Source organism: Haliotis rufescens, unplaced genomic scaffold (assembly GCF_023055435.1).
Source record: "Haliotis rufescens isolate VD_foot unplaced genomic scaffold, xgHalRufe1.0.p SCAF_31, whole genome shotgun sequence".
NCBI classification, from domain to species: Eukaryota; Metazoa; Mollusca; class Gastropoda; order Lepetellida; family Haliotidae; genus Haliotis; species Haliotis rufescens.
The window spans coordinates 3157890-3298991 of NW_025964013.1; the positions used below are offsets into that span (position 1 = coordinate 3157890).

At 42.0% G+C, this 141102-nt stretch overlaps 7 protein-coding genes and 1 long non-coding RNA gene across 15 annotated transcripts; 2 read left to right on the forward strand and 6 right to left on the reverse strand.

Moving 5' to 3' along the window:
- Positions 1 to 2377: 2377 nt before the first annotated feature.
- Positions 2378 to 12727, reverse strand: LOC124136837. Its single transcript, XM_046502881.2, has 5 exons — positions 12605 to 12727; positions 6485 to 6573; positions 5727 to 5845; positions 4434 to 4518; positions 2378 to 4227 (listed from the first exon to the last, which is right to left on the reverse strand). The coding sequence occupies exons 3-5, from the start codon at positions 5767 to 5769 to the stop codon at positions 3138 to 3140; spliced, it is 1218 nt and encodes a 405-aa protein (XP_046358837.2). The 5' UTR covers positions 5770 to 5845; positions 6485 to 6573; positions 12605 to 12727; the 3' UTR covers positions 2378 to 3137.
- Positions 12728 to 17336: 4609 nt separating this feature from the next.
- Positions 17337 to 20860, reverse strand: LOC124136836. The gene is made up of 4 exons (XR_006861425.2): positions 20799 to 20860; positions 20266 to 20471; positions 18859 to 19025; positions 17337 to 17984 (listed from the first exon to the last, which is right to left on the reverse strand). It is a non-coding gene; the product is annotated as an uncharacterized LOC124136836 (long non-coding RNA).
- Positions 20861 to 25494: 4634 nt separating this feature from the next.
- On the reverse strand, positions 25495 to 38805 carry LOC124136755 (uncharacterized protein in proB 3'region-like). The gene is made up of 11 exons (XM_046502773.2): positions 38731 to 38805; positions 37755 to 37886; positions 30146 to 30271; positions 29611 to 29648; positions 29178 to 29317; positions 28675 to 28748; positions 28211 to 28307; positions 27913 to 28033; positions 27537 to 27604; positions 27016 to 27160; positions 25495 to 25898 (listed from the first exon to the last, which is right to left on the reverse strand). The coding sequence occupies exons 2-11, from the start codon at positions 37861 to 37863 to the stop codon at positions 25812 to 25814; spliced, it is 1005 nt and encodes a 334-aa protein (XP_046358729.2). The 5' UTR covers positions 37864 to 37886; positions 38731 to 38805; the 3' UTR covers positions 25495 to 25811.
- Positions 38806 to 44562: 5757 nt separating this feature from the next.
- Positions 44563 to 56383, reverse strand: LOC124136753 (uncharacterized protein in proB 3'region-like). Of its 5 annotated transcripts, none has more exons than XM_046502769.2 (11): positions 56248 to 56383; positions 53280 to 53393; positions 52295 to 52420; positions 51494 to 51531; positions 50074 to 50213; positions 49519 to 49592; positions 49333 to 49429; positions 49030 to 49150; positions 48668 to 48735; positions 47604 to 47748; positions 44563 to 45028 (listed from the first exon to the last, which is right to left on the reverse strand). In XM_046502769.2, exons 2-11 carry the CDS (start codon positions 53374 to 53376, stop codon positions 44942 to 44944), a joined length of 993 nt encoding a protein of 330 aa, XP_046358725.2. In that variant the 5' UTR covers positions 53377 to 53393; positions 56248 to 56383; the 3' UTR covers positions 44563 to 44941. The 5 variants fall into 5 exon arrangements, with proteins under 5 accessions (XP_046358725.2, XP_046358728.2, XP_046358726.2 ...); XM_046502772.2 differs by lacking the exon at positions 56248 to 56383 and adding an exon at positions 56018 to 56202 and having other exon boundaries at positions 53280 to 53387; XM_046502770.2 differs by lacking the exon at positions 56248 to 56383 and adding an exon at positions 56018 to 56202.
- A 1553-nt stretch (positions 56384 to 57936) lies between these two features.
- LOC124136835 lies at positions 57937 to 60174 on the forward strand. Its single transcript, XM_046502880.2, has 2 exons — positions 57937 to 58017; positions 58467 to 60174. The coding sequence occupies exon 2, from the start codon at positions 58480 to 58482 to the stop codon at positions 59191 to 59193; it is 714 nt and encodes a 237-aa protein (XP_046358836.2). The 5' UTR covers positions 57937 to 58017; positions 58467 to 58479; the 3' UTR covers positions 59194 to 60174.
- Positions 60175 to 61831: 1657 nt separating this feature from the next.
- On the reverse strand, positions 61832 to 71795 carry LOC125371793 (glyoxylate/hydroxypyruvate reductase A-like). Of its 3 annotated transcripts, none has more exons than XM_048380588.1 (11): positions 71697 to 71795; positions 69845 to 69963; positions 68700 to 68825; positions 67762 to 67799; positions 66928 to 67067; positions 66204 to 66277; positions 65989 to 66085; positions 65485 to 65602; positions 64933 to 65000; positions 63066 to 63210; positions 61832 to 62546 (listed from the first exon to the last, which is right to left on the reverse strand). In XM_048380588.1, the coding sequence occupies exons 2-11, from the start codon at positions 69951 to 69953 to the stop codon at positions 62460 to 62462; spliced, it is 1002 nt and encodes a 333-aa protein (XP_048236545.1). In that variant the 5' UTR covers positions 69954 to 69963; positions 71697 to 71795; the 3' UTR covers positions 61832 to 62459. The 3 variants fall into 3 exon arrangements, with proteins under 3 accessions (XP_048236545.1, XP_048236546.1, XP_048236547.1); XM_048380589.1 differs by lacking the exon at positions 71697 to 71795 and adding an exon at positions 71341 to 71646; XM_048380590.1 differs by lacking the exon at positions 68700 to 68825.
- A 5992-nt stretch (positions 71796 to 77787) lies between these two features.
- LOC124136834 (glyoxylate/hydroxypyruvate reductase A-like) lies at positions 77788 to 86686 on the reverse strand. Of its 2 annotated transcripts, XM_046502879.2 has the most exons (10): positions 86572 to 86686; positions 84749 to 84874; positions 83790 to 83827; positions 82921 to 83060; positions 82199 to 82272; positions 81984 to 82080; positions 81480 to 81597; positions 80910 to 80977; positions 79022 to 79166; positions 77788 to 78502 (listed from the first exon to the last, which is right to left on the reverse strand). In XM_046502879.2, the coding sequence occupies exons 1-10, from the start codon at positions 86678 to 86680 to the stop codon at positions 78416 to 78418; spliced, it is 1002 nt and encodes a 333-aa protein (XP_046358835.2). In that variant the 5' UTR covers positions 86681 to 86686; the 3' UTR covers positions 77788 to 78415. The 2 variants fall into 2 exon arrangements, with proteins under 2 accessions (XP_046358835.2, XP_048236550.1); XM_048380593.1 differs by lacking the exon at positions 84749 to 84874 and having other exon boundaries at positions 86572 to 86670.
- A 22894-nt stretch (positions 86687 to 109580) lies between these two features.
- LOC124136752 lies at positions 109581 to 129360 on the forward strand. Its single transcript, XM_046502766.2, has 15 exons — positions 109581 to 111270; positions 114397 to 114608; positions 115073 to 115163; positions 116284 to 116374; positions 118014 to 118291; positions 118799 to 118966; positions 119179 to 119275; positions 119369 to 119467; positions 120451 to 120619; positions 121995 to 122077; positions 122575 to 122673; positions 123734 to 123857; positions 124218 to 124410; positions 124879 to 125021; positions 126766 to 129360. The coding sequence occupies exons 1-15, from the start codon at positions 109698 to 109700 to the stop codon at positions 126889 to 126891; spliced, it is 3546 nt and encodes a 1181-aa protein (XP_046358722.2). The 5' UTR covers positions 109581 to 109697; the 3' UTR covers positions 126892 to 129360.
- Positions 129361 to 141102: the final 11742 nt, after the last annotated feature.

Here is a 141102-nt window from a genome sequence, read left to right on the forward strand (position 1 = left end):
TGTAAACGTCAAATTTGAAAAAAATATATACAGGGAGTGGCATAGTCGAGATCTTGTGAATGAATTAGATTTAGGGTAGCCTTGTGGTTAAAGTGTCCGTTTGTCAAGCCGAAAACCCGTGTTCGATTTCCCACAGCTAAGATTTCAACAGGTGTACCTGTGTCATTTGACATACATACATACATACATACATACATACATACATACATACATATATATATATATATATATATATATATATATATATATATATATATGTATGTATGTAAAGAGGATATATTAAAGAGGATGTGTATATTCTATGTCTATAGTTGAAACCAATTCATTGATATATGTATATAGTTGCTTCCGAACACAGTCGCATTCTACCATGACGACAAAACGGCTTCAAAACGGAAGTCTCATGGAACGCATAATTACACGTGGGTACATAGGTCAGCGATCTTAGAACGTTCCGAACAGGGGTCATAGGTAGTGATAAATGTTACAAATATTGCTCAAGTTCAAGGTTATTTACTTTTATTCTTTATTCAATAATGGTAACAATAAACATATTTATTCAAAACGAATTGATGCAATAACCCTCCATAGAAATACATAAATTATAATAATTAATTTCTCGGCAACTTATTGGACTCAACCAAGTCATTTCCTGGAATAGATTTGTTTGTTATTATCCATAGAAATACGTTGTTGCTTGTATGTAGTTAAGATTATATGTAAACTATATTCTGTAACCTTATTGTTTGTGTACTCCAAAAAGAAATGAAATAATAATAATAAAAAAACAAAGAGATTCTTGGAACTCAACATGATATCTCCCATTGTATGGGCGACAGGTTGTAGAAATAGGGAAACAAATGCTGAATGAATATTTTTCTCAAACAAATTTTATTAAATAACAAGAATTTTGTGTTTTGATGTTGTTCATATGTAGCAGTTGGTCTTGGGCGTTTCAAAAATCTTGTCAGTGTAACGCCAGATTAGAGATTCTTAGCATATGTACAATTTTACTGGACGCTGAGTTCTCGTCGACATTAAACAAGCTGTAGAATTAATAAAGGCAGGTTTGACTTATGAATGTCATCGCCTTAATGCACATATGCTGGGGCCTTTATCAAGTTAGTGGTAACATATTAAGCAAAGCACTGCCCTTCCTTTCTAGTGATTTACCCCGCACTGAATACTTATTGTAGTGCGGCCAGTTTCAACGGGCATACTGGCACCTGGACGACATATTCCATCTAGGTCATGGCACCTGGACGACATATTCCATCTAGGTCATGGCACCTGGACGACATATCCCATCTAGGTCATGGCACCTGTCGGAAACAGCATCACATTCCATTATGTGATATTACTATAAGTAAAATCAACAACAATATTTAGGTTTTGATTTGATATAAGTAGCACAGCAAACAGCTTTGATTTGTCGAACCAAGTATGCTCACAATACATGACCAGGCTGAATACCATCAGTCTAAACTGTCAGCTGATCACGAGCTGATTGTTCAGTCACCTGCGTACGCGCTGATTGCTTCGTCAGTTGTATATGAGACCTGTGAAGATCCGGGCTAGAATAGGTCTTCAAAACCGATTCTTGCCGTAAGTGGCGACTAACGGGATCGGGTGTTTTGACTTTGAGCTGACTGTTTACTCAGCAATATTCCAGCTATATGACGACGGTCTGTAAAGAATCGAGTGTCGACCAGACAATCTAATGATTGATGTCATGAGCATCGATCCACGCAATTGGGATACGATGAAATGCATCAACCAAATCAGCGAGCCTGACAACCCGATCCCGTTAGTCGCCTCTTACGACAAGCAGTCGCCTTTATGGCAAGCATGGGTTGCTGAAGACCTATGCTACCCCGGATCTTCACGGGTACGTTGTTAGCTGACTGAATGAGGTTATCAATGAGCTGTTTATTTATATTTTGACAAAACCAGCTGGACATTTTGGTGTCATGATCATGTAAGTGAGTGAGTATGTTTTACGCCGCTTTTAGCAATATTCCAGCGATATCACGCGGGGGACACCAGAAATGGGCTTCACACATTGTACCCATGTCGGGAATCGAACCCGGGTCTTCGGCGTGATGAGCGAACGCTTTAACCACTAGGCTACCCGACTGCCCCCATGATCATGTAAAAAGAGTAGACAGGCAGTACACGGACGTTACGCACACCGTTCCCACACCGATATCTATGTGTTCCACTTAAGGTGTGTGCATTGTTGATGGACTTGTTTGGACATGTCATAAGGTGCCCAATCGAAACATCGAATTAATCGTGTACTGTGCTTGTGGCACGTCAACGTGAACTGTGACACAAACTCATTTCGATACACATCGTAAGTTATTACGATAGACGTTAAGAACATTACAACTTACAACACTTTTATTCATGATGTACATACATAGTCAAGTCTCGTTAATCCGGCACTCGTTAATCCGACAATCGGCTTTATCCAATACTGATGATGAGAACCGATTAAATCAGTGCTATTTAGACCCGTTAATCCGACAGTCTCGCGCTCCGACACACCTAATTTGGAAGGAATTACCGAAATCACTCATTAATCAGTCTCGTTAATCAGTCATCTGTCCGCGAGTACATATTCCGTGTTTTGATGCGAGACGGGTCGGCTGGTAGCCGCATATTACAACCGTTGCAGAGATAACCTTGCTAACAATCAACAATTAATGCTTTAAATAAACAAAACATGATTAATCACATGTTTCGATTACCACATGCTCATTAAAATCAGATACAAGTTCTCGCTACCGCTGAAGACATCCAATGACAGGTCACGTCAGAACGACCTTTTGTTAACTATAACAGTATACGAGTGGGTGAATATTCCCCCCCTCAAACAATCCCCTGGCGGGTGACACTAGAAATAGGATTCACACAATGAACCCGGATACACGGAATCGAACCCCGGACGTTCTGGGTGAAGAGCGGACACGTTAACCACTGGATACGCTTGCACTCCACAAAGATATCACATTGTGCGCTTGTATCACGTTTGTCAAGAAACTGGAGACGGTTTGGCAGCTGGTCCGATATAATCCCAGTTACCTCACAGTGAAACAATTGCAGTGGAATAAACTGGCTGTCAGTTTCATGCCTCACTCGCTTCCATATGTGGCTCGACATGAGCTCCGTGGTTTGCTTCTGCGCGGAGTGTCGTAGTGGTCAGCTTCGGATGAATAACTCGCCAATGAAGAATTATTCACAGGATCTATTTGGCTAGGCGTGTCGTAGTGGTCAGCCTCGGTCGAATAGCTTGTCAATGAAGACATGGTCACAGGATCCATGTAACCAGGCGTGTTGAAGTGGTCAATCTCGAATGAAAATCTTATCCCTGAGGACGGGTATGGAATAGCGTACTCACCACTGGGAAACAGAGGTCTTGTATGACGTTCCGAAGAACGGCGCATGTTGAATATGCGCGTGTACTGGCCTGATGTTCTACCGGTGTTACCTCCCAGATCGCTGATAATATCATATATGACACCTTCGGACTGAACTGAAGATCGTGCTGTCAATGGACAATACAATGTCTCTAAGTAAGTGTAGTGGTCTGGTTCAGACGCAGCTGCATCAAACGCCCGCCCAGGAACGTTGGGGATGTCATAGATGACACTTTCTCTCTGAACTATAGACAGTGCTTCCGAGACACGATACAATGCATGTAAGTAGGTGTAGTGATCTGACTGAGTGAGGCTTGCTCGGAGAACCAGGCCATCGTAAGGTGAGTACATATCTGGCGCTATACCACCATCCAGCATCTGAGCGTATAAACCCGATTGACGCAATACATGATCTGACTGACGCCCTCCTCTACCATCCCAACAAGAAGCGATGCAGATAGCGGAGTTGAATGAAAAATACGGGTCATCCGCCATCGAGGAAACCACATTGCATGATTCTCTAAATATGTAGCGGTCAGCTGGGTGTATAATTGGCACGTGCATCCTTGCAGTGTTAGGGAGGCTTGAAGTGGCGCCAGATGACGAATGTGACTGTACAAAATCCGAGTCCAAACCCTCCATCTTTGTGTTGTTGTCGGCGTGTGTGAGTTCAGCTGATGCGGTATGCACATCCTGTGGTATGGGTGGCCCGATATATAACGGTATTTCAGGTTGCAGATCAGATTCGGTATGTGACGCAGAAGACGCTCCGGTTTCACGTGCATGGGTAGATGTACTTCTGCGTCTGAAAAATATAGATCGATGAAAGATAATAAAGTTGAATGTGTATTGGTGCAGTATTCTTTCTGATAATTGGATTAAATGAAAGGTAATGAATGCGACTCATTTGGTAACAGAAATAGTACTGCATACACAAAGCTTTGTTACGAAGTACAAGGCATCAGGATGTTTACAGCTGGAGAAAATGTATGACATAACAACCCTCCTCACCGCTTAATGATGACAGCACAAATGACAGCGCTGGCAGTAACAGCAGCTACAGCGATAAACACTATGCCAACGACCGGGATACCACCTGAAATTCAGTAAATGCGATTGCAGTGGGGATACATAGAAAAATCTCATCCTCGTGTCTTTTCATATAAATTATATCAACCCGAGTTTATAACAGTTAAGCACTCCGAGGCATGCGGACGCGATTCTATTTATCACCGAGAAACCTTTTTATGTTTGTAAACAGTAAAAATGACCAATCTCTTGCGTTTCCAAAATGTTCAGCCAACCAGCTTCAGTGACAGAGGCATTAGGGTGATGATTTGATTGTGATGTCATGGTAACCGATGACATCACAGCGGTCACAAAGCATACTCATGCATGTTCAGGCCATTGCAATGTTCAAATGAATTGACTTTCACTTTGTTAGTTCATTGGTGTACAGACCTGTGAAGATCACAAGGGCCAGACAATAAACGAAGCATATGACACTGCACTAGCAGCTGTGGAGAACATTTTGGACTGACTAGAGGACTTCTACCAAACTTGAGTAAAACCACTCCAACATCGTTGGTCAAGGTGTAGCAATGAGGATGGAGATTATGCTGAAGACTAAATCTTTGTAATGTATCGAGGTCATGCTCAACCAACCCTCGTATATAAATAACAGTGGTAGGAAAGAACCCCATCCCACAAAGAAAACTGATTCTGGGAGTGAGTGAACAAGTAGCTATGATGTTACTCCTCACTGAGCACTATTCGGACACTGTCACAGCGGTGGACAGCAACTGAAATTGTCCACGAAGCTACCCACCGCCTCTGTGGATCTAAGGTGAGGTGGGGTGAAATGGGGTTTAACGTTGCGCCCAAGATAATTGCACTTATATTGCGACGTGCATGCTACGTGTGTGGCTGCTTGTACTAGTCCAGACTGATGCCGATTTATAGTGCTAGCCCACTGAGATACCATGCCGCAGTTTAACACGAATACCCATCTCAGATACAGTATACTGACTCCGAGTTGACCAGTCTGTGTTTTCGCGCCAGGCAGGGTAACAACAAGTACCATCGTCTTTTGGTATGACGCGGCCGGGGATCGAACCCCGGACCTTCCGCTCACCGGGCGGACGCTCTGCCACTAGACCACGGAGGCGGTCATTGGGAATCCAAGAGGCAGCATGGTACGTGACTGGTTGCGTCTGTTTGGGGCATTGTAACTTGTAAAAGCACCACTGCAATATTTGTGCAAGTATGGTTCAAACTATTGCAGTGGTATAGTGATGTGAGTACCTTCGTCTGAGTTTTCTGAAGCCGTCCCTGTAATATTTGACATGATGACAAAGCCCAAAGCGCCGGTCTGGTCCTCGGCTCAGAAGAAGTTGCTTGCGAATGTACGTCTGAATTCTTATCTGATATAGAATAACAAATATAAATGTTTTGAATAAATACTCGCTTGTTTGTTGAAAGAAGGTGTATTTTCAATTAAGATGAATAGAAACTTCATCAGCATTTTACTTTCATTTCATAACGTCCGTTCTATTCTGTCGATAGTGGTGAGGTGAGGTGAAATGGGGTTTAACGTCGCGTCCAAGATTATTGCACTTATATAGCGACGTGCATGTACGTGTGTGTGTTTGTGTGGCTGCTTGTACTAGTCCGGACTGATGCCGATTTATAGTGCTAGCTTACTGAGATATCATGCCGAAGTTTAACATGAATATCCCACTCAGACACAGTATACTTACTCCGAGCCGACCAGTCCTTGTTTTAGCCCTTTAATGCCGAGCGCCAGACAGGGTAACAACAAGTACCATCTTTTAACGTCTTTTGGTATGACGCGACCGGGGATCAAACCCCGAACCTTCCGCTCTCCGGGCGGAAGCTCTACCACTAGACCACGGAGGCGGTCCTGTCGATAGTGAACGTAGTAGGCATCGATATGATGTTTCCTTTGACATTACAGCTAGTCACCCATGTGGTGAGGCCCATGTATCGTTGCGCCCTTAATGACAGCATAATTATATGAAGTAAACGACATCGTTACATACCATTACCCAGCGTTGTTCTTGTTGGCTGTAATGTGTAAAATCTTGTTTCTGCGTTCCTTAAGGGTCATTCATGTATGTTAGTCGTGAACCTAGGCAAAGAGATAATTGTGCTTGTGATAATCAGAACATAGCAATATAAGTCCACTTCTTCATGTGACACAGCAAGGAAGACTGATGTGACTAATGCATGCGCATGTGTAATAAATGTTCCGCGTTGTTTGGGTTTGTTTTGTTTGTTTATTGTTTAACGCCGCACTCAGCAATATTCCAGTTATAAGACGGCGGTCTATAAAGAATCGAGTCTGGGCCAGGCAATCCAGTGACTGACATCATGAGTATCGATCTATGCAAGTGGGATACGATGACATACATCAACAAAGTCAGCGAGACTCATCACCCGATCCCGTTAGTCGCCTCTAACGGCAAGCATAGTCGCTCTTTACGGCAAGAAGCGGTTGCTGAAGACTTATACTATCCCGGATCTTCACGGGTACCGCGTTAGTCATTAGTCTTTTCTCTTGCCAATAAACAGAATAACTTCCTTACATCCATACATGAATATCACCCCGTGATCATTGCTGTTAAACCTCCGAATGTGGTCAAGGAAAACGAAACAGTACATTGAATACACGTAACGCTATGATATGCCCTTATTATCCCACAACATGTTCCTTGTACCTATTTATAGCTCTGACGTCGGCTTTGAGGCGGAAATAACCCATAAGTCACGATGCGCAGCCTGTGAAAATCCGCGCAAAACAACCGGAAGGACATCCCATGGAATACCACATAGGGCATCCTATGTAATACTATGTGTGACACCCTGCGTCGTGCCTTGTATAACACCCAGTAGGAACTCGTGTAGGACACGCTGTAGGACACCGTGTACGACACCCTGTGAGACACCGTGTACGACAACCTGTGTGACATCGTACAGGACATCTTATGACATACCTTGTATAATACCCTGCATGACACCGTGGAGCACCTTGTAAAACACCCTATATGACACCGTGCAGGACATCCTATGTAATACCATGTAGGACATCCTGTAGTACAGTGTGGGACAAGTTTTATAACACCCTGTGTGACACCGTCTAGGACACCCTGTATGACACGGTGTACACCATCCTATGTCATACCTTGTATAACACTCCGTAGGACATCGTAGAACACCTTGTGTAACACCCCGAATGGCACCGTGTAGGACACCCTATGTAAAACCATGTAGGACATCCTGTGTGACGGCGTTTAGGACACCCTGTGACATACCTTGTATAACACCCTGTAGGACACAGTAGAACACCTTGTATAACACCCTGAAGGACACAGTAGAACACCTTGTATAACACCCTGAATGGCACCGTGTAGGACACCCTATGCAATACCTTGTATGACACCCTGTGTGACACCGTGTAGGACACCCTATGTAATACCATGAATGACATTCCAAGTAATACTATGTAGGACGCCACGTGTGACACCGTGTAGGACACTCAATGTTATACCATGTAGGACACCCTGTGTGTCATCATGAATGACATCCTAAATAGTACCATGAATGTCATTCCATGTAATACTATGTAAGACATCCTGTGTGACACCGTGTAGGATACCCTGTGTGTCACCGTGTAGGGCATCCTAAATAATACCATGAATGACATCCTATATAATACTATGTAGGACGCCACGTGTGACACCGTGTAGGACACTCAGTGTTATACCATGTAGGACACCCTGTGTGTCATCATGAATGACATCCTAAATAGTACCATGAATGACATCCTATGTAATATTATGTAGGACGCCCCGTGTGACACCGTGTAGGACACCCTGTGTGTCACCGTGTACGACACCCTATGTAACACCATGAATGACATCCTATGTTATACTATGTAGGACGTCCTATGTGACACCTTGTAGGACATACTGTGTGACACTGTGTAGGACACGCTGTTTGACACCGTGTACGACACCCTGTGAGACACCGTTTACGACAACCTGTGTGACGTCGTATAGGACATCCTATTACATACCTTGTATAATACCCTGCAGGACACCGTGGAACACCTTGTATAACACCCTATATGATAACGTGCAGGACACCCTAAGTAATACCATGTAGGACACCCTGTGTGTCACCGTGTACGACATCCTATGTAACACCATGAATGATATCCTATGTAATACTATGTAGGACGTCCTATGTGACACCGTGTAGGACATACTGTGTGACACCGTGTAGGACATACTGTGTGACACTGTGTAGGACACGCTGAAGGACACCGTGTACGACACCCTGTGAGACACCGTTTACGACAACCTGTGTGACGTCGTATAGGACATCCTATGTAATACCATGTAGGACATCCTGTAGGACAGCGTGGGACACCTTTTATAACACCCTGTGTGACACCGTGTAGGACACCCTGTGTGACACGGTGTACAGCATCCTATGTCATACCTTGTATAACACCCTGTAGGACACAGTAGAACACCTTGTATAACACCCTGAATGGCACCGTGTACGACACCCTATGTAAAATCATGTAGGACATCCTATGTAATACTATGTGGGACGCCCTGTGTGACACCGTGTAGGACGCCCTGTGTGACACCATGTAGGACATCCTAAATAATACCTTAAATGGCATCCTATATAATACTATGTAGGACGCCCTTTGTGACACCGAGTAGACACCCTGTGTTACACCGTGTAGGACACCCTGTGTGACACCATGAATGACATCCTATGTAATACTATGTAGGACGCCCTGTTTGACACCGAGTAGGACACCCTGTGTGACACCATGTAGGACACCTTATGTGACACCATGAATGACATCCTATGTAATACTATGTAGGACGCCCTGTTTGACACCGAGTAGGACACCCTGTGTGTCACCGTGCACGACACCCTATGTAACACAATGAATGACATCCTATGTAATACTATGTGGGACACCCTGTGTGACACCGTGTAGGACGCCCTGTGTGACACCATGTAGGACATACTGTGTGACACCGTGTAGGACAACTTGTGTAATACCATGTAGGATACCCTACGTAATACCATGAATGACATCCTATGTAATACTATGTAGGACGCCCTGTGTGACACCGTGTAGAACACCCTATGTGACACCATGAATGGCATCCTATGTGATACCATGAAGGACACCCTATGTTATACCATGAATGACATCCTATGTAAAACTATGTAGGACGCCCTGTGTGACACCGTGTAGGACAACTTGTGTAATACCATGAAGAACACCCTATGTAACACCACGTATAACACCCTATGTAGTAGCATGAAGGACACCCTGTGTGACGCTGTGTAGACCACCATATGTAATACCATGAAGGAAACCCTGTGTGACACTATGTAGACCACCCTATGTAATACCATAAAGGTCACCCTGTGTGACACTATATAGAACACCCTATGTAATACCATGAAGGAAACCCTGTGTGACACTATGTAGAACACCCTATACGATACCATAAAGGGCACCATGTGTGACACTATGTAGAACACCCTTTGTAGTACCATGAAGACACCCTGTGTGACACTATATAGAACACCCTATGTAATACCATGAAGGAAACCCTGTGTGACACTATGTAGACCACCCTATGTAATACCATAAAGGCCACCCTGTGTGACGCTATGTAGAACACCCTTTGTGATACTATGAAGAACACCCTATGTGACACTTTGTAGAACACCCTATGTAGTACCATGAAGGACAGCCTGTGTGACACTATGTAGAACACCCTATGTGATACTATGAAGAACACCCTATGTGACACTTTGTAGAACACCCTATGTAGTACCATGAAGGACAGCCTGTGTGACACTATGTAGAACACCCTATGTAGTACAATGAAGGACACCCTGTGGGACGCAATGTAGAACACCCTATACGATACCACGAAGGACACCCTGTGTGACAATATGTAGAACACCCTATGTAGTACCATGAAGGATATACTGTGTGACGATATGTAGAACACCCTATGTAGTACCATGAAGGACACCCTGTGTGACACTTTGTAGAACACCCTATGTAATACAATGAAGGACACCCTGTGTCACACTATGTAGAACACCCTATGTAGTACAATGAAGGACACCCTGTGTGACACCATGTAGAACACCACATGTGATACAATGAAGGGTACCCTGTGTGACGATATGTAGAACACCCTATGTAATACCATGAAGGACACCCTGTGTGACGATATGTAGAACACCCTATTTAATACCACGAAGGACATCCTGTGTGACACTATGCAGAACACCCTATGTTATACCATGAAGGACACCCTGTGTGACACTATGTAGAACACCCTATCTAATACAATGAAGGACACCCTGTGTGACACTATGTAGAACACCCTATGTAATACCATGAAGGACACCCTGTGTGACGCTATGTAGATCACCCTATGTAATACCATGAAGGACACCCTGTGTGACGCTATGTAGAACACCCTATTTAATACCACGAAGGACACCCTGTGTGACACTATGTAGAACACCCTAAGAAATACAATGAAGGCCACCCTGTGTGACACAATGTAGAACACCCTATGTAATACCATGTAGGACACCCTGTGTGACGATATGTAGAACACCCTATGTGATACCATGAAGGACACCCTTTGTGACGCTATGTAGATCACCCTATGTTATACCATGAAGGACACCCTGTGTGACGCTATGTAGAACACCCTTTGTAATATCATGAAAACACCCTGTGTGATACTATGTAGAACAACCTTTGTAGTACCATGAAGGACACCCTGTGTGACACCATGTACGACACCCTGTGTGACACCATGAAGAACAACCTGTTTGACACTATGTAGACAACCCTATGTTATACCATGAAGGACACCCTGTGTGACACTATGCAGAACACCCTATGTAATACCATGAAGGACACCCCGTGTGACACTATATAGAACACCCTATGTAGTACCACGAAGAACACCCTGTGTGACACTATGTAGAACACCCTATGTAATACCATGAAGACACCCTGTGTTACACCGTGTAGGACATCCTATGTGGCACCACGTAGAACACCCTTAGTAATACCATGAAGGACACCCTGTGTGACACCATGAATGACACCCTGTGTGACACCACGTAGAACACCCTATGTAGTACCATGAAAGACATCCGCTGTAATACTATGTAGGACACCCTGTGTGACACCATGTGTAACACCTTGTATAACATCCTGTAGGACATCGAGGAACACCTTGTATAACACCCTGTAGGACACTAGGTGATTGTGTGTGGCACCGTTGGGATCGTTTAGGGTCTGTACTTATTTGAAAGCAAATATATTTGAGCGGCTATCATAATTCTTTGTATTCCTCCTCTGTGTGTCATAAATATCGGTTTTAGAAAAGAACGTCGCGGTGCCAATACACAGCTCATGTGGCAGCCTGGTGAAGTTATTACAGAAACAGCAAGCCCTCAACCAACACTAAGGACAAGGCGTCAGTTTCACTTTCTGAATGAGTGCGTTCTGCCCGCCGCCTTCATTAGTATTTCAAATGTATAACGACGTGGCAGCTGAATAATCAGAAAACCAAATGGTAGTAGGCCATATAACTTTAGCGCGCAAAACCCACGATAAACAATAATAGGAATCGCTAAATGGGCGAAATGGAGGATCCGTGTACGCCAAAGGGACGCAACTGTGCACAGTTTCTGAGCCTTGGATGGACTCGTGGATGTGTCATTGAGCCGAATGTGTATCAGCAACACTCCCAAGATGGGACGTTTTCTGTTGTTACGTTGTTACATCGTAACCCTACCAATTTAAATCACAATGTCAAGCAAATTACCCGCTTGACCCACCCTACCACCCCTCATTCCCACTCCACCACCACCCACCCTTCATCCCCAACCCACCCCAACCCCAACCCAACCCACCCCAATACCTTCACGAAACCTAGACGCTTATTTATACATTTAAATTTTCACGTTTTGTAAAGTTGATTTCTTGAGTGGTTTATTTTGTTAAGTGTGTAAGGAAGATATTATGAAAATAAAAAAATAAAACAAGTGTATTCTATATGACCACTAAGACTTACCGCCAGTTTAGTTTCTACCATTGTCGAGTAAGCAGTACTCTATTTCTCAATCAATATCGAAGCACACTGATTTGTATCCATGGTAAATGCACAGCGTATTTCTATGTACGTGTTGACAGCGACAGTTGTTGTAAGATAGCAATTATTAAGTTTCCGGATCGAGTCGGTAATCAGTGTGGTATTTGAAACTGGCACACAGATATAAGGACGCTGTTTGTAAGTCAATCAGGAATGTAGCTGATGTGCCGTGTGTCTACTTTCCGTACGTGTAACTGCCTAAACCCGCATTTCATTTTATTGAATGATAACACACGAGTGCTGGAGGTATTCTGAAACATTAAAGTGTGCTCCACAGCGAGCCTACAAGTCGACTGAATAGGTACCACTCGACACGGCTAGCCTATACCTCGACCTAATGGGTACCACTCGACACAGTGGGCCAGCAACTCGAACTAATGGGTACCACTCGACACAGTGAGCCAGCAAGTCGACCTAATGGGTACCACTCGACACAGTGAGCCAGCAACTCGAACTAATGGGTTCCACACGACACTGTTGGCCAGCAACTCGAATTAATGGGTACCACTCGACACAGTGAGCAGGCAACTCGAACTAATGGGTACCACACGACACAATGAGCCACCAACTCGAACTAATGGGTACCACTCGACACGGTGAGCCAGCAACTCGAACTAATGGGTACCACTAGACACGTTGCGTCAGCAACTCGAACTAATGGGTACCACTCGACACGATGAGCCAGCAACTCGAACAAATGGGTACCACTCGACACTGTGGGCCAGCAACTCGAACTAATGGGTACAACTCGACACGGTGAGCCAGCAACTCGAACTAATGGGTACCACTCGACACGTTGGCCAGCAACTCGAACTAATGGGTACTACTCGACACGGTGAGCCAGCAACTTGAATTAATGGGTACCACTTGACACAATGAGCCACCAACTCGAACTAATGGGTACCACTCGAAACAATGAGCCAGCAACTCGAACTAATGGGTACCACTCGACACAGTGAGCCACCAACTCGAACTAATTGGTACCACTCGACACTGTTGGCCAGCAACTCGAACTAATGGGTACAACTCGACACAGTGAGTCAGCAACTCGAACTAATGGGTACCACTCGAGACAGTGAGTCAGCAACTCGAACTAATGGGTACCACTCGACACATTGAGTCAGCAACTCGAACTAACGGGTACCTCTCGACACGTAGAGTCAGCAACTCGAACTAATGGGTACCTCTCGACACGTTGAGCCAGCAACTCGAACTAATGAGTACAACTCGACACGTTGAGCCAGCAACTCGAACTAATGGGTACCACTCGACACGGTGAGCCAGCAACTTGAATTAATGGGTACCACTCGACACAATGAGCCACCAACTCGAACTAATGGGTACCACTCGACACAATGAGCCAGCAACTCGAACTAATGGGTACCACTCGACACGGTGAGCCAGCAACTCGAACTAATGGGTACAACTCGACACGGTGAGCCAGCAACTTGAATTAATGGGTACCACTCGACACAATGAGCCACCAACTCGAACTAATGGGTACCACTCGACACAATGAGCCACCAACTCGAACTAATGGGTACCACTCGACACGGTGAGCCAGCAACTTGAATTAATGGGTACTACTAGACACAATGAGCCAGCAACTCGAACTAATGGGTACCACTCGACACAGTGAGCCACCAACTCGAACTAATAGGTACCACTCGACACGTTGAGCCAGCAACTCGAACTAATGAGTACCACTCGACACGTTGAGCCAGCAACTCGAACTAATGGGTACCACTCGACACGGTGAGCCAGCAACTTGAATTAATGGGTACCACTCGACACAATGAGCCACCAACTCGAACTAATGGGTACCACTCGACACAATGAGCCAGCAACTCGAACTAATGAGTACCACTCGACACGTTGAGCCAGCAACTCGAACTAATGAGTACCACTCGACACGTTGAGCCAGCAACTCGAACTAATGGGTACCACTCGACACAGTGAGCCACCAACTCGAACTAATAGGTACCACTCGACACGTTGAGCCAGCAACTCGAACTAATGGGTACCACTCGACACGGTGAGCCAGCAACTCGAACTAATGAGTACCACTCGACACGTTGAGCCAGCAACTCAAACTAATGGGTACCACTCGACACGGTGAGCCACCAACTCGAACTAATAGGTACCACTCGACATGTTGAGCCAGCAACTCGAACTAATGGGTACCACTCGACACGGTGAGCCAGCAACTCGAACTAATGAGTACCACTCGACACGTTGAGCCAGCAAGTCAAACTAATGGGTACCACTCGACACGGTGAGCCAGCAACTCGAACTAATGGGTACCACTCGACACGGTGAGCCAGCAACTCGAACTAATGGGTACTACTCGACACGATGAGCCAGCAACTCGAACTAATGGGTACTACTCGACACGGTGAGCCAGCAACTCGAACTAATGGGTACTACTCGACACAATGAGCCAGCAACTCGAACTAATGGGTACCACTCGACACGATGAGCCACCAACTCGAACTAATGGGTACTACTCGACACAATGAGCCAGCAACTCGAACTAATGGGTACCACTCGACACGGTGAGCCAGCAACTCGAACTAACGGGTACCTCTCGACACGGTGAGCCAGCAACTCGAACTAATGGGTACCACTCGACACGGTGAGCCAGCAACTCGAACTAATGGGTACCACTCGACACAGTGAGCCAGCAACTCGACCTAATGGGTACCACTCGACACGGTGAGTCAGCAACTCGAACTAATGGGTAACACTCGACACGGTGAGCCAGCAACTCGAACTAATGGGTACCACTCGACACGGTGAGTCAGCAACTCGAACTAATGGGTAACACTCGACACGGTGAGCCAGCAACTCGAACTAATGGGTACCACTCGACACGGTGAGTCAGCAGCTCGACCTAATGGGTACTACTCGACACAGTGAGTCAGCAACTCGAACTAATGGGTACCACTCGACACGGTGAGCCAGCAAGTCAAACTAATGGGTACCACTCGACACAGTGAGCCACCAACTCGAACTAATGGGTACCATTCTATTCAGCGGGCTGACACCAGCACCTCATGAGTACCACTCCAACCAACAACTCGACCTTACGAACACCACTCGACACAGCTGTGTCTCCATAATTCTGTAAACTATTTAAAAGAAAACCTAGCTGAGAGCATCGCCCTGAATAAATATATAAGATACAAATGAGATCCTAGATGTAGATACCACAACTAAGGAAGCTCCAATCTGCCATGGCCAAATATATATTTAAAGCGTTCCATCGCTATCCTGTCGCGTTCCCTCGTAAGATTATTTTCGTTCCCTCGCAGTTGCACTGTGACCCCAATACCTTTTGGCGTTCACTGCGAGGGAGTACGATAGATAGCGAGGGAACGCTATAATCATATATTTTATCATGGCAGATACGAGTTTCCGGAAACAACAAGCGCAAAGCGAGAGCATGTTCATATCATGTAATGCAGTCAACAATTCGAAACCGAAACTTTTCTTTATGAATTTAACATATCTCATGTAATAGTTCGTGTATATTATCATATTTGTAAATAATATGAAACAGGTCAAACCAGAGATCGAATACAACATGACACGGTGAGTGTTAGCGTGCACTCTGGTAGATGCAGGTCATGCAGCCGTTGGGTTGAGCCGCCATCAGTTATTGATAATGCAAAATATTTACAAATGTAGGGTTAAATTTCAAGAAACATTTCCGGTATATGATCATGGGAAGAAAATATGTGTTTCGGTCGTCAAGGCAGAAATTAACACAGTGTCAGTAAACCCCATTGCCACCAGATAATATTGTAGGGGTTCATTTGCCACAAAGCAGACACTCTTCTAGTTTATTTTCATACATCCTGTTTGCATTATCAGTATGCGCTTCCCCATTAGAGTGAATGAGTTTACATTTAAATTCACATCTGCAGAATATCAGCCATATCGTCACTAGAAACAGTTGTGCGTTACAAATGGTGTATTAAAATGTGTACAAACAACTTGCAATATATCAAAAGTTTATTTTAAAACTAGTTTGAGACATTGAAAAGTAGAAGTTCTTGTCGCTTTGTTGCCCTTTTGTTAAAGTCAAAAATATTATCGAAAGCGCGACAATCCGACATGGCGCATTGTTGCATTTTTGTGGTTGATTTTGACTCGTTTTGCTTGTTTTTGAAAGGGCGAAAACGCGACAATGTCCCTTAGATTCACAAATTACAGTGTCATATATAACTATCAGTGAGTCTGTATTACGCCGCTCTAAGCAATGATGTAGCGATATGACGGCGTGGGGACACCACACCACACAATTTGCACATGTTGTGAATCAAAGCCGATCCTTGAAAGTTGCAGGGCCCCATAAGTAGCTTCATTCTAGAATAGATAATCAGTGTCCTTGTTCACAGCTTTTAAACCGCCTCCGTGGTCTTGTGGTAGAGCGTCCGCCCGGAGAGCGGAAGGTCCAGGGTTCGATCCCGGGCCGCGTCATACAAAAAGACGTTAAAAGATTGTACTTGTTGTTACCCTGTCTGGCGCTCGGCATTAAGGGGCTAAAACAAGGACTGGTCGGCTCGGAGTCAGTATACTGTGTCTGAGTGGGGTATTCATGTTAAACTGCGGCATGGTATCTCAGTGAGCTAGCACTATAAATCGGTATCAGTCCGGACTAGTACAAGCAGCCACACACACACACACACGTGCATGCACGTCGCTATATAAGTGCAATAATCTTGGACGCGACGTTAAACCCAATTTAACCTCACCTCACCTCACCACAGCTTTTAAGTCACAAAGGTGGCTCCTGTTGAGGCCAGTGAGTCACAGATCACTGTCTTAAGTCAGGCAGAAAGGAATACATTTCACCTATCCCAACGGAAATGTTACCAACCACGGGATAGCAGGCAAGTAGTTCCTCCTGACACTTCTCAACAACTATTCCCCTGACATATGCACCCTTTCGTATAAGGCACTGATCGTTCTCCTGTCACAAGTAGACAATACAGCCCTATCGTAATTGTTTTCGTCAGACCAAACACATGCATTGTCACGCCGGATCATGTGACTGTAAACACTTGTCGTGTCCGTCCTGTTGTCAAACTGTAATCTGTTTCTGTTAACACTCCACAACGTGTCATAGTCCTCACCACATTCTCGAGTGTCTTGATAAGGTTTCCCTTCCGGCCTATTGTCAACGATAACGACTTTCACTTCTTCATTCTGTTCTGAAGTGTCGTCACGATCTGACCAGTGTGGTTGATGACTGGCATACTCCACAATAGCTGCACATGTTGCTGGCTTCCTGTTCCTGAAGAAAAGAAACATAGATGACGATGGGTATAATGAAGTCAGATATAGCAATTGGCGGCTACATGAATGGAATCTATCTATCCATAAACATATAACAATGCTGTTTCCATACGTATAGCCTTGCGGTCATCTACTCAACACAGTGCCTCTTTGTCAGGAGACGGTAAAGTTCGTACAAGATTCATGCACGGAGTTGGGCTCAATTGAATCCGTGAGTTAGGTACGGTATTATGAATGTGAAGACCCGTGAAGATCCGGGTAGAATAGGTCTTCAGCAACGCATGCGTGTCGTAAAAGGCGACTATGCTTGTCGCAAGAGGCGACTAACGGGGTCGGTTGGTCAGGCTCGCTGACTTGGTTGATGCATGTCATCGTATCCCAATTGCGTGGATCGATGCTCATGATGTCAATCACTGCATTGTCTGGTCCAGACTTGATTATTTACAGACCGCCGTCACATAGCTGGATTATTACTGAGTGCGGCGTTAAAGAACAAACAAACAAAGCATTGCCTGACTAAATCAAACACACGTCACTAGTGATTCCAATATGGGCTCTATGTATTCACGAGTGAAGGAGGAGCTTAGCGTAGCTGTGCTTCCTGTACAGTAGTGTAAATGTTATGTTATTGAAAATAACAGCCTAATATTTGGTTTTGACTTTTGTTTTGCATCAGTCAAAAACATAAACGGAGACGGCATACGACTACTGATGTCATCAAGCAAATTCGCGTCATACAGCACACGGATTATAACATGAATATCGGGATTGCCAAGCTTTATTTTTATACCTGCTATATGAGGCCAGACACATCTACAATTCTCCATATTGCAGGAAACAAGCTTACGTCATCACAATAATCCATGTCTTACCGGTTGATGATGTAGTACCCAAGGAGGATGACGTCAACAACGAATGCAACGACAACGCACACCACAAGCACGATTTCACTGGAATCTAGAGACATACACATGATGGGTCGCTTTCTTGGAGTTTTGGATCCGTCGCAAACACATGCAAAGGCAAGTCACTTGTTCACCTGAAAAACATTCATGTGACATCCATTTACACGCGAGTAAGCATACGTTTCCAGAATCCAATTGTTTCGGGAGTCGACTACATGAGACCTGGCCGGTCACGTTGTGTGACCTTGGCGACAGCTTGACATCGTGACAGCGTGACATCGCCCCTGCTCGTCCCCCATGGTTGTACTGGCAGGTTTAGGCCCGAGTTGGTGATGTACATGCCGCGGTGATATAGCTCGGATAGCTACGGCGACAAACAACATTAACTTACTTCATCTACTGTGATATCTAATGCATAGTCTACCATGATATTTTAGGAATCCATAAAATAAATATATTATGAAGATTCAAGGCGATGTCCACTGATCCCTGAATTCGCACTTTCAACCATCTGAAAATGTTAGGCTCACCCGATGTCCCACCACTAATCATTTCCACTATAAACAAAGAGTTCGCGTTTGTTTTGTCATCGTTTCATGGTACAATGAAAATAAACCAAGTGTGTTTTCATGATAGACGTTTCAATCTTTGACTCCATACCTGTACCTTTTTTCAAATTCGAACCCCATCACGTTCGGTTTCAAATGAAATTTAAAGGTATCAAATCTTCGTTCGGAATTCTACACTGTAAACACAGTTGGTCATCTCTTAACTAGTCAAGGTATTCAGGCACGAGGTAAATCTAGTGAGTGAGTGCATGAGTTTGGTTTAACGCCGCTTTTAACAGTATTCCAGTCATATCACGGCGTGTCAGCTTAATTTGGGAGGAAAGCCCGAAGTAATGCAGGTCTCCGACGTTTACCACTTCGGTGAAAACCACGAACACGGGTATGGTGGTGACAAACCTAGAAACATAATCGGGGCGAACCGGGATTCGAACCCACAATCATTGGTTTCTGGCGTGCCCAAGGGACGCAGCTCTGCACGTCGCCTTAGACGTCTGGGCCACCCGTGCCCCCAAATCTAGAATTAAAAAGCAGTGAACAATGTAAAGTGATTTACGCATGCTATACGCCTTATTCAGAATGTCAGTATAAGTAATACTGTGATTAGTGAGTAACGTTCTTCGTCCGTTTCATCAACCACGCAAATAAAGGGACAAAGCCCTTTCCATAGCCACAAGTTGCACGGCAGGAGGAACCGAGGGCGGACATCACGTATGTGGGTAAACAAACCCGGGTAATTGGTATGCAGAGCTTACGCTTTATATTTCACAACATGCACGACCCTTTCTGTCGGTGCCATTGTACTTACTCATTGCATGTCCACTGTATCAGCTCTCTGCAACGGCTACTGGATATAGGCAACAGCAGTGATGGACAGTCAACGACGGAAGGTCAGTGGCAGAAGGATACACTGAGATGTAACAATGAAATATCCGAAACGAATGACTATTCCGAGATGTCTTTCGTGCATAAACTAGTAGGCACTGAGCGCCTTTCCCACGTAATATTTCCGCCCTGTAGAGGATCAGAATAAATTAGTTTCATGTCATTAAAGAGGCCGTATTGTCAACCCGAAATACTAAACAAACGTAATGACAAGAAAGCGTTTCCGCAAACTCCTGCAAAACCATTGTTAAAATTTAAAAGCGTAATTAGGACTGCGATGGTCTCGGCTGTTTCATTGGCATTATCAGTTTAATGTTATGTCGCACAAGGGTTAGGACTTTTTGGAGAATCGTTTAGTTTTATCAAATTTCTGTCAGCTCATATCCCAAATATAATCATAGACATAATAATTTAAACGAATTAATCACACAAGACTAGTGCAGTTTGTTGACTTACCGATATGTGACTGCTACAAGTCGTATCGTGTTCCGTGACTAAGTTTACTACATGGACATGTGGCCATATTTGGACAAATCTTCCGTCTTCCGTATCCGGTTGTTTGTGTCTCAGCCGTCCACTGCAATATCCCAACTATGCTCTTAAAAAGGAGGGGATGCTAGGATATAACTTAAAATTTCCAATATTAAAAAGTAATAGTTGTCTCCACCATGGAATGCTATATTGTAGAGGCAATCAATTTAACCTAATTGATGGAGTACGCTTACTAAACTATTCAATAATGTTATACGCCGATTGTTTCTTGCTGTTTGTTCAACTGTTATGACACGTCAATTGGAATTGATCTACACTGATTACTTTAGTGTTACCGGTGAACAAAGTATCTCAAGGGGTGTGTGTGTGTGTATGAGGGCGTGGTGTGTGTGTGGGGGTGTGTGGGGTTGGGGGGGGGGGGGGTATGGGGGCGCGGGAGAGGCAACTCTATATTATCGTGGTATCGCAATGGTGTGGTATGATACCTGCTGAAGGATAATAATGAACGAATTGGGTACACATTACAACCAGTAGTGGAGTATGACAGTTGATGTCGTGACCGTCAACAATTTTGAAGGAGGATGGGCGTAAAGTGACGTTTTGGGAACAGTAGTGCGTACAGTACCGTATTATGAAAGCAAAACTGGTAATTTGTTTTCACACAATAACTCCCTGAAACATACAAGGAGTATTATGTTGACACAATCATAGTGGTATACATGATACTTTTGACATTGCTATATCTACGGTGGTAAAGTTATTAATACATTTTCATAAATAATCTTTTCAAAGTAATAGCTACGTTGTTGTCATATTATTTCATCATAAAGTAGATGATTGGAGAAATGTAGATGTTGTTCAAACTGAAACCCACAACGTTGTGAGTGCGGGTTTATAAACCATGAACCATACTTCAGATCTCCATGACCGTTACCACCCTAACTTTTATGAATACTCCTGTAGCCTGACGCGTCAATTATTCACACTGTCCAACAGGGATATAATTACATTGCTACACGGACACTGGCCTGTCCCCGTCCCTCTCGACAGACAGACCCGCTACACGGAAATGGTCAACAGCGAAATGCTGTATGGGGACATAGGTCTGTCGGATAGAGCTGCTCTGGTATATTGCCCTTCGCCTCCTAGCGGCTGCAGGGGAGGAGTGCAAGCTCTTTTGGACACAGCGTGTCTCCCTCTTATGTTTGTGCCGAGTAACACAAACATATTTAACCTAATAATTTACAGTTTGGAATGTTATAAAAATATTTTAATAAATATTCATGTATTTCGTATGTACGCATATCATTATACATGTGAGACAAAGTTCTTTAAAAGGTTTGTACATATCTTTTAAACTATTTCTTATCCCGGTGTAACCTTCTGAAACCAAAAACAAATAAAGCAGTCAATAAGATTGACAGAAATAATGGTCCACAGAGATTAATCGACCTTCCTTGAAAGTGCCGAAATCAGGAATGACACGCTACGCACGCGTGTGGCGCTACTCCGTACAAAACGTGCAAACTGTAGGATGTGTTTTGGTGTTTAGTTGTACAGTTTGAACGTTCTTGCACAGGATGTTTGTCGTCAACATTTGGTATTAACATTTGTATTCCATGATCCCCCTACATTTTGCGAAGAGTATAACGATGGTAACCGATATGAAATGTCGTATCTGTGATTTAACCTCATGGTTTACTCTCCCTGCAGTGTTTTATTCTACGATAAACAACTCCCACTCGTCGTTTGTTTCTTATATGAGATATCAACATTGTATACAACCTCTTTAAGGATGTTGATAAAATTCACAACCTTTAAAACTATTTACCAAAATTTTAAAAATACTGACTCCCTCAATAGAATCCGACCTTGGCAATGTCGGACAAGTCCATTTTACGAACAGATGGGTAAGTTTGGCATTTCCCGCATATTCTCACAATCCTCATGTCTACTATCTGTACCTTTTCTCCTAACTTTGATTGTCACATTTTTTCCAAATTTGGATGCGATCCTTTGACCAATGCGTTTATCTGCGTCGCCCAGCTTCATCTATAGGGAACAAGTTACAAGACACTTCCCTCTAAAAAATAACGTCGTCCAATATATGACGTCATCAAGTTGCGATCGCATATTCGAGTCTCCAGAAATAACGTCACGATAGAACAATGCTTTGTCGTGAAATAAACCACGGTTCGTTATTCATTGTTCTTTGCGATTCAACGCGTAGCTATATCTTATATTGAATACGAAATACTATGAAATGATTCACCATATCTCCATAACAAATATTTCATTGAATAGAGATGGAGTACACTGGAGTTGGCAAGAGTATCTTTTCAACAGTTAAACACCATACTACCCGCCCCGAGAGCGCAAAACTCGGTGGTTCGATCCCCTGGCTGCGTCATATCAAAATACGTTAATAGATGGTACTTGTTGTTACCCTGCCTGACGCTCGGCATTACGGGGATATAAAAGGACTCATCTGGTATCTCAGTGAGCTAGGGCTACACTACGGGGTAGTACAGCGATACACGTAGATGTACATCGCTATATAAGTGCAATAATGTTGAATCGACGTTAAACCACATTTCACCTCCTCGACCCGAGTGCGGCACAGCCCAGGAACTAATGTTCATAACACGGGATTTCATCGGTTGATAAAAAGGACGACATTTTAACGACAGGTCCCATTTGCCAAAAAATAAAGTTCAAGGTCGTTAGTAGACGCGGCGAAGAACGTCGTGATGATGCTTCGACATAATGTTTTGTTGTTTAGTGATGCTCTGAACCGTTTTTTTGCATTAATACAATACAAACGTTAGAGCTTGTTTACTTACTTGAGTCCTAGTCCTGCGATAAATAAAAGGCTTTGGAAAAAGATCACCGAGCTGACAGACAGATCTGTGACAGGCATTAGAATACTGAATAAGACTGACTACAGTCGTGCCTCGTTTATACGGACACTTGCGTCATTTCACAATTCGTCCGTATGAACGAATTTCCGTATAACTGAAACCAGCTTCTTACTGGAAGAGTTACTTCCCTTCAATTATGCATCTCATGACAGATAACAGAGCAAACAGATACATCCACTCAATCTTTATTCAAGACATACACGTTTCAAAAAATCTGTCATGGAAGTTTGAACTTTACCCCATTTTGAGGTTTGAATTGTAAACAATAATTCAGTGCCATAATACCTACGGATGGTTTCCAAACTTGCTGACGGGTGTTTTTCCTTAAACAGACAAATTTCCCTTTTTTCGCGTGCTGTAACTGCGTGTCGCTTACGTTTCGCTGGTTGACAGGCCATACTCACAGTTTGAAGTCACAACTTTGACCTCTGACCCCCACAGACGCCATATTTATCGAAGGGGATTACATGTACAATAAACAAGCTCGTCTCAAACGTAACTCAGTGTTACTTGGTTAATTGACTTCTGAAGAATCAAAGGATTATCACCAGCGGAAGTGTATTGTCCGGGTAAGTGAATATGTTTTCATACTTTTCTATATTGCTGCCACATTGCAGCCGATTCAGCTGATTCAAGCTACAATTATGTCAATAATCAATTACGTCAGTTTCGTTACAATAACACAGTCACCGTTTCCTCAGTTCACAAAGATACGTTTAAGAATGAGTGGTGCCATTACAGAAGCATAGAAAGGCTCACTGATAACTGGTGTGTTCTGAATGAAGAAAGAAGGCAGCTGGGACAAAGTGGCGACGTGTGTTCACTTCTCTATGTTTTTAAAAAATAATTAGTACCCAGAAACGAAATTGGTTTCACTTAGAGGATATAGTTGAGCTGCTAGTGTCAACCGGACATGGTGCTTGCATAGTTCTGAGCCGGACCAGGCATACTTTCCCTGCTTACAGGCTTCGCTTTCCCCAAATATACAACAAGGCAGCATATTCCTGCTGGCATCGGAGTGACTAGGTATTCACTGGTGATGAAAATGAACACCATTGGCTACAGCAATGTCATCAAGCATCTTCCAAATGAAAGGGCTGACTCCTGTAGTGATGCGGACGTGGTGTCAACTTTAGGAGATGGTGCTCTTTCCGCAACTACTACGGAGTACAAGAGGAGCCTGAACAAGTCTAGTGTCGCCATGACTGCGGCTTTGAATTTATTGGATATTTTTCATCTTTACCAGATTTGGTACCGTTAGATTTCCACCTCTTCACAAAGCTGAAGGAAGACCTTTCTGTGAAACATTATGCAAATGGTGATGACGTCATTTCTTCTGAGTAGGACGTTCTACAATACCAGAAGCTTTACGACATTAGTGGGATACAGGCACTCCAGGATTGTTGGCGGGGTTTGTGTACCTCGGAGGGGATCATGTTGCACAATAAACAGCAATAAACAGCAACCAACTCCATGAATGTATTTCACCATAGTTAGGCTCAGGACCTTTCAGACCCCCCCCCCCCCCCCCCCCCTAAGTACTGTAGTGAGTGAGTGAGTTGGGTTTAACGCCTCAGCAATATGCCAGCTATATGACGGCGGTGTGTTAATAATCGAGTCTGAATTCGACAATCCAGTGATTGACATCATGAACATCGATCAACGCAATTGGTATACGATGACATGCATGAACCAAGTCAGCGAGCTAGACCATCCGACCCTTTTAGTCGCCTCTTACAACAGGCATAGTCGCCTTTTACGGCAAGGTTGCTGAAGACCTATTCTACCCCGGATCTTCCCGGGTCTAACATAATCTAAATTGCCAATTGTTAATTTTGGTGAATCAAAATCTGAGGTGGTGTGTTCACTCTCTGGCAGCTGGAGGTCAAGACGCGACACAAAGAACACCTGCAGGCATGTGCATTATTCTGACGAGTTGAGATGTAAGGGGAATGTAATTTTGTAAAATCAGAAGTTCAACTGAAACAACTGAAAATGCATTTGGTTTCTCCTGGACCGTTGTGCGAAGTGGATGTGAACGTAGAATGCGACGCCATCAGTAACCTTTATCCACATCAACTACGTACTCCAAGGGTTCGTTGTTAACATAGCGGCGATACTGTTTCACGAATAACTCGGCCCTCTGCAACAGAATAACACCTCAGCAGCCATGGGTAATAATCATTGAGTATGTGTGAAGAGATGTCATTTCAAAATTCTAAATGAGCGAATGACTGAGCTATTGTGAGCTGTACCTTATATCACCTCGTGTCAACTTAGTGAGAGTGGCGTATGTTGTAGACGCCTATGGTATTGGTCAAATCCAATTTCTTTCGCAGACAGTTCATAAGCTTACCCCTTCCCCCTTCAACCAGCACATTCTCTGGATGCAGTATTGTAAGCAATTGTAATGGTTATATCTGATTTGGGTTCATGTTTGGGATCATTCTGGTCTGAAGCAGGGATGATATTACCAAGTATTACTCAGATCCTGCATAAATACGCCCAGACATAACACTTTGTGGCGCCTAAGAACACCAACCAAGGGCTGACACCAAAAGTCAAGGGCTGACGCCAATAGCCAAGGACTGACGCCAATATGCAAGGGCTGACACCAATAGCCAAGGACTGACACCAATAGCCAAGGACTGACGCCAATAGCCAAGGACTGACGCCAATAGCCAAGGACTGACACCAATAGCCAAGGACTGACGCCAATATCCAAGGGCTGACGCCAATAGCCAAGGGCTGACACCAATAGCCAAGGACTGACACCAATAGCCAAGGACTGACGCCAATAGCCAGCGTCTGACGCCAATAGCCAAGGACTGACACCAATATCCAAGGACTGACGCCAATAGCCAAGGGATGACACAAATAGCCAAGGACTGACACCAAAAGTCAAGGACTGACGCCAATAGCCAAGGACTGACGCCAATAGCCAAGGACTGACACCAATAGCCAAGGACTGACGCCACTAGCCAAGGGATGACACAAATAGCCAAGGATTGACATCAATAGCCAAGGGCTGACGCCAATAGCCAAGGGCTGACACCAATATCCAAGGACTGCTATCCCAAACTATCCACAACATCACATTAACATTTCTCTGAATGTAGCGACATGTTATTTAGGTAATATTCGTTATAGATCATCGAGTAAGTGGTGCGCAGAACAGATGTCATCTTACGTCTTGCTGACCCGAGAAGATCCGGTCTTCAGTAATGCATGCTTGCAGACAAACAAACAAACAAACTTACGTCTCGCTGGTACCCAGGATACAGTATCAGGCCACCAGCGATGTGGGGCGTTATGATGACCCCTGGCTCGCTCCACAGGGGGCTACTTTCAGGCAGCGGCTCGGGGTTGTGGACGTCCAGTGCAGCATACTGTAACCACTTGTTCCTACGAATGAACACATGATCCAGTTGATTTATCTGTATAATGCCTATTTTTGTGTTGTGTCTTGCGATGAGCGGGTTCATTCAGCAATATACATACATTCAAGATTCATGATTGGTTTGGTATACCCTTAAATGTATCCATCAGTTACAAACCTAAGTATCCCGTAGTGAGTCCTGGTAAGAATATAGTTCCCTAGCAACCTATGTGTGTCGTATGAGGTATGTAAGAGGACCAGGTGGTCAAACTCTGTAATTTAGTTGGTTTTAAGTCATCCTATCCGAATTCGTGTGTCAGTGCACACGATGCCAATCACGGGGCTGTCCTGACTTATTAACATACCGCGTATGTGCAGTGCAGCGTTAAACAACAAACAAACCTAAGAGCTTTAAGAATGGTTTCTTCATCCGTCACATCTGCCCGTCCCACGTTGATGAATGTAGTCTTCTGTAAAGGGAAGTTGCGTTGTAAACATCAGTTTCTCTGGAAGCACCATACATATAGATCGCAAGTCAAATGTACAGCTTCTGTCAACAGAATGACACGAACGAACTACTGTTCATGCTGAAAAACCAATGCAGAAAAGAAATTAGCACCAAGTTAACTTTATCAGCTTTAAGCTAAGTCACGCCCCCGTAACAGCAGAAATCCTCACATTGTTCCATCTGTCTACAAACAGCATACACTCTCATCTGCATACCATATGTCCACACTATCACAACCATATCCACGTGGAGACAAAACAGAATGTGTACCTTATTTTTGCAGTGTGAGAACACATCTCCTCCCAACAAGCCCCGTGTCTGTTCAGTTGACGGTAGTATGTTGACGATATAGTCACATTCAGATAGGATTTCATGCAAATGACTCATTGTTCTGTGGATGGATATACATCTCTATGAAGTTAATATATGCCAGCAAAATGTGGATCAAGTCTGAATAATATTTTGTTTTATATTGCCTGTATTTTGCGAAAGATAAAAACAACTAACGACACAAGATATCACAGTGACAATTAGATCGTCTTACACATGGCACATGTTGGTAACATACCTGTATTCGTCAACATACGGGGACTTCTTATCTTCTGGGACTTCAGTTCGTGTCATGCCCCACACCTTCATCCCAAAGAACTTGCACGTTCTGGCAGCTGACACAAAACAGTCGGAATGGAACAATGTTTCACATTGTTTTTTTTGTTTTTTTTTGTTAGTTGTTTAACGCCGCACTCAGCAATATCCCAGCTATATGACGGCGGTCTGTAAATAATCGAGTCTGGACCATACAATCCAGTGATTGACATGATGACCATCGATCCACGCAATTGGCATCGATGACATGCATGAACCAAGTCAGCGAGCCTGACCAGCCGATCCCGTTAGTCGCCTCTTGTGACAAGCCGCCTTTTACGGCACGCGTGGGTTGCTGAAGACCTATTCTACCCCGTATCTTCACGGGTCTTCACATTGGTAATAAAGTTGATGAAGAATATGTGTATATAGATATAGTATACTTACTTTCACGTCCAATGCAGCCCAGGCCTAATATACCAACTGTTGACAGTGACAGGGGTTTGGAATGAAGTCTGCCTCTGAAGTGAAATCATGCCACTGTCAATGTCGGTTCAGATTCACATACTGAAATCTGTCCTCTTTTCTTTTATGTGTTTACAAAGAGAATAGAAATGTGGAAGTACATCTTATCATATAACATGTTTTATAACTTATCCGTGACTAATAGTGATTTGAGAGTCATTCCTTGTGCTTCTTTACGCAGTGATCCGTTACTTACACACCCTAAACTCGCACCAAGCTAGCATCCAATAGCATTGTGTGTCTATTCTCATGATTACAGTGGCGCATGAAACCATTACACGAAAGTGGGTTGTTCAATAATTACCAAAACGTTCTCATTGATTTTGATACTTTTTTCACCGAGGTAAGAAGAAACAAAATAGCGTCTCTTGCATATTTAGCTGCACCGAGTCCCTCTGAAAACAGTCTGAGGGCTTTGGACATACCTCTCGTACGCCGCTGTCCTCTGCTGGTCATACCACTTGTAGTGACCTTTGTTTGTGGTCAGTATTTGGCACATTATGTGCTCGGACACTGGCTTGGCGAAGGACTCTCCGTTGCGGGTGACAATGATTTTTTGGTTCACCTACATGACAGACAGACAGTTTCATCTAATTATTACTGAATATTATTACTGAAATTTCATTTATATCATCTCGCGTACAGTGAAGTCTCGTATAATAGGCTGTGAGTTATGTCCCTTTAACTGTATATTTGGTTGTTCTGTTCATAACGACCATAATCCATCAGAGTAGGGAGCGTCCGGACGAACTGTCACGAGGTTTTATTGTAAATTTGGATGTTCAAGTCGCTGTGTGTCAATGCTTGGGTGAAATGTATGATTTAGTCTCGACTTGATCATTCTTCACAAAGCGTTACCTTATTGTCTTTTACAAGCTTCAGTATTTCATCCACACCTGCAACAGAAGGAACACTGACGTCATTGAAATTCCATGCAACGTCCGTATGCAGATTATGCCCTACGATTCCATGGGTTCGACAACTGATACGCGCAGCCAGTTTCACAGACAGATACTCAGTCACATCACAAATCCGTATCATTATGAATATACTGATAGAAATAAATAAGGGAACAGTTTTAGTTTTATTGTCTGTCAAATACGCTTTGGAAACAATGCACACAAACGGATCTCAACATTGGATTCTGACATGTGTTGAATGTATATGCCGCGATTTCAATTTACTGACAGTAAAGCTGATGTCCCTATATATCTCATTGTTCCCTTATTCGTGTCTGTCAGTATAAATTATTTTATCACGTAAAAATTTATTACTATATGACGTATATATATATATATTATGTTGATGATAGTTTTCGGCCACATAGTAAATTACCACGGGTATCATAAACTCTTATGGGATTTTAGCAAATTAAGACCTACACTTGTCATACCTGCTTGCGGCAGCTGGATCCACCTGAGGCTGGTGCATTGTGGGATGAAATCAACCATCATCCGAGGCGATCCAAACAGGATCTCCACCTGAGACAGAAACGCCACTTCCTCGTCTGTGGGAGGATCTATATAATAATATATATAGTCGACGGTTAAATATACAAGCGGAAAAAATGCTCTGTGCATCGCTGACTATAATAGAATGTGATAAATAAACGCGAACAAAGAACGATTTTACAACAGAACAATATGTTCCAGACAAGGCGGTGTCTTCAGAGCTACGATTGGCGTAAAGGTGTCATATTGATATGTTGCGAAACACAGTTCCAAGCTAGCGACAAAAAAAGACAGGGTCAGACCCTTACGGAGCTTACGACGGCCAAAAGGCGGCGTGTTGAAGAAAACGATTCGAAAGTATGGCAGTGTATGAAATAGTTTCCAAATACTGCTGGTCAGTCGGGCTACCTAGGCTATAAAGTTACTTGCCAGTCTCAAAGTTCACAAGCCATGGGCTATTTTTTAAGAAATTTACTTTCCCGACATACTCTCGTATTCGCTCCTGTTTCCCTTCATATTTCGCAGAAAATATGGCTCAAAATATGGACCCGTCCCTGAGTAGGAATGCAAGTTGCGCTGTTATGGACACGGACTCACGACCAGAGAAAAATTGTCAAATTAGACGCGAAAACATTCCTTGTTCCCACAATATTTGACTTCAAAGTCAAAGTTCGTTAAAAACTTTTTTTGTTACAATAAACTCATTTATATCGTCCAGATCAACCACCAAAGAAGCGAAAGTTCTGGCGATATTCGGTAATTGTAAGATTCCATAATATTCAATTACCTATTTCTGTTTTATTGTCATTGTTTAAATAATCGAATAATGATAACATGAGAAAACACAGTGAAGAACCTCCGTTTTCGAAGCGTTATATGAATAACACGTTCGATGTGTTATAACATTCGTTCGATGTTTGGCATCGTTGGAAAGCGCAGAACATCAATAATAGTACAGTTACCTAGGCAGAAGGGTTCTAATCCTTGTAATGTGCGATGTTATTAGATAGAAACTGGTTTCTCGTGACGCTTTGTTGTCGTAATCTAGTATAAGGACCGTCATCATTATTAGTCAAATCCAAATGGGATTTTTAAGCAGATAATTGCGACCCATGTTCATTGTTCTTCGTGAACATATCGTGCTAGGTTACGACCTGTGAAAAATATATTTGGGGCATAAAACATCGTGTCCGAGCCGAGACGACAAAATTAATGTCGAGATGTCATTTGACTTACTCTACATCACGACAAGATGGAGATACATGACTGATGAGTCCCTAGCAATTATTAGTGTGATTTCTTGTTTTGGACGGGAATTACTTTCCGCTATTGTATTCGTGAACGCTACAGAAATATTTTCATATGAACATGAATAAGGTGTTTGCTGGTATTGATTGTTGATAAGTAAGATTGGCTATATTTTTGTAAAATGGGTTTCACCGTATGTGTAGAAAGATAACTGATGTTTGGCATTGAACCATCAGTAAGCATGAGTCGCTGGTGGCTAAACGTAATCTGCACTAGTGCCAGCACGCCTGAATAGACATGAGTTATTCTTTATGTTAGAAGGTCGTAATGAATTCTTGTCATTGATTACACGATGATCTTTACGATTCAAATGTTCAAACTTCTTCCAAAAACTGAATTTCGGTATACCTATCACAAGACCAAATAGCGTCCATTCCAATTTGGAATGAACGATGGAATGCTTTGGAAAGATCGCTCATTCCAAACTTTCCAAAGCTTGGAAAGATCGATCTTTCCAGAAAATCAAAAATTGGAATGGCAACATTTCCAAACATATTTCCAACACTGGAAATGTTTGGAATGACTTGGAATGGTTTGGAATGGTTTGGAATTGTTTGGAAATATGGTTAGAAGGAACAAGTTAAAATATGTTTTATCAGTAATTTGAACAATAAAAAGACTATGAATTAGGGGCTTTAGGGGTTGCTTATATAGTAATTTTGAAATATTGAGATTTGGAAAGAATGCCAAGAGTGGGTGGGGGACGAACTAAGGGACCTGTGTGTGTTGGGTGGTTGTTAGATAAGGTAGTTTTGGTTTTCTTATTTTATTTGGGGCTTAAATGCGACTAATTAGTCCTGTTTTAATTAGGTATAAACCTAAGGCTTTGAATTTTTCTAATTTATTTTGTGGATTTAGGATTGATTCTAGTGTAAGTCCGGTTTTAAGATTTAGGGTGGTCTGTAGTGTTGTTCGGTGTGTTTGGTAGTGTGTGCAGTGAATGAGTACGTGTTCTGGTGTTTCTTGTTGTTTGCAATGTGGGCAGTTTCCTGTTGTGTGTAGATTAGCTATTTTACGGTGATTATTTAGTTTGGTGTGGCCTGTTTGTAGTTTAGTAATTATTCTGTCGATTTTTTTGGATGGGTGTAGTATTTTTGGTTTATTTAGGTTTTTTTTTAGTACTTTCCTGATTTGGCTATTTAAGTTTTGGTATATATTTTGCCATTTTTTGTTGATTTTTTGTTTAGTGAGACTTTTGATTTCTGATTTTGAGCTGGGTAAGTTTAAGCTTATTTCTGGGAGTTAAAGGGATAATTTTGCTGCTTTATCTGCCTTTTCATTTCCAAATATTCCTACGTGGGCGAGGGTCCAAATGAACTCTATTTGTTTACCTGCCCTAGTTACGTTGTTTGAGCTATTGAGTATTTGATTTATTAGTTTGGGATGGTTTTTAGTGTTTTTATTTTTGAGGGCTTGTAGTCCACCGAGGGAGTCGGTTAGGATGAGGATTTTTTGTTGTTTTTTTAGATTGCTGATTGTGTAGTGCTGAGACAACTACTGACTGATATAGAAGATTTAACGTGCGCTTTCCGACTGCAGCGTATTTCGCACACGGGCCTGGCCGGACCATTTAGTGTATTCCGAAAAGGGTGAAAGTGGTGTGTGCAACCCAAGAGGGGGCTTTTAAGGGTTGCTTATATTGTATTTTTGAGATTTTTAAATTTGGAATAAATGCCGAGGTGGGTGGAGGAGGGAACTAAGGGAGCCGGGTGAGGTGGGTGTTTGTATGTTTATTGGATTTTGGATGGGTAGATTAATTAGTTTTTAGATGCGCTTAATTAGGTCTGTTTTGATTAGGAATACGCCTAGGGCCTTGAAGTTTTCTAGTTTATTTTGAGGGTTTAGTATTTCATCTAGTGTAGGAACTCTTTTGATTGAGGGTGGTTTGTAGTGTGGTTCTGTGTGTTTGGTAGTGGGTGCAATGGATGAGTACGTGTTCTGTGGTTTCGGGTTGTTTGCAGTGGGGGCAGTTGCCTGTGGTGTGTCCTTTAAGTTTTTTTAGGTGGTTATTTAGGTTCGTGTGTCCTGTTTGGAGTTTTGTAATTAATCCGTCAATATTTTTAGAGGGGTGTAGGATTTTAGGTTTGGCTAGTGGTTTTCTGAGCACTTTTTTGATTTGGCTATTTGAGTTTTGATATTGATTATGCCATTTTTTTGTTATTTTTTGTTTGTTTACACTTTTAATTTCTGATTTTGAGATGGTAAGGTTTAAGCTTATTTCTGGTATTTTAAGAGATAATTTAGCTGCTTTATCGGCGCTTTCGTTGCCTTAAATTCCTACGCGGGCGGGGATCCACAAGAAGGTTATTTGTTTGCCTGCTTTTGTTATGTCGTTGGAGCTTTTAAGTATTTGGTTTATTAATTTAGGTCGTTTTGGGGTATTTTTGTTTTGGAGGGCTTGTAGTCCACTAAGGGAGTCGGTGAGAATTAGGATTTGATTGTTGTTTTTAGATTGTTGGTTATGCAGGGCTGAGGCCATGCCCATGAGTTCGGCCGTGAATATAGATTGGTTGTTAGGGAGTCGGTAAGATTGTGTGGAAATAACTGGTTGTGTGGTATGGACTCCGAAGCCTGTGTGGTTGGAGATCGGGTCTGAAGATCCGTCAGTGTATATGTGACACCCATTTGGCCAATTTTCGTGTATGTATGCAAGTGTGGTTGTTTTAGCTATGTTTGGGTCGGTTTGTTTATTTATTTGGTTAGCTAGCGTTGTGTCTATTTTGAGTATTTTGAGTTTAGGGGTGAAGATATTTGATTTTTTGCAGTTTTGTTTAAGATTTAGAGTTTGGTGTTCATTGAGGTAGTTAGTTATTCTTTGGGATATTGGGGTGAGTAAGGGGTGTTTGCGAGCTAGAGTTTGGTTTCTTGGGCTAATATTTTGATTAATTATGAGACAACTAATAGGTCTCAAGATTAAGTATTCGTTTGGATGGCAGCTGCCATTTAATTACAAAACAGACAGTCGTCTAGACGGCTCACATGTAAGTGCGCCGACATGTGCCTAAGATCATAAAATGGACAATCTTTGGTAACATCTAATTTATTGTTGTCACACGCCAGAGCTGTGAATAATTCTGTTCATTGAACAATTGGAATTCAGGAAGTTATCAATAATTGTTTTACTTAACATAAGATAAGATAAGTTGTTTACAACATAATATTATGATGTCAGGACGTACTACAGTCAAAACCATATATTTTAAAATCAATTTAATGACAGACTATGATTTCCAAGTCCCGATTAGCAAATCAAATGAGGTATCAGTTTCACCACATGTGCACAGACCGCCTATACTTATATATATATTTGTCATAACTATTCTCCAGTTAAAGTCTTATCCTCTTATCAAAAAATCTGTGAGAGTGATCATCATAAACGAAACTCATTCTCGTCAAAGAATACAGAACAAATGAAGAATCAGATGCATATATTTATTGCCATGCTTCATTCATCACGAAGTAGATTTACATACATTTGTGAATAGCACTTAAACTGTGATAATGGATTTTACCATTGTCCATATTATTTTATAAATATTAACCATAATATGGATTTCCGAATATATAAACGACTTGAAACGTTGATATTTCAGACAAAAACAAAGTCAGCTGTCTTTTAACGTTCAGGGGAAAAGGGTTTGCTTTCACAATTGAACATTTGTTTTCACCAAAGGACAATCAAATCAAGCCAAAAACAGTAAATATACACATATATGGTTAGCGACCGTCATTATACAGCGAGGGGGAAAATTCGTCTGCTCTAACTGCCTTCACAAAAACATTCCAGCCCTTAATTACCGAGGCAGCTGTGACGTAGTAGCATTAGATTCGTTGCGTTTGCAGCATATAAGATGTGTAATCTGTGGAGTGACTAAAGTAATATTACGGCTGAAATCTTACTTGCATGGTTGTTTTAATAGAAAACTTACGGTTTAAAAACACAATTGTTCTTATATAATGTTTTAAGGTTTGGTTTATAAATACAAGAGAAGATTTTTTATACATATAAAACTGGTCGAAAATACAGCTGATCAATAGAAAAATAAAAATAGGAGTTGTGAATAGTGACAAATTAATTACATCACCGTGTCAATAATTATTGATTGATTCCGTCAAACAACTGTCAAACCATTTATTGCCATGTACGTACATGTACACAGGAAGTCGGCGCTGTCGGGGGCTCCAGGTAAATAAACATCGTGGTTTTATGACGGGAGATCTGACGAACCGTGAACCAGGGGCATGCGACGTTCTAAAGGTGGTAGAACCAGGGTATTGTCTCTTGGACTGGCTAATTGACCGTACGTATAATTGGTAAATATATTCGTTTTGACACCCGTGTTTCATGCGCATAAGCAGAATACAGACAAATGACGCCCCGTGATCAGCGGAGCGTGAACAACATGGATGCCGCCTTTCGGCCGTACCGAACAGTCAAGCTGCGATCTCGGAACTGAATCCAATTGCAAGCGGAGACAAGATTACTTCCCTTATCCAAACATGATCGTTGCTCAGAAATGTTCAAATCTATCTTCATTAAATCATGAAATTAATGCGAGCATGACATTTATGCGGAAAATGCGATCGTCAGTCCCTCTGATTATTTTAATTTGTTTCATTTCATCATGATAAAAAAGTTAGTCACTTATAAGGTTACCACGTTGAAAATGGAAACGATCGTTAACAAAAACAACAAAATGTATTCTCTCATCACTCAGCCTAACAGTGATATAACTGCAAATTAAAGAATCAAGTACGCTAAAGTATTACACATGGTGGGTCGAGGACCAGGGGCACTTTGAGTTTGACAGGTGTCATCAACTGGTCAAGTAACATCACGGTTTGTATATTCACGTTGATTGGACAGTCTAGACTGGCGCCAACTAATCATGACGGCGTCTTCAGAACAGAACTTTATTTCTCCCAGGTTTAGGCTTACGTGGATAACGGAAAATTTTGTTTAAGTGATAGCACATTTGTAATTCAATCTAATATACTTTCCTTGATTGATTATATGGCTGCGGTCGTAGATCCGGATGTATCTAAATATGCTCAGTATATACACAGGGTTTATTGTTATACTATTAGGATTAATAGATACAATTGAGTATTTATACCCTTGATCATAAAGTTAGTCACTACTTTCACACTTTGATTTGTATGATTTGGGTTATGATTAAATTGACAAAATAAGAAATCATTCCGTGTATATGTTTATTATATATTGTACCCCAATACGTAATTAAATTGTGTATGAATAAGGACACTAGGTTAATTACTGTAATTGATTATTTGATAAACATATTCACATTTAGTTGTGTGATATGTCACAGAGGTAAAGCTAACTCATAACAACTAATTGTCCCATTTATTTGGTTTCTATCTTTTATATGAAACAAATGCTATAACGTGGGGTGATAAACTTCATTGGCAATAGACGTAGCATATAATTGTCCACATGAACAGTCTACTCTGTTCCAGATATATTTATTCATTTTGTATGCATTTAAATCGTTGCATTCCTGGCTCAATGATTCATTTCACGAAATCTTGTTCCCTGTTTTGAATTACCGTCAGATAGTTCCAGAACAATTATAATATTTTCAGGCCTATGTGTTGCGCATAATTCCGAGATAATTCGAAGTTCATATTCTTGTACGAACACTTATCAAAATTCATTTATACCTAGTACTATTATGTACATATATTCCTCTATATTCTCGAAACGGTCTTTGTTCTACGACAACCGTATGTCGGTATGGGAAAACGAAATATTTGTTTAATTGTTCAAAGTTCAAAGTCAGTGTCATATGATTATAGACAAGAAAGATAAGAAATCAAATATAAAGAGTAGCCACTTTAAATGACAGAATTTCTTTTTAGTTAAATTTGCTCATCATTTGGTCTTTTCGTGATACATAGTGCCAAAATACTCTTAATTATTTACTTTCATGTCATTACTAATCTCAAATAAGGTCAAAAGTTGTACAACTTTTAACAGATATGATTATGACATGTTGTATCCAAACATTTCCAAACATTTTCAAACAAATCCAAACAAATCCAAGCTTTGAAATATGACCTTTCCAAATATTGGAATGGTCATATTTCCAATTGGAATGGTGGTATTTCCAAGTTTTGGATTTTTTGGAATGGATGATATTTTGTCCAGTGTATGTAGAATCAACGTGAAGGAAATATATTTTGATGCCATGGGATTATCGTATGCAGCTTGAGTCGTACCTGACAACGGCTTTGTGAACAGCTGGATGTCCACATCAGACAGGTCCTTCCTAATCACATCCAGCAAGTCGGTGGTGGGGTAGCAGATGGCGACTTTTGGGGATGACATCGTTTCAGGTAATGTTGAAATATCTGCAACATTCCATGCAACAACACAATTCGCTAGCACACGTAACTGGTGATTAATTGTTAAACTTTGTATTACGTGATTGTAATATTATATGGGACTTATTTTACATTCCAGCTGACAATTTTACAATCGCTATGTCCATGCATTGTCACTGTTGCATTACAAGCATATGTGTTCCTTCAAGGCAGTATGTGTCCGGCAGTACAACGGTTAGGGGACAGAGTATCATTCAGACTCCATTATACTGCGCTAGACTCAATTCACAAAGTGCATGTTCAGATGGCTAACATTATAACCCCGGCCAATAGATCAGTGTGCACACAATTTTCATGATAAGCTTCCTGGGAAGTACAAGGTCTCGTTCCCAAGGAGACACCACACAAGTACATGCGATTCAATGTGGGGAAGGAACGAGGCCGAAATACACCGAGGAGTCAAGCTGACAGTCACCTATTCAACTGCTCCCCGCGACCGACGTTACGAGACTACTCAGATTGAGGTCATCACATTAGCATTCTATCACAACGCGGCTACCTGCAAAATGACATCGGGACTCGATCATGTGATAGGAGGGCCATTATTAGTTAATACACGCTCACGGAGGGAACCATGTAATCCCCGTTGTAGCTGACACATAGTCTGAGCATGAGGGACTGGAAATGACGGACTTCCGAGGTCGCTTAGCCAAATGAATCAATACGTTTGAGTCATCGTGACACAAACTACCTGCCTACGCCTGTAATATACGAGCTTTTACCTTCATCGACTTCTCATGATCGTAAAATATAAACTGCTAGCTTCACATGACATGTACGTGGATATCAGTAAAAATACGTGATCACCGACCTTTGACTGGTGTTCCCTCGGCGTTGACATACTCCCTGCAGAAAGGGCCGCGTCCTTCATACTGCACACATCGTGTGTTAGTTCTGCATGTATAAAGAGCGAACTAGATAGTGTTTGTTGTACTTTGTTGTTTGTTTTATATTTGTTGTATATTGTATAATTACTATTTACATAGAAGTAACCTTGTCACATACACGAGGGATATGTCGGATGGTGAGGATCTCGCTGGTGCAGACACTAGGGAAATTCCCATAGGTGAATTTCACCCAAAATTTAGTTTAGAGTTTTTGTGTTATCAGATCACGTGTGAGTGAATGAGTAAGTGAGTGTGTTGGGTTTAATACTCCGCTTTGAACAGTTTTCCTTTTATATCACGGGATGTTAGCTTGATGTGGGAGGAAAGCCTGAAGTGATGCAGGTCTCAGGCGTTTAGCACTTTGGTATGTACGCATATACGCATTCACCTGGAAGGCTGGAGGTTTGAAGGCTGTTAAATTTCTGATTGATGTACATGTATAAAATATTTTGATTTGGCCTAGGTTCTTGTAAGTTACAAATGTAAAATGTAAATAAAGGCAGCAAAACCCTTTCCATATTCATAAGACATCTCTGCCAAAGTCAGAGTCGGTTGTACGATTCCTACTATATCATGAGCATATGTTTATGAATCACTATCACATAGTCATGATACCAGGTGCTCGCGAAAATGTGAGCATATCCTGCACCACCGGTGACACCCGTCACAAACGCATGCAAGTGAATTGTTCACCTGAACAAAACTCGGGAACGTATGGTACAAGTCAAAATAAAGAAATGCATCGGACTCAATTTTGTCACTGATGATGAAATCTACAAAGGTCCTCCGTATGTCCTTCACAAAACTTTCTAAAACTTTACTGAGACATTAAATGTAAAACAATCGGAATTACAGAGATGGTTTATGATTATTAGTTTTTTTTTCCCTTTTATTTAAATAACAGGGCTACAGTCAACAATGCCATGATTCTTGTATTATTACAATACAAAAGTCCTTCTTGTTCTGGAGTCAACTGAAGTGAGGGTAGGTGAAATGTGGTTTAACGTCGCGTCCAAGATTATTGCACATATATTGCGAGTGTGTGTATGTGTGTAGCTGCTTGTACTAGTCCGGAATGATGCCGATTTATAGTGCTAACCCACTGAGATACCATGCCGCAGTTTAACATGAAAACCCCACCCAGACACAGTATACTGACTCCGCGCCGTCCAGTCCTTTTTCAGCCCCTTAATGTCGAGAGCCAGGCATGGTACCGAACAAACACCATCGTTTAACGTCTTTTGGTATTACGAGGCATAGTAGGACGGAGGCGGTCGAGTCTACTGCAACAATTCACGAACTTGACAAAGTGTGTTTCGTGAAGGGTCTTTTGGGAGTAGATTATCACTGTGTGCAGTGGCACAGTGCCCCCATTCAAATATTGTCCTGTCCGTACGTGATGGTCTAAACAATGTGTACTTCATCTGCATGTGTATCAAACAGTGCTATCCTCAATGGAGGAGTAACAATTGTAGATTGTCTTGGCATGCACGATAACACAGTGATACCGTTCTGTCCCTTCATGGAATTGATGGACCCTGAACAGCAAAACCTGCTTGTTGTAACTAATATATTAAAATAAAAAATAAAATGGTGGAGCAACTATATGTGTATGATTGTTATTTAGAAATGAAATGCCACTTGTATTTCTGTTTATATAGAAACACGGTGTTATGTGTAATCATAGTTGATAATACATCTCCGAGCGTGTACTGTATGAAGTATGGTTGCTGTCACATTCCTCCACAATATGTCAAATACGATACCAATGGGCAATACCTATTTCACATTTATATATTGCGGAGACACATTTAAATTATAGTGAAAGTTCATCTGCCGTCGTGCGTACTAGTTATAATTATATGTGGAGGTACACTACAGATATATGTATTTACATAAACAGTTTGATTATTGTGAAAGTACCTACTGGTTGGGTGTGGTTTGGAGGCACACTACAGATATATGTATTTACATAAACAGTTAGATTATCGTGAAAGTGCCTACTGGTTGGGTGTGGTTTGGAGGTATACTACAGATATATGTTTTAACATAAATAGTTTGATTATTGTGAAAGTACCTACTGGTTGGGTGTGGTTTGGAGGCACACAACAGGTATATGTATTTACATAAACAGTTAGATTATCGTGAAAGTGCCTACTGGTTGGGTGTCGTTTGGAGGTACACTACAGACACTACACAACAGATAAATATATGTAGGTTATATTGAAAGTCCATCTGCCGTGGTGCGTACTGTATTGTTACAAATAGATGTGGTGTGGATGTACACAACAAACATATACATTCAGGGGAGCGATATTTAACGAACGAAAAGCATCGTGTATGTTTTCAAGTTGTATGTATGTATTTCACAACATGTACAGCAAAGTTCATATATCGTATGATCTGTTAGTTTGTACAATGGACACGTTGACATGATGTTTCCTTGTGCCCTGCAAGTGACATTGGAAGATACAGTATTATATATTATATATATAGTGAGCTATAATCCTGTGTGTAGTCAGTGAGTTATAATCTAATTAAATAATATATATTATATATATATATTATTATATTATTATATATTATTTTATATATTATTAAGTCACTGACTACACACAGGATTATAGCTCACTGACCACATGCAGGGTTATAACTCACTGACAACATACAGGATTATAACTCGCTGACTAGATACAGGATTATTATAACTCACTGACTACATACAGGATAATAACTCACTGACTACATACATGATTATAACTCACTGACTACATACATAATAATAACTCACTGACTACATACAGGGTTCTAACTCACTGACTACATACAGGATTATAACTCACTGACTACATACAGGGTTCTAACTCACTGACTACATACAGGATTATAACTCACTGACTAGATACAGGATTATAACGCAGACGTAGAACATTCATTATTCACAAGCCTTTTTTCCTGTGCACGTGCTGTGAGCGTCGCCTGTTTCTTTCATCAACCAAGTCTCCATGCGTAAAATATAAGCAACAAAACCTTTTCAAACCTAGAAAAAATCCACAATCACAAGGAATCTTTGCTGAACCACGTTCAGCTGTGTCAAATCATTTGATGTGTCGTAATTTCACCCATTTCACTGTAGCATGACAATAAGCATAATTCAAAATTTGCAGTGAATACGTGGCGGAGAGTACACATTGTTATCATAGATTATACGTTTCAGGGGGATGTGTGTGAGAGCATGACAAGCCCCCACATGTTGAAGGCGACACATGGTGGTGGGGTACCTCCAGTCGTTGCCATAGAATAGAGAAACGAACACAAACTGACTTACCCTTATTTGCTTTTTAATAGTCATTTTGATCCGAACTGTCAAGTTGCTGAAATATTTCCTTAGGATCATGATCTGACATTTACTGGTGAGATGTATGCTCCCCATGCCGATCTTTTCATGTTACTGTTGTTCTATCACTATTTCATCCCACTGTTGTTCTATCACTATTTCATCCCACTGTTGTTCTATCACTATTTCATCCCACTGTTGTTCTATCACTATTTCATCCCACTGTTGTTCTATCACTATTTCATCCCACTGTTGTTCTATCACTATTTCATCCCACTGTTGTTATATCACTATTTCATCCCACTGTTGTTCTATCACTATTTCATCCCACTGTTGTTCTATCACTATTTCATCCCACTGTTGTTCTATCACTATTTCATCCCACTGTTGTTCTATCACTATTTCATCCCACTGTTGTTATATCACTATTTCATCCCACTGTTGTTATATCACTATTTCATCCCACTGTTGTTATATCACTATTTCATCCCACTGTTGTTCTATCACTATTTCATCCCACTGTTGTTATATCACTATTTCATCCCACTGTTGTTACATCACTATTTCATCCCACTGTTGTTATATCACTATTTCATCCCACTGTTGTTATATCACTATTTCATCCCACTGTGGTTACATCACTATTTCATCCCACTGTTGTTATATCACTATTTCATCCCACTGTTGTTCTATCACTATTTCATCCCACTGTTGTTCTATCACTATTTCATCCCACTGTTGTTCTATCACTATTTCATCCCACTGTTGTTATATCACTTTTTCATCCCACTGTGAGCGACACTGCAAACGCCGAGGGTATATATAACTGAACCGGACGAAATCCCAGCATGTTAATTAAATAGAAGGTACACGCTCCAGAAAGCGTTCGTAGCGCGACGACGATCTAAATAATACAACCGACAAACCCATTTCCAAATTCAACGGGAATTAACGCTCATATTTACAAAGACTTACGACTATCCACGTGGTCGAAGAGGGCGCTACTCTCAGAGTTCAAGACGAAGTTCAACGTCCTAATCAGATGTCGTCAGTGAATGTTGTGACGATGCATTATAATGTTTTGTATATTTGTGAATCAGATGCCCTATCATGCCACGACGCTCGCTTTACTACAATACACACGTGATCATGACTGTACTTAAGTCCACCTGGCAACATTCGAAGATGTGAACAGCACAGTACTTCCACCGCCCCCATTCCAGTGACAACCAGATGATCACATATAGTCCCGTCATCACCTGATCTTACCCAATGTAAACTTCACCTGTGTGTTTATTAAGCCGTTGCACCTTCAACGCATGAATATTAAACTTACATATAAGTGACATGCACAATAGCACAGTGATGTCAGTGTATACCTTCAAAAGGACTGACAGGTCTTCAACAGCAAGGCCCGGGTGGTTCAGTGATACGAAACAGGTACAGGGCCGCGTCATACAAAAAGACGTTAAAAGATTGTACTTGTTGTTACCTTGTCTGACGCTCGGCATTAAGCGGCTAAAATAAGGACTGGTCGGCTCGGAGTCAGTATACTGTGTCTGAGTGGGGTATTCATGTTAAACTGCGGCATGGTATCTCAGTGAGCTAGCACTATAAATCGGCATCAGTCCGGACTAGTACAAGCAGCCACACACACATACACGTGCATGCACGTCGTTATATTCACCTCACCTCACCTTTATATTCAAATGAAAATATAACAGTGAAGCAATTATAAGTTTCATTTGAAAGAAGAATATCAGTAATACTTTTTTTTATTTATATAGATAAACAGCGTTATAGTGTAATCAGTGTTGATTTACATTTCTGAGTGTGTATGTAATCCACAAGTATAACAACGTGTCTGCCTTTACAGTATTAAAGAAGTTGTTATCCATAAATTGTGTCTAATTTGTCATCCGTCAACTTCCAAGCAATGCCTATCAAACGATATTTATCATCCAAAACTGGCTTCCACAGGAGATATCGCTTGGATTAGATCAAGCGATATCTACACTGTAGATATCGCTGCAGTGAAATTACATCACAATGCTTTGCAGACCATTATGACGTCACCGGTTACCATGACGTCACAATCAAATGACATAACTAATGGCTCTGCTCCTGAAGCTGTTAGCAGTACGTTTTACACTGAAAACACTGCTAATTACTGTCTACAAATTGAAAAAGTTGGAAGAATGATGTTGGATGATAAATAAAATCTCACCCTCGTGTCTCTTGATATCAAATATATCAACACTCGTTGATAAAAGTGGCAAATATCCTCAGCAAGCCTCGGAATTTTTCCACTTTTATCAACTCGTGTTGATATATTTGATATCAAAAGACACGCGGGTGAGATTCTCTATATCAAGTATAGTTGTCACATTCCATCACTAAATGAAACTGAATACAATACTGATGACCAATACTTATTTCTTACACGATTACATTGATATTAATGTTACGGTGGGTACTGGCTATGCGTTTAGAGTTACAATACAGGCAATCACAGTTAGATTCTTGTGAAAGTCGATCTGCCATGGTGGGTACTGAATAGGCGTGGTTTGGAGGTATTCATTAGACGTGTGGCAGTCCAGGACACCTTTCATGTGTATGTCTTCAAGTACTCCGTATTTCACAACAAACAAAGCACAGTTGATGTATCGTATGATCTTCTATATTGTATGTGGACGCATGCTGCAGGTGTCCCGTGTTCTCGTGTAGTTAGTGTACATGACGTCACTGGACGATGACGTGTGTCCTCTGTTTCTTGTGCCATCTAAGCGTCTGCCATGTCAATAACCTCTTTCAAAATCAACTACGTATTCCAAGGGTTCGTTGTTAATATAACGGCGATATTGTTTCACAAACATCTCGGCTCTCTGCAAGACACATAAAACAAAAACAATGAAGAATAAATATATCTCAGAGAACACAGACTGAAGTCATTTCAATACTTTCCTACATATTCTAGATCATGTCCATACAATATGAATACTCTTAATACTGAGTGAGTTTAGTTAAACATCGCTTTGAATAGCATTCAGCTGTATCTCGGGTGGTCAGTTCAATGTGGGAGATAAGCCCGACAAGATACAGCTGTTACACTTTCTCACCTTTGGCGGTCGGTCGGGTAGCCTAGTGGTTAAAGCGTTCGCTCGTCACGCCGAAGACCCGGGTTCGAATCCCGACATGGGTACAATGTGTGAAGCCCATTTCTGGTGTCCCCCGCCGTGATATTGCTGGAATATTGCTAAAAGCGGCGTAAAAGCAAACTCACTCACTCACTCTCACCTTTGGCAGAACCAACGGGCATTGACAAACCGTGAAGCATATTATTAATATAACTATATGTGTACCTATACACCACATGGGAAGCGGTGGTTACATCTATGGGATTTCGAGGTTAATTTATTCTCGTAACCATCATGGGCGACTTATATTTTGACGAACAGCAAAAGCGACTGCAAACGACTCTCCGATAGTTGGGATCGTACTTGTATTGATTTGTTCGTATCGCCTCCGTTTATCTCCGGGGGCGCGGGTAGCCCTAGTCCTTCATCTTGACCGTGGAATATATTTATTTTATGAAAAGAAAATAATCTAGAAATGCATACAAAAGCAAGTCTAGCCAGCTCAAGCAAGCTCTGTTCCACAAATCAGCATAGGGAGTCAAGAAGGATATTGTGAAATATAAGATTTCAGAGACTAAATGTTAGTCTAGGGAGGCCCAGGCGTCTAAGGCGCCGCAATTCGCTGTGCAGAGTTGCTTTACAGGGGCAAGCAAGATACCTATGATTGTGGGTTTGAATCCCGGTTCGCCCCGATTATGTTTGTCGGTTTGTGCGCACCATTCCCGTGCTCCTGGGTTTCACCGAAGTGGTAAATGTAAATGTAAAAAGCATCACTTTTGGCTTTCGTCCAACATAAGGCTGATACGCCGTAATATAGTTGGAAAACTGTTGAAAGCGGCTTTAAATCCAACTCACTGACTCAATTTAATTCCGAGATGCTATTGCCCCAAGCTATTACTCAATAGAAGAGTACTGTTTTTTTGTTTAATGACGTTTTTTCTTTGACATCCCGGTAGAGCCTGTGTAATGCTGATACTAAATGTACATAGTGTATGTCCAATATTGAACCTCGCACATTACATATGTCACCTAAAATTGTACATTTGCTTAAATTTCAGTCCTATGATGTCCGCGTGCAACGGGTGGATGCATGACTATCTCGTGCATATTGTTCCGACGAAAACATTAGCATATGCCTAAAAATATCCATGAGTAAGGTGTGTAAGAAGGGAGATTCCATGCGGGTACCGGTGCCACTCCATCTCCGGGAAGAGGATATTTCATTTCAGAATCTTGCAAGGTTGTTTTCATTTTAACAAATCGTTATCGCGGAATGTCATTTTTTCATTATTTATTTCATGCTCTGAATATAATTATATCAACGCAGATTCAGCTCGACAGGGTGTCACAGGTGCTATCGTTAAGAGGGCTTTTACCGGCCTGGGCCATGCATGCTTTCGTTAAGACGAACATCCGTATCAGGCTAGTTCGTAACAGCTGCCGTGTGTCTCGCGCTGTGATTATTATCCAATATGCAATACAAGTGAAGGTGAATGAAGGCTTACATTGATCTTTAGATTCATCGGCCGGTCCGATACGAGGAAACTAGATCCGATAAATTCATATTTCCTTGTATTGAACCTCATGGACTCCCATTTGCATTCGCAAATGAAATGTGTATTTTTAGGATGTTAAGTGTCCTTTACACAAAACAACAGTTAAAATACCATACATATCATATATACCTAAATACCATATTTTTCAGGGGATTATCATTTGCAGAATCCCTCCTTCGTCGGACAGTTAATGAAAGACCTCAGACTTCTGCAAATGATAATGCCCTGAAAAATAGCGTTATCCTTATATTATAGCTAAAGTGGATAGAATTATCATTAAACCGCCCGCGTGTTATCAGAAATGAACGGGCCACTGTAACTTGATAATGCCCTCATATTACTTGACCGTCATAACGCCCATTGTTACATGACGTCATAAGACGTTCAATAGTGACATCATTTGTTCTATGACGTCCATATTTTTAAAAGTGTGTCAGTGACATTTGTTGTGTGTTGATTGTAGTAAATGTTTCAAAACCTATATTCTTTATTTTTATTTGATAACAAATTCTATCCATTGTAGCTATAATAACGGTAACGCTGTTTTTCAGAGTATTATCATTTGCAGAAATGGAAGACTTCGTGCTTCTGCAAATGATAATGCCCTGAAAAATAGCGTTACCCTTATAATTTTCATGTAAACATTATTACTTTTAACATTTCAGGACCCATGTCTAGTTATTAGCACATGCATTTAAATCACAGACGTCTACTGCGTCAAGCGTGTTTAAATACACTGATACATTGTAATACAGATGTCATCTTACGTCACGAAGGTATCCCGGATACAGTATAAGACCCCCGGAGATATGGGGCGTTATGATGACCCCCGGCTCGTTCCACAGGGGGCTACTTTCAGGCAGCGGCTCGGGGTTGTGGACGTCCAGTGCAGCATACTGTAACCACTTGTTCCTACAAATTGGTACAGATACAAATATCGAATGAAAACTCTTGAAATATAGACAAATGGAAGGCCATTGGCTGACCCTTATATATCATATCTGACTCTATATGACTCTCTACCCGCTCTTAATACTGCTTACTTGTAATATGGGTCAATCATTGCGTCGAACTAAAGTGTACTTGCTGTTTGTCTGAATTCCATGTTTCTAGTTGCTGGATGGAGTAAATATTCGATGTTCCTGTTCTCGCAACATATGGAATTCAATCTGCCTATATATAGAGAGTTCGAGGTCAAATATAATTAGGTTAATGTGTCAAGGTTTCATTTTTGTGGTGAGACCTCTTGGACTGAATCAAACATAATGGGGCGTCTTCACGAGGCAAGAACATTAACTGACTATGAAAGTCGAGTGTCCATCTTTGCCGCACTAGGCTGGAATTTCGTCCCTCGATCGTACCGCCACCAGTGGCTATTACGATTTATATCCCTTCTATGTCTCTCCGAGTGACCAATAAGTTTTCACCTTTCATATTACTTGCTTTCAACTGCTTCCAAAATCAAATGAAGACGATCTGATCGATAATCAAGATCATTTTTGTAATAAAATGTGTCTTACCTCGCGAATCACATATTGATAAAAAAAACCATGAAAAGATTTGCAAAATAACTGTCGACGCCCAGCTGTGCCGGTACACATGCTTTGCAAATCCTGCAGTCGACTGAAATCTGCACGTTGAAATCCATGTTGTTTCCGAACCGGATGTGTAGTTTTTTTTATTTTGATTGGATTATGCATATTCTCGTCCAGCCAAAACTCCGGGACTCCAGACTAGTTCGGCAAGGGTGGAAACCGGACTTTTATAGTCAGTTAACTCCCTTGCCTCGGGAAGATGGAGCTATAGGCATACCTATGAGCAGGCTTCTCACCTGAGAGCTGTCAGAATGCTTCCTTCATCTGTCACATCTCCTCGTCCAACATTGATGAAGGTAGTCTTCTGCAAGGGTAAAGTCTCTAGCAACAGTCTGTCATAGTACCATTGGTACATGATCCCACCTACTGGCAGCACAAGGAGTACTGTCCATTACATATACTTCCTACCTGTGACTGCCATCATTAGTGACACGTGTCACATGGGATTAGTTACATGTTATATTTGTAACTTACAAAAACTTACGTCAAAGAATTCACTACATGACAACCATCCTAATTGTACAGCCCCAAACAAACTCCAGTTGAAATGTATACGTGCAACAACTGTTTTAGGATGCTATACATTTTGTACGTGTACCTTATCTTTGCAGTAAGAGAATGTATCTCCCGACAGCAAGCCACGAGTCTGTTCAGTTGACGGTAGTATGTTGACGACATAGTCACATTCAGATAGGATTTCATGCAAAGAATTCAGTGTCCTGTGGAATGATATATAGTCCTATGAAATATATATATATGTGGCAGCAGTATGTGGATAATATCGACATATTTGATTTTTTTACAGCGCATGTGGTATGCGGAACATAAAAACAATAAACGACAGAAAATAACAACAGTGACACCTAGATTGTCTTACACATGGCGCATGTTGGTAACATACCTGTATTCGTCAACATACGGGGACTTCTTATCTTCTGGGACTTCAGTTCGTGTCATACCCCACACCTTCATCCCAAAGAACTTGCACGTTCTGGCAGCTGAAAATAGTTAATTGAGATCCGTATGTCCTCCCGAATGGGTCATTGTGTAAAATAGTCTAGGAACAATATCAATAAGAAATACTAACTTTCACGTCCAATGCAGCCCAGGCCTAATATCCCAACTGATGACAGTGATAGGGGTTTGGAGTTAAGACTGCCTCTGAAATGGACAAGTGAAACTGCCATAAGTTGTATGTATTGTTGGCATATGTATTTCGGCATTTGATGCATACGACTTTGATAACTGTCCTCCGTATATAATATGTCAAAGTCGCCTCTATTATCTGCCAAAACAGATTCCATTAGGGGCAAAAGACGAAATAGTGATTAGACACATGGTAAAAATATCTCAATTTGAATTTTCCTTTCCGTTACATAGAGGATTATAACTCACTGGCTCTCTGATTGCATTGATGATTATCACTCGTTGACCACGTATATGATCCAGTTTATTATAAGAGCAAGATAAAAAACAACGGAATAAATGCTTCATTGCCATACATTTGCGTTTTTAATCTAGATTATATTGAATTAAAAAAATATTTCCCTTACTTATAAAACAAGATAATATTCTGGATAGCAAGAGAAAGATGTGATTGTGCCATGATTCTGATGTCGTTTGATGTTATCTATGGACATACCTCTCGTACACCGCCGCCTTCTGTTGGTCATACCACTTGTAGTGACCTTTGTTTGTGGTCAGTATTTGGCTCATGATGTGCTCGGACAGTGGCTTGGCGAAGGTCTCTCCGTTGCGTGTGACAATGATGTTTTTGTTGGCCTATATATAAGAGGCAGAGAGAGAGAGAATCAGATAAAATTGTTTAAGACATTATCATGAATATCGTCTAGGTACCTTCGAAACTATGTACAACTCTTTTATTTTACCCATTGGATTATTGTTGTCATATTTGGGATAACGGTACAACTGAACAAGCTACTGCATTAGAGAAAGTAAATTTAGATGCTCTGAGAACCGTGCGGATGTTTATGTGGCTGCTTGTACGATGCCTATGTATAGTGTTAGCTCAATCAGATACCATGCCGCAGTTTAACAGGACTACCCCACTCAGACACAGTATACCGACTCCGAGCCTTTCATCCCCTTAATGCCGAACGCCAGACAGGGTAACAACAAGTACCATCTTTAACGTCTATTGGTATGACGAGGCCGGGGATCGAACCCCGGACCTTCCGCTCCCCGAGTGGACGCTATACCACAAGACCACGGAGGCGGTCTCGATTCATCATAAAAAATACAATGAAACTAATTGGAAGTCATTATAAGACAGGAGACATATTTCAAAATAAGTAACGTTTTACAAAATAAATAATCATCTGGCACGCGAATTTATTTGTGGGCTTATACTTAACACACATTTTAAAAAAAGGACAGATTAAAGCATACGGGATAAAGCCTATCTTCAAACAGTAAAGTGTGAAACAAAAGCATGTGCAGAATAAACATCATCTATACGAGATACAACACAACTTTGGCACAGGGTACCAGTAAACCTGACGGGAACAGAGGCAGTTACAGCATTTAAGAACTTGCTACAGGGTGCGGAGATGAAGGACACACTGGGATTTTAATCATGGAAACTTCGAGGATCAAAATGAAATGTTTACGTACCAACATGGTTACTCTTTACAAAATGTGCTATATTAATTCATATTTGAGTAAGGGAAACCAAGCAAAATAGCATATTCTATTCAAAACGTTTTATAAAAATCTGGCCGATCTCTAATTAAGTAAATGAATTGATTAATATAAACTGCGAACATAATAATATTTTATGCACACATCTAGCTGGGCAATGGGATTCATTTTTTGCATTCGACCTTCACTGATGTATATTGTATCAAGCATTATGTGTCATGGAGCGATATTAAAATAGCAATTCGTTTGTTTGCAATGCATTTTCATACTGTTTGTGAAAATATATATGTCAAAGTTAAATCAAGTGTCAAGATGTCATAATGAAATGGTTGAATGAACTTAACATATGGGAGGAAGTAGGCCAGGTCTATCTGGGACGAACATGAGCATTAAGCGTTTACCTTATCGTCTGTTACACTCTTCATTATTTTGTCCACACCTGTGAAAGGAACACCTCGCATATCAGATTCTTACCACAGAGCCTGTAGTTACTGCATAGTCCACAACCATCGACTTATAATTACTAGATTACAAGCGCATGATTATACTCAGATAATCAGAGAGAGAGAGAGAGAGAGAGAGAGAGAGAGAGAGAGAGAGTCAGAGACAGAAGGAGAGAGACAGGGACAGAGGGTGAGAAACAGAGAGACTCATAGAGTCACACAGAGAGACAGAGACAAATTGAGAGAGAGAGAGTGAGCGTGACACAGACAGTCATAGAGAGAAAGTGAGAGAGAGTGACACTGAGAGACACACAGAGAGACTGAGAGATACAGCGAGAGAGTGTGACAAAGAGAGAGTGAGAGAGAGACCCAGAGAGAAATTGAGAGAGACACAGAGAAACAGACAGAGATACAGAGATACACGGAGAGAGAGAGTGTGACAGAGAAAGAGAGAGAGTGAGAGTGTGAGCGAGTGAGAGAGAGAGAGTGCAAGGAGGGGGGGGGGGGGGGATGCGGTTAAAGATCATTGTTGCAGCAATATCATTAAGAATGGGCATCATATATGTTGGCGATGCAGCGAGGTGAACAGAACACCATTGTGCATATGTCGTTGTAGCAACTTCAACGACTTAGCGACACGGTAGCTTTTATATGTAGGATAATGTACGACCTTGTCTGGAGATCTGTTGGATGTATTGCAGATATTGTCCTAACGGCGCTGTCGTGTTGCTGTTATGTACGTGGCATGATAACGAATACCTGCTGCTCCAGACTGGATCCACTTGAGGTTGGTGCATCTTGGAATGACTTCCGGCAGGTTTCGAGGGGACCCAAAAATGATCTGGACCTGAGACAAAGACTCCACCTGTTCTTCTGTTGGAGGATCTACAACCACAACAAACCATCCATGTTACATTATTGCAGAGACACAGCATTATCATCGTTCATATAACGAAATTAAACGGGTGTCATTTAAAATATTCTATTTCCCAGCGGGTTTTAACATGCATAGTGCAAATTGTATTGAGAATATTACGATAATAATATACTTTTAAAAAAGATAATATTAAAGCTGCTTCTTGGACACAATTGTCAATGTATCCCGCTTGGGAGGGAAATATATTTCTTAAATAAATCCTTTAAACTCCGTTACAAAGCTGAAAGTCGTACGTTGTTTTCTTTACGAGTGAATGAAATTGACAAAGTACAAGTGAACATCAGCTCATTAAACAGCTGTTTTCTTCCAATCTTTAATTTGTTATACTTCTTTTACAATGACAGACAGAAACATGTCGGCAAGATACATTCGTTACATCAGTTTAATGATGGGTAAATGTGGTTTTATGCGCCCCGCGTTAGGTTTAATATCAAGAGCCGGAGGTTACTACAAGTTGGGACAGTATCACGACCGCCTCGATGTATAAAGCCAAACGCGGGACGCATAAAACCAAATATATCTCTCGTGATGCTGCTGCAACTTATAGTATTTCAATAGTTATGCGAGGGCCATATAGTCGTTAGCCTGAATATCATATTCGTTCTGATTATATTCCTGGGTGAAACATACCTACGAAACATACTAAACGGAGATACACTTGGCATATACACTCGTATCACATGGCTCCTCCCCAAATTAGCTCATTTTGACAGTATGAGTGAATTAGTCCAAATAAGATTAAATATTGAGGCTTTTAAATAGAAGACTTCTCTTAAAACTTTTAAAAGAGCATTGAATATTTCTTACTTGCGAAAATCTGAATATCAGCATCAGGCAGTTGTTGTTTAATGACGTCTACTATTTCTGCGTTGTTATAGAAGATGGCTACCTTTGGTGAGGACATCTCGTCTGGACCTACAACTAAAGCAGGTCATGGTGCCAATGCATGGTCGGTTCATCACGCATCATTGCATATTTGCATAATTCGCTTAGTCTGCTCAAGCAGGAAATCGACAATGTGTCACAGTTGTGTAACAAATACAATCACCCATTATTCCATATATACTAACGGGAAAAAAACTGTGCCTCATATAAAGTTGCGTAAATGTTGTGTTATTAAAAATAACAACAGACTATTTAGTCATTTGCCTGATCAGTGATGCATTACAACACATACTGGAGACAGAGCGACAACAATGACCACCATTTGCGTTGAAAGAGGCGGGGTAGCGGTGGCGTTGTGAAGACATCTGCTCATTGAAGACAGCCTGGGGGATGTTGTTCCAAATGTCAAGAATGGTTGATTCTGGTCCTGTCGTATGCATCCTTCTATCTGATCCCAGACATGTTCTGTGGAGGAGAGGTCTGGAGAACCTGCCGGCCATGGCAGTACAGCATTATTATGCTGTCGCAAAACGTCGGTTACACCACGTGCAACGTGTGGGTGGGATTATCCTGCTGCAACGTGACATTCATTCCTACAGAGAGGTAGAACATGATCTAGAACGATGTCGTCCCGTTACCGTACGCCATTCAAACTGTCACTAACAATGAGGTGTGTTTCCTCCATGTGTTGTGATGCCACCCAATACCATTACACTTCCATCCCTACACAGACGTTAAGTCACGCAAGCGTCGCTAAAACATTCTTATGGACGCAAGTAGACACTTGTTAAATCATCAGATCTGTCAAGATGAAACCTGGACTCATCTGGTAACAGCATAATGTCCCAGTCTTGTCTTCTGAACCGTAGATGCTGTCTACACCAAGCTAGGCGTACCTGATGGTGACGTGGAAGCAGCATTGGTGTACCGCAGGACTTTTGGGCCGTATTCCGTGCTCCCACGACCACTTGCCTACGGTTGTGCCATTACTTGGTTTCAACCAAGGAAGTGTCCAAGCTGTTGATGTGACAGTTTGGCAAGTCTATATGGTTGTCGTGCTGACTGACTTGACGTCACACGTGGACGACCGGCCTGTGGCTAGTCACGAGTGTTGCACTGCTGTAGATCTAGATAACGTCTCCAAAGAGATGAAAGTGTGTTTCGATGAACATTCCAATGTCTGGCAATATTGTGTTGCACCATTCCTGTTTGTAGCACACCAACGGCGCGTAAGTGTGATTTTCAGCAACCCGTGGTATTGCGTAAGCGTCAATTAAGATTAAAGAAAAGTCTTTTTATGAGCACCTAGCTTAACATTCTCTGTGTACATCCAAATCCAAATTGTGCGCCATGCATAACATAAACGTGCAAATTGTGAATAACCATCTCAAAATCGAGGACAAGCCTTTATGAATATGCATTGTTAGTTGCATTATTTAATTCCAAAATAACTGCATGCGAACCACATTTTTTTTCCCCGTTAGTAGACAAATACATGTCATTAACATCATGAGATGATGTGTCTTAACTTCAACAAAACCAGCTTGCTATCTATTCTTCGTACTGGCTATGATAGTGTATTGTGACGGCATAGTTTCCAGAAGGGAGGTAACTCTAATTAATGAGCTAAGATAACAATCATGACACGACGTCAAGTGCTCGATAATTTACGAGCGATTCAGTATACTGCCACACAACAGTAAAACACTGATTCATGACCTGTTGTGCTGTCATAAAAATAGTAAGGTTCAATTATATATAAATCAACCAATTCGTTCCTTTGTTATCAAATTAATTTGTGACACAGTCGATCTTTAACTGTATATATTATCGGATACTGAGTCCCAATAGAGATATCGCTTGTTGAGATCAAACGATACACAATAGTATTTATCATCTTGCACACGAGAAAGGCATGCGTATTGCATTTGTGAAAACAGGTAATACGAAGATACTTAGTTTTTAAATATATCGCACCCTTTCTTCACATGTTAAGGCTGCAAAAATCTGTGTTGCTTTTTTGATAATTTCGTGAGAGATATTGCGTATTAGTCATATATATATATATAAAATGGTGGGGAAGAGAATATATGGATGTCAACTTCTTTATGATGAGGAACACAACGTTTCGGAGTATATGCTTACTCCTTCATCAGGTGATGAAGGAGTAAGCATATACTCCGAAACGTTGTATTCCTCATAATACAGAACTTGACATCCATATAATCTCTTCCTTACGTGTAACACTGCTAAATGCCTCTCAAATACCTATATAATGGTGGTCTCAACATATTTTAACGTGATCGTCAATAAATTGTTTGAGTGTATTAGATGATGATAAAATTCTCACCGTCGTGTCTTTTAATCTGAAATATATCAACTAATGCCAACCCTCGGTTCGTGCTGATATGTTTGACATCACAGACAGGAGGGTAAGATTGTCCGTGTCAACATTTACATGACGGCTACTGACAACAACATGAACGGATCTAAAGTTAGCATAGCGCCAGTCATCTGCATGATGTCCCCGAACAAAGCGTGCACGTACCTATATTGACCACACAATTCTCGAATGACGGATCGAACAACTCCTTTGTAAATGACATGCAAACACCATGTGAAGAGCTACACGAGTGTATGAATGACATACATTAGCCAACCTTTGACTTGCGACTCAACCCATGTGTTGACCTACTGCTGTTCACGGGGGCGTCACGTCCTTGGGAGAGATTGTATAATCTCTCTCAGCAGCGTGACTATACAATGTGCGGCGGAGATTGTATGATCGGGGCTTGCATTAACTCACAGTTTGTTAAAAGACGTGTATCCGTCATCTGGGCGGCCAGATGTTAACATGGCGAATGTATTAAAGTTGATTTATAATACTGACCTTCTTAAGCCTTGTCAAACACAGTGTGCTATAAACATAGCATGTCTGTTTGGTGTTGTCCTCTCAATTGATATACGTCACCGTGCATTGTTATCGAGAAGGGGGCACGGGTGGTTGCTGCAATTGCAATTCGCAGTGCAGAGTTGCGTCCCTTGTGCTCGACAGAAATTATGATTGTGGGTTCGAGTCGCTGTTCGCCCCATTATGTTTCCAGGTTTCTCAGCACAATACCCATGCTCGTTGGTTTCACCAAGTGGTAAACATCCGAGACCTGCATCACTTCGGCCTTTTCTCCAACATTAAGCTGACACGCCGTGATATAACTGGAATACTGTGAAAAGCGGCGATAAATCCAACTCACTCTCTCACTCATCTTATTGAGAAAAATAGAATATAATAACGTCATCAAATTGTCGAAGACGTCCCTAATTTATTACATAATGTAATTTGAACCGTTTGCTGCCTTCAGTTATAATTCTCTGTTTTTTCTTTCTTTAGTCGTTAGCCAAATAGTTACATAGATGGTAACCTACTCGAAAGTTAGAATTACGGGTTATCTGTCCCTCGTATTGTTTCCGGAAGTTCTTGAAACAATAATTATCCTTAATTCATATTGTCGGAATAAATAGAAACTCACTCCCTAGAAAAAACTTACATTGCCAAAAATATTTTGACTCAAAGTCTGAATAAAAAAATACCTGAATTTGCAGCTGTTTTTAAAAAAACCTTCGTGCCTAATTCAACAAAACATGGACTTTATCAGCGGTATCAATATAGTACGGCACACATGTTAGTGAAAAGGATATGAAGTCACTGTCAACTGGTAGTGAGCATGATGCGTGATGACTCACACGTCCAGGAAGTATGTCTCGGAATTGAAATTTGAAGATTGCATGGTACTTCTGTTGTCGTCGATTTCTTCATGAATTCAGCTTCTCACTGAATGGAATGAGTTCACAGGTGCGTCGTATTTTCTACATCACACCAGCATTGATGTGTAGCCTCTCGATACACAAAGTGCACGAGACGTGTGTGAATAACTTCCTCAGTAGGTATAATGGCCAAACGTATGGACGTCAGTTTCAGCTAATAATAGTATCATGGCACAAAAAAACAGTATGATACATGGTCTTATGAGTCCATGCATACTTCCAGGAACATTAATGTCCAATCGGTTGAGCAAGATGGTGTTGACAATTATATGAATTGATGACTGAAAATCAGTGAGTGAACTGTGAGGGGGTGCCCCCGTGGTCAAGTGGATATAGTGTATCGGTATTGGGATGTCTCGGATGAAACAAGGACTGGTATCTCAGTGAGCTAGCGCTATACAAGCGGCATTGGTGCTAGCAGAACAAAACAAGTAGAACAGGCAGGCAACACACACACGTGCATGCACGTCGCTATATGGGTGCAGTGGTGTTGAACACGACGTGTAACCCCACTCCAATGTGTGAAGCCAATTATTGTTGCTCGGTGTTTTATAATGCTCGGAACCGTCAATCATAACTCATACAAAGTCACAGTCAATGTTGTAAAATGAGAAATGAAATACATATTATGCATGTATTCAATGACACGAGTGATAGTAAGAACATTGCTGGCGTGTAATAAGACACTAATAGGATCAAATAAGGTAAGATGAACCCTAGCCAAACTTATTTGGATGACGTTTCCATGCTCTGTGTGTATCAATTCAACACACCCACTTCGCGGATGAATAGCGCTGAACGTTATTAGGGTTGTTCAAGTTCATACCAGCAATAACAGGTACGGTTTTATTCAAATGGCAATAATCCTTATGTTAACAAAAAACCTACTGATACATATGAGCATAACTTTGTAGCCACAAAAAGCCGTATTATGTATAAGAGTGTGTGAAGTTTCGTTCATGAAATATTGAAACAGAAACATGACGATATGCAGTCATTCATTTCACCCTCGCCTGTACTGAGATTATATGTTTAACATCATATCATTATAATATCTGTCGTGAATATATCTACTCTGATATGTTCTTTAATGAAATCATGAACATGTTATGTAAATAATGTATTTATTAAAATTTTGAATCTGTTCAACTGATGTGCTTCAGAGGTAGTGACTTGATTCGTGTTGGATACGAACGATGTAATTCAATGTTATATTGGCTCGAGGTGACAAAACAATGACAAATTGTATCATGTTTTATTTACCTTTCATTATAATATTCTATTCAGCTTCATCAGCATTATGAGTGACCTTGGCATGCGAGGTTTCAGAGACAAGCAGCGCACCGGCAATGTGGAGTATGTGCACAGACTCCGGTCCATCGCCAGAGAGTTGGATAAAAAACAGCGGTGTCTGGATTTGGTGAAAGTGGGTTGTCTCATAGTGGGAGTTATCGGCTCTGGCCTTATATTTGCCGGGTTCGTGTGGACCTTTGTCAGCTACACCCAGTCACTTAACATAACTCTGTCTGGCTCGGTCATCGCTCTGGCTGGTAGCGCTGTCAGTTACGCCGTCAACGTTGGACGTAACCGTCACAACAACAACGCCGTTAAAGTGGCATTGGGTGAAATAACGTCCTTTGAAATGAGCCAGAATCACTTTAAGGAAATACTGGAATTGTTTTGTGAAATGTCGACTGGACCAAAGAAAAAGTATCCATTTCAGTATACCCTGTTGACTTTGTTGCCTGTCATATCGCTTCTGAACAGCATCCACGATTTAAAGTACACGGCGTCCAAATGTACTGGTGTTGCGGACAACTTGGAATATAAAGACAAATTTGACGGCTTGTCTGCGTTTGGGAAAGGTATGGAGATTGTAGACGTTGCTGTAGCTGTAATAGGACTGTGTGCGAACACAGGCGGTCTCATCTACTACTGCTACAAGACGTATAGATACAGAGAGGCTCGGGTGCCCGGTATTATCAGGGATGTAGCCACGTCATTCTACTACTGAACTTCAGAGAGGCGACCCACACCAGGGAAACAGGGACATCATGTGTTTGATCTTTACAACATCGGTTTGGAGGATGACATTGTGTCATGTTTATCATCAAAACTGGCTTCGTAAAAACATGTTTTAAATTCGAGGGTAGGTTCCAAATGATGTTTTATCTTTGCATCCACACTACTGACATTGCATATCTGATCATGCAGTATTCACGAAGCTTGCATTTGAACTGAAATGGTAGTATAGTAACGGGCAATGAGGGCGAGTGGCGGGTGTGTTGCAGATCTTTGGCGTTCACGGTATGTCATGTATTGCATTGAACAAAGCTACGTGTCCGTTTGGACGACAGAGATGTGGATCATCACTACTTTCTCATCTAGCCGCCACCAAACACGTTTGCCCGTATGTGCAATGCCATAAACGTCTCATAACGACCTCCATAAATTCTGACTTACGCACGCAATAAGCTTACATGCTGTGATATAACTGTAATGTTCAAAATTGAGTTAAATCCAAGTTGCTTACTGTCTCTCATTCACAATTAACCCCGTTCGCTCTTCAAAAATTCTCCAAGATATATATCCCTCAACTTCTGGATGCCGTTGTTCATAAAATAACCTCAGCGCTACAATAATCGTAAGCCTATGTTAACGTATGGAAGTTTCGATCACCTCAGCGCTGAGAACTCTTTGTGCAACCGCACCCCGTTGTGCCGACACGCGCGCAGTTAGGAGCCAATGCTCCCCATGTCTGTGTTGTGTGACGTTACTGCGCAATACTTCAATGCGTTGACGTTTTACATTTACATGACACATTGTTACTATTCTCCCAATCAACACTTGAATACGAATAAGTAGTATAGTAACGTTAATTATCAGTTGTGTGTTTAAAGCAGTAATATATGTCAACTGTGAATACCATTACATTTCTAACATGATTAAATCTGACATTGCTTGTAACTATGCATAAAGATTGCATTGAAAATATATATACGTGGTGAAATGTGCATCATTGTCTATTCTGTATCGTCTTACACGCGTCCCTGTTGATCCTGCGTATTGCATTACGCCAGTCAATTGTCGGGTACATTCCATCACTGGCGGATAAACACGGGACTTTCGTATTGACCTGAAAATGTCTACACAATATGCAGTGGAACCCTGTTAAACTGGAAACCTCGCTTTCCGGACATGTAATTGTTAAGGACGTTTACATGGGTATTTAAAGATGTGTGCGAACGTCGAACCGTTTAAACCGACTATGTTAGGATAGCTTTATTGTATTATATTCCGTGAAGACAAAGCCCATCACTGAACACTTTCAACACAGAACAGTTGATGGTTTCTGAGATGCATGTCCACTGTAAGGGCGCTTGTTTCTCGAGACTGAAATTTGTCCGAAGTTTGAAGGTTTTAAATGCCTTTGGATGTGCAACGATTGTTTATCTCAATACACAATGCACGTGTTTTCCATGAAGCTTTGAAACCACTGCACATATATATGTGTATCAAAGGTTCACGCATTGGAATCACTAACTGTTTTGTAACCATGCCATGAAGAAGACGATTACGTCAGTTAGATGTATTGCGTTGGAGTGACTGCAGGATGGAATTGCCATTATAGAAGTTGAAAGACGCCCCAAAGTCCCAGTCTGTAATTTCGCCGTTCTGGGTGAGGTTTCCAGCCACGGGTAGAGTTCAAGGTCGACCACGTTCAAGTGGACCAAGAGTAGCAGCCAGAGGTGATGACCGATTCATCATCCTGACATCTCTGCATGAAAGACGTACCACGGCATGTGCACTGAGACAAACACCACTTACAGGTAGATACGCACGTGAATGTCAGTGCACAGACCATAAGGAACCGTGTCGGTGCCGCCAGAATCAATTCAAGACGTCCAGCTGTAAGACCACATCTTCTATATCATCATCCAGCTGCTCGCCTTGTTTGGTACAGGCTTCATGGCCACTGGAAAAGGCAGCAGTGGTCGCCGGCGTTGGTTTAAGTCTCGCTTCAGCCTCCAGTTCAACCATTGTAAGACGTCTCTAGATGTCGAGATGAACGCTTCAGTGATATACACGAAGGTGACTGATTTGATGGTGGGTCAGTTGTGGTACGTGTGGTTTCAAGCTTCATCACCGAGCCCCTTTGTATCATGTCAATGGAAATCTAACAAGATTGTACATCAGAAATGAGACTCGGCTCTTGTCACTCCTGCTTTCAATGTTTTGGATCTGATGACACACTCCAAGATGACAATGCCAGACCCCACCGAGTTCGTTTTGTTACACACTTCATTAACCAAAATGGGATTGTAAGGATGCACTGGACAGCACCCTTCCGGGATCTGGCACCGATGGAGCATCTTTGGGACGTCCTTGGTCGGGGTGTCGTGCCTGATCACCCACCTTCTGTGAATCATCAACAGCTCATTCAGTTTCTCCAAGCACCAGCCGTCCCTCAGGCAACTGTTAGGGGACCTGTCAGGTCCCCGAGGCGACGCTGTACAGAATGCATCCAACACAGAGGAGGCCATACACATATTATTGACTTTCATTTCACTTTGTGAATGGACCCTTGTCATCTCATAGCCAATATTCAGGTGCTGTTGCTGTCGGTAATAAACAATATCATATCAAAACGGTTTAATAAAGGAATAACTTTTTAATGTGAAGTTTACAAGACATGCGGATTTTCCTTTGGACGATAGTTTTGTCACATGACCACGAAACTGACGTTAAAGGGTATATGAACGACGCATTTTGACGTTAATGCTTTTTTCACGCGACTGTATTCTTGAAATAACGTTAACACTGACGGACTACTTTCACATTCCTGGAAATATCCTAGCACGAATACATACCGAATCGTTGTTTCTGTTCATTTAGACCCTTTAATCTCGAACTTTGCGCTTTAGCATACATTTAGTCAGTGAGTTTGACCGTTGGGTCCCTCGTGTCTAGGCTCGACGACAGAGCCGACTGAAGTGATGATAATAACGTCACAATGCCTGATATGGAGCGTTGTACATGCTGGCCATGGGTACCACTGGTTTACCTGACTGCGACACAACAGTCCGCCATGGTGTACCTTGAGTAATGCTGGCCGCGGCGTGAAGAAACATTCACCCATCACCTTTTCCACCATAAAAGAAATATATGCATACTTGATATCTACGTCTCGTTAGGAATATGTTTCCATCTATTTAACCTCCTTTAAAGTCATATATGTTTACTGGGCTTCTCTTCGGTTAAACGCTACTTGGGCCGTCATCAGTAGCCTCTGTCCTCATCAACTACGTATTCCAAAGGTTGGTTGTTAACGTAGCGGCGATATTGTTTCACAAACATATCGGCTCTCTGCAACATTATAACGTAACAATTATCATTTCTAAAGACACACAAGACCATCCATTCAAAGGTGAGGTGAAATGGGGTTTATCGTCGCGTCCAAGATTATTGCACTTATATAGCGACGTGTGTGTGTGTGTGTCTGCTTGTACTAGTCCGGTGTAAAATGCTGAGTCCGAGCCCACTGAGATACCATGCCGCAGTCTAACATGAATGCCCCACTCAGACACAGTTTACTCACTCGGAGCCAACCAGTCCATTTCAGCCCCTTAATGCCGAGCGCCAGACAGGGTAACAACAAGTACCATCTTTAATGTCTTTTGGTATGACGCGCCCTGCGATTGAACACCGGACCCTCCACTCTCCGGTCGGACGCTCTACCACTAGAACAAGGAGGCGGTCACGTCCATTTTCTACTTTGAACACACGTGACAATGACGTCTAACATACCACATATTGTTTCTATGTACGTGTGTGCATTTCAACTAATACACGGAGATACTGCGCACACATGCATGACTAACTTACGTCTTGTACGAAACCTTGATTCGATATGTGCCCGCCAGACATGTGGGGCGTTATGATGACCCCCGGCTCGCTCCACAGGGGGCTACTTTCTGGCAGCGGCTCGGGGTTGTGGACGTCCAGTGCAGCATACTGTAACCACTTGTTCCTGCAGGAAGATTAGCATCACAGAGTCGACATCAGCACAACCTAAATATCGACATGAACATTCGATCGGGTGGTATGACAAGGGAGATAACTCTTGATGCTCTAAATGCGTTCGTTGTCACCATAATTCGTTGTCAATTTATAAAGTAGTTAATACTTATGATGTATTTATACCTACTTCACACTCAGCTGATGATTAGTTTACGGTGAAGGTTTGGAGAGTTCTTGTAGAGAGGGGATCACAATCCTGCCGTCTGGTAATGGTATGACGAGATAATGTCAAGTCATATTTACATACAATCTAACAACAATAGTACATTCTTGATACTGAATTGGTATATTGAAGGTTTTAACATAACCACAATCCAGCCTTTGCTATTTTTAAATTGCTTCGCTTCGCCTTTTTGTGTTCTGCTTGTGACACAATGATGCAAGTAACAAATAGCATGTAAGTTAACGAGGATGAATATCACTGTCTACTTGTATGTCCTTGCTACTCCACATTAAGGAGAAAATAAGTGTCGATTTTCACAAACCACGCATTGTACAGGAATAAATGTCTACACAATGGTTTAGATGTGTTATATGTGCTGAAGGTGTGGGCCTTTCAGTACTTCAGTAAACATTGATTGATTGTGAAACACTTGTAAAGTTAGTTACATGCACAAAAGCTATACAAAAAAGAGACTCGACAAGATCATGTCACGCTTTGTTTGCTCGTTTGTTGTTTTAACGCCGCAGCGCACTCAAGAACATACCAGCAATATGACGGCGTTTGTAAATAATCGTGTCTGGACTAGACAATCCTGTGATTAACATCATGAGCATCAATCTACGCATACGTATCAATTGATTGCATCAAGCAAGTCAGAGAGCCCCTTGCGACAAGCATGGGTTGCTGAAGATGGGAATTTCCCGGTAAGAGGACGTCGAGCTGCCTCCATATAGTATGTACAACCATACTATGGCACCAAGATAAGACTAAGTTGGGTTTAACGCCGCTTCTAACAATATTCCAGTCACATCACGGCGTGCCAGCCTAATGTTGGAGGAAAGCCCGAAGTGATGCAGGTCTCAGACGTTTACCACTTCGGTGAAACCCACGAGCACGGGTATGGTGCTGACAAACCTAGAAACATAATCGGGGCGAACCGGGATTCGAACCCACAATCATAGGTTTCTGTCGAGCCAAAGGGACGCAACTCTGCACAGCGAATCGCGGCGCCTAAGACGAGTGGGCCACCCGTGCCCCCGCACCATTATAAGACTCATGAGGAGAAGGCAATACAAGTTCAACACCTTGTAGCCTTTAAAAACTAACCCCACGCCATCTACTGTCAACTGTATCAGCGCCGTAATTCAAAATTAACATAGTATTACCGTTTTCATTAGTTTCAACAAAATGAGTAACGCTTCTCTCGTGTCACTGGATTTTATGGTTCATCGATCACTTGATTGTCTGGTTTGTGTACACGCTGACATCGCACAGCAGGAGTACTGTTGTGCTGCGTCAGGTGTTAAATACCTACTCTTTTATGTAAATTGTATGAATGACGGGTACTTCCGGTAGGGCAGGATATGCTTACCCTTTTCGCAAACACCTGGTGTCACGACTGATTTTCTACAGCTTTTGCCCTTTACGTCAAGTCAAATCTGTTTCGGCGGAAAATTTTTTTCTCTTGCATTGACAATTTTTGATGCATCAAAAGTCACGTTAACCTACCTGAGAGCCTTAAGGACACTCTCTTCATCCGTTATATCACCTCGTCCAACATTGATAAAAGTGGCACCCTGGATAACATTCAACGTGAAACATAACACTCAAGACAATACATTAAACATATAATAGTTAATGTACAGTTATGTTCTTATAAGTACCACGCAAATACACAAACATAAGTACCATAGAAAACATATTTTTATCTTTTGTAATCTGCCATCTCTGAAAAAGCCACACCCTTTCTATTTAAACGTCCGAATAATGTAATGAAGCATATGTACATATCCCTGTGGCCGCAATTTTAACGTTTTCAAAACAGAATGTATAACTAAAAGCGCTAGAACCCTTAAAGGCCTCTATAGTCATAAGACATCTCTACAAAAAGCATCTTTGTACAATTCCGACTATAGCTTTAGCATGTGTTTATGAACCACTATCAACTTGTTATGCAAGGTGTTTGCGAAAGGTAATCGCATCCTTAAATAATAATTATTTGATTATTATGTCAGTGCTTACAGCATCACCTATGTATGGTACATATACACATGTACGTACCCGCTTGCAGTGAGAAAACACATCTCCCGCCAGCAGCCCACGAGTCACTGCAGTCGACGGTAGTATGTTCACGATGTAGTCACATTCAGATAACATCTCATGTAAGTCGCTCATCGTCCTGTGGAAACGATTTAAACATTTTCCTGAAAATCGTTCATGACGTGCGTTTATCTGCGTTGTGAGTGAGTGAGTGAGGTTTGATGCCGCATTCAGTTAGATTCCAGCAATATTGCGCCGACAAGACTACGAATGGGCCTGACAAGATTATATTCTTGTTGGGTCGCAACCCTGGGTCCATACACAACAGCACGATGTGAATGTAAAAGCTTAAAGAGTATTTTGACGTATTCAGTGGGATCATGCACAAAAGAACATGCGGACCACGGATGTACTACTTTCACATTTCGTGCGTTCCAGTCAAGTGTCTTGTGTGTCAAGCGCTTTCGTGCATATCAACATTTCCTGCATCACATCATATTATGTATAATTGTGTATGTTACATACCTGTATTCGTCAACATACGGGGACTTCTTATCTTCTGCCACTGCACCTCGTGTCATGCCCCACACCTTCAGTTCAAAGACCTTGCATCTTCTGGCAGCTGATAGTGAAAGGAGAGAACCAACACAATATCAGTGTCTCTTGACACCGCACCCAAGAACAACACTCATATGAATTAAGTGAAACAACACCAACATAATAAAACAAGACTTGCTTACTTTCTCTACCAATGCAGCCAAGGCCTAAAATCCCAACTGACGATAAGGAAAGGGGTTTTGCAAGAAGGTTATGTCTGAAATGAAAACACGAGATGACATTTGTTAGTTATTGCTTCACTTTGGCAAGTGATCACACATATGTCTGCTGCAGTTACATTGGTGAGAAGAGATTGTGTTAATTATGACTCATGAGTTCTTTAGTCAGGACTTATACATCCTTTTTCACCCACTTGGAAGACGTGATTGTGTAACGTATCTGGCACTACTAGTGTCATAGTTAACTTAGTCACACGAAACAAAATAATATTTTCTCGCTTTTTGTTTTCCATTTCATGTTTTTTTCTATAAACTGGACGTGTCTCTTTGCTGTCTTCATTAGTGCAGTTGTAACAGACTGTGATAGTTGGCCTTATCTGCAGAAATAAGTATTATTTGATATATATCATGTATGTGGCATATGAAGGTGAAGGTCAAATGAGGTTTAACGTCGCGTCCAAGTGTATCGTTTTCAGTCCCCTAATGCCGAGCGCCAGACAGGATGACAACAAGTACCATCTTTTAACGTCTTTTGGTATGACGCGGCCGGAGATCGAAGCTCTCCTGGCGGACCCTCTACCGCTAAACTACGAATACGTTCCATATATTTATGGTGAAATAACGGCATTTTGAATATATGAAGTTGTGAGGCACGTTTATTTGACACAAAATGAAACCATGACAATACCGCTTATACACCGCCTGCCTCTGCTGGTCGTTACACTTGTAGAGGCCTCTGTTCGAAGCCAGTATCAGTGACAGAATGTGCTCGGACATTGACTTGGCAAAAGTTTCTCCGTTGCGGGTGACTATGATGTCCGTGTTGACCTATTGAAAAATAGAACAGTATCGGCACGATTATAGGTGAAATTGATTTCTAAACTTCATTATCATCATATGTTTTTCATGTTTGTTAGGAAGTTCGTTCCAACAGTTCAATCAATGTCATTGTTAGGAGGTTCATAGCAACGTAATGTCATATTTACATCTACAATTCTTCATGTCAAGTGTCAACAACATACTAACTAAATTGTGTTCTCCACGTCAGGATATGCACATTATTCAGAAGGAAATGGCTATAAAACAATCTCCCCGCAATTTGGAATTACTATTGTAGACTAATGTTCAAAGTTCCTCGCCACGTAATTCCGCGTAACTTGTACGCTTCTTTAAATATTATTCAATTTCAGTTAATCATCGATACACATGAAAGACTCCAATGTGCAGCCATGGCAAATCCTGCATACCCAAATAAGTGAGTGAGTGCGTGAATGAGTTAGTTTAACCCCTGTTTTATTAAATATTCCAGCAATAACACAGCGAGGGAAACCATTGTACCCATGTGGTGAATTGAACCATGGTCTTCGGCATGACGGGCGAACGCTTCAAGCACTAGGGTACCCACAAGCGAACGCTTCAACCACAAGAGAACCCACAAGCCGACGCTTCAACCACTAGGGTACCACACCGCCCCTACATATCCAAATGTTCATCTTATGGTATGAAAAGCTTGTTGTATTACCTCACTGTCTGTTACTGCTTTCATGATCGTCTCCACACCTAGAGCATATACATATTTCAGATCAATAAGCAATTGTACACGTATTGACTTGACTGCAGTAGATGTGTACTTGAAATAGTTAAATGCGTGGTAACGGAAACGGTAAGTTTTCAATTAATAAAAAATTATTCTGAAATTAAATAATGTATAATACGTACATACTCCTGAAGGAAGATATCTAGACTTTAAAGTCGTGATTCACAATTTGCACGTGCATGTCAATGCACGGTGCGCAATTTGGATGTCTGCGTGTTTGTTGGGAGTATGATAATTACACTCGTAGTTGTTGAATATGAACAACACACGATTGGTTAGCCATCAGGTGCTTTGACAGTAAATAACGCTCACGCAATGTCATTACGTGCTAAAAAAACAGCGCAATGGCGCAAAAAAGAAGTTGCCAGACATATTAATGTTCTTCGAAAGACGATATCATCTCTTTGGAGGCGTTATCTACAGAAGGGCAACACTCATGACTTGCCACAGGCCGGTCGTCTACATGTTACGTCACGTCAACAAGACAACCAGATTCGGTTGGTGCAACTACGGAATCGATACCAAACTGCCACATTGAAAGCTCGGACAATTCCTCAGTTGAGACCAATTAGTGGCACAAACGTAGGTTGACGGAGCACAACATCCAGCTTCGACGTCACGCGATACGCCCAATTTTGCTTCCACGTCACCATCAGGCGCGCTCAGCTTGGGGTAGACATAATTTGACACAACACTGATCAGACGGATGACCAAATGTTCTGTTGTTATTTCCAATAACATAACATTTATACAACTTTATATGAAGCACATTTACCTTTTTCCGTTTACATATGCTTTAATCGTATCATGAGAGTTGTTTTAATCATCATAAATGCCCCTTCATAGAGAGAATATTAATTTACCCGCTGTTGCCGACTGGATCCACTTGAGGTTGGTGCATCGTGGGATGATATTCGTCATCAACGGCGGTGACCCGAACATGACCTCTGCCTGAGAGAGGACAGCCGCCTTCTCAGCTAAGGCAGAATCTAGAAGGTGACGTACAGTCACGTTATTTTGTGGAAAATGCATCTGCCTATTTATACTTGTGTCCTGTATGTTATACGAGTTTGTTGTGAATTTACATCCCGTCCACAATGTACCAATGAGGGCAGTCAGGCGTGTATTTGATTGTATTAATCGAAACATCCCGGTTCGTTCGACCTGACTATGTTTCTGGGTGTGTAGTCACCATAACTGTGCTCGTCGGTAACCTTCACCTCCATCACTTCTGGCTTTCCCCTTCGCTGACAAGCCGTGATGTCACAGAAATACTGTTTAAAGTGGTGTTAACCAAACTTACTTGCTCACTCATTCCCAAGGTCTATATCACATATCATTCATTATATGAGACCAACCATGAGTTGAGGACCTTATGGGTGAAAATTCACAATTTGACTTTTCATTATACTTTAAAACTACAGCATCTTCGAAACAAGAAAATACAATTCACAAACTCATATTTATTTCAGAGATACATGACATCACACATGGCTATCTCCACTGAAGTAAGTTTACGTCAAACGTCGTCATGACGTCATAGCATAATTTTAGCCTAACACCCATAAGGTCTCTGTGCTCCTGGTGGGTCAAAGAAAAACTTGTGAGTGAGTGGGTGAGTTACAATTGTACATCAAAAATAATGTCATTAAAATCAAACACTTGCTGTACACATGTATACGGTTTCATTCACATTCACTTAATATGCATGTTTAACCTCAGTTGCCAAAAGTTTATATTTAATTATTAGGAATTCAATTAACACGGATACATTGTTATCCTAGCAAATCGGGCGCTTATGAATGAATTGGATTACACCTGATAGTGATTTATAAGTATAATTATGCTTATGATGTAATCGTGCAGTGGACTCAACAGGTATTTCTTGTGATTATGGAAACAATTTTTTGCTTTGTGAATGGACCAAAAACTGAGGAAAAGCGTAATTAATGAAACATTTGAAAGAAGGGGAAATAGCACACAGGCTGTGTTGCCACGAGCGTCTTACCTGATAAAGGCTTTGTGAACAGCTCGACGTCAGCACCCGGCAGTTCTCCCTGAATTATAGCTGACATCTCTTTCTTACAATAGCAGATGATTACTTTGGGCGAAGACATCTTCGTGGTACTGTCGAACACATCACACTCGTGTTTATAGCACAATAACAGCTAAAACATAATTGTTCCTACTCGACATTGTATCATTTGTGGGGAGTAGTTGTACACATTGAAAAAAAAAGTTTTTCCTCTAAGCAACTGCTCAGTGGACAGAGGTTCATGAGCCTGTACAAGTATAAGTTCACGGATCATCTTACGTTGAAGTCAAGCACTTTCACCTCTGAAGCTGCTGGAAGGAAGCAGGTGAACTCAGCAGGCAACAAAGGATCACACAGATAGATCAAAACAGTTAATAATTTTATACAGTTGTTTTACACATTGTGTATTACCAAAACGTGTCCTTATGTACTCTCGGAACACGTTTCACGAACAAAGATTGACAGTCGTTAGTCTAAGTTAAAGTACATGTATGTTAGTTTCGATAACCTCAGCGATAACCTATGGTAATTTTGTGGAACGGGCGCCTGAATTCAATCATGACACGACGTCAAATGCTCGATAATTTACGAGCGATTCAATATACTGCCACACTACAGTAAAACACTGATTCATGACCTGTTATGCTGTCATAAAAATAGTAAGGTTCGATTACATATAAATCAACCTATTCGTTCCTTTGTTATCAAATTAATTTGTGACTCATTCGATCTTTAACTGTATATATCATCGGATACTGGGTCCCAGTGGAGATATCGCTTGTTGAGATCAAACGATACACAATAGTATTTATCATCTTGCACACGAGAAAGGCATGTGTGTTGCATTTGTGAAAACAGGTAATACGAAGATAGTTAGTTTTTAAATACATCGCACCCTTTCTTCACATGTTAAAGCTACAAATATCTGTGTTGCTTTTTGATAATTTCGTGAGAGATATTGCTTATATATATATTTATATAATGGTGGGGAATAATGGTGGGGAAGAGAATATATGGATGTCAACTCATTTATTATGAGGAACACAACGTTTGGGAGTATATTCTTACTCCTTCATCAGGTTATGAAGGAGTAAGCATATACTCCGAAACGTTGTGTTCCTCATAATAAAGAAGTTGACATCCATATATTCTCTTCCTTACGTGTAACACTGCTAAATGCCTTTCAAATACCTATATAATGGTGGTCTCAAAATAGTTTAACGTGATCCTCAATAAATTGTTTGAGTGTATTAGATGATGATAAAATTCTCACCGTCGTGTCTTTTAATCTGAAATATATCAACTCATGCCAACCCTCGGTTCGTGCTGATATATTTGACATCACAGACAGGAGGGTAAGATTGTCCATGTCAACATTTACATGACGGCTACTGAACAACATGAGCGGAACTAAAGTAAGCATAGCGCCAGTCATCTGCATGATGTCCCTGTACAAAACGTGCACATACCTTTATTGACCACACAATTCACGAATGACGGATCGAACAACTCCTTTGTAAATGACCTGCACCCACACACCATGTGAAGAGCTACACGTGTATATCAACGACATACATTAACCAATTGCAACCTTTGACTTGCGACTCAACCCATGTGTTGACCTACTCCTGTGTTCACGGAGGCGTCACGTCCTGCGGAGATATATTGTATAATCTATGTCAGCAGCGTGCCTATACAATGTGCGGCGGAGATTGTATGATCGGGACTTGCGTTAACTCACAGTTTGTAAAAAGACGTGTATCCGTCATCTGAGCGGCCAGATGTTAACATGACGAATGTATTAAAGTTGATTTATAATACTGACCTTCTTAAGCCTTGTCAAACACAGTGTGCTATAAACATAGCATGGTTGTTAGGTGTTGTCCTCTCAATTGATATACGTCACCGTGCATTGTTATCGAGAAGGGGGCACGGGTGGTTGCTCCAATTGCAATTCGCAGTGCAGAGTTGCGTCCCTTGGGCTCGACAGAAATTATGATTGTGGGCTCGAATCGCTGTTCGCCCCATTGAGTTTCCAGGTTTCTCAGCACAATAACCACTGGTTTCACCAAGTGGTAAACATCCGAGACCTACATCACTTCGGACTTTTCTCCAACATTAAGCTGACACGCCGTGATATAACTGAAATACTGTTAAAAGCGGCGTTAAATCCAACTCACTCACTCACGCATTTATTTAGAGAAAAATAGAATATAATAACGTCATCAAATTGTCGAAGACGTCCCGAATTTATTCCATTATGTAATTTGAACCGTGTGTTGCCTTCAGTAATAATTCTCTGTTGGGTTGATTTCTCTTTAGTCTTTAGCCAAATAGTAACATAGAGAGAAACCTACGGGTTATCTGTCCCTCGTATTGTTTCCGATAGTTCTTGAAACAATAATTATCCTTAATTCATATTGTCGGAATAAAAAGAAACTGACTCCCTAGACAAATTTACATTACCAAAAATATTTTGACTCAAAGTCTGAATGAAGAAAATACCTGGATATGCAGCTGTTGCTGAAACAACTCTGGTGCCTAATTCAACAAAACATAGACTTCACCAGCGGTATCAATATAGTATGGCACACATGTTAGTAAAAAGGATATGAAGTCACTGTCAACTGGTAGTAAGCATGATGCGTGATGACTCACACGTCCAGGAAGTATGTCTCGGAATTGAAATTTGAAGATGGCATGGTACTTCTGTTGTCGTTGATTTCTTCATGAATTCAGCTTCTCACTGAATGGAATGAGTTCACAGGTGCGTCGTATTTTCTACATCACACCAGCATTCATGTGTAGCCTCTCGATACACAAAGTGTACGAGACGTGTGTGAATAACTTCCTCAGTTGGTATAATGGCCAAACGTATGGACGTCAGTTTCAGCTAATAATGGTATCATGGCACAAAAAAAACAGTATGATACATGGTCTTATGAGTCCATGCTTACTTCCAGGAACATTTATGTCCAATCGGTTGAGCAAGATGGTGTTGGCAATTATATGAATTGATGTCTGAAAATCAGTGAGTGAACTGTGAGGGGGTGCCCCCGTGGTCAAGTGGATATAGTGTATCGGTATAAGGATGTCTCGGATGAAACAAGGACTGGTATCTCAATAAGCTAGCGCTTTACAACCGGCATTAGTGCTAGCAGAACAAAACAAGTAGAACAGGCAGGCAACACACACACGTTCATGCACGTCGCTATATGGGTGCAATGGTGTTGAACGCAACGTGTAACCCCACTTCACCTCACTCGAATGTGTGAAGCCAATTATTGTTGCTCGGTGTTTTATAACGCTTGGAACCGTCAATCATAACTCATACAAAGTCACAGTCAATGTTGTAAAATGAGAAATGAAATACATATTATGCATGTATTCAATGACACGAGTGATAGTAAGGACATTGCTGGCGTGTAATAAGACACTAATAGGATCAAATTAGGTAAGATGAACCCTAGCCAAACCTATTTGGATGATGTTCTCATGCTCTGTGTGTTACAATACAACACACCTACTTCGCTGATATATAGCGCTGAACGTTATTAGGGTTGTTCAAGTTCATACCAGCAATAACAGGTACGATTTTATTCAAATGGCAATAATCCTTATCTTAACAAAAAACCTACTGATACATATGAGCATAACTTTGTAGCCACAAAAAGCCGTATTATGTATAAGAGTGTGTGCAGTTCCGTTCATGAAATACTGAAACAGAAACATGACGATATGGAGGCATTCATTTCACGCTCGCCTGTACTGAGATTATATGTTTAACATCATATCATTATAATATCTGTCGGGAATATATCTACTCTGATATGTTCTTTAATAAAATCATGAACATGTTATATAAATAATGTATTTATTAAAATTTTGAATCTGTTCAACTGGTGTGCTTCAGAGGTAGTGACTTGATTTGTGTTGGATACGAACGATGTAATTCAAGGTTATATTGGCTCGAGGTGACAAAACAATGACAAATTGGATCATGTTTTATGTACCTTTCATTATAATATTCTATTCAGCTTCATCAGCATTATGAGTGACCTTGGCATGCGAGGTTTCGGAGACAAGCAGCGCACCGGCAATGTGGAGTATCCATCGCCAGAGAGTTGGATAAAAAACAGCGGTGTCTAGATTTGGTGAAAGTGGGTTGTCTCATAGTGGGAGTTATCGGCTCTGGCCTTATATTTGCCGGGTTCGTGTGGACCTTTGTGAACTACACCCAGTCACTTAACATAACTCTGTCTGGCTCGGTCATCGCTCTGGCTGGTAGCGCTGTCAGTTACGCCGTCAACGTTGGACGTAACCGTCACAACAACAACGCCGTTAAAGAGGCATTGGGTGAAATAACGTCCTTTGAAATGAGCCAGAATCACTTTAAGGAAATACTGGAATTGTTTTGTGAAATGTCGACTGGACCAAAGAAAAAGTATCCATTTCAGTATACCCTGTTGACTTTGTTGCCTGTCATATCGCTTCTGAACAGCATCCACGATTTAAAGTACACGGCGTCCAAATGTACTGGTGTTGCGGACAACTTGGAATATAAAGACAAATTTGACGGCTTGTCTGTGTTTGGGAAAGGTATGGAGATTGTAGACGTTGCTGTAGCTGTAATAGGACTGTGTGCGAACACAGGCGGTCTCATCTACTACTGCTACAAGACGTATAGATACAGAGAGGCTCGGGTGCCCGGCATTATCAGGGATGTAGCCACGTCATTCTACTACTGAACTTCAGAGAGGCGACCCACACCAGGGAAACAGAGGGACATTATGTTTTTTATCTTTACAACATCGGTTTGGAGGATGTCATTATATCATTATGTTTATCATCAAAACTGGCTTCGTAAAAACATGTTTTAAATTCGAGGGTATGTTCCAACTGATGTTTTATCTTCACATCCACACTACTGACATTTGATTTCTGATCATGCAGTATTCACGAAGCTTGCATTTGAACTGAAATGGTAGTATAGTAGTGAGCAATGGGGGCGAGTGGCGGGTGTGTTTGGAATCTTTGGCGTCCCCGGTATGTCATGTATTGCATTGAACAAAGCTACGTGTCAGTTTGGACGACAGGGAGGTCGATCATCACTACTTTCTCATCTGGCCGCCACCAAACACGTTTGCCCGTACGTGCAATGCCATACACGTCTATCAACGACCTGCATCAATTCTGGCTCACGCACGCAATAAGCTGTATTGCTGTGATATAACTGTAATGTTCAAAATTGAGTTCAGTCCAAGTTGCTCACTGTCTCTCATTCACAATTAACCCCGTTCCCTCTTCAAAAATTCTCCAAGAGGGACACAAGAAAGTTCTAATCGTAGCGTTGCAAACGAATTCACAGACTATTAAACTTTGTAAATTGTGAAAACGTGAGACAAAGTTCTTGCACATTTTACAACACTTTACGTCTAGAAGAAATATATATAAACCCTCGACTTCTGGGTGCCGTTGAATATAACCTCAGCGCTACGATAATCGTAAGTCTATGTTAAAGTATGGAAGTATGGATCACCTCAGCGCTGAGAACTCTTTGTACAACCGCATCCCGTTGTGCCGACACACGCGCACTAAGGAGCCAATGCTCCCCATGTCTGTGTTGTGTGACGTTATTGCGCAATACTTCAATGCGTTGACGTTTTACATTAACATGTCACATTGGTACTATTCTCCCAATCAACACTTGAATACGAATAAGTAGTATAGTAACGTTAATTATCAGTTGTGTGTTTAAAGCAGTAATATATGTCAACTGTGAATACCATTACATTTCTAACATGATTAAATCTGACATTGCTTGTAACTATGCATAAAGATTGCATTGAAAATATATATACGTGGTGAAATATGCATCATTGTCTATTCTGTATCGTCTTACACGCGTCCCTGTTAATCTTGCGTATTGCATTACGCCAGTCAATTGTCGGGTACATTCCATCACTGGCGGATAAACACGGGACTTTCGTGTTGACCTGAAAATGTCTACACAATATGTAGTGGAACCCTGTTAAACTGGAAACCTCTCTTTCCGGACATGTTATTGTTAAGGACGTTTACATGGGTATTTAAAGATGTGTGCGAACGTCGAACCGTTTAAACCGACTATGTTAGGATAGCTTTATTGTATTATATTCCGTGAAGACGAAGCCCATCACTGAACACTTTCAACACAGAACAGTTGATGGTTTCTGAGATGCATGTCCACTGTTAGGGCGCTTGTTTCTCGAGACTGAAATTTGTCCGAAGTTTGAAGGTTTTAAATGCCTTTGGAAGTGCAACGATTGTTTATCTCAATACACAATGCACGTGCTTTCCATGAAGCTTTGAAACCACTGCACATATATATGTGTATCAAAGGTTCACGCATTGGAATCACTAACTGTTTTGTAACCATGCCATGAAGAAGACGATTACGTCAGTTAGAGGTATTGCGTTGGAGTGACTGCAGGATGGAATTGCCATTATAGAAGTTGAAAGACCCCCCAAAGTCCCAGTCTGTAATTTCGCCGTTCTGGGTGAGGTTTCCAGCCACTTCACACTCAGCTGATGATTAGTTTACGGTGAAGGTTTGGAGAGTTCTTGTAGAGAGGGGATCACAATCCTGCCGTCTGGTAAGGGCGCTTGTTTCTCGAGACTGAAATTTGTCCGAAGTTTGAAGGTTTTAAATGCCTTTGGAAGTGCAACGATTGTTTATCTCAATACACAATGCACGTGCTTTCCATGAAGCTTTGAAACCACTGCACATATATATGTGTATCAAAGGTTCACGCATTGGAATCACTAACTGTTTTGTAACCATGCCATGAAGAAGACGATTACGTCAGTTAGAGGTATTGCGTTGGAGTGACTGCAGGATGGAATTGCCATTATAGAAGTTGAAAGACCCCCCAAAGTCCCAGTCTGTAATTTCGCCGTTCTGGGTGAGGTTTCCAGCCACGGGTAGAGTTCAAGGTCGACCACGTTCAAGCGGACCAAGAGTAGCAGCCAGAGGTGATGACGGATTCATCATCCTGACATCTCTGCATGAAAGACGTACCACGGCATGTAACTGAGACAGACACCACTTACAGGTAGATACGCACGTGAACGTCAGTGCACAGACCATAAGGAACCGTGTCGGTGCCGCCAGAATCAATTCAAGACGTCCAGCTGTAAGACCACATCTTCTGTATCATCATCCAGCTGCTCGCCTTGTTTGGTACAGGCTTCATGGCCACTGGAAAAGGCAGCAGTAGTCGCCGGCGTTGGTTTAAGTCTCGCTTCAGCCTCCAGTTCAACCATTGTAAGACGTCTCTAGATGTCGAGATGAACGCTTCAGTGATATACACGAAGGTGACTGATTTGATGGTGGGTCAGTTGTGGTACGTGTGGTTTCAAGCTTCATCACCGAGCCCCTTTGTATCATGTCAATGGAAATCTAACAAGATTGTACATCAGAAATGAGACTCGGCTCTTGTCACTCCTGCTTTCAATGTTTTGGATCTGATGACACACTCCAAGATGACAATGCCAGACCCCACCGAGTTCGTTTTGTTACACACTCCATTAACCAAAATGGGATTGTAAGGATGCACTGGACAGCACCCTTCCAGGATCTGGCACCGATGGAGCATCTTTGCGACGTCCTTGGTCGGGGTGTCGTGCCTGATCACCCACCTTCTGTGAATCATCAACAGCTCATTCAGTTTCTCCAATCACCAGCCGTCCCTCAGGCAACTGTTAGGGGACCTGTCAGGTCTCCGAGGCGACGCTGTACAGAATGCATCCAACACAGAGGAGGCCATACACACATTATTGACTTTCATTTCACTTTGTGAATGGACCCTTGTCATCTCATAGCCAATATTCAGGTGCTGTTGCTGTCGGTAATAAACAATATCATATCAAAACGGTTTAATAAAGGAATAACTTTTTAATGTAAAGTTTACAAGACATGCGGATTTTCCTTTGGACGATAGTTTTGTCACATGACCACGAAACTGACGTTAAAGAGTATATGAACGACGCATTTTGACGTTAATGCTTTTTTCACTCGACTGTATTCTTGAAATAACGTAAACACTGACGGACTACTTTCACATTCCTGGGAATATCCTAGCACGAATACATACCGAATCGTTGTTTCTGATCATTTAGACCCTTTAATCTCGAACTTTGCGCTTTAGCATACATTTAGTCAGTGAGTTTGACCGTTGGATCCCTCGTGTCTAGGCTCGACGACAGAGCCGACTGAAGTGATGATAAAAACGTCACAATGCCTGATATGGAGCGTTGTACATGCTGGCCATGGGTACCATTGCTTTACCTGACTGCGACACAACAGTCCGCCATGGTGTACCTTGAGTAATGCTGGCCGCGGCGTGAAGAAACATTCACCCATCACCTTTTCCACCATAAAAGAAATATATGCATACTTGATATCTACGTCTCGTTAGGAATATGTTTCCATCTATTTAACCTCCTTTAAAGTCATATATGTTTACTGGGCTTCTCTTCGGTTAAACGCTACTTGGGCCGTCATCAGTAGCCTCTGTCCTCATCAACTACGTATTCCAAAGGTTGGTTGTTAACGTAGCGGCGATATTGTTTCACAAACATATCGGCTCTCTGCAACATTATAACGTAACAATTATCATTTCTAAAGACACACAAGACCATCCATTCAAAGGTGAGGTGAAATGGGGTTTATCGTCGCGTCCAAGATTATTGCACTTATATAGCGACGTGTGTGTGTGTGTGTCTGCTTGTACTAGTCCGGTGTAAAATGCTGAGTCCGAGCCCACTGAGATACCATGCCGCAGTCTAACATGAATGCCCCACTCAGACACAGTTTACTGACTCGGAGCCAACCAGTCCATTTCAGCCCCTTAATGCCGAGCGCCAGACAGGGTAACAACAAGTACCATCTTTAATGTCTTTTGGTGTGACGCGCCCGGGGATTGAACACCGGACCCTCCACTCTCCGGGCGGACGCTCTACCACTAGAACAAGGAGGCGGTCACGTCCATTCTCTACTTTGAACACACGTTACAATGACGTCTAACATACCACATATTGTTTCTATGTACGTGTGTGCATTTCAGCTAATACACGGAGATACAACGCACACATGCATGACTAACTTACGTCTTGTACGAAACCTTGACTCGATATGTGCCCGCCAGACATGTGGGGCGTTATGATGACCCCCGGCTCGCTCCACAGGGGGCTACTTTCTGGCAGCGGCTCGGGGTTGTGGACGTCCAGTGCAGCATACTGTAACCACTTGTTCCTGCAGGAAGATTAAACATCACAGAGTCGACATCAGCGCAACCTAAACATCGACATGAACATTCGATCGGGTGGTATGACAAGGGACATAACTCTTGATGCGCTAAATGCGTTCGTTGTCACCATAATTCGTTGTCAATTTATAAAGTAGTTAATACTTATGATGTATTTATACCTACTTCACACTCAGCTGATGATTAGTTTACGGTGAAGGTGTTGAACGTTCGTGTAGAGAGGGGATCACAATCCTGCCGTCTGGTAATAGTATGACTAGATAATGTCAGGTCATATTTACATACAATCTAACAATAGTACACTCTTGATACTGAATTGGTATATTGAAGGTTTTAACATAACCACAATCCAGCCTTTGCTATTTTTAAATTGCATCGCTTCGCCTTTTTGTGTTGTGCTTGTGACACAATGATGCAAGTAACAAATAGCATGTAAGTTAACGAGGATGAATATCACTGTCTACTTGTATGTCCTTTCTACTCCACATTAAGGAGAAAATAAGTGTCGATTTTCACAAACCACGCATTGTACAGGAATAAATGTGTACACAATGGTTTAGATGTGTTATATGTGCTGAAGGTGCTGAAGGTGTGGGCCTTTCAGTACTTCAGTAAACATTGATTGATTGTGAAACACTTGTAAAGTTAGTTACATGCACAAAAGCTATACAAAAAAGAGACTCGACAAGATCATGTCACGCTAAGTTTATTTGTTTGCTCGTTTGTTGTTTTAACGCCGCAGCGCACTCAAGAACATACCAGCAATATGACGGCGTTTGTAAATAATCGTGTCTGGACCAGACAATCCTGTGATTAACATCATGAGCATCAATCTACGCATACGTATCAATTGATTGCATCAAGCAAGTCAGAGAGCCCCTTGCGACAAGCATGGGTTGCTGAAGATGGGAATTTCCCGGTAAGAGGACGTCGAGCTGCCTCCATAAAGTATGTACAACCATACTATGGCACCAAGATAAGACTAAGTTGGGTTTAACGCCGCTTCTAACAATATTCCAGTCATATCACGGCGTGCCAGCTTAATGTTGGAGGAAAGCCCGAAGTGATGCAGGTCTCAGACGTTTACCACTTCGGTGAAACCCACGAGCACGGGTATGGTGCTGACAAACCTAGAAACATAATCGGGGCGAACCGGGATTCGAACCCACAATCATAGGTTTCTGTCGAGCCAAAGGGACGCAACTCTGCACAGCGAATCGCGGCGCCTAAGACGAGTGGGCCACCCGTGCCCCCGCACCATTATAAGACTCACGAGGAGAAGGCAATACAAGTTCAACACCTTGTAGCCTCTAGAAACTAACCCCACGCCATCTACTGTCACTTGTATCAGCGCCGTAATTCAAAATTAGCATTGTATGACCGTTTTCATAAGTTTCAACAAAATGAGTAACGGTACTCTCGTGTCACTGGATTTTATGGTTCATCGATCACTTGATTGTCTGGTTTGTGTACACGCTGACATCGCACAGCAGGAGTACTGTTGTGCTGCGTCAGGTGTTAAATACCTACTCTTTTATGTAAATTGCATGAAACGGGTACTTCCGGTACGGCAGGATATGCTTACCCTTTTCGCAAACACCAGGTGTCACGACTGATTTTCTACAGCTTTTGTCCTTTACGTCAAGTCGAATCTGTTTCGGCGGAAAGTCTAGGCTGTTTTTTCTCTTGCATTGACAATTTATGATGCATCAACAGTCAGGTAAACCTACCTGAGAGCCTTAAGGACACTCTCTTCATCCGTTATATCACCTCGTCCAACATTGATAAAAGTGGCACCCTGGATAACATTCAGCGTGAAACATAACACTCAAGACAATACATTAAACATATAATAGTTAATGTACAGTTATGTTCTTATAAGTACCACGCAAATACACAAACATAAGTACCATAGAAAACATATTTTTATCTTTTGTAATCTGACATCTCTGAAAAAGCCACACCCTTTCTATTTAAACGTCCGAATAATGTAATGAATGTATTAAAAGGATTAAGTATATGTACATATCTTTGTGGCCGCAATTGTAACGTTTTCAAAACAGAATGTATAACTAAAAGCGCTAGAACCCTTAAAGGCCTCTATAAATCATAAGACATCTCTACAAAAAGCATCTTTGTACAATTCCGACTATAGCTTTAGCATGTGTTTATGAACAACTATCAACTTGTTATGCAAGGTGTTTGCGAAAGGTAATCGCATCCTTAAACAATAATTATTTGATTATTATGTCAGTGCTTACATCATCACCTATGTATGATACATATACACATGTACGTACCCGCTTGCAGTGAGAAAACACATCTCCCGCCAGTAGCCCTCGAGTCTCTGCAGTCGACGGTAGTATGTTCACGATGTAGTCACATTCAGATAACATCTCATGTAAGTCGCTCATCGTCCTGTGGAAACGATTTAAACATTTCCTTGAAAATCGTTCATGACATGTGTTTATCTGCGTTGTGAGTGAGTGAGTGAGGTTTGATGCCGCATTCAGTTAGATTCCAGCAATATTGCGCCGACAAGACTAAGAATGGGCCTGACAGTTTGTATTCTTGTTGGGTCGCAACCCTGGGTCCATACACAACACCACGATGTGAAATGTAAAAGCTTAAAGAGTCTTTTGACGTATTCAGTGGGATCATGCACAAAAGAACATGCGGACCTCGGATGTACTATTTTCACATTTCGTGCGTTCCAGTCAAGTGTCTTGTGTGTCAAGCGCTTTCGTGCATATCAACATTTCCTGCATCACATCATATTATGTATAATTGTGTATGTTACATACCTGTATTCGTCAACATACGGGGACTTCTTATCTTCTGCCACTGCACCTCGTGTCATGCCCCACACCTTCAGTTCAAAGACCTTGCATCTTCTGGCAGCTGATAGTGAAAGGAGAGAACCAACACAATATCAGTGTCTCTTGACACCGCACCCAAGAACAACACTCATATGAATTAAGTGAAACAACACCAACATAATAAAACAAGACTTGCTTACTTTCTCTACCAATGCAGCCAAGGCCTAAAATCCCAACTGACGATAAGGAAAGGGGTTTTGCAAGAAGGTTATGTCTGAAATGAAAACACGAGATGACATTTGTTAGTTATTGCTTCACTTTGGCAAGTGATCACACATATGTCTGCTGCAGTTACATTGGTGAGAAGAGATTGTGTTAATTATGACTCATGAGTTCTTTAGTCAGGACTTATACATCCTTTTTCATCCACTTGGAAGACGTGATTGTGTAACGTATCTGGCACTACTAGTGTCATAGTTAACTTAGTCACACGAAACAAAATAATATTTTCTCGCTTTTTGTTTTCCATTTCATGGTTTTTTCTATCAACTGGACGTGTCTCTTTGCTATCTTCATTAGTGCAGTTGTAACAGACTGTGATAGTTGGCCTTATCTGCAGAAATAAGTATTATTTGATATATATCATGTATGTGGCATATGAAGGTGAAGGTCAAATGAGGTTTAACGTCGCGTCCAAGTGTAGTTTTTAGTCCCCTAATGCCGAGCGCCAGACAGGGTGACAACAAGTACCATCTTTTAACGTCTTTTGGTATGACGCGGCCGGAGATCGACGCTCTCCTGGCGGACCCTCTACCGCTAAACTACGAATACGTTCCATATATTTATGGTGAAATAACGGCATTTTGAATATATGAAGTTGTGAGGCATGTTTATTTGACACAAAATGAAACCATGACAATACCGCTTATACACCGCCTGCCTCTGCTGGTCGTTACACTTGTAGAGGCCTCTGTTCGAAGCCAGTATCAGTGACAGAATGTGCTCGGACATTGACTTGGCAAAAGTTTCTCCGTTGCGGGTGACTATGATGTCCGTGTTGACCTATTGAAAAATAGAACAGTATCGGCACGTTTTAGGTGAAATTGATTTCTAAATTTCATTATCATCATATGTTTTTCATGTTTGTTAGGAAGTTCGTTCCAACAGTTCAATCAATGTCATTGTTAGGAGGTTCATAGCAACGTACTGTCATATTTACATCTACAATTCTTCATGTCAAGTGTCAACAACATACTAACTAAATTGTGTTCTCCACGTCAGGATATGCACATTATTCAGAAGGAAATGGGTATAAAACAATCTCCCCGCAATTTGGAATTACTATTGTAGACTAATGTTCAAAGTTCCTCGCCACGCAATTCCGCGTAACTTGTACGCTTCTTTAAATATTATTCAATTTCAGTTAATCATCGATACACATGAAAGACTCCAATGTGCAGCCATGGCAAATCCTGCATACCCAAATAAGTGAGTAAGTGCGTGCGTGAGTGCGTGAGTGCGTGAGTGCGTGAGTGCGTGAATGAGTTAGTTTAACGCCTCTTTTATTAAATATTCCAGCAATAACACAGCGAGGGAAACCATGGTACCCATGTGGTGAATTGAACCCTCGTCTTCGGCGTGACGGGCGAACGCTTCAAGCACTAGGGTACCCACAAGCGAACGCTTCAACCACAAGAGAACCCACAAGCCGACGCTTCAACCACTAGTGTACCACGCCGCCCCTACATATCCAAATGTTCATCTAATGGTATGAAAAGCTTGTTGTATTACCTCACTGTCTGTTACTGCTTTCATGATCGTCTCCACACCTAGAGCATATACATATTTTAGATCAATAAGCAATTGTACACGTGTTGACTTGACTGCAGAAGATGTGTACTTGAAATAGTTACTAGATGGGTCGGCAGTGTATAAATGCATGGTATTGGAAATGGTAACTGTTCAATTAATAAAACTTTATTCTGAAATTAAATAATGTATAATACGTACATACTCCTGAAGGAAGATATCTAGACTTTAAAGTCGTGATTCACAATTTGCACGTGCATGTCAATGCACGGTGCGCAATTTGGATGTCTGCGTGTTTGTTGGGAGTATGATAATTACACTCGTAGTTGTTGAATGTGAACAACACACGATTGGTTAACCATCAGGTGCTTTGACAGTAAATAACGCTCACGCAATGTCATTACGTGCTAAAAAACAGCGCAATGGCGCAAAAAAGAAGTTGCCAGACATTTTAATGTTCTTCGAAAGACGATATCATCTCTTTGGAGGCGTTATCTACAGAAGGGCAACACTCATGACTTGCCACAGGCCGGTCGTCTACATGTTACGTCACGTCAACAAGACAACCAGATTCGGTTGGTGCAACTACGGAATCGATACCAAACTGCCACATTGAAAGCTCGGACAATTCCTAAGTTGAGACCTATTAGTGGCACAAACGTAGCTTGACGGAGCACAACATCCAGCCTCGACGTCACGCGATACGCCCAATTTTGCTTCCACGTCACCATCAGGCGCGCTAAGCTTGGGGTAGACATAATTTGACACAACACTGATCAGACGGAAGACCAAATGTTCTGTTGTTATTTCCAATAACATAACATTTATACAACTTTATATGAAGCACATTTACCTTTTTCCGTTTACATATGCTTTAATCTTATCATGAGAGTTGTTTTAATCATCATAAATGCCGCTTTATAGAGAGAATATTAATTTACCTGCTGTTGCCGACTGGATCCACTTGAGGCTGGTGCATCGTGGGATGATATTCGTCATCAACTGCGGTGACCCGAACATGACCTCTGCCTGAGAGAGGACAGCCGCCTTCTCAGCTAAGGCAGAATCTAGAAGGTGACGTACAGTCACGTTATTTGGTGGAAAATGCATCTGCCTATTTATACTTGTGTGCTGTATGTTATACGAGTTTGTTGTGAATTTACATCCCGTCCACAATGTACCAATCAGGTCAGTCAGGCGTGTATGTGATTGTATTAATCGAAACATCCCGGTTCGTTCCACCTGACTATGTTTCTGGGTGTGTAGTCACCATAACTGTGCTCGTCGGTAACCTTCACCTGCATCACTTCCGGCTTTCCCCTTCGCTGACAAGCCGTGATGTCACAGAAATACTGTTTAAAGTGGTGTTAACCAAACTTACTTGCTCACTCATACCCAAGGTCTATATCACATATCATTCATTATATGAGACCAACCATGAGTTGAGGACCTTATGGGTGAATATTCACAATTTGACTTTTCATTATACTTTAAAACTACAGCATCTTCGAAACGCGAAAATACAATTCACAAACTCATATTTATTTCAGAGATACATGACATCACACATCTTCACTGAAAGTAAGTTTACGTCAAACGTCGTCATGACGACATAGCATAATTTTATTCTAGCATCCATGAGGTCTCTGTGCTCCTGGTGGGTCAAAGAAAAACTTGTGAGTGAGTGGGTGAATTAAAACTGTACATCGCATGGGCAATATTGCAGCCATGAAACGACGATGCAATTCCAATCAATACATTTAGAAATAAGAAACCTGTCGACTAAGGGCAGCACACAACGACATGATCACAGTGATATATTTAAAACTAGAAGGAAACCTTAAAAAGAGATCTTTATACATATCAGTACATTATAAAAATGCACTAGAGGTCATAAGCAACCAAAGTTAGGCAATCTTACATGGAATCATATATACATTGTATATTAGTTGACCTTCTTCCCTATGGCATACCTGATGCATATAGTACTATAGTACGGTCAAAACATATACTGATTTTCTGTTTAGATTGGATTCAATATATCAGGTCCTTGTGCTGTGCACATTTAAGTCAAACATATCTTTTTACTAATTCAAAAAGAAATACTTTCATATTATGAAATTACAAAATGTATTGCATATTCAAATTGTAATTATGCAAGTTTCCATGCCCTCACGTCCCTCCATGTATTATTTAGAAACTCTGTATAACTATGATAGATGACCTATCCATGCTACAAACATGCCAATGATGTCACAATAAATCCATGCACACTCTATGTATGATATTGAAATGTAAAATATGATGGAAAATGGAATAACAAACTGAAACAAAAATAAAAAAGATATCAGTACCTTACATGATATATATGACTAAAATAATGTCATTAAAATCAAACACTTTGCTCTACACATGTATACGATTTCATTTACATTCACTTAATATGCATGTTTAACCTCAGTTGCCTAATTATTCCAAAAGTTTATATTTAGTTATTAGGAATTCACTTAACACGGATACATTGTTATCCTAGCAAATCGGGTGCTTATGAATGAATAGGATTACACCTGATAGTGATTTATAAGTATAATTATGCTTATGATGTAATCTTGCAGTGGACTCTACATTTAACAGATATTTCTTGTGATTATGGAAACAATTTTTTGCTTTGTGAATGGACCAAAAACTGAGGAAAAGCGTAATTAATGAAACATTTGAAAGAAGGGGAAATAGCACACAGGCCGTGTTGCCACGAGCGTCTTACCTGATAAAGGCTTTGTGAACTGCTCGACGGCAGCACCCGGCAGTTCTCCCTGAATTATAGCTGACATCTCTTTCTTACAATAGCAGATGATTACTTTGGGCGAAGACATCTTCGTGGTACTGTCGAACACATCACACTCGTGTTTATAGCACAATAACAGCTAAAACATAATTGTTCCTACTCGACATTGTATCATTCGTGGGGAGTAGTTGTACACATTGAAAAAAAAAGTTTTTCCTCTAAGCAACTGCTCAGTGGACAGAGGTTCATGAACTTGTACAAGTACAAGTTCACGGATCATCTTACGTTGAAGTCAAGCACTTTCACCTCTGAAGCTGCTGGAAGGAAGCAGGTGAACTCAGCAGGCAACAAAGGATCACACAGATAGATCAAAACAGTTAACAATTTTATACAGTTGTTTTACACATTGTGTAATACCAAAACGTGTCCTTATGTACTCTCGGAACACGTTTCACGAACAAAGATTGACAGTCGTTAGTCTAAGTTAAAGTACATGTATGTTAGTTTCGATAACCTCAGCGATAACCTATGGTAATTTTGTGGAACGGGCGCCTGAATTCTAAAGGTGGACCGTTGTATGGTATTTAATTCATACTTTTCAACTTAAGACGTGTTTGAAGCATTATTCTGTTGAACTCAATTGGATAATTCCGTGGATCGCGTAAATGTCAGCCTATTCACACTCAACAGTATAATTCTAAAAACGTTATAAATGACAAGCAATATATATAATACTAAACTCGCTCCCGTGTAAAACCAATTTTATGAAACGCGTCAGATACCAGAACTATTCACTCGTTTCATAACATTGGTATAACACCGAAGCTCGTTTAGTATTGTATATGTATGTTTCATCTAAGAGCTTTGACTGATAGAACGTGGCACTAAGGACTCGCATTCGGCAGATGATGTATTTTGCACATCTGTATCATACATTTATCATCCAAAACTGGCTCCCACGGGAGATATCACTTGGGTGAGATTAAGCGAGATCTACATTGTAGATATCTCTGCAATGAAATTGCATCACAATACTTTGGAGACCATTGTGGCGTCATTGGTTACCATGACGTTGTGGTATTAGATAAATCCTAAATGGGCCCCATCCTTAAACGGGCCTCAGCCAAAGGCAGGAGGGGAGATATCCCTCACGAGTATGCTGCTGGCTGCAAGCACATGGCTCCAGCCACACAGTGATTAAACACAGATAACGAACAAAGACATCTTTGTCATATCGCCACATGGTGTCAAAAGAAGGATTTTGTTATGGCAAGCTTTCTAATAACTCCTCCTGAGCAATTTGATTTATCTAACCCAGAGGGATGGACAAGATGGATCCGACGATTTGAGGGGTATCCCATCACCACCAAGCTTGCTACAAAACACCAAGAAACCCAAGTAAATTAGCTCATATACCTGATAGGCGCAGAATCTGATGACATTTTGCCGACTTTAACTCTCTCTGAAGAGGAACAGAAGAGCTATACTATTGTCAAAGCTAAGATTGATCAGTACTTTTCCATTCGTCGAGTTTTTAACCAGCGTGTACAGGGAGACGGTGAACCAGTTGATAGCTTCACCACGGGTCTTTATTCTCTTGCAGAAACTATAATTATGGTGCACTTCATGATGAGATGATTCGAGACAGAATTGTCGTTGGAATCCGTGACCTCAAATTATCAGATAAACTCCAGCATGACTCTGAATTAACATTACAGAAAGCTGTCACAAGTGCCAGACAATGCGAAATTTTCCACAAGCAGCAACCTGTGATTCGAGGCAATGTGTCTTCGAGTACAGCAAGTGGAAATTGAAGAACTTGTCACTCAAGGTAAAGGCAAGAAACCTCGTGGCGAAACAAAGCCCAAGACTTCACCTCATCCATGTTTTAACAATGCAAAGCCTGAACCCACATGTTCATACTTTGGTAGAGATTCACACCCAAGAGCAGATTGTCATGCAACCAGATCAACCTGACGGAAATATCGTAAAGTTGGACACTGGGATGTAGTATGCAGGAGTTAAACTCAACGGGGGTGACCTCGAACGAGGGTCTAACAGTGAGTGTACCAACGAGGAGGAATATGCGTTCCTTGGATCCATTTGTGCTGATAGTGCATGCCCTGATCCATCACAACCTCGGCTTGTAAATCTTGAGGTTAACTCACGACTAGTTCGTGTCTTTAAGATTGACACGGGTGCTGACGTCACAGTCATTCCCTATGACCTTTAGGTGTCTGAGCCGTTTCCAAAACTTCAGCAAAGTGGCAAGAGACTGTATGGTCCATCTAACTCAAGTTTGTATGTTGTTGGAAAATTCAGAGCAAAACTCAAAACTGTGTAGGGTGATGTTGTGGCTGAGCAGAACATATAAACTGACGGTCAAAGGAAACGTTACCAACGATATTTCTAGGATAAACTATGACCAACACAATTTGAAGCAGCAATAACAATTGTATTGTAGAAATTCATCATTCAGAACAGTAAAATGCGAATTTACTAATTCAACAACAAAGTCCTTGACCTCCAACAGGGACATTTCTTGACAAGTGGTCATTCGTCCAGTATTCGATCAACAACATTGGTTACAACTTTAAGGTGACGACGGCCAAGACCGTTCAATACGGGATATGACCTCCATGAGCGGCAATGCATCTTCGAACGCGGCGTCGAACTGAGTAGACAAGCATCCTCACATCGACTGCAGGTATCCGATACCATTCCTCACGGAGGGCAACGATCAACGCTTGTCTCGTGAAGAGAGAATGTCACCCTCTATCTGCTGTGGATCACACACTAAGTCAGTTGAGTGGAGCTAAAGTGTTCACAAAACTAGACGCAAACTCTGTATTCCACCAGATTCCATTATCCACAGATTCTTCACTACTTACCTGTATTTTTTTAACCGCCTACCTTTTGGCATCTCGTCAGCATCAGAACATTTTCGGAAAAGATTGAATTGTGTGCCAGATGGACGATATCCTGATTCATGGTCATGATGAAAGCGAACACGATCAGCATGTAGCAGCAGCCTTGTGCAGATTGCGTGATGCAGGCATAACACTTAATCTGGAGAAGTGGCAGTTTTCAGAGAATACAGTGAAATTCCTTGGACACATAATTGACAGCACGGGCATTTATGCAGACCCAGACAAAATTTATGCTATTACCAGGATGAGCGAGCCACAGAAAGTCTCTGATATCAGGACATTTCTCGGTATGGTTAATCAGCTCGCAAAGTTTGTACCCAATCTTGCGTCTAAAACACAACCTCTTTGCGAATTCCTTGTCAATGACAGCTTGGGGCTGGGAAGAACCACAGCGTTCTGCGTTTCAGTCTATCAACAGACATCTCCTCCAGTACTCGGACATTATGATCCAAATGCAGAGACTTGTGTTTCAGCCGATGCTTCCTCATTTGGATTGGGGGCAGTGATCTGTCAGAAAGACTGCAATGGAGTATATAAAGCATATGCTGTATATGCTGCAGGGTGCAAGCACATGGCACCAGCCACACTCTTGTACACAGCTACACTTACAGTGATTAAACACAGTTAACGATCGAAGACATCTTTGTCATATCGCCACAGACGTCACTATCAAAGGACGTCATTAATGGCTCTGCTAGTGAAGCTGTTAGCAGTACTTTTTACACTTAAGACACTGCTTATTCCTGTCTACAAACTGAAAAAGTGATGTCAGATGATAAATAAGATCTCACCCGAGTGTCTTTTGATATCAAATATATCAACACTCGTTGAAATATTTGATAACAAAAGACACTCGGGTGAGATTCTCTTTATATCTATTCACGGGCAAGTAATACATATAGAATACTAAACGAGTTCCCCTGTAATACCAATTTTATGAAACAAGTGAATAGTTCTGGTATCTGCCTAGCGTTTTTAGAATTATTCTGTTGAGTGTGAATAGGCTGACACCTACACGATCCACGACATAATCCATCAAACACGTCAAATGTTGAAAAGTATGAATTTAATACGATACAACGGTCCACCTTTAGAATTCAGGCGCCCGTTCCACAAAACTATCATAGCGTTAAGGTTTTTGCAACTCATACTTTAACTTAGACGAACGACTCTCGTTGCGCTAAAATACGATCGCCTTGTGGAACGGGGCCTTGCACCTCAAAGTTTACAATTACGTCACAATAATACCCGATGACGTAATTTGTGGAATTGTGCTGCAAAATCCATCAGCGAAACAATGCCACGTGACGTCAGCTTAGCAACAAGGTTGCTGGTGTCATCGAGTGTGCATAAGCTCCTCTCAGTGATCTATCATCTCCACACGTAATGTCGTTGAATAAGCCACGGGATGTTGAGAGCTTTCAATCCTTGTTCGTAAAACGTGTTCCGAGAGTACACAACCACGCGTTTTGGTATTACACAATGTGTAATACAACTGTATGTTTATTAAACGGGTGATTTCTTCACGGGCAAGTAATACATTCAAGTTCCACACGCATATCTTATGATATTGATAATGCAAGGAAATAACTAGTCCTGATTATCCGCCGAAAAAGATTCCATTTTCAAAACAGCTGTGAAAACTATATGAATGGACCGATGAAAATCAGTGACGACACCAGGCCCCGGGATCATGAAACTAACTTATGACCATATTTTATCTTAACTCTTAAGATTTAGACTTAAGACCAAATTTTGTCTTAAATCGAGGATCACGAAGCTCAATCTATGAGAATATCGTAAGTCTAAGACAAAGTTTGAGACTGCTCCTGAGTAGACTTAAGACAAAATTTGTCGCAAGAAAGATGGCGGAGGTTGTTCGCCTCATGCGTCGCCTGGGGGCTAAAAAGGAAGAAAATAGCAATTCAGCGGACATTTCGAGACCGATTCAACCCTTTAGATATGTACAACGACGAAGTGCTCTTTGAAAGATGTAGTTTTCGTCGTTCTACCATTTTTTTCATCGTTTGTTTAATCGGTGATGAACTGGCACATCGCACCCACAGTCTCCCACCTATTATTCGAGTTTTGATATTCCTTCAGTTTGTTGCCACTGGGGCTTTTCACCTATTAGTTGCTCAGTCGTTCTGCATCCCAAAGCAACAGCCGGCAGGTGTGTCCGACGAGTGGTAGAGCTACTCTGTAGGCTGTCGTCTGCTTCGTCGCTTTCCCGACAGGCCAAAGATCACTTGACGTGAAACGTGCCTTCCATGCTATTGCCGGTAAGTATAAGACACCCAAAACTGACATTTGAGCATTAATATAACAGTCTGAATAAACACGATTTCCCCGAGTCTCGGGAGGCAGCAATTTGATCTAAAAGTAGAACACGACACCGGTGCCACCTATAAATATTACTTTACCGTATTTGTGCTAAAAGTGATGAAACTACATTGCTCTGCTTCAGTTCCACAAGTTCCTCAGATTACCGCTAATATTTAGGAATATATAGGAATTACTTTATATGGGATTTCCATATGTGCTTGGCTGTGTTGGCGGCACAGAGGTTAAAATCAAAACGCCAAAGGTCAACGAGGCTGATATGTCAACAAAAAGGGATTTCATTCTCTCAATGTTCAGGTAAATGAAATAACAAATGATGTTTGTTTTCAAAAATGATTTTTCGTAAATTGAACAATTTCCATAAACACTGATTTCTTACAGTGGTAAATATATGTATGAATGATACTACAGTACAAGTCAGATTATGGCGTTTATGTTTAACTGAATAGAAAGGCAAGGTGCATGTTCATAATGAAGAAAATAATTTATTAATACACAAATAAATACAAGGCTTTCAAATATATGTGCATGTAATTTGTAGCATCAGCAATATTGATTTGCTGTCCCTGAACTTGCTTATGCATCAGACTGTTGTACAATATGTTGCAGGGGTATTACCATAAATCCATCTGTGAATCTGGAAGCTTCCGACTCCTGTGACGGAACAGACGACGTAGCTTTGCATGATAGGTGCCCGCAAATAGCGCTCTATCTTTACAAGGGAAGGGTGTGGATACAAATTTTGCACGCACAGATAACTCAAACTTTCGATCTGTATACTTGCAGTAACTCAGTGTTTTACTCACGAGTTTTGGATGCTGGAAATCTCTTCCCACGTCTTGATCTTCCGCTGTCCGGTCCGCTGACGTCCGTCCAGCTTTCCAAAAAGAATACCCTCCCGTTTTGACACCTCCTCCACCAAAAGCACCTCTTCTTCCTTCCTCTTGTTTACCTTTTGTTTTTTGTCATCCATGTGCTACAGCTACTGCAGACGAACTGCCACACGCGACACGTGACACAGATCATTTATGTACATATTGAATAATAGCGGTGATAGCAAACAGCCTTGTTTTTGACCACATCGGACATCAAACCATGGTGTATGGAGTCCGTTGCTTCGCACACAGCATTGAACGTTTTTGTATATGGAGACAAGAGCCACAGCAGGTTTCTGTCAAGGCTATCATAAGCTTTACGGAAGTCAAGGAAGGCAGTGTACGTTGATTTTCGATTTACGGGTTTCTATTATGGATGTAAGACTAGATACGTGTTCTACGGTTGACCGGCCTTTTCTAACTCAATTTTGTGAATCATGTAGTAGATCATTGTCTTCCACATGTTTTGTCAATCTTCGATTGAGAATACCACAGTAGAGTTTATACACACAACTAGTGAGAGTGATGCCTCGATAGGCCAGGGGGTCCCTCGGATCACCCCCTGATTCGGGAACAGGGGAGATAATTCCTCTACTCCAGCTAGATGGTAGGATTCCATTTTTCAAACACCTAAAACAGTTTATGGAGAAAAAGTACACAATTATTTCTTCTGAACACTTCAGTTGGGATCTCATCTTGACCAGCATTTTTCGATTTGCTGATGGTTAATTTTACTTCATCCCAGGAGATAGGCGCATTTAGCTCTTCGTGTTCGTTGTCGTTAATATTAGAAACAGGACACTTGGTTTTCAGTCGAGTGATTATTGAGAAGTTCACAGTACGATCGTCTCCATTCTTCAAGCACTCTGTTCGTATCATTACTCACAGTCCCATCCTGTAGTAACACCTCTATTTGGATTTTCTGTTTTCTCTCCTGTCCAACTCCTATCCGGCCGATTTTCTTCCAGAATCCCCGGAGTGCGTATCACACAGATTTTCTAGCTCCTGAAGAACAGCATTAGTATGTTGGCGTTTTGACGGTGCATGAAAGGGTAAGTAGTCTTGCCATGCGACGGCAAACTGTAAACATGCCAGACAATCAACTGATTCATGAAGTAGAAATTCCAGTGACACGATAGAGCATTTACTGATTTTGTTGGAACTGATACAAAAATATATGTTCATTTTGAATTACGTGTACTGTGGACAAGGCTAGAGACTTTGCTGATTGTAAGTATAGAAAAACGTTTAAGAAATACATTCGGTTTGCAAGTTTTGGTCAGATGTCTCACATTGCATGGAGATACAACTTATAGAAAGGTACAAGATACAAGATACAACTTATACACAGAAAGTACTTGTTGCCTCTTAATCACATGCGTTATAAACATGGTTTGATAACGTATTTAACAGACCCTAGATACTTTACCAAGGACAGATTATCAACCAACTTGAAGAAGTCTTAGGTACACTTAAGCCTTATGCATACAGATACAACACATGGTGTCACGTATCTCTTGCACTGGTAGCCACTATGAGTGTACTTTATCAGATTGATTAAGTAAGAGCAATCCCCGACGTTGTCTCCCACTTTGTCTGTCGTCTAGCGTCGTTGACATGTCGTTTACGCACTTGCAAGATGGTATCAGACCTGGGCCAGGGACAACAGAAGGAGAAAGGGCTCATCTCGATCCACAAAACATCGTGCAGAATATGCAAACCCATCTTCCCGAGGCAAGAGAGTTAACTGACTATAAAAGGTCCAGTTTCCACCCTTGCCGAACTAGGCTGGTATTATGGAATTACATTTTGGCTCGACTAACGAGTCTTTGCATAGTCCAATCATAGATCTTGATTTTCGATCAGATCGTCCTGACTCGGCGCCACCATATTGTGTGAAACAAACGCAAGTGATACGAGAGGTGGAATCTGATTGGTCCATAGGAGAGGCTTAGAAGGGGCATAACTGGTAATAGCCAGTGGTGGCGCTACGATCGAGCCCAGAAATTCCAGCCTAGTTCGGCAAGGGTGGAAACTCGACTTTAACAGTCAGTTAACTCCCTTGCTTCGGGAAGATGATGCAAACCCTGGTGACAGCGAGTTGAAATTACTCATCTGTAATATGTTTGTATGTTTCTTAACAAACATGATGTATTTGGAAAGTGTTCTGTCTTGAGAACAGAGAAAGGCTGCGTGAAGGCAAGGTACTTGATGCACCTGGCATGTGTTTGTGACGGCGGTCACCGGTGGGGCAGGCTACGCTCAACTTTTCGCGAAAACCTGATATAATCCCCATGTGATAGTGATTCATAAACTCATAATTATGACATACTTGGAATTGTCCAATTGACCCCGCTTTCAGCAGATATTTCCTATTAGTACGGACAAAGGTTTTTGTCATCTTTTATAAGAGAGAGATGGAGAAAATATATGAATGTCAACTTTTTCATTTGGTCTTAATAAAGTAGTTGACAGCCATGTTTTCTCCATCACTCTTATAAAAGTTCTACATTATCAATAGGATATAAAAATCTGTCAACGATGGACAGAAAAACAACCAGCAATACATCCCATGTATATGTTTTACACTCGTTCAAGAACATTAAAAAGAGGAAAATATCCCAAAACAACACAATATAAAAACGGGCTATAGATCGCCATCATCTACAGATTAATCTAGACTGGCCATTCGAAAACATTAATCAGACATAAATCTGCAAGCTACCCATAATGGTTTAAATCATTGAGATTTTATTGCGGGGATTGGATAACTTAATAAATTCGAAGATTGCCGTTGTATTGTCCTTAGAAAGGTCTCCGGCAAGTTGACACAAGGTTAGCATCTTTGAACGAATTGCAAAACATGTTACAAACGATTTTGGCAGATTTTGAGGAAGATGACATTTAATACGTAACTGTCTATGGGATAATGTCAGACTACAATCTCATTAAAATCAGATCTTAGTTCTCGCTACCGCTAAACAAAGATCTGAGGACATCCCATTTCGGATCACTCACGTCAGAACGACCTTTCATCCGACCAATCAAAGCGTCGCTTACCAGATCATGAAAGTGACTGTCGGAATGTTCTTTTCTAATCATGCAACCTCAAACACGTAAACACGGGGTACTCCGAACGACCGTTGCGGCCTGTACGACTGATTCCGTCAAAATCATTGTCCTATCTCTCGCTTCCGTGGGATAAGCATTTGAACGGATGAGACGTTGCACAGTACGTGGGAAGCACAGCCATACAATCTCAACCATATGTTAGACATTCCGGAATGTTTGTTTGTTCAGTTTTCAAAATTTTAATCGAGAACTGTGTCAACCTATTTTTCAAGCGTAGTCTGAAATGGAAGTCGCCAGGTTGAAACGAGTGTCGTAAAGCTCGAGAAACCTGCTTTCTTATTGACTGATATCGACTTCTTTATATTCGTTTCAGTGGTCGGTCAAAGTTCGCGAAAGGTCGTTCTGACGTGACCCGTAAGGGGATGTCCTCAGATCGTTGTTTAGCGGCAGCGACAACTCAGATCTGATTTTAATGAGATTGGTCAGGCTAAAAAATATGAATTTAGATAAAGGGGTTCAGTGCCACGGCAGCAAGACAAGCAAAATTATCAGCAATTGTGTGCAGTAATCAGTCAGGTATTGATTATTGGCAAATAAGAAAAGCGGATGTTTAACAACCATCACAACTTTGCCATGTCACTGTGGGTGACGTCAGATATTATTTTCTGAATGGTTTCTTCCTCTCGTCAAGACACTATTAAATCAGAAACGAAGAAAATGTGCTTATCACAGACAACTGCCCGGCTCACCCACGTGTTAATGGCCTTGCACATCTCAGACATCATCGAAGACCCATCCCATGGACCCAGCTAGGGTGCTATCTTGAACTTCATTGGGAGGTACTCGATTATCGCATACAATGGTTTGACAAACGTAATGAGTCATTGTCATATACTGAAGTAACCACAAACACAAATAAGTTTTTAAAGATGTATTCCCTCCTTAAAGTTACTTGGAAACCCCAGTAACAATAATTAAATGCAAACTAATTCCAGTTTAAACTAACACGAGTAACTAAACTAGCTTAACTAATCCAAGCCTCCTTCTACTATTATGAATGTCCTACAACCAACAATACTAATACCTACTACCAACAATACTTCTGTCACGACACTGCTGTACTAATGGTCTTCTTCTAACAATACTAACACAATTCTAACACAATACTTACACAAATGATCTACCTCTAATAATACTAGAACAATACTAATACTAATATTCTAATAATAACAAAACTAATACACACAATGAATTTATAATATTGCGGATGTACATATGTACAAAACCAACAACAACGCCATTTCACTGTATCTCTATACATAAACCTGTACAGTTTCTGATGTCACTGTACCATAACAGTCCACAAGAGGACACGAGCGGAAGCCTTACCATATCCTTAATATATACAATCCTACATGAAACATGCAAAAACTTACGCCAACCAGAGTGTAAAAACTTCCCCAATCAGTCCATGCTTTGTCTGAACAATATACTAATTCTGGCTGACTGTGAAAACTTTACCCTGCCCTGCTATTTACAGTGACCATCATAACCCAAGCTACCACTGGCCATCCTCTGTTACACCAGTTAATTCCCCAGGTATCCCTGAACCTAACCTGTTCCCATAGTATTACCTGGCAGTATCTAAAAACAACCCCCAAGCTTTATATACGAATTTAACCATACCATAATACTTGTATCTAAAGTACTAACATTTAATATATATTCTCAACAACAAATGTTCCTGTGACCCCAATATTTTAGTGTATTTTTCAAACATGTAAAGTTTGGTTTTCAATATTGTAGTACAAGTATGGAATCAAGTCACAAAAACGCATCTGCTACAGAAAAGCATGCGTTCCCTGCAAAAGTTGACTTTTATGCAAGCCCCATGCATTTCACTACCCATGGCCAAGAATGGGTATAAAAACACGTGCGTTAACGTGATTACAAATGCATTGTTTAGTATCGTGCTGACAACAACCACTCAGAAAAAACAACAAAATTACGCAATTATTCAACATTACGAAATGCCACGCCTATCCGAAAATGAGCGTCGGCGAGCCATTGGTATGCTAGAAGCAGGATGTTGCAAGACAATTTAACGTCAACAGAAACACCATTTGGTGTCTATGGCAACGTTGGCAACAGACAAATGCAGTCAGAGACCATCCTCGGAGTGGCAGGGCACGCGTTACCAATAATCGACAAGACAACTGGATTCGAAGAACATACCTACGAAATCGATTCCAGCCAGCAACAGTGACTGCAAGAAGCATCCCTGGCCTTCGACGAATATCTTCACAAACCGTACGTCGTCGCCTCAGATGTGCAGGGATTGTCGCCAGAAGACTCACCAGACGTCCCATTTTGACAGGAAACCACCGCCAAGCACGTCTACAGTGGTGCAGACAGCGTCTACGCTGGACGGCAATGCAGTGGGGACAAGTTCTATTCACTGACGAGTGTCGTTTTCACCTCAGCCACAGCGATGGACGGATTCGAGTGTACCGACGTCGAGGTGAACGTTACGTCGACCATTGTGTCATGGAAGAGAATCGGTTCGGGGGCGACAGCGTTATGGTATGGGGTGGAATTACAGCAAGACAGAGGACCAGTTTGATAGTGGTAGAGGGAAATCTCAATGGGCAGCGCTACCACGACGAGATCATCGGCCCTGTTGTTCTACCGTTCTCGCTCCCCTGATCTCTCACCAATCGAGCACATGTGGGATGAGATGGACGGCGCCTTCGAAGTCAACCACGTGTTCCACAGACACTCCAGGAACTTCGAAACATGCTCCAGCAGATATGGACAGATATCCCACACGACTTTGTGCGACGCCTGGTGCATTCCATGAGACGAAGATGTGTTGCTTGCATCGCAACCAGAGGTGGAGACACACGCTATTCATTTGTAAATTGACATTTTGGCATGTTTATGTTTTTTTTTTATGAAATCACGCATTTTCTGAAACCAGTATAGCAAACACTTACAGGAGTCTTTTATCTGTTGCAAACCGAAATTGTTTCAGATTTGGTAAAAAACATAACTTTGCTTTAAATCTTATTCAATGTCACAGGAACTTTTGTTGTTCAGTATATATATATACGTTTATCGGTGATCTTGACAGTCATCACAGTCCTTGATGTCCAGGGGCATTTGAGAGGATCATTGGATGTGAATCGACACCTCAGTTTATTGCCAATGGTTTCCCTCGTCTCGTTCAGACAACACCGATGATGAGGTTGACATCCCATTAGCCATTCTTTGTCAAGAAGCCGATGGTAATCTGATGGTAATCTTCAATAGATGCCGATGTTGTGACCCTTTTCACACTACTGACGACGACATCGTTAAATCCGTCCTTGGATTGAGTGAGTGAGTGAGTTGGGTTTTTAGCACCGCTTATAACAGTATTCCAGTTTTATCGCTGCGTGTCAGCTTAATGTGAGAGGAAAGCCCGAAGTGATGCAGGTCTCAGACGTTTACCACTTCAGTGAAACCCACGAGTACGGGTATGGTGCTGACAAACCTAGAAACATAATCGGAGCGACCGGGATTCGAACCCATAATCATAGGTTTCTGGCGTGCCCAAGGGACTCTGCACAGCGAATCGCGGCGCCGTAGACGACAGGGCCACCCGTGCCCCCCTTAGTTTCATCCACAGAAGTCAGGTGCCTGTGTGTATCTGTTCGTTTTAATTATCCACCTCATTTCATTGAAATAGATATGAATAGGTAATTGGTCACAATTGTCACAATTGTCATTGACTGAGAGGGACATTTTTATTTGTCATGGCATACCCGTGTTCTGTTTGCAATCATATTGCTATGGATCTATAATAGAGTGCCTTAATGTGTCTATCTGTCCATGTCACGGTATTTCGAATGTCCGGATATCTCGAAGATACAACACTCTAGGTTTGAGATAATGGGGTCTGATTGTTTATGCATAAATCCTTATAGTGGCGTGTACTTCCGAATTAACCCAATGTCGTTGATCCCCGGGTCAGACTACTGATGGAAATATCACTTTCGCCATTACTAAACTGTCCATGTTCTCACTTTGTCGCGGTATAATTGCTTTGTTTGGTTGGTTTGTTGTTTAACGCCACACTCAGCAAAATTCCAGCTGTATGATAGCGGTCTGAAAATAATCGAGTCTGTACCAGACAATCCAGTGATTGATATCATATTAAGCATCGATCGACGCAATTGCGATACGATGACATGCATCAACCAAGTCAGCGAGCCTGACCACCAGATCCTCTTCGTCGCCTGTTACGACAAGCAGAGTCGCCTGTTACGGCAAGCATGGGTTGCTGAAGACTTATTCTGACCAATATCTTCACGGCCACTGTACCCCTGCGATAAACCTACCGTTCTTCAGTTTAGAGGTTTTTGTTTCAAAATATGACCCTCAAGTTCACGGGTTCGTTTCCGAATGTAACCTACGTTCGAAAGATCAAAATTATACACAGTAGGTTTATCGACCAGTTGGAATGGACAATGCTTTGGAAACATAATTCTCATTACGACACAAAAATGTTTCCTGACTTGAGAATTATAGTGTCATTACAAAGGAAGCAGGTTCTTGCCACTTAGGTTCAAATCATGTTGTATAGTATCATTGATGCGCCTGTATAAGCATGTGTTATATGTACATGTGTCGCACGTTTGTTATCTGCGGCTGACGTGATGATAACACAATTGACGTCACTCTGTTGATAGTATAGTATTGACCTTATCTTGACATGTGACGCACAATGCCGATATTTGTTTGCGTTAAGTACAGATCTTCAGACCGGGCATACTAGGGCCACATCAAGTTGCATATTGTGAGAGAACTGCGATTTACGGCTTTGATCAACGTAAAACACAACTCACTCGCTATACGCAACTTGATGTGAGGTAATTGTGATTTACGCCACATTGAACAGTTATTTAGTAAACACACGGGCGTGATAACCTCTTTATCATACAATGTCATTCTTAAATTCTGGCGTCATAAACACTCTTATCTCTTACTAACGGTATTTAAACGTTTTCCTAGAATATGCACATTAATATACTGAACCGCAAAAGAAACCCCAGGTAACATTACATTAAACGTTGTCATTTGAATATCTGGGTAATTTTTGTCAAAGTTTATAAAATTTAACATTACCTTGTCCAGAAAAATGAAATTTGATGCTAAAAAACAAAACAGATGCCAATAAAACCGATCGCCAAAACGCATCACGGCGACGACCATGGTAACAGGATGCACGTGAGTTCCGTGCAAGTTGAAATGCACATGCGTTCCCCAATTTCTTGCCCTATAAAAATCTACCCAGATCGGATAACATTCATTCGTTACTGAATTGCTACAATATGCAAAGATTGACAAGAAATCAGCGACACCAAACCCTTGGACGATTGCAAGTTGGACAAACCGCCCGGCAATGCATTTCAAGTCCATGTAAGGACCATATACAGACTCCAGCAACGGTACCAGACCACTAACACTACAGATGGCCGACCACGTAGTGGTAGACCAAGAGTCGCCACCCGACGTCAGGATCGTCAGATTGTGCGACAACATCTTCAAGATCGCTTTGTTATATTACTGCTGCAGAAACTGCTCGACAGACCATGAGGACACACCAGCGACACATTAATGCGGACACCGTGCCCGCCGAAGATCCATTCTGACACCACGTCATCGCCGGGACCGTCTTCAGCGGGCAACACAGCACCAGCATTGGCGCCTCCAGCAGTGAAGAAGAGTCCTCTTATCAGACGAGAGCCGTTACTGTATCTCAACACCAGATGGCAGAGAGAGTGTCTGGCGACGCTATGGGGAATGTTATTCGGATTCTTGTTTAGGGAGAGACTCGTCGGGTTATCCGAGCGTCATGGTGTGGGGTGGAATTGGTCTTGAACATCGATCGACGGAGAGGCAATGGTGTCACAGCAGTTCGGTACATTGATCAAGTCTTGAGACCGCATGTACACGCCGTACCTCATTTGTCACGTGGTCGCAACCACGAGTTTCAGCATGATAACGCACGTGCCCTCACTGCGAGAGCAACAAGAGACTTCCTCCAGCAGAATGGCATCAGAAACATGCAGTGGCCAGCCCTAAGTCCCGATTTAAATCCCACTGAGCACCTGTGGGACGAGATTCAAAGACGGCTGAATGACGTCCGACCAAGGCCGACAACTGCAGCTGAACTGCATCAGGCGTTCCTCAGAGTGTGGGCTGAAGTGCCTTTGGCCTTCATCAACCGCCTCATCCATTCCATGTATCGACGTTGCACGACAGTCATCAATGCACATGGTGAGCACACGAGATACTGACTTGTGGTGCCAATTTCTCAGGGTCTTTAATTTCAACCTTGATGATCAGTTTTGCCAAGTTTCATCTTTTTAATATGTCTCAAAGTATGTTTACAGTGTTTGGACAAATAAGATTTCTCATATATCTGTCCATGGTGACGTTTTTTTTGCGGTTCAGTATATATATTACGCCAGAAAGTCAGTGATTCGTCAGTCGGATAGTGACAATAGTCAATATAGTTCCAACTGAAACATGATTTCTAGACAGAGACGTAACTAAATAAAGGCAAAATAGCAATTGCCTTCTATCCTATCGAGAGGAAGATACACAAGTCCATGATACTTCGCGTTTGTTCCAAGACGGCCAAGCCTGCAATGGCGGTATTCCTAAAGCTTCTTAGAATTTTCTAAGAAATTGACTTAAGTTGTCTTAAAAATTCTTAGCTAAGAAAAAATCTTAAGTATCAATTCACAAACCGTCTAAGCATGATTCTTAGCAAAGTATTAGTATAATATCTAAGATTTTTCTTAGTCTACCCCGCTGCATCTTGGGATATAAAGTTTTGACCAAGAATATTCTTAACACCTTTTGAGTGACGTTTTGGAGATTCCCTTATCTATAAATAGCAACAAAACACGACTCTTCAGTGTTGAAAACGCGAAAGTCAGGAGTTTTGGCAGACGACCTATTTTCGATCGGCGGGAATATCGACGGCAATAAGCGAAAACCCAACTGGTCTGAGGACCAAACCCTGGTCCGGACAAAACTTGTGGAAGAAAACAAAGCGGTTTTATTAGGAAAGTTCAGGGCAGGCGTGACAGCGCAAAAGAAAAAGGAAAAGTGGGTGGAGTTGACCCACACGATCAACGCTGCATTTCCAGGTACGGCAGACCATAAAGATAGTTTGTGCCACTTTTTGGTATTGAAATATACTTAAGATTAAAAAAATGTTCAAAATTCTATTGTTATTCAAGATTTTAGTATTTTGGCAAATTTTCACAGCAGCAACGCACATAAGGATCTTTTTTGGACAGAACTAGATTTTTTATATTTTATTTTTTTTAATTTTATTTGACATTAATATATTTTCAGGGAAAGAAAAACATAAATGTTCTTGCACAAGTTTTCAGTTATATTACAGTGCCACATCCAGTACATATTCGTTTATTTCTGAATTTACATTAAACAGTTGAGAATTGAATATTTTTATGTAAATCATAGGATGCATCAGAGCCCCTGAGGAGGTGGAAAAAAATGGCATAACATCCAAAGTAAAGCCAGGGGAGAAATTGCAAGGTACAAGCAAGGTGTTATCAGCACAGGTTATTATTGTAGTTCACATTTTGCAACACTGAACTGTAATAGTAGTTTAACAGTGCACAAATCGCCAGATCTGTGATACATTTAATCTGAACGCTGCTGTCTACACATCATGAAGTATAGTGAAAAACATGTGGTCACACAGGGAACAAACTGGGAAAATTGCAGCACATTGGTCTAAATGATAGAAACAAATCATGTCAGAGAACAGAAACATTCTCCATATACAGACTTTACAGACTTTACCTTACGTGTGATGGAGGTTGATGAGAGGCTGATGGGTGCTGATGGAAAAGTGTCTACTGTTGTAAATCACGTTGTTCTGCGGAATGCATTAATTTATCAGTGTAGAGTTGCAGAGGCCGAGTTATCGCCTGTTCAACAGATGCTACCTCATTGATGAACTGATCCGTGAACATGATGCGGCGTGATAGTTATAGCAATTATTTGGTGACTGAATTTGCCATTAGTAATTGTTTACAGTATTCAAGCTTCAATTATAGACAGTTCGCATGGTCTCGGTGCTATAGCCTAGACAAATATTCACACATGCGACCAATGCTTGCTGTAATAGGCGACTAGGCTTGTCGTAAGGGGCGACTAACGGGATCGGGTGCTGACTTGGTTGAATCATGTCATTGATCCCAATTGCGTGGATAGATGCTCATGATATCAATCACTGGATAATCTGGTCCAGACTCGATTATTTACAGACCGTCATCATATAGCTGGAATATTGCTGAGTGTGGCGTTAAACAACAAACAAACAAACACATACGGAGATGTGTTTATGATGACATTAGGGTGCATTCAGTGTCAGTCAGATCATTGTGAAAACAGGCAAATGCAAAGCGTGTTGTGTTTGTAACTGCTGTGCATCTGAATTAAAGCAAACAATATTTTAAGAACAGCTGTTCCACATTTAGATATACGTTTCTCTGAATAATGGTACTGTGACGAGGACCGCCACGTGTTTTTATGGCTTATATAAGTGAAATGTTTAATTCGCTTCGGTTTTCAGTTACCCTTTACGTGGGAACTAAATAACCATGAGAGCCTTTATTGTGTATAAAACATATTCATAAAGTTCAAACAATAAACTTATCACCATGGCATTATTACTCATGCTAGTTTAAATGGTAATCATGTAACACTGTCATGTAATATTTTGTCCTGATATAGTATAATCCAAGTAAGGGTAGACAGCGCCATTCTTTGTCAGTCTTCAAATAGTAGAAGGGGGCACGGGTGGCCCAGTCGTCTAAGGCGCCGTGGTTCGCTGTGCAGAGTTGCGTCCCTTGGGCACGCCAGAAACCTATGATTGTGGGTTCGAATCCCGGTCTGCCCCGATTATGTTTCTAGGTTTGTCAGCACCATACCCCTGCTCGTGGGTTTTACCGAAGTAGTAAACGTCTGAGACCTGCATCACTTCGGGCTTTCCTCCCACATTAAGCTGACACGCCGTGATATAGCTGGAATACTGTTAAAAGCGGCGTAAAACCCAACTCACTCACTCAAATAGTAGAAGGAACTATGTACACCCACAGTCACGTCATCACTTGCCTTCGTTTTGTACCGGCTGATGTATACCGGTGGTTTCCGGTATAAGCACTCTGGGTAATCCACGCTTGAGAGAAACACGTGTGTTGTGTTTTATGTGGAGTGTTGAGTTGAGAGCTAATGACTGAGCATAAGCAAAACAATTACAAAACCAGATATTTTATTTACTTCAAAGAAAACACCTGCCGACAATGTCATTATTGTAACAGGCAGATAAAAAAAATGTCTCAATAGTCTAAAGCATAATTATTGTTTTCAAGAATTTTCGGGATTTTTTTTGGCCGTTACATCGCAGGCTCCCGGCCCAAAGAATATCAAATGTTCGGCCCCCTTAAGGCTCAAATGACTGGGCGATTGTTGCCGCACCACATCGGCTATATTAAACATATATGGCTTATATTAGAATTTGGATATGTATGGTCAACATATTGTTCTTCTCCGCAAATGAAATAGCCAATTCAAACAACAAGCATACTATAGACTGTAATAGTATCTTCCCATCATGATCCAAGTTTGTTAATTTGATGTTTAGCGCCGCACGCAGCAATACTCCAGCTACATGACGGCTGCCTGTACATAATCGAGTCTGAACCGACAATCCAGTGATTCACATCATGAGCATCGATCTGCGCAATTGAGATACGAGGACAATTATCAACCAAATAAGCTAATCCCGGTTCGCCCCGATTATGTTGCTAGGTTTGTCAGCACCATCCCCTTGCTCGTGGGTTTCACCGAAGTGGTAAAGTGAGTGAGATGGGTTTAACACCGCTTATGACAGTCTTCCAGTTACATCACGGCGTGTCAGCTAAATGTGGGAGGAAAGCCCGAAGTGATGCAGGTCTCAGATGTTAACCCACGAGAACGTGTGTGGTGCTCACAAACCTAGAAACATAATTGGGGCGAACCGAGATTCGTGCCCACAATCATAGGCCTTAGACGACTGGGCCACCCGCGCCCCCGGAGATAAATGATCAATTCAAGAACGATCCCTACTATCGGAGAAGCATTTGCAGTCGCTTATGCTGTTCGTCAAAATATAATACCAGCCCCCCCCCCCCCCCCCCCCCCCCCACCCACCCCCCACCCCCCACCCGCCCTTCGACGACTGTATATAAAAGGTTCGTAGACAACGCATTTTATTCTGTCTACTTATCTGTGCTACGTGTTCCTTTTTCAAACAGATGTGCTTGATCTAGGTGCAAGCCCGCCGTATCCCCTTCCTAAGGTACACATACTATTTACCTGTGACCGAGAAAGATAACCAAGTTATTTCTTTTGAAGCTCAAGGTTGGCAATTGCTTCCTTTGTTATCTTATTTATAATATTATCATTCCAAACGTAGACATATAATAACTAAAATAACAATGTCTCTAAAGTTAATTTAACAACATCATTTGCTGTTGTATCTGTTCGTTGCGTTGTGCATGTGTACAAGGCGGGCCCAAGAAGCTGGCAACTCACGTGTCTCACCGAGAGAACTCTCAATTCTGTGTTTCCAGGCAGTCGTTTGCTGCAACATAGGACACACGTGCGGTGCAGGATGTAGTAGAGCCGTTTTGTGACATATATAGGGTCAGTTGTTCACTTTGTGATAAAGGCATGAAATTTGGCATAGTTGTAGGTAATGACATTCCAAATATTTTCAGATATGGGGGCAATCCCCCAAAATCCAATATGGCCGCCAAATCAAATTTGGTCGACGTCGAGGAATAAAATTCTTGTATATCTCATGTCAACATGACCCACACCCTAAATATATAAGGAAAAATGAACAATCTTTCACGATTCCACAAATTAGTCAAGCGTTCTATTTGAGATATGTCTTACTGTTTCACATCTCCCCGAGGCAAGAGAGTTAACTGACTTTAACCCTTGCAGTTTCCACCCTTGCCGAACTAGGCTGGTATTATGGAGTTACATTTTGGCTCTACTAACGAGTCTATGCATAGTCCAATCAAAATCGCGGAACGGAATCAAAAACCGGTACGTAAACTGTCGTGCAGATTTCGGTCGATTGCAGGATTTGCAAAACATGTGCACCGCCAACTCGTTGTCCACATAAATTTTCCAAATCTGTTCATGTTTTTAATCTAGGTGATCAGGTGATTTGATGCATTTCACGATGTTAGACACATTTTGTCACAAAATAGACCTTGATTATCGATCAAATCGTCTTGACTGGGCGCCGCCATTTCGTTTGGAAGAAATGCATGTGACACGAGAAGTGGAATCTGATTGGTCCATAAGAGAGGTTTAGAAGGGACATAACTCGTAATAGCCACTGGTGGCGCTACTATTGAGCCCAGGAATTCCAGCCCAGTTCGGCAAGGGGGGAAACTGGACTTTTAAAGTCAGTTAACTCCCTTGCCTCAGGAAGATGACTGTTTTATGGACAATGACGTTCATCGTTTATGGTGACCATGCTTCCGCGACTGTGTCCCGGATCCGAGGAGACGAAAGTGACCACAGTTGACACATTCATAAGAAACATTCACTTGTGATGTGATGTTTACGTGTACACACACGCTAAACAGGCATAAACGTAACGGTTTGAAACTTGCGTCAGCAGTAAGTGACCCATATGATCGTCTCGAATACCTATCTTCCCACCTGCTGCCTTATCACAAAGTGTTTCTATCGGTCCCTGTATCGCCGCAGACGAATGAGAGGTTGACAGAAACCTTGAGTAACATAGAGCGTTGCTTGATAAATCAGTGGCCTATAGCTAATAACCTGCCGAATCGGATCTTGTGACGGTGCCACCGGTGGGGCAGGATACGCTCGACTTTCCGGTCTCGAAAACCTGGTATCATCGCTTTTTGATAATGATTCATAAACACATGCTCATAGTGCAATCGGACTTGTTCTTAATTCTTAAGGTTATAGCAATGGTTTCGTCACTCTTATTATAGTTGTGTGGGGCACGGGGAGCCTAGTCGTCTAAGGCGCCGCGATTCGCCAGAAACCTATGATTGTTGGTTCGAATATCGGTTCGCCCCGATTATGTGTCTAGGTTTGTCAGCACCATACCCGTTCTCGAGGGTTTCACCGAAGTAGTAAACGTCTGAGACCTGCATCACTTCGGGATTTCCTCCCACATTAAGCTGACACGCCGTGATATAACTGGAATACTGCGTTAAACCCAACTCACAGACTATTATAGTTGTGAACATGACATCGCAGAATTATAGGAGTATGTTTTGTACTCATGAAAGGGCGGATGTGATGAGATCCTAGCATACGTGCAGCATCTACTTAAAATGTCGTCCCAAGGTATGGATGTTGTCATACTTGAGACGGCGCCTCCTCTTATTCTTCGATAATATTAAGTGTTGGATCTGTAAGTAAGGGTGCAAGTGGCAAGTTGGACCCATTTGACCCCCACTTGTCCTTCACCGTGACCCGAGATAGGTTATCTCCTTCACACGATAACGCCTGGCCGGTATGTTTCATTTCAATAATCGGTAGCATTTTGGTATCCCTTATTGGTGAGGGGCGGTGGGGTAGTCTAGTGGTTAGATCATTCGCACGTCACGCCGAAAACTCGGATTCGATTCCCTACATGGGTAAAATGTGTGAAGCCCATGTCTGGTGTTCTCCGCCGTGATATTGCTGGAATATTGCTAACAGCGGCGTAAAACCAAACTCATTCACCTTGTTGATGACGAATCAAATGAGCGAAGTACACAAACTATACATCAGTCATTGTCAATTCTGGAAGGTTTCGTTTGTTTGTTTGTTTGTTTAACGCAGCACTCAGCAATGTTCCAGCTATATGACGGAGGTCTGTAAATACTCGAGCCAGACGATCCAGTGATTGTTATCATGAGCATCGATCCACGCAGTTGGGATACGATGACATGCCTCAACCAATTCAGCAAGCCTGACCACCCGATCCCGTTAGTCGCCTTTGACGACAAGCATAGTTGCGTCTTACGGCAAGCATGGGTTGCTGAAGACCTGTTCTAACCCGGATCTCCAGGGGTCTAGAAGGTACAGTGTATGTTAATTCAAGAATGCCATTACTTTGCAACGGCTATTAAACATAAACATTGTACTCTGCTCACAAGCGACCGATACTTATAGCAACGGCCCACTAAACTGAGGATTGGTTGGTCATTGCACCCCGACGACATGTGTATTTGTCCATGCTATCCACCACTGGTTCGCCAGGCCCCAACCTGATCATGCACAGGCCACCGTAACATAGCTGGAATAATTCTAACTGCGGCATAAAATAGCAATGACTTACTCACGCACTCCACCATATATACTACGGGGAGGCTCTGGCATCTGTCTAAATGTGTAGAGTCGAAGAAACAGTCCAACGTCGCGAAGGATCGTATGTCATGTATAGCATATTATGCAACGTTGGATTATTTCTACGAAACTTTCAAATTATATAAGTTAAACATATATTTTTATATACATATAATGACCGAAATATTGTGAATTGTTTGTGACAGTTAATCAATGAGCTCGTTGTAGAACATGATTTTGAAACTGAGTATATATTACACAAGATAAACGCCCCTGCTATCTTAAATGAAATAAAGGTCACACATCACGATAACGTGAGTATGGATAAAGCAAATGAGATTGGTTTGCGTTGATGCTGAACTGAGGTAGGTGTGAGTGAGACCCCTTCCAACAGAGAGTGTCTTGTACATAGTCGACCATGGGTGCAAGGATTTATGACATTGTGCTGGTCGCAGTCGTAATTGCTTCTGGGGCTGGATTGAAAATGGAGAATGGTCAAAAACACGCTGCCATTTTTGCAAATTCAACCGAAGGCCTAGTTGAACAAACAGCGCAGAATACCAGCCTCTTGGACGACACAGCGAGTCTCGGGAGAGACAGCGGCGTTGTCACTCATCAACATCCAGACATGAACACATTGATACCCACATTTCCTCCAGAAGTCGACGATCCTGGCTTGTTCGCGCTGATGGGGTTTGTAAACAGCATCGAAAGGGTAAAAGGAGGGGGTGCTTTACTTGAATCTCTCATTGTCACACTGGATGGTGTAAATGCCGAGCAGTTGAAAGGGATAACGTCACTCTTGCCACTTATTACTGCTAATCCTGTTCACAAGAATGGTGGTTTCCTTAAATTGATGTCAGTCCTTGCATCCACTCCTGACGGAGAACGTCTTGTTGAACAGGCTATTGGTCTCCTCGGAAATACCACATATGATGAGATTCAAGATGTCAGCAGTTTTGTTCCGATCATCTCTGGGAAGGCTAACTTCAGTGAAGGGGCGCTGATTCTGGATGATTTCATTAAAGGCAACACCAGTGAGGAAATCCTGCTGGCGACACTCGGCACCAATACCAGTGAGAGCATCATGGAAGTGTTACCCGCCGTGTCGGAGCTCCTCCAGACAGGATCAGTGAATGGTATGATTGGGGAACTATTGACCCCAGGTGGAACTGCTAATCAAGTGTTGATGGGTTATATAGGCAAAGTTGGTGGTCAGAACTTGGTTAATTTAGCTAACACTGTGTTGCCTATACTAGCGCCAGTGTTTTCGGCTCCTGGTGGAATATTTAGCAACGCCTCTGCAAACTACACCATGACTGTTCTCAAAGGCGTGTCCCATAATTTGCAAAATGTGACGGTTCAGAAGGAGTTCGGAGCTGTAGCTGCTCAACAAATAGTTTCTATAATGAACAAGGGAATACACATGCTTTCACCGTTTGCAATCTATCCGAATATATACAATCTGACAGTAGGGGAAACGGTACTAGAGGCCGTAGTTTCTCTCATAGCAAATCTCAATACAACTGCTGTTCGTGAAGTACTTGGTAATTCCTCATTGCTGGACAGGGTCGAAGATATAGCGGCACATGCACAGTCCGTTGATGATTTCGAAAAATATATTTTTGAAGTCGTAATTCAACTTATTCAAAGACCGAGAGTGATGCGACTTGTTGGGGGGTTTCTTGGTAGTCAATTCAGCTCGTTGCTCCAAAACGTGTATACAGTCTTATTATCGTTTGAAGATGATCTTGACGTGACAAACTTAACACTGTCTCAGCCACTAGAAGCATTGGAGACAATTCTTGAAAACATTAACGACACCAAACTGGAACATGTGTTGGGTAATTCGTCCATGTCTGACAGGATTATGTCAATCGTCTCACGGTTACAATCTCCAGGACGAGGGGCGGGCGTCAACCCTCAGTGCATGGCAGACCTCCGTGAATATTTCCATGGACTCACAAGACTGGACATGTGGGCTCTCAACAGTATGTATACTGCATTATATTAATTGTTATTTTTCTTTCCCGTGGTGTTTTTTATGTGTTTTTCAGAAATGACTAAGCAGTTGGTCGAGAGGCCTCTTTTAAATCAAAATAAAGTCGGACATTCGTGAGTTACCGTCGCTTTGTTCGTGCATTGATTTTATAGTCGATTATTGTAATAGTCGAAGAGCTAATTTTCAATAGGGGACTATAAGTTTAGTAACGCAGCACTCCAAGTATTCCGGAAGGTTTGCCTTCATATTCTGTTCGTCTGATGTCTCAGGCAGGTTTCAGGCCTTTTGTACGACCTAGTTGTGGTATCAGGTTTTTTCAATAGGTCAATGTTTGTGATAGAGGTAAGTGTTCATTTTCGTTCACAAAAATCATGTTTGAATATCGTGTCGGAATCAAGGAAGCAACTTCCCAATTGCGTCTACAAAATGTTATTGTGTATTATATGGACCCTATTATAATTGTATGTTATAAAGCATAATCTCTACTATATACAGCTTGGTCATTTTATTAGTTATGGCGTATTTAGTTGCCGTATACGGTGGTGTCACTTTGGGATAGCAAAACTATTTAGCGGCCGAGCCCAATATTGTTCTGCTCACCTAATATGATACCGTATACGGCAACTAAAGACACCATAACGAATTTATTAGGCCGAAAAGATTACAGTATTTGGTATCCATAGCTCACATGTCATGGCAAAATGAAAACTTAACACACCATTGACGTTAAGGAATAAAGGGAAGCTACTCTTCAAACCTTAGAGGCCAAACCTTGTTGATAATTTTAACTATAATCTTTATCAATAAAGTCACGAACGTGATCTAAAGAAATATTAATGCCCTTGCACATCAAACTTTATGATATTCAAACACAAAATAGTGTCGCATAACCAATTTTTGTACCACAATTTTCATGTGGAATATGTGAGGTGGGTGTTGGGAAATCCAAAATCCAAAACGGAAAACGGTCTCAAATTAGGTCAGTAACAACCATCTTGGATTTTTACTGACGGTATACAGGCTCATGTGGGGTCAGTAGATCTGCTCGCTGATTGGTCAATTTCACTTTGAGGCATAATAAAACGTCTTGTGAGGTTAACTACTGTTGCTGTATTTTGTACTCTTTAAAACATGATGTCACATGAACAATATACACTAATAGTGATTAGCTTTGATGCGTGCGTTAATAATTATTAATAGCCAGAACTCAGAGCGATAGTGAGTGAGAGATGCACGTACATTAAAGTTTGGATGCAAAAAAAAGGAGCCGGGCTGGTGAAGCCGATGTACTTCATAGTCTTGATTGTCGACATTACACGCAGTAGTTTTCAGATAACACTGACGGTCGTTGTAATTTGTTCAACCAACAATTCCTTGGGAGTGAGGCGATTGTCAGGCCACGCTGCCTCGACACACTGACCCCATCGTTAACCTGTTTTAACAGGTTAGATAGACCTAATGATAACATTGTATAATGCGACTCGACGCCAGGTGAAGAACCGCTTGTGATTGGCGGTATCGCCATGAGGTGATCGATTGACACAATATAACAAGCATTGTAATTAAGTCATCATGAAGAGGCGTATTGTTTTGTCAGATAAGAAATACTGGTCGATGAGGTGCACGTTCTTCGTCCTATTTTTTAGCAAGCACAGTTGCAATGCACAACTACGTGGCATGTTATGTGACATTGTGCAATATCACAAGTGTTTTGCATTTTTTTGTTTACGGTTAGATGTCTTTGACATCACAAATAAACATCATTAACGTCCCTGAAAACGCTAACGGTAGAAACTAACATTTAAGTCCGCTAGTCCTTCTCATGAAAACATAGAAAAACCCTACAACTGGCTATTGGGCAGTTTGGCAAAGACTATAGGGCTAATGCCAATTTCCAACGATGTGTATGTTATTAGAGTGAGTGAGCTGGGTTTAACGCTGCTTTTAACAGTATTCCAGTTATATCGCGGCGTGTCAGCTTAATGTGGGAGGAAAGCCCGAAGTGATGCAGGTCTCTGACGTTTACCACTTCGGTGAAACCCACGAGCACGGGTATGGTGCTGACAAACCTAGAAACATAATCGGGGCGATCCGGGATTCGAACCCACAATCATAGGTTTCTGACGTGCGCAAGGGACGCGACTCTGCACAGCGAATCGCGGCGCCTTAGACGACTGGGCCACCCGTGCCCCCTTAAGTTATTAGATGTCATTAATTTAGGATTGGCAAGGACTACTAACTGTGATGTAATTTAGTGGCAAGTTGGTCACTCAGATGTCGTTGTCAATCGTTATTGTTAAGCCGCATTAAGATGTGTATATACAGTGCTAGTCCTGCTTCTGATTGTCCAGACTATTCCAGGTCGGGTCATTTATTGACGATATTGTATTTCAGCCGATAAACTGTGATGAATCAGCATTTCTGTTGAACCAAACGATTTCTTAAGGAACAGTGCCATCCGCATTAACGGGGTTTCGTTAAGTCACGTGTATGTAGTTACTTGAATACCACTCAACATCTGATAGGGGTATTCTAGCTGCCTTGGTGATGGGATAACTCGGACTGGTTGTTAAGAGATTTCGTACCAGTAGGATGTGATTTGGCCATGGCACTGACGCTTGCATAGCTTGATTTCAAGACAAAATAAACAAAAGTATACTTTCGCCAGCGTGTAAGCTAGCACATTATCTTAACCAGGAGTTAAGTGGTATACATACATTAAAGAATGATCTCATTTAACGTTCCTCCAGTAGTGATCATAGCGAAGATGAAAAACATGTTTTATTCCAATGTCCACTATACGATGATTTAAGATCTACATTTCTTACGAGTATAACGGCTAAAATGTTCAACTTTTTAAACCTGTCAAACAATGAGAAATCGTGTGTCCTTTTTAAACATGAGATATATTTCACTGCCGAACCTTGCCTTTAATGTACAACCCAGAAAGCTGTCGTTATATGTAAAACATGTTTATCTGTATATATCATCTAGTTTTGTATGGTCTCTCAGAACTATATATGAGTGGCCCTGTATTATTATTTTATGCCTGTTTGTTAATGATGTACAGCGATGAGACGAAAATAAAATATCTGTCTGTCTGTCCATTGTCCAGTGCTAGACGCCAGTGGCAAGCCAGGAAGTAGTCTGCTGAAAGGGGCTGTCAAGTTCTACGGTAACTACGACGAGTGTCTGGAGACCAATGTTACACTGAAGGGCGTGGCCGGGGGGCCGGGGCGAGAGATACGAGGAAGCTACTGCAACCTAGCCTTCACCCTGCCACAGTCCGTCCTTGACGCGACAGGTGCTCTGGACACACCAATGCCTGTAAGATACAGATTTTAGCACGTGTGATACACGTGTGATACACGTGTGATGCAGTAGTTAGTTTTGTTTGTCCAACTTACTCGGCATGCGTGTAGTGTACAGTGATATTCACTTTCCAAGGATTTACGAGTATAATAAAGTGTACATATTTAACCGTGCACGGGTGGCCAAGTTGTCTAGGGCGCCACGATTCGCTGTGCAGAGTTGTGTCCCTTTGGCACTCCAGAAACCTATGATTGTGGGTTCGAATCCCGGTTCGCCCCGATTATGTTTCTAGGTTTGTCAACACCATACCCGTGCTCGTTGGTTTCACCGAAGTGGTAAACGTCTGAGACATGCATCACTTCGGGCTTTCCTCCCACATTAAGCTGACACGCCGCGATATAACTTGAATACTGTTAAAAGCGGCGTTAAATCCAACTCACTCACTCACTCACTAACTGTGTATGGTTCTGTGTCCGCAGCTCCCCGCTGACTATGTCCCGGCCCTGGAGTGGCACCTGTGTCTGCCTCAGTCCTGCAATGAGGACACGCTCTACTTCGCCCTGTCTTTCTGTGAGTGGATTACTAACATTGAATTATATATACTCACCGCCGAAAGAAACGCGAGCCATAGCTACATAGAGAGAAGTATGTACTTTAAGAAAAGATGTTTCCAATGTGTACCACCGGCAAAACTAACAATCAATCAAATGCTACCACGGTGTGTCTTTATTCTTATCACGATATGCAGCACGTGATTTCCAAACTTTACACGATAATCCTGCACGAGACAAATGGTGCATCTCGAGTCATGGATCTATGACGTCACATGTGATGCGTTCATGAGCATCGGTTAAAACAACATGCCTGTATGTTTATTGTGCATCGAACCAATCTAATATCATCTCATGAATATGAGTAATTCTTCATATATTAACCAATATGAATGGTATTCGCGTTTCTTTTTTCGGTGAGTATATTTTGAACCAGCCATACCTCGATACAGATTCACCAGTTATGTGCCGACCCGTGAAGATGCCTGGGTAGAACAGGACTTCAGCAACCCATTCTTGCCGTAAAAGGCGACTATGCTTGTCGTAAAAGGCGACTAACGAGATCGGGTGGTGAGGCTCGCTGACTTGGTTGATGCATGTCATCATATCCCAATACCGCGGATCGATGCTCATGATGTCAATCACTGGATTGTCTGGTCCAGACTCGATTATTTACAGACCGCCGTCATATAACTGAGTATTGCTGAGTGCGGCGTTAAACAACAAACAAACAAAAGTTGTGTGCCCTGTTGTATGTATCTTGATGTACCGTTAGATTAACATTGTAAAGACCCTGTCACTGCAATCCCACGTCACAAAATCCGCGTGTCAATGTTTTAACGGATTCGTGAGACATCCTCCAAACTAACAAGTTGAACAATAAAAAATATTAAACTTAATCTTTTGGTGAATGTTGTCAATAAAACAGGCACGACTACCAAACCCACACTTTGTCCCTACGTAATTGCATTCATTGATGTGATGTTAAGTGCATCCCAATTTTACACCAGGCAATAGCCGCGCTTGATTAATATGAACCTATCGCTGCAAGTGCGTCAAGATTTTTTTCACGTGATGAGATATGCATTAACGAGCTGATTAGAACTGTGTAATACTTTGACAACAATTGTGTGTTGTAGTGCCCCTGGATGTGATTGACAGCAGCGTGTACAAAGTGCAGTGTTCACATGAGCAGGACCTCTCTCACGACACGCCCGCCATTACTGCAGTGTAAGTGGTCCAAACTAGCTGCTAATCACACACTGATGCACTAGCTATTCAGGCCAGCACTAGCAGCACACACACACACTGAACGTCAGCAAATGCCGGACTGAGTGATACATGTTTTCATCACTGTAATCGTTTTCCTACAAGTATTGAATATTGAAGCGATATACAAAGTGTTCACATATAAAACAGTGGGACAGAACGAGAATAACAACATAGGCTGTTTACCCAAAGCAACCCCGTCAAGATCCAGGTCATAATTACCCAAAAGCCTAAACCAACCAATGCGTATCGGAAGTCTTTTGCAACCTAAGCTTGCTCTTAAAGGCGACTGTGCTTCTCGCAAGAGGCGACTAACGGGATCGGGTGGTCAGGCTCGCTGATATGGTTGATGCATGTCATCGAATCCAAATTGCGTGGATCGATGCTCATGATATCAATTACTGATTGACTTGTCCAGATTCCTTTAATTACAGACCGCTGTTATCTCGCTGGAATATTGCTGAGTGCGGTGTTATACAACAAACAAACAAACACAAAACAAAGAGAAATGCCGCCATGGGCAATAGTTCAGTTATTTCAGCTCAATATGAAGCCACGTTCTGCGGATCCTGATTCTACTGAGGGCCGCAACTCAATACAGCGAATTGCGGCTTTAAACAACGTGACCACTCGTGCCTTGATCACATGAATTAACATGGTGTATCTGAATCACATCTTCCCTCTTCAAAACAGCATACACAAAATCAAATTTTGACATGCCATTAACGCATTTATTTCACACACACGTACACGAACACGTACCCGCACATTAACGCATATTGAATAATCTTCCGTTTGGATGGTGAAGTATCATATTTAGTAGATATGTTATTTAGCCTGGCAGCTGGATATATACTGTTCAGATCTCAAAGTTTAGTCATGAGAAACAGAATGATGTGCAATTCCAAATTTAAACAGACAATATATTTTGTTCATTACGATCAATTTCTGTTCACTGCTTATGCATTTATATTTGCTGACACATTTCGAATTTACGTTTTAGAACGTTTTGTTTCTCTCAAACGGATCATGTAAGCAATAAAATCAACACATAGCAAAATCAACACAGCCTGGTGGGTATCGATTCTCGGATGACGTTGTGTCATACTTGTAGTCAGACTCATCGAAGTGACAAAAAATAGACGAGAGAGAGAGGGCGAGGGAGAGAGGGAGAGAGAGAGAGAGGGCGAGAGAGAGAGAGAGGGCGAGAGAGAGAGAGATAGTGTGTGTGAGAGAGAGAATATGCAAGAGCGTACATGTACAAAAATTTGCATAATGAAACTATTATACTTTTAGACTCCGAGATAGTAAACATATAAAAGATTTTGTTGCTGTACCGAGGCCTTCATTATCCTGTACAATGCAAAAACTTTATTTTTGTTTTAATTGTATGCAACACTTGTAATGAGCTATTAACGTGAACATGTAAACTTCAATACACAGAAACAACAGAGGTCCATATCATATACATGCCCTTGTGCCATCATCTGGGAGCATTCAGCTATTGTAACTCACGCGCGTCTGGCGTATGATAACGGTATCGCTATGTTCTCATTTTCATACACCTCCTTTGATCAGTAAGATGGTACTTCTGTAACAGGTCCGTGCTAGGTCTGATTGTCTTCCTCACGCTGCTGGGCACGCTCTATGATGTGGTCACCGGAGAGGTTCTTAGAGTGAAAAGGAAATCTGATGACAACCACGATGACTACGACGGCGATGTCATTGCAGACTTCGACAAAAACATCGGCAGGACCAGTTTCAATAACGGTATATCCATTGTATCAATGAACGGGAAGCTGGTGGAGGGGGCTCCAGACAACGACAGTGTATCCACATCGACACTACCCTATGAGGATTACGACGAAGACCAGGAAGGTACGTACAAGACACGGTGTTCTCAAGGGGTACAACATCCATTTTGTGTATCAATTGTATCAATTGACATTTGACACATTGTCCCCGGTAGATGTATTGAGTGAGGTTGTACGCCATAAGCATCTATAAATTTTAAATTGAGCATTTCTTGATGCATTGGTAGGTGTTCATTTTTCACAGATGTTCATTGTCCAGAAGTCCCGTGAAGATTTCGGGTTAGAACTGGACTTCAGCAACCCATGCTTGTTGTGTGATGCGAATACAGCTTTTTTTAAAGGGTGTGTGTGTGTGTGTGGGGGGGGGGGGGGGGGGGGGGGGTGCACAATTAAGATCTATTTATTGTCTTTGGTGGTAATTTATACCCTGTATCCGCCCATGAAAACGCATCTATGGTACCCGTGTCAAATACATTGCCATGCGTAACCATATCTTGTCTCTTTCAGTTCTAACCCACGGGACTCCTTATCAAGTACATACTAGTATGTACCTTTAGTTTTATATTTTCAGGTGTGTGTCGGCGGTTGTTGCTGTGCTTTTCCTTCAGTCGTAACACGGAGAAGATATTCGACACCAGCAAGAGAGTGGGCAGCCTTGGGTGTATTCACGGCATCCGGGTTCTCAGCATGGCGTGGGTGATCCTTGGACACATGATTGTCTACACCAGGGGCGTTACAGGTTGACACACGTTACATATAGTCTTTTTTCATCATATTTACATTTAATATTGTCCATTGTTACACATACATGTCGACATATTTGTATCGCGATGGTGCCAGTTAATTTGAATATATCTCACAGGAAATCATTGTTTTTACCTGTCAGAGAAAACTTAACCATTACTTTTATGTTCTGATGACCTTATAGAATGTTTAAATGTTGTTTTTCAGACGAGAATGTGACAGAAGTTCTGAAGAAGGTGAAACACTTCACCATGCAGGCTGTGGTCAACGCGTCCCTAGCTGTCGACACGTTCTTCCTCATTGGGTACGTATACCAGTGGTGACGCAGTAACGGGAAGTTCTATTTCCATGTTCATTACGAGACAAGGACATCAACATTAACCTTGTGGTGTTTCAGGGGATGTCTGGTAGCGTTCTTGTTTCTGAGACAAGCCAAGAAAACCGGCAAGTTAACTGGGCGGCAGACGGCGATGTATTACGTTCATCGGTTCTGGAGGTTGGTGACAGACTGAAGTAGCTCCAAACTGTTCGTCATCTGTTAAATCATTATTATGGCGTCACGCTATTGTTGTTGCAGTTGAAACAAACATTAATACAGAGAAATTATAGATCAATCAGAACATGGTTGAAGTCGGAGAAATCACCCGAATCTGCTGATATCAGCGAAGAGAAATAAAGAAGTCCCTAGTGGATGGGATGGAGGGGATGGAGGTGAAGCTTGTTGATCCTACTCCCGGAATCAATAGATTCAGTTTCCCGATACATATATGAACGAGGTTATATATTCAGCAAATTTATCCAGATATCAAATTAAGCTGTTTTTATTTGTGCTGCGTCATCCATTGTGTAAGCCGTTTTATAATAACTATCTTTTCCTATCTAAAAGCTATGTTAATGTTACATCTTGTATAAATGGAGCAATAATATTCCTTTTGGGATTGCATTCCAACAAGCAAATCATTTAAAGCACATACTTCCTTCCCTCCCTCAAGAACACACGTGATGGTTTACGTAATCTGTATAACGGCAAGCTGTGTCGTGTCTCGCTCAGTCTAACCTGTGGCTGATGGCATGCACGTACTACACCGTGAGGGTTCGATCACACACAGTCACCGACAGCGGCCTTGTAGTGTACATTGTGTCTGCCCGGAGAGCGGGAGGTCGGTGGATCGATTGTCCGGTCCAGACTCGATTATTTACAGACCACCGTCACATATTGCTGAGCGCGGCGTTAAACAACAAACAAACAAAACACCACACGCACGCACGCACGCACGCACGCACGCACACACACACACACACACACACACACACACACACACACACACATACACACACAAGCACGTCAAAGCCCATGTCATATCATCTCACCTCACATATCCTGGCCATCTGATCCCCATCTCTCATCACCAGCAACTTGAGATAATGGTCCACAGGACACACCCCATCAAGGTAACTGTTCCATATGTTGCCTTGCAGACTGAGCCCCGTTTACCTGGTGATCCTGATGACCTACACGTGCCTCTTCAAGTACATGTTGGATGGCCCGCTAAAGTCGGACGGCCTCCACTATGACAATGTCCACTGCACGTCCAACTGGTGGACCAATGCCCTCTACATCAACAACGTATACAAGTCAGGTGAAGGTGTAAGTGCATTCATGATATTGTGTTTAAAAGTGTGTGGACCCGTGAAGATACGGGTTAGAATAGATCTTCACCAACACTTGCTTGCCATAAAAGGCGACTATGCTTGTCGTAAGTAGCGGACCGCCTCCGTGGCCTAGTGGTAAAGCGTCCGCCCGGAGAGCGGAAGGTCCGGGGTTCGATCCCCGGCCGCGTCATACCAAAAGACGTTAAAGATGGTACTTGTTGTTACCCTGTCTGGCGCTCGGCATAAAGGGGCTAAAACAAGGACTGGTCGGCTCGGAGTCAGTATACTGTGTCTGAGTGGGGTATTCATGTTACACTGCGGCATGTTATCTCAGTGTGCTAGCACTATAAATCGGCATCAGTCCGGACTAGTACAAGCAGCCACACACACATACATGTGCATGCACGTCGCTATATAGGTGCAGTAAGCTTGGACGCGACGTTAAACCAAATTTCGCCTCACCGTAAGAGGCGACTACCGGGATCGGGTGGTCAGGCTCGCTGACTTGGTTGATGCATGATGTCAATCACTGGATTGTCTGGTCCAGACTCAATTATTTACAGACCGCCGTCATTTTGCTTGAATATTGCCGAGTGCGGCGTTAAACAACAAACAAACAAACAAAATTTATGTGTCTTGTTGTATGTATCTTGATGTACCGTTAGACAAACAACAAACAAACAAAATATATGTAGTGTGATTCAAAATAGATGCAACGTTTTTGGTTTAAAATCACGGCACTGCCGGAATACAATGCTTGAGCAGATGAACACATGTAGCGTGTTTGCAACCTGTTTTTTTTTCAATTGTTCCGGACGGACGTACATGGTGGATAGTTTCTTATGTTGGAATGACTGTGATTAGTTTGTTTGATTGTTGTTTAACGCCGCACTCAGCAACATTCCAGGTCTATGTCGGCGGTCTGTAAATAATCGCGTATGGACCAGACAAGCAAGTGATTGAGATCGTGAGCATCGATCTACGTAATTTGGATACGATGACGTGCATCAACAAAGTAAGCGAGCCTGACCACCCGATCCCGTTAGTCGTCTCTTACAACAAGTACGGGCTGCTGAGGTCCAGTTCTAACCCGGATTTGTACAGGGGCTTTCTGTTACTGATTAAACTGACCGGGTCTGTGGGGTATCCTAGTGCTATATGCGTTCGCTCATCGCGCCAAAGACCCGGGTTCGATTCGACATCGTACAATTTGTGAAGCCCATTTCTGGTGCCACCCGCCGTGATATTGCTGAAATATTTCTAAGAGCGATATACTCACCATGCTCACTCATTCACTTAAACTGACCGTTATTGCCCGGAGACGGTCAGCATGATAATTATGTAAATCAGCTATTGCTACTTTATTTCAGTGCATGAGGTGGACGTGGTTCATGGCTGACGACATGCAGTTCTACATAATAGCACCCCTGACGCTGGTGCCTATTGTCCTGGGGTACGTATCAAAGTCCATCCGTCATTGTTTGTTTGTTGTTTAACGCCGCACTCAGCAATATTCCAGCTATATGACGGCGCCATCCGTTACAGGAGGCAATGGGGTTGCCTCGCGGGAAAAGCGTTCGCTCGTCATTAAATGTACCGGGTTCAATTACCCGCACTTCAGACGTACATGAGAGCTTCTGGTCTCTCCGGCGGTGATATTGATGGAGTATGTCTCACAGCGGCGTAACACCAGACTCACACATTCACTCTGTTTAAGTAGAATGATTACGATTACATGAAGTGCAAAACGACGGAAACCCGCTGTCTACGACACACATAATGACGAAATTATACCAACGTGATCACTTTGCCGAGACATATGGAGCTCGAGTTCATGGAGCTCGGGCGTACTCTGTGTTGATAAAGCCTGTCTTCCGAATATACCCAGTGAATGTACTGTGACCATTGCCCACTCTGTCAGTAGCTATAGTGTCTGTCCTTCCACTGCAGGCTTCAAGCACTTGGAGTCATCCTGATGGTGTTGCTCGTGTTCGTCCAGATCGCCACCTACGCTTACAAGGAATACTCCGTTGATGGCGCCATGCTCAAGTAGGTCGAGAATAAAAATCAGACAGTTTCAAATATCCATTCATAAAATTTTATTTTAATACAATTGTCATTAGATGTGCAGTGTACTTTTCACAAATATAGTGCGTGATTTGGATTATATAAACGTCTGAGTATATAGTTGGTGTACAGCAATCCTCGTACATTTACAAGGGCTGGTCAAAAGGTTCTCAGCCTGACTAACTTTCAACTATAATTGTCCATAACTATACTGGTCAATGTAGGACATTGATTGAGTAGTGCATTCCAAGTTATTTGGTCTGTTGAGGCCATTTATATATAGGTGACAGTCAGCTGAACGTGCTGAAACATAGGTCTACCACTACGATCCCGAGTGAAAACGTCAATCCATGAAATGGCACCATTCCACATCTCAGGCAACAAAGAAATACAAGTCTTCAAAATCAGTGAAGAACGTTACGGCCACTGTATACTGGGATGCAAAGGGTGTGATCCTTGTTCATTACTTGGAAAGTCAAAAGACGATTACTGCTGCCTACTATGCTCATTTGCCTCATCGCTGTCTCTCTCAAAGAAAAGTGGCGAGGAATGCTGCCTGCTGGAGTCATGACAATTCCTCTTCTCACACCTCTCGACTTGCAAAGGCTGCTGTGCGACAATGTGTGTTTGAAGAGCTTCCCCACCCCCCATACTCGCCAGACCTGGCACCAAATGATTTCCACCTGTTTCCTGAACTGAAAGAACCCCTTCGTAGAAAGCGCTGTGACGACAACGATGACCTCAAAGATGCCGTGAATGGGTTTTTCAGGGTGCTTCAGAAATCTTCTTCCTGACTAGAATAGAAAAGCTTCACTCTCGATATGAGAAGACTATTGGAAAGCAGGGAGATTATGTTGAAATATAAAGTTAAAAACACTTTCACAAGTGTTGGTTTTGTTTGTTAGGCTTAGAACGTTTTGACCAGCCCTCGTATGTTAATTAGCAACAGGGAATACTAGTATGTGAACACATATCTTTGGAAATCGTACAGAGCAACTCAAAGTGACATCATTTGTTTCTTACGTGTACTTGTTTTGCACAGGAATGATGAGCAGTTTATGCGAGAGATTTACTTCATGCCGTGGTGTCGTGTGGGCGTCTTTGCTTTGGGTCTGCTGCTAGGCTTCATCCTGAACAAGACTAAGTGTAAAGTTCACATTCCCCGGGTAAATACATCTTCCGTTCCAGTTCACTACATATGCGACGTCACGTGACCAAAAGATTACATTTGCAACAGTTTGGATGGTCAATATAATTCCAAGGCACGCTTCGTGGTAATGAGGTGTACACGTTCAAGGAATGGTGGAACTTTCGATCCCATAAAATTCGTACAATACGCTGGGCGGTGGGGCAGCCTAGTGGTTAAGGCGTTCGCCTGACATGGGTACAATGTGTGAAGGCCAATGCCGGTGTCCCCCGCCTCTATATTGCTGGAATATTGCTAAAAGCGGCCGTAAAACCATACTCACTCACTCACTCACTCAGCGCAATACGTCCTCGCTGTTATGTATGCTTCTGTGTTGCAGTTCGCCCTGGTGGTGGGGTGGCAGATCGCTCTGGCCCTCGGGCTGGTGTGCACGTACATCACGTGGAGCGAGTGGAAGGTGGGTCACATCAGCTGGGACAGGGACATGCGACTGACCCACGAGACGCTCTCCCGGCCAGCCTGGGCACTCTTCGTGTCATGGATCATATTTGTGTGCACCACGGGACATGGAGGTGTGTAGTCTCTTCGTGTGCCTGGTAGCTCGGCGCGGTAGTGTGCTTTTTGTTTGTTCTTTAACGCCGCACTCAGCAATTTTCCAGCTGTATATAATCATTGACATCATGAGCTTAGATCCACGCAGTTGGGATTCGATGACATGCATTAACCAAGTCTGCAAGCCTGACCACCCAATCCCTTTAGTCGCCTCTTACGACAATCAAGAAGGGGTTACTGAAGACCTATTCTCGCCCGGATCTTCACGGGTCAACAAAAACTAGTGTTTATACGTTTGGTTCTAATATTTGTTAAGATTTTGTTCGTTAATATTCCTTAATCAATGCTTTACTTTGCGACTGCAAACAACATATGCACAAAATGCAACGCGACTTGATAATAATTCATTTACAAAACCCATGACACAGAACGAATGGCGCAAACTCATCAGGAACGCCAATACATAGCCATGTTGTTTCTGTGACCAGGAATCGTGGACCGTCTGCTGTCATGGGGGGCGTGGATGCCGCTGGGTCGTCTTACATACGGGGCCTACTTGATCCACCCAATTCTCATCACGTACACCGACTTCTCGAAGAGAGCACTTGTCTATGTCGACTTCATCTTCATCGTGAGTACAAACGTCTCAATATCCATCCTAAGTGGCACCTGAATGGCCGCCGATCATACAGCGAGAGTATGAAATTGATATAAAGTGTATATAGTGATTGGCAATGGCCATGGTATGCATCCGTCGCTGTTTTCGCAAAATGGCATTCTGTGCCTGACATGATTGTGCACATTGTCCAGAAGGTCCAGAAAGATTTTCATATCAGTTAATAGAGGGCAAATCCTGCAGTAGTAACTACTGTCCTCGCAGAATGTCATACAGCGACATCTGTTTGTCCAGGGAGGTTTGTCCGGTGTTATGGTCCGGGTTGACACATTGACGAGTCATTGGGATAGATCAATGTTGCTGTGTAATACAGATACCTCTCCATCAAGATGTAACTATACTCAACAACAAAAGTTCCTGTGATACCAGTATTTTAGTGTATTTTTCAAACAAGTAAAGTTTCGTTTTCAATATTGTAGTACATGTTTGGAATCAAGTCACAAAAACGCAACTGCTACAGAAAAGCATGCATTCCATGCAAAAGTTGACTTTTATGCAAGCCCCATGCATTTCACTAACCAAGAATGGGTACAAAAACATGTGCGTTAACGGGATTCCATATGCATTGTTTAGCATCGTGCTGACAACAACCACAAAATTACGCAATTATTCAACATTACGAAATGCCACGGCTGTCCGAAAATGAGCGTCTGCGAGCCATTGGTATGCTTCAAGCAGGATCAAGTCAACGGGATGTTGCAAGACAATCTAAAGTCCACAGAAACACAATTTGGTGTTTATGGCAACGTTGGCAACAGACGAATGCAGTCAGAGACCATCCTCGGAGTGGCAGGCCACGCGAAACCAATAATCGACAAGACAACTGAATTCGAACAACACACCTACGAAATCGATTCCAGCCAGCAACAGTGACTGCAAGAAGCATCCCTGGCCTTCGACGAATATCTTCACAAACCGTACGTCGTCGCCTCAGATGTGCAGGGATTGTCGCCAGAAGACCCGCCAGATGTCCCACTTTGACAGGAAACCACCGTCAAGCACGTCCTCAGTGGTGCAGACAGCGTCTACGCTGGACGGCCATGCAGTTGGGACAAGTTCTATTCACTGACGAGTCTCGTTTTCAGCGATGGACGGATTCGAGTGTACCGACGACTCAATTGACAGCGCTACCGCCACGAGATCATCGCCCCTGTTGATCTACCGTTTTTGCGTTGTCCTGGCCCATATTGCTCGACTTGTTCAGGATTCTCCTCATCAAAACAACGTGAATGTCACCCCCTTGCCGGCTCGCTCCCCTGATCTCTCACCAATCGATCACATGTGGGATGAGATGGATCGGCGCCTTCGACGTCAACCACGTGTTCCACAGACACTCCAGGAACTTCGAAACATAAATATAAGCAGATATGGACAGATATCCCACACGATTTTGTGCGACGCCTGGTCCATTCCATGAGACGAAGATGTGTTGCTTGGATCGCAACCAGAGGTGGACACACATGCTATTGATTTGTAAATTGACATTTTGGCATGTTCGTGTTTTTTTTTATGAAATCACGCAATTTCTGAAGTCAGTATGACAAATTAAACCATTTGAACACTTACATGAGTCTTTTATCTGTTGCAAACCGAAATTGTTTCAGATTTGGTAAAAAGCATAACTTTGCAATAAATCTTATTCAATGTCACATGATCTTTTGTTGTTCAGTATAGATGTGTTTATCTCTGTGTGTTCCAGGCGTATCAGTTTATCGGAACGTTTGTGGTGTCCTACGGTGTGTCGTTCGTGTTCAGCGTCCTGGTCGAGGCTCCAACACTGGCACTGGAGACTGTGGCGCTCGGACGTTACAGGGGAGTCCGCTGATTATCCGACTCTGCACACCCTCATCTCACTCCCCTACAACGTGCCTCACACCCTCACGACGTGCCTCACGCCCCACACACCATCCACCTACCCTACTCACACCCACATGACGTCCCTCACACTCTCACAAACCCTCCTTACAACCCCAACCCCACTACGACCCAACTCCGAACCCAACCCCGAATACCACCCCTACCACACCCCATACCACACTGGAAACAGCAGCGCTGGGACGCTTGACAGGAGCCCGATGATCACTATATTCCACATATATACACCCACACCCCGACGTCCCTCCACACTCCCATACCCCCACTCTGGAGACAATGGCGCTGGAACGCTGAAGTGGAGCCTAAACCGCAGCTATAGAAGTGTACGATGACCTCCTAGCCGTCCTCCAGTATTCATAGCGAGTTGGCAAAAAATCAATTTGTACCATACTTTACCTGTTTTACAGTTAACCTTTTTAATCGTCTTCCTATGAAAGCTCCGAGTTGCAATCGTACACCTCTCATTAAAACAGACAAGTGTAGACCTGTGTATTATGTATACCACCGGTCTAGATCTATGCAGGGATGGTCTGTGGACACATGGATGTGACTCTTTGTGTTGGTGTGACGTACGTGACTCAATTACAATTATGTAAATAAGAATCAATAATATATGATATATAATATAATAATTTTGTTGTGACCTGTTGGATTCAGTAGATCATGGCTTGAATCGCGCAACAATACGTAGCATGGTGTGAAGTGGTGCATGTACTGTAACCAATATATAACATGGTGTGAAGTGGTGCATGTACTGTAACCAATATATAACATGGTGTGAAGTGGTGCATATACTGTAACCAATATATAACATGGTGTGAAGTGGTGCATGTACTGTAACCAATATATAACATGGTGTGAAGTGGTGCATGTACTGTAACCAATATATAACATGATGTGAAGTGGTGCATATACTGTAATCAATATATAACATTTTGTGAAGTGGTGCATATACTGTAACCAATATATAGCACGGTGTGAAGTGGTGCATGTACTGTAACCAATGCATAGCACGGTGTGAAGTGGTGCATATACTGTAACCAATACATATCACGGTGTGAAGTGGTACATGTACTGTAACCAATATATAACATTTTGTGAAGTGGTGCATGTACTGTAACCAATGCATAGCACGGTGTGAAGTGGTGCATATACTGTAACCAATACATATCACGGTGTGAAGTGGTGCATGTACTGTAACCAATACATAGCACGGTGTGAAGTTGTGCATATACTGTAACCAATGCATAGCACGGTGTGAAGTGGTACACGTACTGTAACCAATATATATCATGGTGTGAAGTGGTGCATGTACTGTAACCAGTGCATAGCACGGTGTGAAGTGGTGCATGTACTGTAACCAATACATAGCACGGTGTGAAGTGGTGCATATACTGTAACCAATGCATAGCACGGTGTGAAGTGGTGCATGTACTGTAACCAATATATATCATGGTGTGAAGTGGTGCATGTACTGTAACCAATACATAGCATGGTGTGAAGTGGTGCATGAACTGTAACCAATACATAGCACGGTGAAGTGGTGCATATACTGTAACCAATATATAGCACGGTGTGAGGTGGTGCATATACTGTAACCAATGCATAGCACGGTGTGAAGTGGTGCATGTACTGTAACCAATACATATCACGGTGCGAAGTGGTGCATGTACTGTAATCAATACATATCACGGTGTGAAGTGGTGCCTGTACTGTAACCAATACATAGCATGGTGTGAAGTGGTCCGTGTACTTTAACCAATATATATCATGGTGTGAAGTGGTGCCTGTACTGTAACCAATACATATCACGGTGCGAAGTGGTGCATGTACTGTGACATGTACTACTGCGCAAAGTGTTTCATCTGAAAACAGCAATGTATGGTAACAGGAACAAACACAACATACATATGCCTCTCTATGGTTTCCTAGAAAATAGTGGTTGGTGTGTACATTGAGTATAAATACATGTTGAGCTTATACGCATATGGCTGTAGATTTCGTAACATGAGTGGTCTTCTTACTATATAATTTATTTTGTTCTTGACCTTAAAGTTTTGATGTCAACATAAATGTCATTATGTAACAGAGAGCGGTGTTTACATAAGCCAGTTAGACCTGTTTACCAATCCCTTTCAAGGCAAGTTGAATAAAATATGTTAAAAGTACATAGCATGGCGGTACATGTGCTGTTGGCAATAGATCGCATGGTGTGAAGTGATGCGTATATTGTTTCATAGATTTCTGTGACTATGTGTCATATATTCATTGATACATTTCATAACATTATTTATTCACAAATTTACAGAAATGTACACTTACCGATTGGTGATATTATTTTCTACGACGTCTCTACACAATGTATACCAATATGTTTATTTTATATGTACATCCAGTAAACGATTGTGCTTGTCCATTTCAATTGTGTCGATATTATCTAACGGAAGCTAACAGAGAACCAGTGTTTCTCCATACTCCGTACCAGAATCACTCGGGGAGGAAGGAGAGGGGAGAGTGAGAGAGACACACACAGAGAGCGAGCGAACGAGAGAGCGAGGGGAGTGAGTTCCACGTGTTCATGAACATCATCTATTGTACATTTGTTTCCCTATTTACCTTATTTGCCTTACAGTATCACGTGCGCTTGAATCACAAAGTGTCAATCTTGAAATAATCGATGTATAAACCGCGTATGGATACATATAGTGCGGCGGAACGGAGTAAACAGCCCCACCTAGTATATTGTGCAATATGAGTTTGTTTATTGAAACTCCCATACACCGGAAAACTCATATCCAAACTTATTCGGAAAAATTAAATGATACGGTCTTGAGCTAGTAGACATTGCCTCAAGATAATGAGATCACTAAAGGTAGTTCCTGCTAGGTGACATCATATTTTATTTTTAAGTGCACGTGATCGTGGCTATATATCGGGAGTCATATTAAAACGTCTTGGGAAAATTAGGCAATCAGCCTTAGTCTTTTAAGACAGTAGACATAACACCGATGCATGGCGCTAGTTTTTTCTGCCAGGTGATATCATTTGCATAACTACGTCATCGTGATACCAGATTTATCGAACTAGTTCATCGCGTCGGAAACACTATCATGACAAGGATAAAATACCACAGACCTGACTGGAATGAGAGGAGCCGATGACGTAGAACGCCGCAGCCGACACAACGTTGGGGTATGATGACACAACGGCGAGGTATGATAACACAACGGCGAGATATAATGACACAACATCGAGGCATAATGACACAACGGTGAGGTATGATGAAACAACGGCGAGATAGGATAACACAACATCTAGGTATAATGACACAACGAGGTATGATGACACAACATAGAGGTATAATGACAACGGCGAGGTATGACGACAACATTAACGTATAATGACACAACGGCGTGGTATGATGAAACACTGGCGTGGTGTGATGACACAATGGCGTGGTATGATGATGCAATGGCGTTTTATGATGACACAATTGCGTTTTATGATGACACAACGGCGTGGTGTGATGGCACAACGGCGTGGTATGATGAAACAACGGCGTGGTGTGATGACACAACGGCGTGGTATGATGACACAATGGCGTGGTATGATGACACAATGGCGTTTTATGATGACACAATGGCGTTTTATGATGACACAATGGCATTTTATGATGACACAATGGCGTTTTATGATGACACAACGGCGTGGTGTGATGGCACAATGGCGTGGTATGATGAAACAACGGCGTGGTGTGATGACACAACGGCGTAGTATGATGACACAATGGCGTGGTATGATGACGCAATGGCGTGGTATGGTGACACAATGGCGTGGTGTGATGGCACAACGGCGTGGTATAATCACACAACGGCGTGGTATAATGACACAATGGCGTTTTATGATGACACAATTGCGTTTTATGATGACACAATGGCGTGGTATGATGACACAACGGTGTGGTGTGATGACACAACGGCGTGGTATGATGAAACAATTGCGTGGTGTGATGACACAACGGCGTGATATGATGACACAATGGCGTTTTATGATGACACAATGGCGTGGTATGATGACACAATGGCGTTTTATGATGACACAATGGCGTGGTATGTGACACAATGGCGTGGTGTGATGGCACAACGGCGTGGTATAATCACACAACGGCGTGGTATAATGACACAATGGCTTTTTATGATGACACAATTGCGTTTTATGATGACACAATGGCGTGGTATGATGACACAACGGTGTGGTGTGATGACACAACGGCGTGGTATGATGAAACAATTGCGTGGTGTGATGACACAACGGCGTGATATGATGACACAATGGCGTTTTATGATGACACAATGGCGTGGTATGATGACACAATGGCGTTTTATGATGACACAATGGCGTGGTATGATGACACAACGGCGTGGTGTGATGGCACAACGGCGTGGTATGATGAAACACCGGCGTGGTGTGATGACACAACGGCGTGGTATGATGATGCAATGGCGTTTTATGATGACACAATGGCGTGGTATGATGACACAACGGCGTGGTGTGATGGCACAACGGCGTGGTATGATGAAACAACGGCGTGGTGTGATGACACAACGGCGTGGTATGATGACACAATGGCGTGGTATGATGACGCAATGGCGTGGTATGATGGCACAATGGCGTGGTGTGATGGCACAACTGCGTGGTGTGATGACACAACGGTGTGGTATGATGACACAATGGCGTTTTATGATGACACAATGGCATGGTATGATGACACAATGGCGTGGTGTGATGGCACAATGGCGTGGTAAGATGACACAGTGGCGTGGTATGATGACACAATGGCGTGGTATGATGACACAATGGCGTGGTATGATGACACAATGGCGTTTTATGAAGACACAATGGCGTGGTGTGATGGCACAACGGCGTGGTATAATCACACAACGGCGTGGTATAATGACACAATGGCTTTTTATGATGACACAATTGCGTTTTATGATGACACAATGGCGTGGTATGATGACACAACGGTGTGGTGTGATGACACAACGGCGTGGTATGATGAAACAATTGCGTGGTGTGATGACACAACGGCGTGATATGATGACACAATGGCGTTTTATGATGACACAATGGCGTGGTATGATGACACAATGGCGTTTTATGATGACACAATGGCGTGGTATGATGACACAACGGCGTGGTGTGATGGCACAACGGCGTGGTATGATGAAACACCGGCGTGGTGTGATGACACAACGGCGTGGTATGATGATGCAATGGCGTTTTATGATGACACAATGGCGTGGTATGATGACACAACGGCGTGGTGTGATGGCACAACGGCGTGGTATGATGAAACAACGGCGTGGTGTGATGACACAACGGCGTGGTATGATGACACAATGGCGTGGTATGATGACGCAATGGCGTGGTATGATGGCACAATGGCGTGGTGTGATGGCACAACTGCGTGGTGTGATGACACAACGGTGTGGTATGATGACACAATGGCGTTTTATGATGACACAATGGCATGGTATGATGACACAATGGCGTGGTGTGATGGCACAATGGCGTGGTAAGATGACACAGTGGCGTGGTATGATGACACAATGGCGTGGTATGATGACACAATGGCGTGGTATGATGACACAATGGCGTTTTATGAAGACACAATGGCGTGGTGTGATGGCACAACGGCGTGGTGTGATGACACAACGGCGTGGTGTGATGGCACAATGGCGTGGTGTGATGACACAACGACGAGGTATATATATATATATACAACATATAATATACAATACAGATCAAGATGGTAACAAACCTCAATAATTTTTATTTTTTACACTTTAACGTAATAATGAGTTCAAATGTACAATGAATATGGACAGATGTTTCAAAGTGGATATATATATATATATAGGTGATAACGCTTTACGCAGTTTACACATATTTGGCCAGATATAACAGTTCTTTGGGGTGTAAAGAAGTCGTTGTTATAAAAAATATAGTGAAACTCGTCTCCAACAGCAGATGAATTGCATAGTGTACAGACACGGTCTTCTCTCAGTAACCCTCTCAATCGGCCGGTTTCAATGGGCAAATGGTGATTGGATGTGCGAAATTGTAAAGTGTACGATATGATATGAATCAGTATTGCATGACTTGGGGTCGATGCAGTGCTAAAGATATCGCTGATATTCTGGTCATGATTAGGTAAGCAGGATGGGAAATATGTGGTTTGGCAATAAGCCAATGTAGTTGCTCAGCAGGAGAGTTCGCGGGATATACTTGGAACACCTGTAAGATAACAGTTACTATTGTCATACTCTTTGTGGACCTATATTTACCATGATATAGTTGATCCCTACGTGAGTTGGATCCTTACGTGTCTTATAATGAGATATAAATAATTCTAATAAAAGCGATTGTGTTGACATACGATCTAATACATATGTCTGTACACCCGACGCAGATAGAGCTAGACAACTGCAGCGTGAACGTGAGTACCCATGTACTTGTATGTTGTCTTGATGAGAGATTACTTAGCCTTGAAGCTACCTAGAATTAGCCTAGAAACTGACACTTCACCGTCAGACGAAACGTTCCGAGGTATCAGTTTAATGTAAAACTGGGTCATCGTCTATTTGCTGACATAAACGTTTACAGATTTCAGTCATATTGTGGACGTAATATAAATAATGATTTTGCAATCACAAATATTAATTGACGTAAACAGCAGCATAAATGCTATGAAGTTTGTTGTTATTTCTTTGTTAGTTAAAGGGGTACCCGGGAGTAGAGTTGTCAGCACTGTATTCCTGTATTCCTCGTAACAAACAGAATGGAAGACGTAAGGAAACAACAACGTCATATGTGTTTTAGATGAGTCGGCCTTAGCAAAAGTATCTTCGTAGTCCAAATATGAGTGAGTGAGTATGGTTTTACGCCACTTTTAGCAATATTCCAGCAATATCACGGCGGGGGACACCAGAAATGGGCTTCACACATTGTACCCATGTCGGGATTCGAACCCGGGTCTTTGGCGTGACGAGCGAACGCTTTAACAACTAGGCTACCCGACCGCCCCTCGTCCAAATATAAACAGTGGAGACCTCATCACGGGTATATATGTAGGAATAGTTAAATACTATTAAAGGTGACAAAAATTGTCGGATCAACGTGAGACAACAGTAGTATAAACTGGATCGATGTTTTAATCTCTGGTTATAAGCAAAATACAATGAAAAATAGACCGATGTACAGTTAACATGGGCAAATTTAAAAATGATATAAGTTATAATGACCACCTCAATATAGTATAAAAACGTTTGTGGTACAACGATCAAATACAAATGTGATCCTACACTGTGTTCGATAAACATTTGTATTCTCAAGGAATATGAAATATGAACGATATACTGAAAGAACAAGGTGAATATTTATCGTTTGTGGACATACAGAAAAAACATACTTATGAAGCTTACCTATTCACAATACAATGGCATGTGGAGATGTGTGAGACAGATATGGATTAGCTGTATAATAATATAAATAAATAAATATTTTCCTGACAACGACACTTGGCTAATGTTATACACTAGTATTTATGCTAAATACCAGTACCTTATCCAACAGAGACCCGCGAAGATCCGGGGTAGAATAGGTGTTCAGCTAACCAAGCTTGCCGTAAAAGCTGACTATGCTTGTCATAAGAGGAACTGGTAGTCATGCTCGCTGACTTGGTTGATGCATGTCATCGTATCCCAATTGCGTAGATCGATGCTTATGATGTGAATCAATGGATTGTCTGGTCCAAACTCGATTATTTACAGACCGCCTTCATATAGCTGGAATATTGCTGAGTGCGGCGTTAAACAACAAACAAAGACAGTTGTTAACCTTGACTTATTCCTTCTCAACTTATCCCACCTCTCGTGGGTTAATTAACCTCATTGGACTGTTCTTTTATAACATAAGGTAAATTGTTGTTTCAACTAAGTGTAGGGGTGTTCGGGTGTAGCGGTTTTGGCATGTAGGGTTTTGAGTGACAATCGTTGCGACAAGTGGGAAGTTTGATTCGTTGTGTACGGAAATAGATGTTTATTATTAGCGCTGCTCTCGCGCATGAGGCAGTGGACAAACACGTGGTCCAGGGGACGTGGAGCTATTTATAGCTCACTGCGTCATCGTAATGACGTATGTGTGTCAACGATGCGGAAACGAAAGTACATAAGAGTACAAAACGCATAAAATGATATAATACACAATGGCTTCCGGGAGACGGAGAAACAACAGCTATGTGACATGCTATAACACACAACTGTGACAAGTGCGTAATTCCTTGACAAGGCTGTATTTTTATCGTTTCTCTGCGATGCGACATATATTTCAAAATAACGCTCACAACTTCACACAAAAGAGGCAAAATCACCATCAAAGTTTCATAATGGTTTCGAAGTATGTATCAACTACGAAAGCTAAATTTCACTGTCGTATATCAGACTACACATATACTATCAATACATAGTTGATTATATTCATTAAAATGCTTTTACTCATGATTGAGTTGACAAAAGAGACAAATTAGCGTTAACGAGGATGTCATATGAAGGCTGCTAGCCAGTACCGCACATCAGCGTTATAGTAGGTATAACTAGGGGCATCTTGGGTCAACCGAACGTAAATCATTTGTCAAAAAGGTTAAAATAGGTCAGATCTTGGTCAACATGGGTTCAACTCGGTCGACCAGGATTGGGGAATCGACCGAGGTTGAATCAGACGATGCTGAATGACAGGTGAGTGATGGTTCATATCACACGTCTTACAATGTGAGTGACATAGAATAGCTCAGTGCGTTTCCATGTATCAATTGTTAGGAATAGAAGTTGTATTATGCCAGTCTTTGGTGAGAAATTATTAAAATATTAAAGTACGAAGTCGGTGGCGGGCTGGATGGACCGACATATGTATAGTCTATGTAAGAGGGAAATATGTACAGTTTAATCAGGCTAGTAGTATTATCGGAGGATCGTGGGCAATTCAGTGAAGTACCGATAGTATTTGATAATTATTCACTGTAATGTCATTTCATAATTAAATTTAATTATGTCACTCCCCGTGTCAGTGAGCACGCATGCTGGCAACGTGAATGTGTAACAACGGTGTTAATAGGATAAAGTGAAATGGATCATTATGTAAACTTTGGAAAAAGGATTGGAGTAATTAAAGGAATACAATAGTCATTGAAATGGTGTTTCGTGGAAATTCAAATGCTTCGAAAACGTACATTTCAACACACGTGACTGCAGTCAAGCACGAAAGTAGGATGTGATTATGAAACGTTGAGTGTGAAAAGGCAAAGTATCCTATACGTCATTATTGCCTTCACACTCCTCACATTGTTGTGCACGGGATGAACTCATGCGTAGAATAAGAACAGGAACGCGGTAGGCGCATTGTGACGCCAGCCGCAGACAGCGTAAACACGCGAACGACAGGGACACCAACAGCACAACCCAGCTGAGCGAGGTGGTAAGATCGACCTTTGAACTTTGTCCCATATATCAGCTGATCTCTTGTCGAGCGAGTGTTCTCCTTGCACACGGGAAGTTTGGGCCTTGCTCAGTGGAGAGTTAATGGTCACCTGTCTGGCTTGAACTTGTCGTGCACAGTTGGTTGATAACAAAGTTTGTTGACGGAGGACGAAGGTTATCGTGTTGGCAGTGTTATGGCGGTCTAATTTCTGCACACCATTTGGGTAAGCCTAACTACGCACTGTCACAGCCCTGCTGTGGGGTGACCGCTTTAGAAATGTCACCACTCTGTGTGTGTAAATGAACTTCACTGTGCATTGTTTATTTTGAAAATTACAAACGTCAAGTAACTTATACAACCTAAAGACATTGCTATTCCCCTGTTAAGAAATGTACAGATAAAGTAGATCGCCCTCTCGCCAGCGGTGGGTGTCCTGCGGCGTTTGTAGGTCAAGGTCTCATGTATAGCCCGGTCTTTGTGTTTGAAGATTAGACACAAGAAACAAAATCATATGGTGTTTATTATTGAATGTGAGAAGATTGTTTTCTTTTAAATCTAATGTAAGTGCCGATTGTGAAGTCATCCAACGTCGTCATTGTTGAGGATTCAATCATTGTTCTGAGATTGACAGCTGCAAAGCGAAGATTTGATTACGTCACATGATATAATATTCGCATGCAATGTATAATAATGTGTGTGTGTTTGTGTGAAGCTACGCATTCATTAAGGTACGCTGTCACACCACCTGTCAGCAATCGGGATATACGATCATATGTACAAATTTCTATAAATCGCCTAGCCCCAGTAAGATCGGAATTCTCATTACATAGCTTCTCCTCGAATCAAACTCTCCGTGTGAATGACCAACTACGTTTGTTGTCCTGTTGAGGTCACGTGATTACATGGTGCTCTGCAAAGTGCTACGCTATCTTTGAAATGAGGAGTTGTCATCTCAAGATCTTTCTCAAAGAGTCCCTGGTAGCCTAGTGGTTGAAGCGTTCGCTCTTCACGCCGAAGACCTGGGTTCGATTCCCCACATGGGTACAATGTGTGAAGCCCATTTCTGGTATCCCCCGCCGTGATATTGCTGGAATATTGCTAAAAGCGGCGTAAAATCATACTCACTCACTCACTCACTCACTCACTCAAAGAGTCTCACTCAGAGGTGAAGTGAGGTGAAATGGAGTTTAACGTCGCGTCGCAGATTATTGCACTTATATAGCGACGTGCATGCACGTGTGTGTGTTTGTACTAGTCCGGACTGACGTCGATTTATAGTGCTAGCCCACTGAGATACCATGCCGCAGTTTAACATGAATACCCCACTCAGACACGTCAGTATACAGACTCCGAGCCGACCGGTCCTTGTTTTAGCCCCTTAATGCCGAGCGCCAAACAGGGTGACAACAAGTACCATATTTTAACGTCTTTTGGTACGACGCGGCCAGGGATCGAACCCCGGACCTTCCGCTCTCCGGGCGGACGCTCTACCAGTCTCACTCAGAGTGTTTTGCCAAGCGACATTTTGCGACAATGTTTTGCTGACGTAATTTCGTTTGATCTAGCTTTTGTAACTTTGAAAAGGTTGTATATATTTATATATTTTATAACACCCTCCTGATCTCGTTTAAATTCACCGTAGTCGTAAAACCATCACGAGGTCACTTGACATTGAGGTCGTAAACGGAGAAGGTCGCCATGCAACATTATAAATAGTTGTGTACTTACCGGCCTATTTGTCTCATGGTGACCGCAGAGTTTACCGTTCATTAAACAGGTATTCGTCTGCTGAGCGAGCCGCCTTGTATGTCAGGCAGGAGATATTGATGGATGGTCGGTTATTCCCCATCTACATCCATCTGACTCAGACTGATACAGACCCTGTACCAGTGGATCGTTGTTCAAGCTGCATGGCACTTGGCTGTTGGCAGTTGGCAGGTCATTCCTGGTCACGATATTAAAACACTGCGATACTTTACACGGTACGCTTCTTCGGTCATCGATTCATATCGGTATATTTCACATTTACGTTTTTGTTCCCAAATGACTGATGCTAATCAAAATGTTGGATTCGTCTTTTTTCAGCCGCATTGTGTACTGGAGGCTTTAATGTTTGACCCTCCATTTTACATGTTAACTTCGTAGTACGATCCCTGTCTTAAACAGCAATTGCAACCAGTTTAAGAACAGCATATAGCAGCCAGTGGACAGGGCATTGCAATCAGTTTCATGAACCGCACTTTGCAACCGGTATTATGACCCGCGCATTTCAACCAGTGTCATGAACTACGCATTGCAACCAGCGTCATGAACCGCTGTTACATGAAAACTGTTATAAGCCGTGTTAAACCAAATTCGCTCCCTCCCTCACTCACTCACTCACTCAAAATAAGGACGATCTAGGTAAACCCATGTTGACCAAGGTATGATCTATGTTAACCTATTTCTTGACAAACTTATTTACGTCCTGTCCAGGTTGACCTAAGTTGCGCCTACCAACTAAAATCCTCGACTGAGGTACCCTGGTAAGCAGCGTCTGCGTGACTTCCGCTTTGAATTAGCTTAAGGCGGAAGTCACGTAGACGCTGCTCACCAGGGTACATTAATAAGAAAACAATAGTTTAATTTATTGATCATTGATTTCCTGTCACATTAAGCTTACACGCCGTGATATAACTTGAATACTGTTCAAAGCGGTGTTACACTTTACCCACTCACTAATTCACACTTGTTCTGCAAGGTCATGGTGTTGCGCTCTCGTACTTTGAGTGAGTGAGTGAGTGAGTTAGGTTTTACACCGTTTGACACACGGAATAGGCTTCAAACATCGTACACATGTTGCGAATCAAACACGAGTCTTTCGTATTATAACAATATACATGTACTGAACCATTATCTCATGTGGGATACAATACTCGACTGTCAATACATACATGCAGTTATGTACATAGATGTACGACACCGTATGCTGTGTGACTGACACATGACTCATGGCGGTAGGTTTGCAAACCGCAAATCTATTGTGATGAACATATTATTATTATTATTATTATTTTATTATTTTTATTATTATTGTATGTATAATCAGATAGTAACATGTTTCCACTAACAAACAAATATGTGCATTCTGTAACTGCTTATTCAAAATGAATGCTCACATCAGATAATAACACTGGTATATTTTGTTATCATATTTGCGTGCTCATACTTGTGACTTCTGTGAGGTAATATATTCCTGTATGTGTTGCAGACCCAGACATATTACACAATGGAGGCAGCTGGCGTTACCGGTAAGTACTGTCTGGTGATCTCATGGAGTACGGTGCTAACAAACCAAGAAACATAGCCAGAGGAAATCTGGGATTCGAACTCGCGATCATTTCTCTGGAAAACCTAAGGGACACAACTCTGTCCAGTGAATGTGTCCTTTGACGACTGGACCCACATGCCCCCACAATGTGCAATAGTTTGTACCTCACTTATCAACGTTTTATAATACCATGACGCTAAAAAATACCTTTACATGATCATACAAATATCATCTTTATAATGTGAAATGGTTCTATCAAAGTGATTATTTCATTCATCAATAGCTATATATCCCCAAATCCGGAATTCATCAATACCATATCCGTATACAGTAAACTGCGGTCATAACGAACTCAAAAGGACCACTATTGTTAGTTCGTAATAACCGTAGTTCGTTATAAGCGTATATACAGCATATATACAACAAATGGCCGGGACTAAAAAGAAGTTCGTTATATCGGTCAGTTCGTTATAAGAGTGTTCGTTATAAACGTAGTTTACTGTATTAAGTTTCTATCATTTCAGGTGAAGCTGTGGTTGACTTGTTTAACCCAGTCCTGATTGGTGTGATTGCCGTGGCGCTTGTGTTCTGTGTGGTGGGGGTCGCGGGGACGATGTACCTTGTGTGTAAGTACAGACCGTGGTCGTCCCCCCGGGGCACAGAGAAACCGGGTGTCCAGTATGAACGTGTGTGATGAACAGATTTGGCCCAGACACAGGACTCATTCGTACGGCATTGTAGTGAGACATTGTAGACTACGGTACGTAGATCAGGAGCAGGTCTCCGTCGGGAACATACCTCAGCGCCCATGTCATCAACCCGGCTCTGATTACACTGTGGAGCAAACGTGGAACTTCTGTGCGTGACTCCTACATGCCTGATGAATGGTGCCTTTTTCATGGGAGTGGTTTCTGTTCTCTTCGTATGCAACCATGCAGCCAACTACTCACAATGTTTCTAAGGATATCATGAACCCAGCCGCTCACCAAGGATGCCAGATCATCTTTTCGCCGAAGTCAGACATTTTCAACTTGTATGTTCTCTGTCAGCTGTGAACACTGTGAATAGACAATCTGTCTTAGTGATATTGTGTCGTCAAGTGGCATTCGGAAAGTGCGGCACCAATGAAAACAGGGTTGACTCATATATTTCATCTGTTTTACTGTATATAGGCGATGTTTCGAGGCTGGTGCTGGTTACTTTGTCCAGCGTGTGTTTGATACGTATATTCACTGATACGTATTATTGTCTTAGAAACAATGCCTGCTGTTACGAACCTGAAGTGAAATCGTGTATATCATTGTAATGTAATGA

Coding starts and splice junctions, on each gene's coding strand:
- LOC124136835 (XM_046502880.2), top strand. CDS start 58,480: ATGAGTGACCTTGGCATGCGAGGTTTCAGAGACAAGCAGCGCACCGGC.
- LOC124136753 (XM_046502767.2), bottom strand. CDS start 56,005: ATGTCATTCATACACTCGTGTAGCTCTTCACATGGTGTTTGCATGTCA. Junction 50,214..51,493: donor AGAGTGTAACAGACGATAAG/GTAAACGCTTAA, acceptor TCTTATATATAG/GCCAACAAAAACATCATTGT. Junction 49,151..49,332: donor CCGTATGTTGACGAATACAG/GTATGTTACCAA, acceptor ATCATTCCACAG/GACACTGAATTCTTTGCATG.
- LOC124136752 (XM_046502766.2), top strand. CDS start 109,698: ATGGGTGCAAGGATTTATGACATTGTGCTGGTCGCAGTCGTAATTGCT. Junction 124,411..124,878: donor GTGCACCACGGGACATGGAG/GTGTGTAGTCTC, acceptor TTCTGTGACCAG/GAATCGTGGACCGTCTGCTG. Junction 125,022..126,765: donor ATGTCGACTTCATCTTCATC/GTGAGTACAAAC, acceptor TGTGTGTTCCAG/GCGTATCAGTTTATCGGAAC.
- LOC124136834 (XM_046502879.2), bottom strand. CDS start 86,680: ATGTCTTCGCCCAAAGTAATCATCTGCTATTGTAAGAAAGAGATGTCA. Junction 84,875..86,571: donor GTTCACAAAGCCTTTATCAG/GTAAGACGCTCG, acceptor GTCACCTTCTAG/ATTCTGCCTTAGCTGAGAAG. Junction 82,273..82,920: donor AGGCAGGCGGTGTATAAGCG/GTATTGTCATGG, acceptor TTTTCATTTCAG/ACATAACCTTCTTGCAAAAC.
- LOC124136755 (XM_046502773.2), bottom strand. CDS start 37,863: ATGTCATCCCCAAAAGTCGCCATCTGCTACCCCACCACCGACTTGCTG. Junction 29,649..30,145: donor GATCCAGCTGCCGCAAGCAG/GTATGACAAGTG, acceptor CTTCTGTTGCAG/GTGTGGATGAAATACTGAAG. Junction 29,318..29,610: donor AGCTTGTAAAAGACAATAAG/GTAACGCTTTGT, acceptor TCTGTCATGTAG/GTGAACCAAAAAATCATTGT.
- LOC124136837 (XM_046502881.2), bottom strand. CDS start 5,769: ATGTCAAATATTACAGGGACGGCTTCAGAAAACTCAGACGAAG. Junction 4,519..5,726: donor TTCAGAAAACTCAGACGAAG/GTACTCACATCA, acceptor ACTGAATTTCAG/GTGGTATCCCGGTCGTTGGC. Junction 4,228..4,433: donor TGTGCTGTCATCATTAAGCG/GTGAGGAGGGTT, acceptor TATATTTTTCAG/ACGCAGAAGTACATCTACCC.
- LOC125371793 (XM_048380588.1), bottom strand. CDS start 69,953: ATGTCTTCGCCCAAAGTAATCATCTGCTATTGTAAGAAAGAGATGTCA. Junction 65,603..65,988: donor CCGTATGTTGACGAATACAG/GTATGTAACATA, acceptor TCGTTTCCACAG/GACGATGAGCGACTTACATG. Junction 62,547..63,065: donor ATCAAGGTTTCGTACAAGAC/GTAAGTTAGTCA, acceptor ATAATGTTGCAG/AGAGCCGATATGTTTGTGAA.